Source organism: Indicator indicator, chromosome 28, assembly GCF_027791375.1.
Source record: "Indicator indicator isolate 239-I01 chromosome 28, UM_Iind_1.1, whole genome shotgun sequence".
In the NCBI taxonomy this organism is placed as follows: domain Eukaryota; kingdom Metazoa; phylum Chordata; class Aves; order Piciformes; family Indicatoridae; genus Indicator; species Indicator indicator.
In genome coordinates this window covers 872,219-1,007,595 of record NC_072037.1, presented here as the reverse complement: position 1 = coordinate 1,007,595, position 135,377 = coordinate 872,219, and the positions used below count along the sequence as shown (strand labels likewise).

Here is a 135,377-nt window from a genome sequence, read left to right as displayed (position 1 = left end):
CTCCAGCTGCCCGCGGGGTCTGCCCGCTCCTCGGTGCGGTAGGTGGGCACGGCTGCGGGGTTGGCAATGACCGTGGGCTCCTCCCGCAGGTAGCGAGTGAGGAAGCTCTGCTGGAACTGCTCCCGCGGGATGTTGACGCTGGCGTAGGGGTTCTCCAGGCTCACCCCGCGATCCATCTCCCTGCTCTTCCTCAGCAGGCGTAGCCCAGCTGGCACTGCCCACCCCCTGCGAGAGGGACCCCGTGAGCCTGGGATGCAGGGACACCAGCGCTGACACAGCGCGGGGAAGGGACCACCCAGCAGACCCCACTGCTTTGCGAGCAGGGCGCAGAGCTGTGCTCCCCCACTTCTGCCAGCCCCAGGGAACCCCAACACACAACCCTTACCCTGACCGTGAAGCGCTGATGGCAGAGCCGGGAAGGAAGGGTAACAGCTGGGCAGAGGGACATGGGGGTGGGCAGGGTGCTGGGGGGCAGGAGGGAGAGCTGGGTGGGAGACAGGGGGCAGGCGGGGCAGTGGGGTGGGGTAGGGGCTTCTGCGCGGGGAGACAGAACTCAGAGGTGGGGGGCAGGCACTGGGGAGAGGAAGGGAGAGAAAGTGGGAGCTGGGAAAAGGAGAGGCAGAGGGGAGGGGAGGAGGGGACAGAACAGGGGAGGCAGGGAGAGGGGTAGGGGATGGGGCACGCCGTGGGGAGAGGAAGAAGCGGGCAGATGGGCAGACGGGCAGGCGGGCAGGCAGGGACAGTGGGCAGGCAAGAAGAGAGGGACAGGGACAGGGACAGGGACAGGGACAGGGACAGGGACAGGGACAGGGACAGGGACAGGGACGGGGGAGCGGGCGGTAGGCGGGCAGAGGGTCGCTCCAGCACTCACCGACGGCAGGCTCCGGCCGGCTGCGGGGCTGCTCCTCCGGCTGCGCTTCCTCCTGCACGGCCCGCCCCGGCCCGCCCCGGCACATCGACCGCCCGGCCCCGGCACACCGACCGCCTGGCCCCGGCTGCCTGCCACCCACTGGCCGCCATCCACTGCCTGCCACCCACCGCCCGGCACCCACCGCCGAGTACCCACCTCCCTGGCACCTAGAACCCACCGCCAGCCCAGTACTTCCAGCCCGGCACCCCCCCGCTCAGCACCCACCACCCCAGCACCCATCTCCCTGGCACCCACTGCCCAGAACTCACTGCCCAGCCTGGCACCCACTGTCTCAGCATTTGCTGTCCAGCACCCACTGCCCAGCACTCACCACCTCAGCACTTGCTGAGCAGTACACCACTGCCTGGTGCCAGGCACCCACCACCCAGACACGACAGACTGACCAGTCCAGCCTACACTGGACACTGGCACCAGGCAGGGGCACAAGGAACCAGGCATCAGTATCAGGCACTGGGCAAGGGGCATGGGGCACTGGGCAGAGGCATAGGGCAGACAACACTGGGCACTGGACAGGGATACTGGGCACAAGGGCAATAGGTACTGGCACTGTGCATGGGGCAAGAGGCACCGGGTAATGGGAAATGAGCACTGGACATAGGCACTGGGCACCAGGCAAGACCACCAGTACTGAGCATTTTGTGCCAGGCAGCAGCACTTACCAGTGGTACCAGCTACTGGGCACTGCCTCTGGCACCAAGGACCAGCATGGGCACTGACATGGTGTACTGGCACCAGTAGCACACAGTGTGCACCCAACACCACACAGCAGGAGGTGGTATCATGACTGTCAGGACCAGTCACTGACACCAGTACAGACACCAGCACCATCCACTGGCACCCACACTGTGTGCCATGCCCTAGGCACTGAGATCCAGCACCATGCATCAGCACCAGCACTGGCATCACACACTGGTATGAGGCAGCAGGCAGTTGTGGTGGGGATGGTAGGAAAGCAGCAAACACCAGGCACTAGGCGCTGGGCAGAGGGCAATCAGTACTGGGCACAAGTCCTGGGTGGGTGACACTGGCACCTGCACCCCCTGGCAGCCCCCAGACCCACCTGCCAGGCTCTGCTTGCCTCCATGGCCACCCTTCCTGGCTCTGCCCCACCTCTGCAGCCCTGGCACCCCAGTGCCAAGTCTCCACTGGGATCCTTGTCCCTCCAACCGATCCCTGGGCTCCCAGGCAGCCAGAGTGGCATCGAATCATGAAGTGTTTTGGGTGGGAAGGGACCTCCAAAGCTCATCCAGTCCAACCCCCGCGCAGTCAGCAGGGACATGTGCAACCAGAGCAGGTTGCTCAGGTTGCCAGTCCAAGCTGACCTGGAATGGCCTTGGCATGAACCTACTGCACCCAAGTGGCCTGGTGTGTGCCTGGGCACCAGGAGGATCTGTGTTTGCAGAGTGACTGGGGGGAGCTGCCCTGTGCCTGCCCCCAGGGCATCATTGGAGGATGAATTGCTTGAGGCTGGAGGGAGTGAGGGATGACTTGGCACAAGAGCAAGGAGAGGGAGGCTGGCATCTGTGTGCCCAAGACCAGAAGTGCTGAAAGAGAAAAGCTGCCAATTTTCAGCACCTTTCACCTGTGACCAGGCAGGAGAGACCCTGTGTCAGCCCCTCCCTGGCACCTGCTCTCCTGTGAGGCTTTTGGAATATCTCAGCTGCTGGGGCTCCTTTGGGTCCCTGCTGCTGCCCTGTCCCACTCCCCAGTACCTGCTGGGCCCGTGGAGGGGCTCTGGGCCAGTGCCAGCCCTGCCAGGACAGCAGGAAGGGCTGCAGCCAGACCAGTGCCCCCAGGCTCCTGGCTTCCCACCAACGAGAAAAGAGCAGCGGTGATGGAGCTGGACCCAGTGCAAGCATGGGGACACAATGTCCCCAGCCACCAGCAGTGTCCCCAGCCTTGCCCATAGCCCCAGGAGCCACAGCCAGCCACCACAGCCCTTCTGCAAGTGGCCATTGCTCTGGTGTCCCATCCTGGCACAAGGCTTTTGGCTCAGGGACAACCCTGGCACACCTGCCCCATGGCCAGGAGATGGCCATTCCCAGATGGATGTGGCTTGGAGCAAGAGCTGAGCCCTGGAGAGACAGGAGGGACTGTAGGCACCAGCCTGCCAGCCAAGAGCATGCCAGCCCTGCATCCAGACATGGCATACTCCTTCAGGGCAGCAGGAGGAACCAACCTGGGTCCCCTTGGTGCTACCATATCCCCAGGGACATTGCAGGGAACATTGGAGGCTGCAACGGGAGATGGTGCCAGCTTGGCCTGGCTGGGTGGGGACCTGGCCCTGCCACAGCTTCACTGCTTGGTACTGCCACAGATTCACTGCTCTGTCCTGCCCTGGGCAAGACACCCACATGTCCCCTCTGTGTCCCCAGAGGTCCTAGTTGGGTGTTTTGCTGAAAGCTGCAGGACTTTGGGCTTCTCAGGAAGGTCCCCGCTGCCAGGTGGGCACAGCCAGCCCTGCCAGGTGGGCTCCAGAGCACTATGTCCCTGCGTCTGCGTGCTGGGGGACAGGGTGGGTGCTGCTGGAAGCCTGTATCCTGTCTCCAGGCTGTGGGACACAGCTGCTGTACGTCTCCTGTGCTGGTGGCTAAGGCTGCTGTGGGTCCGGACAGGGCCAGCACAGGTCCTCCACTGCAGCCATGCTTTGTGACACTGCTGTGGTGCTCTCAGCCAGCATCACCCTCCCCATCACTGACTCCTGCAGAGCTCCAGCAGCTTCCCAAAAGCAGTTCTGTGCAGGAGCTCACCCCTCTTGGAGCCCTGGGAATGCTGGGGACAGGGCAGCCTGGGGATGGGCACAGGGTAGAGGGTGCCCCAGATTGCTGCTGATTCCTCCTGGCACTGAATGATGTTTGCAGAGTGCAGGGGGTTGAAATTGCCCCCCCCAGCTCGTTCAAGAGAATTCCCCCAAAATGAAAATTGCCAGAGCAGCTCAGCTTGGGATGGAAGCAAATGAAGCTCTCTTTGCAAGCAAATTACAATCTAGAAATATACAATGCAAGGGATACGTACAAAATGCAGAATATATCTACAAAATACAGAATACATGTACAAAATGCAGAATATATGTACAAAATACAGAATACATGTACAAAATGCAGAATATATGTACAAAATGCAGAATATAGGTACAAAATACAGAATACATGTACAAAATAGAGAATATATGTACAAAATGCAGAATATATGTACAAAATGGGTACAAGGAAGGATAGGCAGGGAAGGAGAGGAGGAGGTGTTGCCCTCTATGTCAGTGACCAGCTGGAATCAGTGGAGCTCCACCTGGGGAAGGATGATGAGCTGGTTGAGAGTGTATGGGTTAAAATGAAAGGCAAGACAGGGGAAGGAGATGTACTGTAGGGGTCTGCTACAGGCCACCTGACCAGCAGAACCAAGCAGATGAGGCCCTCCACAGGCAAATAGAAGCTGCTTCCAGGTCACAAGCCCTGGCCTCATGGGTGATTTCAACCACCCTGACATCTGCTGGAGGGACAACACAGCAAGGCACCAGCAATCCAGGATGTTCCTGGATTGCATAGATGACAACTTCCTCCTCCAAATGGTAGAGGAACCAACAAGAAAAGGTGCTATGCTGGAGCTTGTTCTCACCAACAGGGAAGGGCTGGTAACCAATGTGAGGCTCAGGGACAGCCTTGGCTGCCATGAAGTGACCATGAAGCAGTTGAATTTAAGATCCTCAGGGCAACCAGAAGGACATATTCTAAGCTTACGACCCTAGACTTCAGGCGTGCAGACTTTGATCACTTCAGGGATCTGCTGGCCAAAGTGTCATGGGACAAAGCCCTAGGGGGAAGAGGGGCCCAGGACAGCTGGTCAGTGTTCAAGGACCACCTCCTCTGTGTCCAGGAGCAATGTATACCAACAAAGAGAAAAGCAGGGAAGAATGCTAGGAGGCCTGCCTGGATGAGCAAGGAGCTGCTGGACACACTATCACTTAAAAGGAAACTCTACAAGGAGTGGAGGAAAGGACAGCTGGAATGGGGGGATATAAGGAAGCTACCTGAGCAGCAAGAGACCTGGTTAGGAAAGCCAAAGCACAGCTTGAATTGAATCTAGCCAGGGAGGTTAAAGGGAACACTAAGAATTTCTACAGGTATATTAATGGTCAAAAGAAGCCTAGGGAATGTGTTGGCCCCTCAGAAAGGAAACAGGTGAAACAGTCACAAGTGACCTGGAAAAGGCTGAGGTTCTCAAGGACTTCTTTACCTCAGTCTTCACTGCAAGGGCCTCCAGCCACACTCCTGGAATAGGCATGGAAGCTAATGGCAAGAACCAGAAGGAAGAACTGCCCATCATAAGTGAAGATCAGGTTGGTGATCACCTGAAGAACCTGAAAGTGTTCAAGTCCATGGGACTCGACAGAAGAATAGTGAAGAGGTGATTTGGTACAGTCAGCATGGATTTACCAAGGGCAAATCCTGCCTGACAAACCTGGTGGCCTTCTATGACAAGGTTGCAACATTAATAGATGAGGGGAGAGCAACTGATGTCATTGACCTGGACCTGAGCAAAGCCTTCCACACTGTCCCACACCACATCCTGCTCTCCAGATGGTGACACATGGGTGTGATGGGTGGACCATGAGATGGATAAAGAACTGCCTTGATGGCTGCACCCAAAGAGTGGCTGTCAACGGCTCCATGTCCAAGGGGAGGCCAGGGACAAGTGGAGTCCCTCAGGGATCAGTGCTGGGACCAGGCTTGGTCAATATCTTTGTTGGTGCCATGGACAGTGACATTGAGGCTCCCTCAGAGGTTTGCTGATGGCACCAAGCTGTGTGGTGCAGCAGACAGGCTGGAGGGAAGGGATCCATCCAGAGGGACCTGGACAGGCTGCAGAGCTGGGCACAAGACAACCTCAGGAGGTTCAACAAGACCAAGGGCAGGCATCTGGGTCAAGGCAATCCCAAGCAGCAATACAGGCTGGGCAGGGACTGGCTGGAGAGCAGCCCTGAGGAGAGGGACTTGGGGGTGCTGGGGGAGGAGAAGCTCAGCAGGAGCCAGCAGTAAGCACTTGCAGCCCAAAGAGCCAAGCAGAGCCTGGGCTGCAGCAGGAGAAGTGTGGCCAGCAGGGCAGGGAGGGGATTCTGCCCCTCTGCTCCACTCTGCTGAGACCACACCTGGAGCTCTGTGTCCAGTTCTGGAGCACTGTGTCCAGTTCTGGAGCCCCTATTACAAGAGGGATATGGACATGCTGGAAGGTGTCCAGAGAAGGGCCACAAGGATGAGCAGAGGGCTGGAGCACCTCTCCTATGAGGAGAGACTGAGAGAGTTGGGGTTGTGCAGTCTGGAGAGGAGAAGGCTCCAAGGTGACCTTACTGTGGCCTTCCAGTATCTGAAGGGAGCTACAACAAAGCTGGGGAGAGACTTTTTAGGCTATCAGGGAGTGACAGGACTGGGGGGAATGGAATAAAGCTGGAAGTGGGGAGATTTAGACTGGACATGAGGAAGAAGTTCTTCACCATGAGGGTGGTGAGAGCCTGGAATGGGTTGCCCAGGGAGGTGGTTGAGGATCCATCCCCGGAGGTGTTTAAGGCCAGGCTGGATGAGGCTCTGGCCAGCCTGATCTAGTGTGAGGTGTCCCTGGGCATGGCAGGGGGGTTGGAACTGGATGATCCTTGTGGTCCCTTCCAACCCTGATTGATTCTATGATTCTATGGTTCTAAAATACAGAATACATGTACAAAATACAGAATATGTGTACAAAATGCAGAATATATGTACAAAACAGAGAATACATGTACAATATAGAGATATTCACCATTGCTAAACATAGAAACTCCTCAGAACCCTCCTGGATGGATCCAGGGGAGCGTTCACCTCCTCCCCCACTCCCTCCCTCCTCCCTGTAACCTCACACAGGAGTCAAAACAGAGACACCCCTGGCAAGGCCATGGGAGAGAGAAAGAGGGAAGTTGCAAGCAGAAGTGACAGAAGAAGAGAGCAAGAACTGTTTATGCCTCTGCTCTATATTCCCATTAGCAAGCCAATGAATTATGTAGACCTTAGCATTATTTTCCTTTTACATCCAGTAGTAAATTATTGTCAGTCTTTGCACTCAGGGACTAGGCTGAAGTTCCCCCTCCAGACAGTAACACAGAGGGAAAGACTCCTGCTGCCCACTGACAGAAAAGGACATTTCTCACCTGCACAGGGGAGCAGGGACTGCACAGGTTGGCAGATCCTGTTCACAGCAGTGCCCACCCCGTGCCCACCCAGCCCAAGGCCAGGGGAGTGGGGATGGAGGTGAGCAAGCAGGTGAGCTCCAGTGGGTGATAGGACCCTGCCTGGCCCTGGCAGCACTGCCCTTGTGATGGGGGACAGATGCTGGTGGGTGCTGAGCTGGACAGGCACCCAGTGGTCAGAGTGCCCTGCTGCCAGCACCCTGCCTGCCAGCCCCATGCTCCCTGCCTGCCCTCTGAGCTGGTCCCTGGGTCCTGGAGCCTGCTGGACTTGTGGCTTCCAAAGTGTGGTTTGGATTGTAAAGAGACTCAGAGACCTCCTGGGGCTGGAGGGAAGAGGAAAGCCTGGGAGAAGCTGAGAGGTCAAACCCTCTTCCGACCAGCTCAAGCATGAGGACAGGGGCCCTGTGCAGCTCTGTGCCTCAGTTTCCCCACCGAGGGCTGAGCACAGACGTGCAGCAGAGCATGCACCATGCACATCGCAGCACACAGCTCTTCTGAAAGCTGCACAGCACCTGCAGAGACAGCCCCGGGGCTACTCCTGCTGCCACCCAGGGCACAGCCACCAGCAACCCCTGGCCCTTCACTGGGCCTCGCTGCTGGCAGAATTTCCCATCTTGAGCTGCGTCCCCGGAGAAAAACTCGCGGCTTTGGCCAAGCAGGCACAAAACCAGGTACAAAAGCAGGCAGCAGCAGCTCCCGGGTGTCCTGCTGGCAGCCCAGCCCCGCGGCGCCCCGCACGTCCCCAGGCGCACAGGTGATGTCGCTGTGGCTGCGGCAGCGACTCCTGCTCCTCCCAGCGCCTCAGGACCTACTCCTTTGGGCTTTTTTCCCCGGATTGCTATGCACAGCCCTGATTAGGAGCAGCTCTGCTCGCGGGGAGCTGCAAGGCTGCAGGCCAGGCACGGACCGAGGCTGGGGGACACCAAGATCCTGTACCATGTCCTCAGTGCCTTCCCTATCCCATTGCCTCAGCAGCACCTCAGAGCTTTGGGGGATCACAGAATCATGGAGCTGCCTGGATTGCAAAAGACCTTTAAGTTCAATCTTTAGGTTGGACATGAGGAACAATTTCTTCCCCCAAAGGATTGTGAAGCCCTGGCCCAGGCTACCCAGGGCAGTGGTAGAGTCCCCATCCCTGGAGGGGTTTCAGAGCTGTGTAGATGTGGTGCTGAGGGCCGTGGTTTGGTGGTGCCCTGGCAGTGCTGGGATAAGGGTTGGACTCAAGGATCTGAAAGGTCTCTTCCAACCAAAACAATTCTGTGGATTTGCTTAACACTGACAAGTCCTCAACTAAACCATATCCCTCAGCACCACATCTGCACCACTCTTAAACACCTCCAGGGATGGGGACACCACCACCTCCCTGGGCAATGTCTGGGAACCTTTCCAGTGAAGAAATTCTTCCTGACATCCAACCTAAACCTCCCTTGGCACAAGGGGATCAGCCCCACACACCACTGCCCAGGGCTATGGACCCTGCATATCTTCTCTGAGCACGGTGTTAGCTGTAATCCAAAGTGCCTCCCTCCCAGCTGATGTCTCTCTCTGACACCAGGCACCCCCCTGGATAATCTCATTCCTCACAGGCTCTGGCACCAGCCCTGTGCAGCTGTGTTGGTTGCAGTCTCATCTCAGGAAAGCCCTTCCAGCCCTCACTGCTGCTTTCCTGGTCTGGGTCTGGCCATTTTCTCCTCTCCAACCTCAATTTCCTGATGGCAAATTTGTTCCTGGGCCAACAGTGTCTTTAACAGCTCCTTCCCCCCTTGCTGTGGCAGCTGCAGTGACATATCTGGAAGCAATCCTGCAGTGAGGGCCACAGCAATACAGGGACTCCTACTGGTGAGAGTGGGGCTAACCCAGCTCCTCTGGCAAGGGAAAAGAGCAGGAGATCTAGAAAGTGGACTCCAGACTAAAGTCCCTACCAGGCTAAGCAGCCACTGTGGCACCTGTCATTTGTAATGCTACCTAAAAGCAAAATGTTATAGAATCTCAGGATCCCAGCAGGTTGGACCTGGAAGGGACTTCTGGAGCTCATCCAGTCCAAGCCCCTGCTCCAGCAGGACACCCAGGAGCTCAGCAGCAGCTTGCCCAGGAGCACAATGGCCAGGGGTGTTGAAAGCTCTTCAGACAAGGAGACTCCACAACCTCTCTGGGCAGCCTGCTCCAGGCCTCCAGCAGCCTCACACCAAAGAATTGTCTCCTACTGTTCAGATGCAACCTCCTGGGTTCCAGTTTGTGCCCAGTGCCCCTTGTCCTGTCCCTCAGCACCACTGAGCAGAGTCCGGCCCCAGCCTCTTGCCCTCCAGCTTTCATCTCTTGCTGAGCATTGCTCAGATCCCTCTGGGGCTGCTCTTCTCCAGGCTCAACACCCCCAGGGCTCTCAGCCTTTGCTCTTCACAGAGATGCTTCAGGCCCCTCAGCAGCTTTGCAGCCCCGGTGTCCCCAAAGGCTGATGAATTCAGGGCCACAGCAGCACCCCCTTCTTCCTCAAAGCTCAATAACCTTGTGTCAGCCTCAGGGAGCCTCAACCCTCTTCACCCATGTTGCAGATCAGCTACTGAGCACCAAGGCTGAGGAGGGCACTGCCACCAGAGGTCCTAGACCATCCTGGAGCTTGTTCATCTCCTCAGGGGTACTTTGACCCAGCTGCAAGCGACTCCTATGGGAGCCTGGTCTCCAGCAGGTGCAGGTCATCCAGGGAAGAAGTTATAGCTGAGTTTCTCTTCTTCTGACAGATGATGAGAACATGAGGAGGAGGCTCTGGCACATTAGGGGACTGTGGAGATGCTTCCTCCCAGGCTGCTGGGGACTTCAGGGGTGACAGGGAAAGGCCTTGTCCCACAAGGCTCCTGTAGCAGACACCCTATAAATGCCCCAAGTTCAGGAAGGGCTTTGTGCAGAGTTCTCACTTGCAAGCCCATGTGGAACAGTGCCCCTGTAAGTGGCACCCATGGGGACAGCTTTGGTGACAAAGCACCCTCATGAGTGCTCACAGCAGTGCTCCCTCCAGCCTCAGCACCAACCTGCTGCAGCACCAGTGGGCACTATGAGGGTGCTGCTGTCGGACAGAGGACACATCCAGCCCCAGCCTGTGCAGCATTTGGGGTGCCTGGAGTCACTGGCCTGTCCCCCAGACACAGGGCACCTTGGAGATGTGGCTCTGCCTGTAACAGGAGCTGGGAAGAAGGACACCCATCAGAGAGGGAGGTGGTTACCAGCAAACACACTCAGGAAGGTCATGAGGCTGGGACCTGTTGCCCTGGCAGCTGTGGTGATGCCCCAGAGGCTGTGCCCATCAACATCCTTCACTGGTTGCAGACCATGGCAGCATTGGGCAGGCTTGCATCCACATACCTCTGGGCCCCCAGGCACTGAGGGCCAGCCTGCTGTCCCCCCAGATGGACAGGACAGACAGGACAGACAGGACAGATAGCCCAGCAGCAGGCTGCACCGCTGGGCAGGAGGTGGCTCAGGGTCATCTCTTCCCACTGGCAAGGGACAATGGGCACCAACCCCCTTCCAGTCCTGCAGTCCCACAGATGCAGGCAGAGAAATCCTCCAGCTGCAGCATTATCACCAGGAGGGGACTCGGGGGCAAAAGCCTCAATCTGCCCTGCTCAGCACAAAAAAAGCATCACTCCCTGCTCCTCATCCCCACCTCCTGCTGCACCATGGAGGGAAGCCTGGGCATGGCAGAGCCCAGGGCACGGCATCTGTCCATCCGCTGCCAGCGAGGGGGCGACCTGCAGCAGCACGGCCCCGGCCGAGGACAGCCCCCACAGCCCAGGAGAGCTCCCACAGCCCAGGAGAGCTCCCACGGCCCAGGAGAGCTCCCACGGCCCAGGAGAGCTCCCACGGCCCAGGAGCAGCAGCTCACAGTCTGGAGCCCGAATGAAGTTCGCACATTTCATTTCTTGGCAAGATATGAGCCCGAGCTGAGCTGGGAGAGGCAGGTCCAGCAGGCTCCAGGGAGGGTTTAGAGATGATGGAGAATCCTCGGATGGAAAAGCTGCTGCTCCACAGCCCAAGCTGCTGGGCTGGGGCTGTCCTGTGTGGGACTCACTGAGCTGGGCCCTGAGTAAAAGGAGGATCTGAGCTGACGTGGAGCTTTTTGCTGCTTAAATCTAGGCTGGTTTCCTCCGATTGTTTGCAGGGGAAAAATATCAACAGAAAAAAAGAAAAACAACCAAAAGCTCAGTGCCCACCCAGATAATGCCCTGTGCTAGATGGGGTGGTGGAGAGGGAGATCCTATGGTGCTCTGGTTCTGTGCAGCCCAGGAGACAACCTCTGAGCTTACGGAGGAGCCTGAGAAACCCTGGAGAAGAAGAAGGAAAATCCAACTTTCATTTTCCTTTTCTCTTTAACGGGGCCAGGAGATTTCTTGCAGCCTGCACCAGCTACCAGCAGCCCAGAAATGAGGGAGCAGACCTGCAGAGGGTCCAGAGCTGAATTCCCAGCATTGGAAGCTGATGGCAGGTCTGGAACCCAGCCTGAGCTCCAGGGGTAGGATGGAGCCATGAGACAACCAGCCAGGAGGGAAGTGCTGGGCTCTGCAGTTCCTTCAGCAGCCACCCATGATAGCACTTGGGCCTTGGTGGCAGTGCCATGGCCACCTGACTCTGTGTGACCCAGCAGGGGTCAAGCCAGCACAAGCTTTGAGGGTTTGGGCAGGACATCATCAGCTGCAGTGATCTCATGGGAGGCCTCCACTCACTGGTGCTTCACAGGCAACCAAAGGGACATTTACTGTGTTAAACCCCCACAAAACCAACAAGACAGCCCCAGGCACATCCCACTGCTGCACCTCCTTCCCCTGGGGGCAAGCAAACATCTGGCACCAGGGCCAGTGCAGCTTCCCCAGCTCCTCCCAGGGGCTCTCCCAGTCACCAGGACACAACTCATGGCCAGGCCACGCTGGCTGTGCATGGGACATGCAGTGCCATGGTGCAGGCACCTGAGGGTGGTGATGCTCTTTCCAGCCCAGACTGATCAGGACAATGAAGAGCTCCTCTGCTCTTCCTGGAGGAAAAGGTTTGGACATCAGCTGGCAGAGCTGCTCGGTGACAGCCCCAGTACAGATGGTAGGACTGAAGACATTTTGGGAGGTGCTTGGGGTGTGAAAAGGGCACAGGGATGAGCTGGGCCAGAGCAGCAGTGGGAAACCAACCCCACATTCAGGCCATGTGAAATAAAGCCAGATGAATACAATGATTTCTTCTGGGACATCACAAAGGTCTCCTCCAAGACCCCCCCTGCAGTGCTGGGGCAGCTCTGGAGCCCTCAGCACAGCACAGACAGGGACCTGGTGGAGCAGGGCCAGAGGAGGCCACAGCAATGCTGGCAGGGCTGGAAGCTCTCTGCTTGAGGCCAGGCTGAGAGAGTTGGGGTTGTGCAGCCTGCAGAAGAGAAGGCTCCAGGGAGACCTTCTGGTGGCCTTGCAGTGCTTCAAGGGCTGAGCAGAAAGCTGGGGACAGACTCTGAGCAGGGCCTGTGGTGACAGGACAAGGGGTGAGGGTTTGCAAGTAAAAGAGGAAGATTCAGAGTGGAGAGAAAGGAGAAATGTTTGGCACTAGGGGTGGTGAGAGCCTGGCCCAGGCTGCCCAAAGAGGTGGGAGATGCCCAATGGCTGGCACCATCCCAGGTCAGGTTGTTTGTGGCTCTGAGCAGCCTCCTCTAGCTGCAGCTGTCCCTGCTGACTGCAGATTTGGACCAGATGACCTTTACAGGACCCTCCCAACCCAAACCAGTCTGGGATTCTATGATCCTACAAAATTCCTGCCCCTCCCAGCTGGGCTGTTGCCATCCCAGGGACTCCAGGAACCATTGGGTGCAGGCATTGAGTGCTCTTTGCTGAAGCCATTCCCTGGTGCTGCCAGCTGTGTGCCAGGCCCAAGCCTGTTCTTGTGTGCCCCTGGGGATGGTTCAGAGAGAGTTATGTGGCAGGGCCCATGGGTGCTGCTGCCTCAGCAGACTGGGGCTGAGGGAGCCCAGTGATGCCCATGGCCCTGCCTGGCTCCCTTCACCAGTGGTGCCCCCAGACCAGGCTGGCAACCTGAGTTCCACAACCCACCCTGCAGGTGCCAGGGCTGAACCTGCCATGCTGTGGGCATGCAACCAGCATCCCCACAGCTGTGCCCCACTGCACTTCAGGGCCTTGGCACCCACATGTGCCCAGTGTCCGTGTGTGGAGGTGCAACCCTGCACTGCCCTTGCCAGGCAGTGTCCCTGTAGCATGCAATGAGCTGTCTCAGTTCTTGGTCTGGATGTGTCCCAAAGGGTGGAGTCAGCTTTTAAAGCCAGTATGGAACTGGGAAGTGCCCTGCAAAAGCTGCTGGACGGAAGGTGCTGCAGATGGTGCCAGGATGTGTCCCCTCTCTTGGGTTAGCACATGGGTAGCATACACCAGGGCGTCCTTGGCCATGGCCCCATCCTATGGCAGGCTCAATGATGCCCTGGGCACCACCTCCTGGGATTTCAGCTCCATAGGGGCAGCTCAGGCTTCTCTGCTAACCAACCCCCCCACTCCCCAGGAGGCTTCTGTAGCTCACTCTGCAGCAAAAACACAAACATGGAGAGGGTTGGCAGCTCCCCAGACCCATCAGGATCCATCACCAGCTCTGCCCTGTGCCTGCTGTGCTCTTCTGGTGTGACCTCTCAGCCCCCATGGGCAGGGACAGGGATGCCAGGAGCACCACAGAGACGTGCAGACAACAATGGCTGCTGATGCCAGCTGGGGCACACCTGCACATGCAGTGAGTGCTGGGCACCCATCCTCACCTGCCTGGCTTTCCTGTGTGCCCCACAGCAAACCAGGGTGGGGGGAGGGTGCTGCAGAGGCACATTTGCAACGCCTGGTGCCATTTGGGCTCCTCCAAGCCCATGCTGCACATCATTCCTGCACCCAAGGGATGCTCACACTGTGGCTGCAGAGCCCAGAGCCTTCCTAGCTTAGCCCTGCTCTGCCCTGGCAGAGGAATGCTGCATTCCTCAAGGATAAATCATCTGCTGTCCAGGCTGGCCTGGGCAGAGCTGGCATCGCATGAGTTGGCTGGCACCTGGCCTGCTGCCTGCCCCTCCCCAGGCTCACCCGGGCTGCAGGAACCAGCAGAGCAGCTGATTTCCTTATCGCCTCCTGCACTCACCTCTGTCCCTCTCCCCTGCGGCTGCCGGGCCCGGCCAGCCCCCGGGTCACGCCGGGGTTTGGCAGCGGCACGGGGGAAGTGTGCATTGTGGCTGCCCACTGCGGCCCGGCTGGAGGAGAAAGCAAGGATTTCCTGGCCTGGAGCAAGTCCTTCCCGTCTCCTCCCAGCAGCTGAGCACTTTGGGGCTGAGCATGGGCCGAGCGTGGGCTGCTCCTGACGGGCTTTGGACCGGGAGCCAGTGGCTGCCCTGCACGGAGCTGCCGCTGAATGTGCAAGCGAGCACGGAGCTGGAGCTCTTCAGCTGACACCAGCTCCCAGTGCCAACATCTTACCCGCTGACTCTAGCATGTGCAGGTCCCCACACGGCCAGAGCCTCCAACCAGCACAGAGAGATGTGCCCCTCTGCCTCCCTGGTGCTCCTGCATCCTCACCTGCAATGCGCCACGGTCTGGGGTGGCCTTGTGCAGGGACTTCAGGAGAACAGATCACAGAATCCCAGAATCCCAGCATGGAGGAGTTGGAACAGACCTCTGGAGATCATCCAGTCCAACCCCCCTGCTCAAGCAGGGCACCCACAGCAGCTTGTCCAGGATCGCAATGGCCAGGGGGTGTTGGAAGCTCTCCACGGAAGGGGACTCCACAACCTCTCTGGGCAGCCTGCTCCAGGCCTCCAGCACCCTCATATCAGAGAACAATATTTTTCTGTTCAGGTGGAACCTTCTGGGTTTCCAGTTTGTGTCCCTTGCCCCTTGTCCTGTCTCTGGGCACCACTCTTCTGAGTCTGGCCCCATCCTATTGCCCCCCACTCTTTGGCCATTCCTGAGCATTGATCAGATTCCCTCTGGGGCTGCTCTTCTCCCAGGTTGGTCACCCAATGCAAACCTCAGCCCAGCACCCATGGCAGGGCAGTGCTGTGGGATTTTTGTCCCACAAGCCATAACCTGCAGCTCCCTGCTCAGAGCCAGGCAGCAGCAAGCACCCCGGGATGTCCTCCAACGCCAAACACTGGCCCACAGGCCAGGGCCCCAGCTGGGCACACCTGGCTGGGCAGCTCACATCAATGACCGCAGTTTTTCCTCCTCAAATGTCACTTTTCCTCCCTGTGCAGGAAGAAGTGGGGCCAAGATGGGGACAGCTGCTAGCACCCACCCCCTGGCAGGCTCTCTGCAGGCACTGCTTTTGCTTTCACTGCCAAGAGCCAGGCTGGGCAATGCCACAGCTTCCACTGTGCCACAGCAGCATGGAGACCTCGTACAGGGACTGCACCTGCCGAGGGGGGTTTGAGGACAAGAGAATGATTGCCTGCTCTTTGCCCTTGGTTCACAGTTTCCAGACCCAGGAATGCCTGTGGCAGGAGGGCTGTCACCCATCTCCTGCCCTGGGGTGTCCCCAGCACCACCCAGCCCCTAGAGAAGGCTTGGCCATGGTGATCTGAGCCCTCACCGAGCTGGGGAGAGACTTTTTAGGGTGTCAGGTAACGATAGGACTGGGGGGAATGGAGCAAAACTAGAAATGGGTAGATTCAGATTGGATGTTAGGAAGAAGTTCTTCCTCATGAGGGTGGTGAGACACTGGCACAGGTTGCCCAGGGAGGTGGTGGAAGCCTCATCCCTGGAGATTTTTGCAACCAGGCTGGATGTGTATGTGAGCAACTTGATCTGGTGTGAGGTGTCCCTGCCCATGGCAGGAGTTTGGAACTGGATGATGCTTGAGGTCCCTTCCAACCCTGACACTTCTGCGATTCTATGATCCAGGGTTGCTCTGCCTGCGGGGAGCAGGCAGACCCCGTGGCAGCACCCAGATCCCAGCTAAGCCCTTGGCTCCTGCTCCTGCTCCCGCCCAGCGGAGGTCTGGTTTCTGTCCTGCCGCCTGCTTGTGCTCCCTGGCCTCACACAGTCCCTGTTTGTTTGGCGCTGGCTGCCGGCTGGGGCTGGGGCCGGGGCCGTGTGCCTGGGCTGTCTGTGCACAACGGCTCCTTGTTCCCCACCTCGCTCCCGGCTCGCCCCTCGCCTGCTTTAGCAATTATCCCAATTAGCTGTGCCCTCCCCTCGCCCCTGCCCGCACCCCGGATCCTTGCCTCTCATGCTCCACGCTGGTGGCATCAGCGCTGCCGCCCGCAAGGGGCCAGCTCCGGGCCCGCGGGATGTGGGCAGCGGGGAGCTGGCTGCCGCTTCCTGGGTGGGAAACAGGAAGGTTGTGTAAAATCCAAGTGTCTGGGGCCCGTGATGGATCCCAGGGCTCTCTTCAAGCCTCTTTGGGGGCTGGAGGAGGATGAGGGAGCTGTGTCTGGATCTCCGGCTCCCAAGGTACCAGCTCTGTGCCACTGGCATCTGACTTGGCTCCTTTGCACTGTCTCGGTGGGTACCTGGTGGGTGCACGACAGTCATACAGGGTGTCCCCTCCCCTTCTCCCCGCCTCCCTCCCGAGAGCGTGGGTGCAGCCAGACAGCTTCCTGCAAGCCATGACCCACGTTGCCACCACAGCAGCACCGACCCAGTCCTCCCACAGCCAGCACTCAGCAGGAGCCGGGGGCAGGTGGTTGAAGTTTCCACCACCAACGCAGCCTGGGGCAACCACACGGCCCTGGGAGGGGCTTTCTGCAGCAGTTCCCAGCAGGGCTGTGTTTTGGGGCTGCCTTCCCCTTGCCCCTCACTCCAAGAAGGACATTGAGGGGCTGGAGTAGGTCTAGAGAAGGGCAAGGAAGCTGATGAAGGGTCTGGAGAACAGGCAGGAGCTGAGGGACCTGAAGGTGTTCTGTGTGGAGAAGAGGAGGCTGAGGGGAGACCTCATTGCTCTCTACAGCTCCCTGAAGGGAAATTGGAGCCAGGTGGGGGTTGATCTCTTCTCCCAAGGAACAAGCAATAGGACAAAAGGAAATGGCCCCAAGTTGTGCCAGGCAAGGTTTAGGTTGGGCACGATGAACAATTCTTCCCCCAAAGGGTTGTCAAGGTCTGACCCAGGCTTCCCAGGGCAGTGGTGGAGTCCCTGTCCCTGGAGGGATTTAAAAGCCATGGAGATGTGGTGCTCAGGAACCTGTTTTAGTGGTGCCCTGGCAGTGCTGAGCTAACAGTTGAGCTCAATCTTAAAGGTGTTTTCCATCCTCAACAATTCTGTGATTCTATAGTTCTGTGGATTCTGCCTTCCTGAGTCCATGGAGATGCCTCAGTGCAGCCCCTGGGGTGGTGCTGGGTGCTGGGTGCAGGAGCATCCCCATCAGCAGAGTCCAGCAGGATGAACAGAGCCATTAATTCCTGCACCCCAGAAGTGGTTTCTACATCCCCCCAGATCTGAAATCCAGGGGCTAGCAAATCCCTTCATCCTCTTCCCAAGGCATGGTCCTGAGCCATGGCCAGCTCTGGTGTGGTCCTGAGCCACAGCGAACCCCTGCTGTGGTCTCTGCAGCCTTGGGGCAGGCTCCTGCCAACGTTCTGGCAGCAGCCATGTGGGTCCATGGCACTTTGGCAGGGGAATCAGCAGGCAGGGCGAGCGGTGGGGCTGCCACTGCCAGGCTGTCTCCGAGCGCCCTGTCTGGTGCTGACAGCAGCCCCGAGCTCCCCGGGCTGGATCCTGCCCGCTCGAGCTGCCTGTCTGTTCCCATTTGTGTCTGTTCCCATTTGTGTCTGTCCCTCTGCCCAGGGACACCAGCGCTGGGCTCACGCAGCCTGGCAGCTCTGCACTGGCACGTGGGCAGTCTCTGGGCAGCAGCTCCTGCGCTGGTGCAGAGCCTCCTCTGCAGCTCTGCCGGCCCCAAGCTCAGGCTCCTGAAGGATGCCATGGCTTGGATGAGCCCTGGTGGGTGGGGGGCTCCCCAGACACCCCTCTGCCTTGCTGGGGGACAGTTTCATCCTCAAGCCTGCAGCCTGAACTTCACTTTCTTTGCCATCCATAGGACCATTGAGAGCTCCAGAGCATCCTGAGGGCTTCATGGGTGCTCAGCACCCTGCAGAGCTTCCTGTCTTCCCCAAACCCACACAGCCAGACAGGGGCATGGCTCATGGTGGTACAAGCCTCTCTGGTTACCTTTATCCTGTCCTGGGGACACAGGACAGTCACCAGTGCCCCCCAACAGCTCCCCCAGCTTTCTGGGCATGCCAGGTTGGAGCACTGGCACCCATAACATGGAAAGACCTCACTTGCCCCTATCCCACCAGCCATGGAAACCACTGCTCTGTTTTGACCTTTGGCTTCCCTACAGCTGCACAGGAGCACCAGTCTGCAGCAACCCTCCTTGTTCCCAGGGGTCCTCCTCCAGCCAAGGCATGAGGCAGGGGATCCACTCTGGAGGGAGCACTGGGGAAAGACAGAACACAAGGTCTTATAGCATCCTAGGAAAGCTCCTGGTGCCAAACACGTTGGCCAGGCCCTTAGAGGGCTGAAGAAATCAGGAGGAAAGAGGTGATGGGACCCCAAGGCCAGATGATGCTGTCAGCCTCCCCAGCAGCTGGTACAACACTGCCCATACCCAGCAGAATGCAGCCCCCTCTCCAGTCTGGAGAGGAGAAGGCTCCGAGGAGACCTTCTTGTGGCCTTCCAGGATCTGAAGGGGGCTACAAGAAAGCTGGGGAGGGACTTCTTAGGGAGTGATAGGACTGGGGGGAATGGAGCAAAACTAGAAATGGGAAGATTCCGATTAGATGTTAGGAAGAAATTCTTCCCATGAGGGTGGTGAGAGACTGGCACAGGTTGCCCAGGGAGGTGGTGGAAGCCTCATCCCTGGAGGTTTTGAAGGCCAGGCTGGATGTGGCTCTAGTGTGAGGTGCCCCTGTTCACGGCAGGGGGGTTGGAACTGGATGATCCTTGAGGTCCCTTCCAAGCCTAACAATTATTCTAGGATTCTATGGACCCTCTGCACGGCTGCCAGCTTTGCCCCAGTGCAGTGCTGGGGAGTTCAGCAGCTCTCACGTTTCCTCCCTCCTGCATTCCCCTCGGCCCCAGGCCCCCAGCTTAAGCTCAAACCGCAGGGAGGGAGCAGCTGCTCCGGCAGCCCCCGCGCTCGGCAGCTGCTGTGCCGCAGGAAGCTGCTGCTGTGCCCGAGCGGGAGCCGTGCCGGGGGCACCCACACAGCTCCCCGGGAGGGGCTGCAGGCAGGCAGGGAAAACAAAATCCTCAGATCAACGCTCACATTCACCCGAGTGACCTAGAAACCCAACCCCGGGGCTCCCTGCAAGAACATCAGTGTCCGAGCTGAGCAGGAGGGATGGCAGGAGCCCTCGGGGGGCTGTTGCCGGCTGCTGGGAATAGGGGGGCTGTTGCCGGCTGCAGGGAATAGGGATGGGGGAACACATTGTGCCCCCAGGTTTGCCTGGAAGCCTGGGACAGTCACGTTGGAGCGGCAGGACCCCACCAGCACATACCAGGCTATGTTCAGAGCCCGGAGCAGGGCAGGGCTTGGCAGGTCCCAGCCTCTGCCTTCACAGAACTGTTCCTGAAGGAGCTGAAATCCTGCTGCAAAACCGAACTGCTGCCTCGGAGCTGGGCTGCTCTTTGGAGCCGTGTCCCAGATAAGGGTGACAGTCAGGAGCTGGAGCTTGTGCAGCTCTTTGCCAATGCCGGGCTCACCTTGCCCCCCTGCGCTGCTGAGGGGCATCTCAAAGGGGCAGGCAGTTGCCACCTCCCTCCCCTGACCCACTTTGTGTCTCCACTGCAGCCCAGGGAGCAGCACTGCCAGGGTGGCAGTTCAGGCAGTGCCAGGCTCTCCCAGGGGGCCAGCAGAGCCAACAGTAAATGTCACCACAATTGCAGGCGTCTGCCTTGGCCCTGGCAGCACTGGCACTGGGGCTGCACCACCAGCCTGGCTCCGCCAGCCCTGCACCTGCCCAAACAGGCAAAGCAGGCTGGGGGGAGCGGCTGTGTCCCAGCTCTGGTGCATGCTCTGGTTTCTACTGAGCCTCAAATCCCTCAGGCTCTGTGAAATTCAGCATCAGCCTGCTTGGATGGGAAGGGGGAAGGTTTCTACAGAGCTGCCACCTCTATTTCTGGGGCATCTCTGTCCCTTTTTGCTTGGGCACAAGGTGTTTTCTAGGGGATGTAGGTCTTCCTTGCATCCTCTTGCCCCTGAAATGCAGCTCTGGGTCTTTGTGGTCACCCCCTCCTGGGGCCAGCAGGCCCCCAGGGAGCTCCAGATCTCTCATCAGGCCCTGGTAGCACTGCAGGACCAGAAGGGAGTTTGTGATGTGACTGTGGTGCTGCAGGGTCACCAGCAAGATGTGAATCCTCTTTTGCCTTGAGAGTCCCTGGGACTGCTGCATATCCTGGGCTAGGGGAGATGCAGCTCCCAGACAAAGAAGGAGGCTCTGAAGGGAGCAGGGACCCTGTTTGCCCCACAGGGACCATGGCTGGTCCCATTCCCATAGTGGAGTCCAACTCCCTGCTCAAAGTGTGGCCAGTGTGCTGCTCTGGATCTTGTAGAGGGCAGCTCTGAACATGTCCAAGGCTGAAGATCCTTCCAGCACTCTGGTGGTCCAGAGTTTGACCCTCAAGGTGAGGAAGCTTTTCCCTGTGTAGCTATAGAGAAACATGGCTGGATCTGCCCTCATTCTGGCTTGTGCCTATTAATCCTCATCCTCTCTCCCTCCTCCCATGAGAGAACTGTGGAGAGCAATAAATTTTCCATGAGTCTTCTTTTCTGGCAGATGAGCAGATGGCAGGTCTGCAGGCAGGAAGCTGGGGGTGAGGAGGAGGAAGGTCACCATATCCAAGGAGACAGGAGATGGTCTCTGAGGCCCTGCTGCCTTGATCTGCCCCCAGCCCACATGCATCCCTCCTCCACCTCCCTGCCCCCTGCCATCAGTGCAGCACCAGCAAGGTGGGCACCCACTTCACACCCACTGCACACCAAGGGCTCCCAGAGGTGCCCACATCACCACACTGAGTGAACAGTAACAAGAGTGATTGTATCCCTTTGGGATCTCTTGGGCCTTCTGGAACCTCCATAACCTTCCAGCTGGCCAGACCACCATGAGTGTAGCTCTGTCCTGCCATGGGGCTTGGAATTCCCTAAATCCCAAGGTGTGTGTGTGGTGACACAGGGAAGAGCTACAGGCTTTATTCTACTTTGCAGCCCTTCTCTGCACCATTTTTCTCATGGTGAAGTTTCTGTAGAGGGCTGCAGGCCTGAAAACAACAACATCCAACCTCCCTCCCCCACCAGTGTGTAGTGTGGTGTAAAAGCATTAATGGTCAGCTCCTGGCCACCACCAACCCACACACTCCAGCTGCTTCCAATAGCAACTCAGGAGCCATTGCAGCAGCTGGTGGCATCCTCAAGGAACTGGCTGGCAACAAGAGGTTCTGCTGGTTTCTTGGCAGGTTTTTAATAGCATTCTGCCTTCAAAATGGTGTCTGCTGTGCCTGGGCAAGCTGCAGACAGCTCCTGACATAGTTTTGGTGGACCTGGGTGGCAGATGAGAGCTGTCCTGCTTTCCTCTTCTGCTGCTGTCTGTGTTGGGCTGTTGTGAGGGCTGATGACATCTCAGCCAGGCCTAGAGGGTCTCAAGCTGGGAGGGTGGCAACTGTGGCACTTGGGGTTTCTTCCCCTGATGAGCTACCCTGTGAAGAAGGCACAGCCCCAAGGAGATGGAGCATGGCATGATGGAGGATGAGAATATTCAATCTGGAGCACGAACACCACACCTCTCTCAGCCACACTGGGCTGGGTTGTCCCTCTGCTGCCACAGGGCAGCTGGACCAGAGCCTGGCCCACCACAGACCTGCTGAAAATGCTGCTCCCTGGAAAGCTGAAGCTGAGCTCATTTTAGTGGGTGAATTATCTGTGTGATGAGTGATTCACCAGCACCAAACCAGACCATTGCAAGAATGAGCAGGTAGTGTGAGCTTGCAGCCCAGCAGCATGGCCAGAGATGGATCTTGCCCCTCTGCTCTGATGAGACCTCACCTGTAGTGCTGTGTCCAGCTCTGGAGCCTTCAACACAGGAAGGATTTGGACCTGATGGAGAGGGGCCAGAGGCGGCCACGAAAATGCTCTGGAGGCTGGAGAACCTCTGCTGTGGCAACAGGCTGAGGGAGCTGGGGGTGTTCAGCCTGGAGAAGGGAAGGCTCCAGGGAGATCTAATAACAACCTTCCAGCACCTGAAGAGGGTCTGCAAGAAGAATGCAGAGAGACTGTTCCCAAAGACCTGCAGTGATAGGATGAGGGGCAATGGTTTGAAATGAGAGCAGAGCAGATTGAGATTGGGTGTGAGGAGCAAGTTCTGCACCAGGAGGCTGCTGGAACACTGCAACAGGTTGCCCAGGGAGGTGGTTGAGGCTCCATCCCTGGAGATATTCAAGGTGAGGCTGGACAGGGTTGTGAGCAACCTGATCTGGTGGAGGATGTCCCTGCTGAGTGCAGAGGGGTTGGACTGGATGAGCTTTGGAGCTCCCTTCCAGCCCAGACCATTCTGTGATTATGTGAAGAAAGTAGCTGGGGTTGGGGAAGAGCTATTGCTGTGTGCAGCACCTGGTCAAATGGTTGGAGAGCTTTGAGGAAGAAGGAATTCATCAGCCTTTGGGGACACCAGGGCCACAAAGGTACTGAGGAGCCTGGAGCATGTCTGTGAGGAGCAAATTCTGAGAGCCCTGGGGCTGAGAGCCTGGACAAGAGCAGCCCCAGAGGGGATCTGAGCAATGCTCAGCAAGAGCTGAAAGGTGGGGGGCAAGAGGCTGCTCAGTGGTTCCCAGGGACAGCACAAGGGGCACTGGGCACAAACTGGAACCCAGGAGATTCCACCTGAACAGGAGGAAAGACTTTTTTTGGTGTGAGGCTGCTGGAGGCCTGAAGCAGGCTGCCCAGAGTGGTTGTGGAGTCTCCTTTTGTGGAGAGCTTCCAACCCCCCTGGCCATTGTGATCCTGGGCAAGCTGCTGGGGGTGCCCTGCTTTAGCAGGGGGTTGGACTGGATGAGCTCCTGAGATCCTTGGATTCTGTGATCCTGTGATCACAGAACATGGAGTGCTGGCTCACTCAGGCTGAGTGGAAAGCAAAGCCGTGTGTCAGCATGGCACAGGGTCAGCAGCATGCAAGGAAGGAGCTACCCTGTTAGAACAGGGCATCTCCACAGGTATTGTAAATCCAGAAGGGCAATAAAATGTTGAGCATGGAGCTGGGTGACCAAGTCAGTGAGGCTGATGCAGATGATGAGGAGGAAATTTAGGGTCAAATTATCTTCTGGCATCTCTGTTCATCTCAGCAGTGCTGCAGCAACGTCTGTCCAGGAGCTTTGTATCTCAGGCCAAAGTTTTAGAAAGGAGCTTTGTCTGACCCAGCAAAGTGATGAGTTGTGCAGAAAGGAGCTGTTGGTAGCACACAGGGCAGTGCTGGCAGGACCAAGACAAAAGGGATCGCAGCAAGTAGCCACTTGATCACAAAGAGCCACACTTGGTTCATGGGTAGCATGAAGAGAACCCAGTGGCAAAGCTGCTCCTGCAGGTCTGGCCAAGCAGAGCTCAAAGCAGGACACAGTGGCTGCAATCCTTCCAAACCAGGGCCACTCTCTGCTTGCTGGAAAGGTCTCACAATGGCTGAAGAAATCCTTTCTGTTTGTAAAGCCTGGGCAAGCCCTAAACAAACCACATCAGCACAGCTCAGAGGACATGCTGAGAACATCCACAGGCAGAACATCCACATGACCACACACAGCACAGCAGATCCTTAGGGGAGATAATGCAGCATGGATGTGTATCTGAAAGGTCAGGGGTAAAAGCCAGGAGTAAGAGCGTGGCCAGACCCAAAAGCAGCTGTTACAGATGGCCACAGAGGCTGGCAGTGTGGGCAGCAGATTCTCCCCCTCTGCTGTGCTCTGCTGAGACCTCCCCTGCAGTGCTGGGTCAGCTCTGGAGTCTTCAGCACAGCACAGACAGGGACCTGGTGGAGCAGGGCTAGAGGAGGCCACAGCAATGCTGGCAGGGCTGGAAGCTCTCTGCTTGAGGCCAGGCTGAGAGAGTTGGGGTTGTGCAGCCTGGAGAAGAGAAGGCTCCAGGGAGACCTTCTGGTGGGCTTGCAGCTTCAGGGTCTGATCAGAAAGCTGGGGACAGGCTTTTGAGCAGGGCCTGTGGTGACAGGACAGGGGTGAGGGTTTGCAAGTAAAAGAAGGAGATTCAGAGTGGAGAGAAAGGAGAAATATTTGACACTGAGGGTGGTGAGAGCCTGTCCCAAGGCTGCCCAGAGAGGTGAGAGCTGCCCCATGGCTGGCACCATCCCAGGACTGCAGGACAGTCAGACTTTGTGACCCTTAAAGGTCTCTTCCAACCCACCCTATTCCATAATTCTAGAAGCCTAACACAAGCTCTAGAACAAAAACCAGTTCCAGGCTTTGCCTCCAAACTGCTTCACAAGTCCCTGAGTACGTGGAGGAGAGGCTGAGCAGCGCTGCTGTGCCGGCATGGGGAGGATCCGGTTCCACGAAGCAGAGACCAGCAGCACCGCTGTGGCAAGGTGAGGATCCCCAGCATCTTGGCACAAACACATCCTGGGTCAGCAGAAAGGATGCCTGATGTCATTGATGATTATTTTTTAATGGAGCTGTTGCTTCACTCCTGGAAGAGCAGCGTAAGGGCAGCGTGTGGCCGGGGCGGCACAGGGCTGCCCTGCGCAGTGATGACAGAGATGGCTCTGCTCACTCACTTCCTGCCACTGCCTCTGCCCCAGCAGCTCCAGCACAGTGCAGCAGCTCCTGCCAGCCACAGCCAGAGCTGTCAGCAGGAAGGTGACACAGAGAGGGTGAGGAAGATTGCACCAGGGGAGGTTTAAGTTGGGTAATTAGAAGAAACTTCTTCACTTGAAAGGGCCCTCAAAGCCTGGCACAGGCTGCCCAGGGAGGTGGTTGAATCCCCAGCCCTGGAGGTGTTTAAAAGCAGAGATGTGGTGCAAAAGGACACGGCTGAGCCCCAGACTTGTTAGAGTTAGGTAGCGGTTGGACTGCATGATCTTAAAGGTCTCTTCCAACCAAAATGTTTCTATGATTCCAAGATGAAGGGAATCCCTGTTCAGCTGTGCTAGGTGCCAGGCAGCAGCAGCCTCAGAGAGTTTGGCAGCTGAGCACATAGGATCACAGGATCACAGGATGATAGGGGTCGGAAGGGACCTTTGAAGATCATCAAGTCCAACCTGCCTGCCAGAGCAGGACCATAGAAACCAGCACAAGTCACACAGGAACACATCCAGATGGGTCTGGAAAGACTGCAGAGAAGGAGACTCCACAGCCTCCCTGGGCAGCCTGTTCCAGTGCTCTGTGACCCTCACATCAAAGAGTTACACTTGGAGGGACTAGAGGCAAAGTCCTTACAAATCCCTTACCCAGATCAGAACCACACCAACCACACCTGCTGGCATTGTCAAGGGTGGCCAGGCATGGGGTGGTGAAGCTGCCTGGTCCCCATGGCTCAGCCATACTCCAGGGTCCATCCAGCCTGAGGATTGAGTACGGCTGAGCCCTTAGGGTGATGGAAATCCTTCTGGACCAGGCAAGTGTGGTCATCTCCTCCAGGACAGGCATCTGAGTGACAGAGCATGGATGGTTGGTTCCTCTGTGGGATGCATAAAACCTGATGGAGTGGAGCTTTCCTCTGGGCTGCGGGTGGGAATGCAGAGCTGTGCAGTGGCACACGTGAGCTCCAGCTTCTGTGTCCATCACACTGGTGCAGGGACCAGGGGACAACAATGAGGACAGCCTGGCTGTGCAGTCACAGCATGGCTTCAGACTTCCACAGAACCCTTGTGACAGGGACAAGCAGCAGTCTGGTCTTTGCTACATCAAAACTGGAGGGTCACTAAAGGGGTCTGGCAGGGTCAGCTTCAGATAGAAGGTATCAAAATCCCAGGGCCAGCCGAGGAGTACAAAGAGCTTGAAGGTGGCCTTGGGGGACATCAGCAGCAAGACCCCAGCAGCACCCAAAGGAGCCAGGTGAGTCCCCACTGCCCCCTTGCCCCAGCAGGATGGAGGGATGCAGTGGTTCTGGGTTCAGGTGTGCTAGTCCTTGGGCATGCTGGCTGTGAAGTCTGGTTTTGAGTGTGGCTAGGGAGCTGTGGGGCTGCACGTGAGGCTGGCTGCCTGTTTTGGCTGCCTGCCTGTGGACCTCCCACACTAAAGGCACCCATGATGGGGGGAGGGGGCAGTCTGGCCTCCTACATCTGCCGGGGCATGGCAGGAGCTGAGTACAGACCACGAGTTGTCCTCGTGGGGCACAATGTGGGATAGCCCCAGTGGGCTGCTGCCTGCCTGTGCCAATGCAGGGTGCCCCAGCAAGACCCCAGCAATGCACAGTGCTCCCCAGTGGTCTGACAGCACCGCTGGTACCCAGTAGTGGTGTGACCCTCACATGCCAGGCTGGGCCCACCACATCCCCAGGGCCCTGCCCTGCTCCACAGAGCTCTGCAGGGACTGGGATGCTGTGCCATGTTTTGACCTCAGGGTGGGGGTCCCCCTGCCTTACCCCGCAGAGTGCTGTGGGTCCAGGTCAGGCCTGGCAGTGGGGCAGGGCTCTGGTTCACAGTGGGAAGAAGCGGTGGGGAAGAAGCAGTGGTTGGGGAGGGGGAGGGGGAGGGGAGGGTGTTCTAACCTTTCCCCGGCTCTAAGCTGCGGGGGTTGCTGGCAGGGTTCCTGCTCCTCACTCCCCAAACCCGCAGCCCCCGGAGCAGCGTCGCCCGCTCCCCAGCGCGCCGCGGAGCCATTTGCAGTGGCGGTGCTGAGTCACTGCGGATCCCTCCGAGCACCGCGGGGACACGGCCGGGGGTAGGGCCGGGGGGGCGAAGGAGAAGGGCAGTGGCCGGGATGAAGGGGGAGCGACGCCGGAGGGCTGCGGGGGACTGAGGGGTCAGGAAGGGGTGCGGGGATTGGGGGTACTGGGCAGCAGGGGGTACAGGGCCAAGGAGTTGCGGAGAGACGGTGTTGTGCGGGACGGGGACGGTGTGGAGGGGAGGGTGCGGGATGGGGGCTGAGGGACCTGGAGAGGGGGGAGGGCAGGGGGCTGTGCAGGGCAGGGTAGATGTAGTGCGAGAGGGGGGAAGGGGGGAAGGATGCGATGGAGCGGGAGCGCAGGGCCGAGGGAGTGAGAGGATGGGGTGGGGGTCCGAGAATGAGGAGCTTGAGGGGATGCAGGACCAGAGGAGTAAGAGGCAGGGGCGGGATGGGGGATGCAGGGTTGAGAGGGTGCGGGATGAGGGGTTGGGGGGTGCGGGGCGCGGAGGAGGGGAGGTTACGGAGCGGAAGGGAGGTGAAGGGGAGTGTGCGGGGCGGAGTGCGGGGTGTGTGTGCGGGGCACTGCGGCCGGCGGGCCCCGGCGCTGCTGAGCGAGAGAAATGTGAGCCGGCTGCACCACTGCGGCGGCACTGCGGGCACCGGGCGGCAGCGGCGCGGGAGCGCGCAGGCAGCGCCCGCGCCCGCCGAGCCCCGCGGGACAGCGGGGCCGGAGCCTGCCCTGCCTGCCTCCTCCTGCCTGCCTCCTGCCTTCCCTTCCTGCCCTGCCTGACTTCTGCCTCCCCCGCCTGCCGCCTGCCTCCTGCCTGTTTCCTGCCTGCACCTGCCGGAGGGTGAAAGGGGGGTGCTCAAGCTGCAGCCTCCCTTCCTCCGGGCAGCGCAGCCTGCGCTCTCGGCCGCGGAGTGTTGCATCAGCTCTGCGCGGAGCGGGGGTTCCGTGGCCGGGGGAGCCGGGGGAGCCGGGGGAGGGAGAGCGGAGCCGCGGGGCCGGCGGAAGGTGCCTCCTCGGCGCTACCTGCCCGCCTCCCCCCCCGCCCCCGGGCAGTCGGTCCCCGCGGAGCATCCGGAGCCAGAGGAGCCGGCGGGAGCTCGGCGCCGCCAGCCCCAGCCCTGCCTTTTGTGGCCGGTCCCCTCCCCGCGCAGCCGAGGAAGCTGCGGGAAGAGGCGGCGGGGCCGTGGGAAGCGGAGCCGTGGAAGCAGGGAGACCCCCCCAGCATCCCCGGGGAGCCGGCAGCTCTCACGGGCAGCGCCTGTATCGCTCTGCCTTTCAGATCACCTTTAGCCGCTTGGGCCTCCCAGCCTTCGGCGGGCACGGAGCAGGGCTCTGGAGGCTAAGCTGGGCACACGACCGCAGCGGCAGGCACGGCGGGCCCGGAATGCAGGTAACGACCCGCAGCCACCGTACGTTTGGCCAGGCTGCCCGGGGGGCATCACCCCGCGGGCGGGAGGACGTGCGGGTGTGGGGTGCAGGGCATGCGGTGTAGGGTGTGCAGTGTGCGGGTGTGGGGTGCGCGGTGTGGGGTGTAGAACGTGCGGGTGTAGGGCGTGAGGTATAGGACGTGCGGGTGTAGGGTGTGGGGCGCGGGGCATGCGGTGCAGGGTATGTGGTGCAGGGTGTGCAGCGTGCGGGTGTAGGGCTCGGTGCATGCGGCGCAGGGCGTGCAGCGTGAGGTGTGTGTACATGTGTGCACCGCTGGGCTGCGAGCGGGGCCGGGGGCTGCAGGGGGAGGTGGTCGGGGGCTGGATGCTGTGCGTCGCTGCGGGGTGCTGGGCAGGACCGCGTCGCCCCAGGGATGCTGGGGGTGCGGATTCCGGCGGGGTGCTGAGCCAGGGCTGTGCGTGAAGGGGTGTGACGGAGCGAGCAAGGCACCGCGGTGGCTGTGCCCGGATCGCCGTGCCGGAATCGCTCTGCCAGGTAGCGCACTGCGGGTGAGTGGCTGCGTGAGACCTGCGGGCACAGAGTCCCCGGGGCCGCTGCTGGGTGCGGGAGCAGGGATTTACACCGCTTGTGGGGTGCGGGTATAGGACGTTGGGTGCAGGCTGTGGGCCTGTGATGGGGGATGCAGGATGCGAGGCCTTCCTCCCCAGGGGCAGGCATCACGGGATGCTTAGACGACCCTAGTGCCACAAGGGCATACCCCCCCCCCCCCCCCGTCCTCTTTCCCCGGACGGACCCCCACTGGGGTTGGACAGGGATCCAGCCCCCCACAGTTCTCGGCCATCCGGGGCTGAACCTCCCACGGCCTCTTGCCATCCCCACGGGCGGCTGCTGCAACCAGATGGCCCCCTCCGCCCCCCCCCCCCCCCCCCCGCCCGGCAGGCCTGGCAGGGCTCGGCGGGAGCAGGCAGCCACTAACAGGATTTGCAGCGTGATGGAGGAGAGAGCCTTCGCCCTTCTCGGAGGAGACAGGCTGGCAACGGGGGCTGCTGAGGGATAAAATGGCCACGGGCTGGCTGCCTGCCCCCCAGCTCCTGCCCCCAAACGTGGCCTGCCCTCTCCAGCAGCTCCGGGACAAGGGCAGGGAGCTGGGAAGGGGGAGAGGAAGCTGGAGGGAGGGATAATAGCAGGGACAGATCAGGAGCAAGCGATGGAGGTAAAAATAGATCCACTGAGCAGAGGAGGGGCTAAACGTGAGAGAAAACCCTTAGCAGAGGCAGGTCGGTGGGGAGCCTGCCTGGGAGGGGCCCTGAATCTCAGCAGGGTGCAGGGGTTCCTGCCCCTCCTGGACCCCAGGGCAGAGGGGGGACCCGGGACCCCACACTTGGGACCACTGAGGAGATGCCTGGGGGCAAATACCTTCCTGTTCCCACTTCCTCTGGCACAAACACAGAAGTGGATGGACAGGACCTGCAGGGCTCGAGTGCCAAATTGCTGGGATGCAGGGAGGCACTCATCTCAAGGGAACACTGGCAGCCAGTGGGTCCCTGAAGAGCCTTGGATCCAACTGCCTCTCACTTTTCATTTCCAGTGAGACGAAGCTGAGCTGGGGACAGAAGTGCTGGGGACAGAGGGGACAAGGTGCGTGGCAGCCCCAGCAGCAGCCCAGGTGAGCTGCCCTGCAGGGCGGGATGTGCCCCGAGCCCCTGCCCCACCAGAGCTGCTGCCGCTGAGGGCAAGTGGGAGAGCCGGGAAGTCAGAGCAAAGGAATTTGCAAACACATTCTTCAGTGCCACGAGGATCCCACGGCACGTAAACAGGAATAAAGGCTGGGTGGAGGTGGGGGCCTGGACGAAGCGGGGGCTGCCCCTGGTTCCTGCAAGACCTCCTCAGATTCACCTGCTCTGGGCAGTGCACAGCACCACGATCCTCAGCTTGCCGTTCTTGACTATGGCTGATCCAGCAGATAAAGTGCCAACGAAGGCAAAGAAGGCCTCCGAGTAACAGCCAACGTCCCTGCGAGGCACTGCAGGGAGCCAGCACTTTGATCGCCTGCCCAAGAGCATCCTCCAAGGCAGGCAGGATGCTGCTGTGAGCCCTGCCTTGCCCTGCCTGTCCCAGCCTCACACCCGGCACCCTCGGGGCTGGCCGGAGAAGAGGGGTGCGGGGCCCACTGGCGCTGCCCCGTCTCCACAGGATGCTCTCCCGTGCCAGCAGCTGCTCCCCATGCTCCTGCTCCGCAGCCAGACCGAGACTGAAAGCTCAGCAGGCTACCGGCATGTTTTAGCCTCATGCAGGCGTCCCTCAGAGACCCCAGAGCAGTGGACAGTAATGTGAAAACCATACTCATGTCGTGTCTGAAAGGGCAACAGGTCATCATTAAAATGGAGGCGATGAAGATCATCCACCCAGAGAAGTTCTCGGAGCTGCAGGCCTCGCAGCCGCGCTACACGCCAGCCCCGCGCCGCGAGCCGCCCCTCGTGGCCAAGCGCGCCTGGCCCTCCGAGTCTGAGATCATCGTCAACCAGGCCTGCGGGGATATCCCCGCCCTGGACACCGCCCCCGGGCCCCTGCCGCTGCCCCGGACTCCCCCCCTGCCGCGGCGAGAGCGTGGCTACCAGAGCCAGCGGAAGGGCAGCTCGGAGGTCTGCTACCACCGGCAGCCGCCGTCGGACGAGGTGATCGTCAACCAGTACGTGCTGCACCCCTCCACGCCCTGCGAGCCCCTGGAGTGCCCCACCTGCGGCCACATGTACAACTTCACCAACAAGCGGCCACGCATCCTCTCCTGCCTGCACTCGGTGTGCGAGGAGTGCCTGCAGATCCTCTACGAGTCTTGCCCCAAGTACAAGTTTATCTCCTGCCCCACCTGCAAGCGGGAGACCGTCCTCTTCACTGACTACGGGCTGGCAGCGCTGGCTGTCAACACCAGCATCCTCAACCGGCTGCCGGCCGACGGCCTGGCCGCCAACCCCGTCCAGTGGAGCAGCGACACCGACCGCAGCTGCTACCAGACCTTCCGCCAGTACTGCGGGGCCGCCTGCACCTGCCACATCCGGAACCCCCTCTCCTCCTGCACCATCATGTGAGCCCTGTGCCCTGCCCGCGCCACCGGGCAGCAGGGTGGCCGCCAGAGGACGGCGCAGCCTTGCAGACCAGCCCCTGTCCCTTCCCTGAGGGCAGCACAGCCTGAGGATGCTGCGGTGCTCACCCTGGCCGAGGACGTGGGACTGGCATCCTCACTGGCACCATGGGGATGCTGGGATCTGGCAGCGGCCCCCTGCACGCTGGTGGTGCCCGGGAAGAGTGACAGTGGGACAGGAGCACATCAAGCAACCATCCAGGGGCTCCAGCTCTCCACGGGACTGCAGCGGTGCCCCTGCCATGCACTGAGCATCTCGCTGCGCTCCTTTCCTGAGCACCTTCTCCCTCCTCTCTCCCTGTGGCTCCCAGGAGTGGACGCTGGGTGCCAACCAGAATGACATCCTCCCCATCACCCCGTGGCCACCAGCAGTGGCACAAGGAGCCCTGGAGGTGCATGGTGCCACACCAGGCCACTCACCCAGCACGGGAAGCAAGGACAGGTCCTCAGCTATGTCCCTCCCCCTTCTCTGTAAGTTATTTGCCAAAGCTTTCATCTCAGTGGCCAAGCTGCTATGCTCCTGAGTGGCTGTAGCCACTCCAGGCTGCAGCACTGGCCCCATGGCTGCAGCCCACACGTGGCCCATGGATCCCTGAGGAAAGCTCCACTTTGTCCTCGTTTTGGAGGATCCTTGTTTTGTCCCCATCTGTCCCCAGCTGCCCTGTCCCAGGCCACTACGCATTCACAAAGGCATTGAGCTGTGCCCATTCTCTGCCACTCTGACTGGGGCCTTGCACCCATGCCCTGTGGAATGGCTCAGGGGGCAGTGTGGGGTCCGGTACCCCAAATTGCCAGCGAGGGGATTTGGCTGGGCGGGGAGGGCAGAGGTCTAGCTTCTGCCCATGGACCCTTCCCTGGCACAGCATATCTGTTCTCACCCCTGTGCCAAGAGGTTGGCAGGGCAGCAGTGCCCTGGGCACAGTCTTGCTTTCTCCAGGGCACCTGGAGGGGTAGGTTTGCTGCCAAAAAAAGCAAAAAAAACCCTAAAGCAAAAGCCATAAATTGCAGGGGCTGCTGTGGGGCTGAGCACCACAACCTGCCATGGCTGCAGCACAAGGGGCACAATGCCACTGGGTGCCAGGGCACCAGGGCCGGGTGAGGAAGAGGAGCTCCACTGAGCCCCCACCCCAGAGGGAAGAGCAGCCCCCAGCACTGGTCAAAGCCCAGCATCCATCAAGGGAAAAGGACCCAAGAGTCCCCTCCTGCCTGCCGCAAGGCAGCCCGCGATGCCACCAGCGCAGCCCCCGGTGCCAGCCTGCTGCCAGCGAGAACAGGGCCTGAAACCGCCTCTGTGTTGCTCTGCCAATGCCTCCTGCTGCTGGTTGTGATGATGATGATGTTTTATATCCAGCCTTGTTCTGACCCCATCAGTCTCCCTAATAAAGATTATATTGGAACGAAGGGCGAGCCAGCGTCTGGGGGCAAAGCCCTGGGGCACAAATGGGGTGCAGGACACTGCGGCCAGGCCCTGCTCCATCTGCAAGCCAAGCTGGGTGGGAGATACCCAGAGCAAGAGTTGGACAAGTCCTGCGCCCTAGCTCTCGGCTCTGGCACGATTGTGTCCCCTCCTTGCCCAGTCCATGGTCCCACAGCACGTGGCTGCCACTGGGGCTTGCTGCCCACCTTGGCAAGGGGTCCAGAGCCACACTGGATGTACTGTTCCTCCTCAAGAGATGTCATGTACTGGGGGGAGGGGGGATTTCCCAGCCTGGTCTGGGGGCACCACTGGTGAAGGGAGCCAGGCAGGGCCATGGGCATCACTGGGCTCCCTCAGCCCCAGTCTGCTGAGGCAGCAGCACCCATGGGCCCTGCCACATACCTCTCTCTGAACCATCCCCAGGGGCACACAAGAACAGGCTTGGGCCTGGCACACAGCTGGCAGCACCAGGGAATGGCTTCAGCAAAGAGCACTCAATGCCTGCACCCAATGGTTCCTGGAGTCCCTGGGATGGCAACAGCCCAGCTGGGAGGGGCAGGAATTTTGTAGGATCATAGAATCCCAGACTGGTTTGGGTTGGGAGGGTCCTGTAAAGGTCATCTGGTCCAAATCTGCAGTCAGCAGGGACAGCTGCAGCTAGAGGAGGCTGCTCAGAGCCACAAACAACCTGACCTGGGATGGTGCCAGCCATTGGGCATCTCCCACCTCTTTGGGCAGCCTGGGCCAGGCTCTCACCACCCCTAGTGCCAAACATTTCTCCTTTCTCTCCACTCTGAATCTCCCTCTTTTACTTGCAAACCCTCACCCCTTGTCCTGTCACCACAGGCCCTGCTCAGAGTCTGTCCCCAGCTTTCTGCTCAGCCCTTGAAGCACTGCAAGGCCACCAGAAGGTCTCCCTGGAGCCTTCTCTTCTGCAGGCTGCACAACCCCAACTCTCTCAGCCTGGCCTCAAGCAGAGAGCTTCCAGCCCTGCCAGCACTGCTGTGGCCTCCTCTGGCCCTGCTCCACCAGGTCCCTGTCTGTGCTGTGCTGAGGGCTCCAGAGCTGCCCCAACACTGCAGGGGAGGTCTCAGCAGAGCACAGCAGAGGGGGAGAATCCCTTCTGGGCACAATGTGCAGTAGAAGCAGGCAGGAAGATGGTCCTGGGGCAATGCAGGATCAATTGCAGCATGAGCTGTGCACTCAGGCTGGCATTTGCAGGTGTGTGTGCATGCAGGTGCATGCTAGGGAGTGCCAGTGTGTGCCTGCTGGGGCTCTGTGTGCAGGCACAGTCCCACCAGCAGTGCTGGCCCCCAGTTTCCTCTCTTCCCTCTCTGTGGCCATCTCTGCCCTCACTGTGTGTCTCTGTGGAACAGCTGCTCTGACCCAGTGCTGGGCCATGGCTGAGCCCCAGCACAGCCCCATCCCTGGGGCATGCAGGGTGGTTTCAGACCTCTTCTTGGCTGCCAGTTCCCCTCCAGGGGACTCTGTGCCCATAATACAAACCTGCACCCCAGCCCATGGGGGCTGAGCTGCAGCATCAAGAACACAGCCAGTGCCATCCCTACTCCCAACCATGCCACAAACATGCCCTGGCTCCTGTGCCCTGCACCCACATCCCCACCATCCCTCATAGGTGTGGAGGGCACATGAAGCCCTGGCAGCAGTGTCAGGCATGGTCCTGCTGCATATCCACAGAGAGCCCAGTGGTGTGGCTGCTTGGGCAATTTGGGGCAGCCCCAGATCCAGGAGGAGAGCCTCCATCACCCCAAAGGCTCATCCTGAATCCAGGACAAGATCCTATCTGCAAGGCCCCAAAGCCATCAAAGCAATGGCCAGCCAGGGCAAAGGTGGTGGCAATGCTGCCCTCAAATTTGCCCTTTTTATTACGTAAGGATGAAGGGTACAGTGTGTCCTTCCCCCTCAGGATACCTCTTGGGTATGGAGTAAATTTAAAACTGCTAATTGGATTCTGAGTTGCAATTAAGGCAGAAATGGGCTCATTTCTGCAGCCCTATTAACCTCCACTGAGGGCTCCCTGGAAGAGGGGCCCAGGTGAGCTGCAGGGGGACAGGGACAGCAGGACAGGGACAGCTCTCCTGGGATGGCTGCAGGTCTTTCAAAGTCATTATGGCATCCCAAGCCTTGTAATGCTCCCAGGCCACTGTGGCCACACTGAGCTTCGTGCCTGCAAGCTGGCCAGGCCCCTCCAGCTGCTTAGCCATGGCCAGGAGGTTGTTGTGGGAGCAGGTCAGGACATGTGGGAGCAAAGCTCCTCTCAGCTGTTCCTGGCTGTAAATGTCTGTTTCATGCTGGGGTTAATCTCTGGGCACTCCCAGTGTCCAGGCTGGGAGAGGGAACTTGGGTCTTAAATGGGTCCTGGGTATGACCTTTCCCCAAGCGTCCTCATCTGAGCTGTGGGAAGGGCTGGCAGTGGGCAGTGGGGTCAGCCTCTGGCACGGGTTCAGGAGGTGATGGCTCCCAGCCCTTCTCCCCAAACTGTCTCCTGCAGCCCAGGTGCAGTGCCATGGGCCACACTGCGTTGCTGCCACTGACAGATGGGCAGCCCTGGGCAGCACCAGGGCCAGTCCCCACACGTGTAGCCCCACTGGCCCCCACCCTGCCCCTCCACCCTGCTGGGAGGTTGCACAACAGTTCCTCGTTGGCACAGAGGGGGAGGATGTGGACCCAGTACAGGGACCGAAGGCTGTGTTGGGTGACCTGGCAGCACCATGCCAGGCTGGGAATGAGGTGGCTGGGCATCAGGGCTGTGTCCTCCTTGGGGACACACAGCCTCAGAACCTTGACCCAAAACAGCCATTGCAGCAGAGAGGAGGCTGCCTGCAAAGGCTGCTACCAGCACCCATCTTTCACAAGGAGGTGCAGCCCCACGAGGAGAGGATAATGAGCTGTGGCACAGAGCCCGGAGGCTGTGACAGGTCCCCAGCATAGTGCTGGCCCTGCGGATGGGGAGGGAGTGCTGAGCTCAGGAGCTTTCATGGAGTTGAAGCCAGGTGAGGGCTGCCTGCAGGCACAGGGACCTGCTGCTGCCTCCCAGCCCCACATCCAAGGCTGGATTCTGGAGCAGGAGTTGCTCTCAGTGCCTCACCAGTTTCATGCCACCCTCTGGCTGCTGTCCCCCAGCTGCAGGATGGGTCAGTGCTGTCCCCAGTGTGGGGGCTGAGTGGGGAAGGGGAGGTGCTGCTGCTGGTTGTGGTGCGAAAGCAGTGGGGATGCCTCTGACCAGAGCTGGATGGGGCCCTGACCCCCCCAGTCCCCTGGCCCCCAGCCCTTGCCTGCCTGAGAGGGTGAGACTGGGCACACTCGGTGCATGCCTGAGGCTGGCTGTGCTGCTGATGGCCCCAGTGCCACCTGGGCACGGCTGGGCACCCAGGTAGGGACATGCTGGGCTTCAGTGGGAGGCTATCCCTGCAGAGCTCCAAGCGGGCAGGACCCTGGAGGGATGGGGACAAGCATGTCACCAGTCTGGGGACAACACATCCCCCTGCCACTGCTGGCAGATGATGAAGCATGCAGTTGAAAAGGGGGTCAGGAGTTTTGGGGAGGGGGCAGGGAGGGCTGCAGTGGGGGTGGGGTGAAGATGGGAGTGGCTTGAAGGGCAGTCCTGGAGTCCATGATGGGCTGGAGAGCAGCTGGGGGCTGCAATGAGGGTAGCAAAGGAGAGCTGGGGGGACTGGTGAGAAGGTGAAGGAAGGGCTGCAGGGCAGGTACATGACGAGACTGGGGGGCATGGGGGAGCTGTAGGAGGGTGCTGGGGGCTGCAGTGGTGTGTGGGGTCACACATTGCTGGGCTGGGGGTGTGCTCCTCATGGGGGGTGCAGAGGGATTGCAAGGAATCCAAGAGTGTATGTGCAGGCATTTGGGAGGGGCTGTGCCTGGGGACACTTCCTGGGAGCCCTCTCCTGTGGCTCTCACCCACCCACCCACCAGGCTGCTGCCCACTCTTGCCATGCTAAATATAATCCCGCCCCTGGGAGTGGGCACTGCTGCTGGACTCCTGCAGCCCACCCTGCCTGCAGCCAGGACACCACCAGGCTCTGCACAGCCCTTGGGCTCTGTCCCACACCACAGACCCCCAGGAACCCCATCCCAGGCAGGGTCTAGGTGCCCTTCCCTGGCTTTCAGCCCCCAGAGGGGCTGGCAGCCCAGCAAGGGGAGCATGGCTGTGCTGGAGGGAGTGCCATACTCCAATGTGTCCCTGTGGGGACAGCTCTGGCCTGGTTTGCCCACAGGCCTGTTATACCTCCCTATAACATAGAGCAGGGACACGTGCCAGGCCTCCTGCATGGTGCCAGGGCCCCTGGGGATCTGAGTCCCAAGCTCCCTGCAGGCTCCAGATAGCCCAAACCACCCCCAGCGAGGGCCAAGCTGCTGCTCCTCCTGCTGGAACTGCTCCACTTGGCATAAATAAACAGTGCTTGGGTCAGCAGTGCCTCTGCCTCCCAGCCTGACCTGTGCCTACCACTGCCTCCTGCACCTCAGCACTTCACAGGAGCACCACACAGCAGCACTGATGCTGAGGGTAGCCCCAGCAAAGCCCGTGGCCCAAGCTCTGCCCCCATGGGCACCAGGGCAGGGGATTCCCACAGGGCTGTGCAGGCAGGGGGCACCTGCTTGCTCCCCACCTGCTCCCTTGCAGAAGGAGCAGGAAGGGGGTGGGTGGACAGTGGTACCCCAGGGTTCCTCCCAGCCACAGCTTCTGGGTGGTGTCCCTGGCAGGTTTCTGGGGGAAAAGAGCAAAGCCAGGACACGCAACTGGTTGCACAACCCTGGCATGGCCAGGCAGGAAGATTGGGCACAGGAGCCCCTCAGCAGGGACGAGCAAGGGTGGGGCTGGAGAAGCAAGACTACTGTGGGGAGTGATTTGGCATGGGGGCTGTGTAGAGCTTTGGCAGAGCACCAAGAAGAGGCTGGTGGTGATAAAAAAAGGAGTGGTACAGCCCAGGCTGCAAGGTGGGGCCAGCACCACGGGAGACTGCCCACTCTAAGGGCATTTCAGGAGGGTCTGACACCTCCCTGCCACCCCACTCCAGCCCAAAGCCTGGAGCCATCCCCACCTCATTCCCTTGAGGGTACAGGCATCCCCTGTAAGCAGCTGCCAGCCCCCCGCTCTGCAGGGGAGGAAGGGTGCAGAGGAGCTGTACCATGGCCTGGGCATTGCCTGGCTGGGACACAGCCAAGCAAGCAGGAGACTCCACATCCTGCCCACCACCAAGATATTCCTGCTCACTGCTGAGATTTTCCTGCCCACCTCAGCCAGCCCAGCTCCTCAGCAGCTGTGCGTACCTCCCATGTGGGCTTAGTCCCACTGCCATGCTCCCTGTGGGCTCCTCCTCTTGTGGTGCCCAGCTGGAGCTGGCAGCCAGCCACCCAGAAAAGTCCTGTTTGCTCTCATATCTCCACACAGGGCCAGGCATGAGCACAGGTTGGCACCACTCAGCTGGGACTGGGAGGTGTGGTAGTGGTGGGGCCAGGCACACTCTCACAGGGTGGCTGGGGACGCCTGGCTGTCACTGTCCCCTCCTTGTGTCACCACTGGCCTGGGACATGCTCAGCCCAGACCAAGAACTGAACTCAGCTGGACACAGCTGTGGTGAAAACAAGAGTTGCATTTTCAGTCTGTGCTGGGACCTGCAGCCCCTCCGTCCTGGGCATGGGCAGCACAGCCCATGGCACAGCCCTGCTCTGCCCAGAGACTCCCTCCAGTTCCTAGCCCTATGCCAGGGACGAGTCCTCAGTGCAGGAAGATTCCCTCTGCCCTTCGCTGCTGCAGTGATGTGTGGTGTGGTGCCCTGTAGGAAGCAGGGGATGCCCAGTTCCAGGACTGCCTCCCTTGGCTGCCCGCTCCAGTTCCTGCACTGCCTCACCCTCTGTGGGGCTACCCTGGGCACCTGGGTTCATGAGCTTGCTCCCAGGCTGGCATCACGCCCCAGCAGCAGCCCAAGGGGCAAAGCAAGAGCAGGGCCCTCTCCCTATGTGCAGCCCAGCCCGGAGGCACGACCCCAGTGCTAGTTGTCGAGGATGAGGAAGAGCAGCACCATCAGGACAACGGGGAGGAAGATGAGGAGCAGGCTGAGCGTCTCGGCCAGCAGCAGCAGCGCCAGCAGCAGCAGGTAGCAGCAGCGGCAGCGCCTCTGCAGCCAGCCCAGGCGGCGGATGAGGCAGGGAGGGTAGCGCAGGCAGGGCAGGCAGCCGAACATGCGGCTGGTGTGGAAGCGCACCTGGAAGCGATGCTCCAGGGCCCCGGCCAGCCCGGGGCGCCGGGGCGGCAGGGCGGGGGGCCGGGGGGCGGCCAGGGCGCCAGGGGAGCCGGGCTGGGCGTGCAGCAGCAGCAGCTCCTCTTGCAGCTTGCAGATCTCCCACTCCAGCATGGGAGTCTTCTGGCGGCAGATGGGGCAGCGCACACGGCCGAACTCGGCGCCGCCGGCCGCCTCCATGATGGCTCGCAGGCAGGCGCGGCAGAGCCGGTGGCTGCAGTTCAGCAGGGCGGCCTTGTGCCGCTGCTCGTCGTAGGGCTCCGTGCAGATTGGGCACTCGTCCTCGCTGCCCGCCGCCACGTGGCACGGCTCTGCCACCACCGCCGCCACCATCTCGTCGCTCGACGTTTCCTCGTCCTCGTCAGAGAATGTCAGGATGGAGCTGGAGGCGCTGCCCAGGCTGGGCGACCCTCCTCGCACTGCAGGGCTCGCCCCACGGCACAGGATGGGGCTGCTGGCGGCAGAGGCAGCAGGAGGGTCCTGCCCTGCAGGCAGGGAGGCACCGTGGGCGGGCAGCTTGCCGTGCCCGGGCAGGAGCGGCTCTGTTCCATCCTCCACTGGTGGTGGGTCCCAGCAGCTCCCAGCAGCAGCAGGCAGCTCTCTGCAGGGCCGAGGTGGCTCCTCAGGGTGCCCTGGCTTCACACAGTCACTCTCACCCCACTGCCTGGCACTGCCATCCTCGCTGGCTGCCTGCACCAGCTGGAGGCCAGGCACTGCCTCCTCGCCCGCTGCTGGCTCCATGGAATGGCTGCTCCACAGCTGCCCTTGTCACCCACTGCCCCCAAGTCCCCTCAGGGCTGGGTGTGGGACGTCAGCGCTGCTCCAGGGCAGGAGGTAGCCTTCAGCAGGGCTGCCAGAAGGCTTTAGTGACAGCAGCATCCACGTGAAGTCTTGTAACCCCCCCGGCATGGTTGGAGGTGCCCTCGCAGACCAGGAGCCCCCAAAGCAGGCTGTGTCCCCATCCCCCTCACCAACAGGCCACCTCAAGAGGGGCAGCACAGGGAGCATCCAGCAGCCACTTCCTCCTTGTCCTCCTGTTCTCCTTGTTCTCCTCCTCCTCTTCCTCCTCCCCAGCGCCGCCGCGGTACTGACCTGCCGTGCTCCAGAGGCGAGAGCAGCGAGCTGGGCGCTGGAAAGGGGTGCAGGGTGGCAGGAGCCGTGCGGGCAGCGGCTGCCAGCTGTGGGCCGGGTAGGGCCAGGCCCGGGCCGGGCTCTCACCGGTCTGGTTTGTCAGCTCCTGGAAGCCGCTCAAATGCAGCAGCCCGGGGCAGGCAGCCATGGCCGCACCAATCAGCTCCGGCAGCCGGGGAGGAGCTGGGCCCACGGCCGCCTCTGCTCCGCCGGAGCCACCGCCAGGGCTGCTCCCCACAGCGCTGCCCCTGGCCGGGGCACGAAGGGATACCCACGGCTGCCCCCAGCTCACACCAGTCCAGCACACCCCTATGGGCTCTTCCAGTCCAGTCTCCCAGCTCACACCAGTACAGCACACCAGTATGGGCTGTCCCAGTCCAGTCTCCCAGCTCACACTGGTATGGATTGTCCCAGTCCAATCCTCCCCCTCACACCAGTACAGCACACCAGTATGGGCTGTCCCAGTCCAGACCCCAGCTCACACCAGTACAGCCCCCAGGTCACACCAGTGCAGCACAGCAGCAAGGGCCCTGCACTGTCCCAGTCCAGCCCCTTGCCATGCCCCATGAGCAGCTCACAGGGCTCAGAAGGAAGAGCACAGCCCAGGCAGTGCCCAGTGTGAGGGGGCAGCATCACCAGCCTGATGCTTGCCCTGGACCAGCCCTGTGCTGTCCCTTGGCTGTGCCTGGGGCATGGGGACACCCAGCTGGGCTGGGGGCTGAGAGGGCAACAGCATGGCAGGGGGGTGGGCACACCCTGTTCCCACCTTTGGCAGTGCCACAGCTAGAGCAATGCCCCAGGGCACTGCTCACCCAGGGTTTGGGGCGTGGGAGGGTGGCTAGGTCACAGGCCTGGTGTGGCACTGCTGTCCCTTCCTGTCCCAGCCTGCTCCCAGGGACTGTCCCTGGCTGACTCATGCCCTGAGCCTTAATTGCTATTTACCATGGCACCAAGACTGCTGAACTGGGTAAGGAAGGTGGTGGCACTGGCCCCAGTGGGGCAGCAGCAGCGCCAGGAGTGTGCACAGCCCTGAGGCTGCCAGAGAACAGGCTGGAGGCTGCTGGCTGGCCTGGTCCTGGCTGGAAGCTGCTCCCAGGATGGGTCCAGCAGAGCTGGCACGCAGCCAGTGGGACACTCAGTGGGAACTGGCACTCAGGGAGCTCAGACCTTAACAGCAAGCAGGATGGTGGAGATGACCTGGCAGAGACAGAGCTGCCTGGATGCCTTCCTGTGCAGCCTGCCCTGGGTGATCCTGGACTCAGGGATCTCTGGAGGTCCCATCCAATCTCTAACACTGTGGTTTTGTGGTTCTGAAGGATTGAAGCTTCCTCCTGCCCCTATCTTTGGCCTCATCCACTGGAGACAGGGGTAACAGGTCCATCAAGGCAGCAGGCACTGCTGCTGCTGACTAAGGGCAGGGTGGAGGACTCCCTGCAAGAAGTCACTTCCTCTAGGTCCCACCACAAACCACTGCTGCTGCCAAGGCTGCAGCTCTAGCAATGCCCGTGGGTGCTGCTCACCCAGCACGGGGACCCCAGCAGCTGGAGGGCAGCTTGGTCCCATGCAGAAGCCACCCCCAGAGACTTCTCCCCTTCCCCCAGCAGGGTGTGGGCATGGGGAGCCAGGCTTCACCTGTGCCACACCCACAGCCCCAGGAGACAGGTTCCCCCTGCCCACCACGGCCCTGCTGCCATTAGGGAAGGGCTGATGGGTAGATGCAGCACCTCTGCCAGGCCCTTGTCCTGGATGGGATAGTCTCAGCCCCAGGATGATGCCCGAGGCAGATGGCTTTGCTGGCTCCTTTATTCAGGCAGAGTTAATGAGGCAAGGGGAGGCAGGGGCAGGCAGGCAGCCAGGCTCATGACCAGGTCTCAGACTGGAAGCGCTGGGACCGTTCCAGGGCTGCTAAATGCTCCTCTGCTTGGGAGGCTGAGAGGCCACCTTCCACCTGCAACACCCACTGCAGAGCTTCAGCCACCGCCCCTGGCATCTGCTTGGCATTCCTGGAAGACAGAGCAGGCAGCACCATGGAGGGTGAGCGAGAAAACTGGGGGCATACCTGCAGCCCCAGTGCCCAAGGCAGCCCAGCAGCAGAGCAGGGGTCACTACCCCCAGCACACAGCACAGGCTGCAGCTGCAGCAGGGCAGAGGGACTCAGCCTCACCCTACAGCACACACTGCCTGGCACCCAATAAATGGCAGGCTTGGAGAAGCAGCTGGCACCACTCCCTGCAGAGCAGCTCCGTTACCCGCACAGCACTGCCCTTTGCAGGCACAGACGTGGCCATGGCACCCAGCTGCCAGGGAAAGAGCATCACAGCCTGGAAGCCTTACCCTTGGCCTCCACATTGCTCCATTTCCCATCAGCAGCATGAGAGGGACATGGGGAACAGGCAGGAGTCATCATGTAGCAGCAGGAGGGAAAGAACCTGCCCTTTCATCTGGGGAAGCACTGAGTGTAGGACATGCCTGAGCTTGAGCTGGCCAAGAGGGCTGCTGCGAAGGAGCAGCTGCTTCAGTCTGGCTGCTGTCTCCCTACAACCACCCTGAAATTCACAGCTTCACAGACTGCACTGGGTGAGGAGGGATCCTCAAAGCTCATCTTGTCCAACTCCCCTGCAGTCAGCAGGGACTGCTCCAACTAGAGCAGGTTGCCCAGGACCACAGCAAGTCTGATCTTGAATGTCTGCAGAGACAGGCCCTCAGCCACCTCCCTGGGCAACCTGTTCCAGTGTCTCCCCACCCTCACTGTACAGAACTTCTTCCTGTTGTCCATACTAAATTTGCCCTGCTCCGGTTTCAAATCATTGTCTCAATCCTATCCCCACAGCCCTTCTGAACAGTCCCTCCCCAGCTCTCCTGGAGCCCCTTCAGGCAGCTCTAAGGTCTCCCTGGAGCCTTCTCTTCTCCAGGCTAAACAGCCCCAACTCTCCCACCCTAGCCCCATAGCAGAGGGTCTCCAGCCCTCTGATCATTTTCTTGGTCTCCTCTGGACCCTCTCCATCAGGTCCAGGTCTCTCTTCTGTTGGGGTCCCATATCTGGACACAGCCCTGCAGGAGAGGTCTCCCCAGAGCAGAGGGGCAGGATCCTCTCTCTCCAGGTCTGGCCACACTGCTTTGGATGCAGCCCAGGCTGTCCTTGGCCTTCTGTGCTGCCAGTGCCCATTGCTGGCTCCTGTCCAGCTTCTCCCCCCCAGCACCCCTAAGTCCTTCACTGTTTTGATGGTGAAATTTGTAACCCAGAACCAGTTCAAAACAAGACACAGTGAAGAAAACATGTGGTCTCATCTTGAAAATACCCAAATAGGTTTCCAGTACCTGAAGGGGCTCCAGGAGAGCTGGGGAGGGACTTCTGACAAGAGCTGGGAGTGACAGGATGAGGGACAATGGCTTTGAGCTGGGAGAGGGCAGATTGAGACTGGAGATGAGGAAGAAATTCTTTAGAGTGAGACACTGGCACAGGTTGCCCAGGGAGGCTGTGGCTGTCCCCTCCCTGGAGGTGTTCCAGACCAGGTTGGATGAGGCCTTTAGCACCCTGGGCTGGTGGGAGGTGTCCCTGCCCATGGCAGGGGGTTGGAACTGGATGATCTTTGAGGTCCTTTCTAACCTAACCATTCTAGGATTCTATGATTCAACACTTCTGAGCACAAGGAGTCCTTGTGGGGAATCAGAAGTTCAAAGTTTTTCCTGGAGAGAGCTCCAGTGAGGAACTGACTGCGACAAAAAATGAAACAAAACCAAACCAACATCTCATCAAAATTTTTCCCAGGCTGCTCCAATTGGCAGGAGCAGCTGGCAACATCCTTGTCTGTTTCCCAAGAACAAGGCAGGATTCTGACTTGTGTTTGAAGCTTGATTAACGTCCCAAAATACCCAGAAAGGAGGTCTTCTTTTTTTGGAAGAGTCATATTGTTTCTGAGTCAGGCACTGATACGCAAGTGCAAGATACTGCAGCCTGCCTCACACGTCAAAGAGCTGGAGTTCTGCAGAGAAAGAGACATCTGTGACCCTTCTGGCCCAGGCTGAGACAAGCAGGGTCCAACCACACAGAAGATACAGCCCTGGCTCCCCAGACCCTGCCCCAGCCACCAAGGGCAGGCACAGAGTGGTGCAGGAGCCAGGGCAGCTGCTCAGGGACATACAGGTCAGGGTTTGCTGCCCCCAGCTCTCTCCTAGTGTGGCTGAAAGTGTGAACACTGATTTTAGGGGGGAAAAAGGTTATTCTCAGGCTAGCCCAGCTGCATCTGCCCACAGAGCACCCTACTGGCAGTTCAGAGCCTGCAGACCAGGCTGTTGTGCCCTAGGTGTCTTCACACATGCTGTGGCCAACTCAGAAGTGAGAAAGTGCCCACAGCCAGCAGGACAGATGCCACTAGTACAGGGGAGGCTCTCAGCTCCCACCTGCATGATAGGGGCTGAGGGCAACCCCAGGCCAGGGACAGAGTCCCCAACAAAATAGGTCTCAGAGCAGCCCTGATGTGCAAAGTATCCTCCTCACAGCCACTGCAAGACCCTGCCATGGGCAGAGCTGTGCAGGCCTTGATCTTTCCAAGAGGCTGATCCTTTCTGGGCAGTCCCAGAGTGTCTCCATCTGCATCAGTCATTCTCTGCTCAGACTCCACCTGCAGCACTGCCTCCAGTTCTGGGGCCCCCAGCACAAGAAGGACCTGGAGCTGCTGGAGAGGGTCCAAGAGTGGTGAGACACTGGAACAAGTTCCCCAGGGAGGCTGTGGATGTCCCCTCTCTGGAGGTGTTCAAGGCCAGGCTGGAGGAGGCCTTGAGCAACCTGGGCTGGTGGGAGGTGACCCTGCCCATGGCAGGGGGTTGGAACTGGATGATCCTTAAGATCCCTTCCACCCCAAACCATTCTGTGATCTGTGAATCAGGAAGGGCAAAGAACATGGAAGGAGCAGAGGATGGAGCCATTGAGGCACTATGCCCAGTGATAACCCAACCACCTCAGCAATCAGCCGGGGGGTGAAGGCACAACCCCAAGTCCCAAGTGCAGCCTGATAAAGGAAACCAAACCCCAGACCCCAGGCAGGAGTCAGCCCTTTGGTGTAGGAGCCCCCAGAGCCCTGCCACGCAGAGGGCAGCACAGCAGCACTGCTGCAGCAGCAGGTGGGGGGCAGTGGGTGGCCAGGCCTCCACTTCCTGGGCAGGAAACAAGAATCTCCTTCTCCCAGGAATGCAGTGAGGCCAGTCTCACCCTGCCAGGCACTGGGGAGTTCCTCTCTCCCACAGGACAGGCAGGAAGGAGCCTCCTGCAATGGCTGCTGGTGTCAACAGCAGGGCAGGGGTTTGTGTGGCGCTCTGTGGGTCATAGGGTGCATGGCAAACACCAGCAGCCTGCCGCCAGCACCAGCAGCCCAGAGCATTGCACAACACTCACCCCAGGCAGCAGCCTCCTCCCTGCCACACAGGCAGTCACCAGAGCAGGCAGGGCAAGGGCTTTGCCCAGGGAAGGAGCCACAGAGCTAGGAAGGGAGCTGCAGATGCTCAGCGTCCACAGGCCGGACCCTGCTTTTTGGTCAACAGCTGAACACTTCCAAGCAGCCCAAGGTAAGCACCTGGGACATGACTGAGCTGGCAAAGGAGGCTGCAGTGCTGTGTGCAGTGCTGAGCAAAGCCTTCCACACTGTCCCACACCACATCCTGCTCTCCAGCTGGTGCAGTCTGGGGTTGATGGAAGGACCATCCAGTGGATGAAGAACTGCCTTGATGGCTGAACCCAAAGGGTGGTAGTCAGTGGGTCCAGGGCCAAGTGGAAACCAGGGACAAGTGGAGTCCCTCAGGGATCAGTGCTGGGACCAGGCTTGGTCAACATCTTTGCTGGTGCCATGGACAGTGACATTGAGGCTCCCTCAGCAGGTTTGCTGATGGCACCAAGCTGTGTGGTGCAGCAGACAGGCTGGAGGGAAGGGATCCATCCAGAGGGACCTGGACAGGCTGCAGAGCTGGGCACAAGACAACCTCAGGAGGTTCAACAAGACCAAGGACAAGGTCCTGCAGCTGGGTCAAGGCAATCCCAAGCACAAATGCAGGCTGGGCAGGGACTGGCTGGAGAGCAGCCCTGAGGAGAGGGACTTGGGGGTGCTGGGGGAGGAGAAGCTCAGCAGGAGCCAGCAGTGAGCACTTGCAGCCCAGAGAGCCAAGCAGAGCCTGGGCTGCAGCAAGAGAAGTGTGGCCAGCAGGGCCAGGGAGGGGATTCTCCCCCTCTGCTCTGCTCTGGTGAGACCCCACCTGGAGCTCTGTGTCCAGTTCTGGAGCCTCTATTACAGGAAGGATCTGGAGGTGCTGGAAGGTGTCCAGAGAAGGGCCATGAGGATGAGCAGAGGGCTGGAGCTGCTCTGCTCTGGAGACAGCCTGAGAGAGTTGGGGTTGTTCAGTCTGGAGAGGAGAAGGCTCTGAGGAGACCTTCTTGTGGCCTTCCAGTATCTGAAGGGAGCTCCAAGAAAGCTGGGGAGGGACTTTTGAGGGTGTCAGGGAGTGATAGGACTGAGGGGAATGGAACAAAACCAGAAATGAGGAGATTCAGATTGGATGTTAGGAAGAAGTTCTTCCCATGAGGGTGGTGAGACACTGGCACAGGTTGCTCAGGGAGGTGGTGGAAGCCTCTTCCCTGGAGGTTAAGGCCAAGCTGGATGTGGCTCTGAGCAACCTACTCTAGTGTGAGGTGTCCCTGCCCATGGCAGGGGGTTGGAACTGGATGGTCCTTGAGGTCCCTTCCAACCCTAACAATTGTATGGTTCTATGTGGCTCAGTCCTACCCCAGGAAGGTAGCTTTGGGTGCAGAGCCAGCCAGGATGTGCTGAGGGTCCCAAAAGTTGCTGCTCACAAGCCCCAGCGGCTGTGGAGCTCAGGCATCCTGGGCTCTAAAAGCTGTCTGCCCACCCAAGCAGCCACAGGAACTGCTGGAGCCTTTTGCTGCAGCTTCACTGAGCCCCAGAGGAGGTCAGGGCTGTGAAGAGGCCAGGGTCCCCCCATGGAGGGATCTGCCAGGGGTCAGAGGCCAGGCAGCCTGACAGCAGGAGATGCTTGCGGTTGGGGGGATGGGCACACAGTGAGCTGGAGCAGCTTTACCACAGCTCCAGCTCTGCCCCTCCTCATCAGAGCACAGCGTCAGTAAGAAACAGCCCTCCCAGACCAGGATCTGTGGAGCAGGACATACAGAGAGGAGGAGCTTCCAGTCCCTCTCAGGAATGCCTCCAGGGAGGCAGGGGAGCAGCAAGGTGCAGCCCTGCTCCCCCAGTCCCTGCTTGCAAGCCTCTCACTCACCCAGCCAGGTAGAGGTGAGCACTGCTGCAGCTCAGCAGCTCCCACACCAGCCTGCAGTTCTCCCGGATGCGGTGCTGGACATAAACCTTCTCCTCCTGCACGGAAACACAGCACTGAGCCACCAACCCTGGCAGCAGCAGCAGCCCCAGCCCCAGCCCCAGCCCCCCTGCCCAGCTCCTGCTCTCTGGGGCAGCACAGCCCTCCAGAGCAAGGAGAAGCAGTTGAACCAAGGATCTCACAGGGAAAGGGATTCCCAGCCCTCCCATCAGTGCACTGGGATGGGTTGGTGCATGATGAGTGCAGCAGGGGAAGCTTCAGCAGGGAATGTGCTCCAAGTAGCACCCCCAGATTCTTTGTCTGCCTCCTTTACCTCTGCTGGAGACCTGGGAAGTGCCTGGGAGGGATTGCCTCCTGCACTCCCTTCTCCCAGCATGGGCAGAGGAGGCTCTGTGCCCCTCCCTGTGCCAAGGCTGCTGCAGGGTGAGACCCTTCCCCATACCCCTGGCTGCTGTTCCTAGCCCTGTCACCTGCTGACGACCTGGAAGAGCTTGGAAGGGCAGAAAGATTGCAGGGACAGCCTGAGCCCTGAGCCCTGCCCCTCTGCTGGGCACACACAGACTGGAGACTGCTGGCTTTTGGCACAGTGCAGTCCAGCCAAGGAGAGCCCACAAAGGGTTAATCCCCAAGACTTCAGGCTGCCTACAGTCCTGGCTTCTGCCCAAGAGGAGCACCATTGCCAACGTGCCAGAGCTCACTGCTGGCCAAGCCCTGCTGCTGCTCCGTGACAAAGGTGACTCTGTGATGGGGGCCAGGCCGCGCCGGGCCCTGCACAGCTCCTCCCCACGGCCTCCTCCCCCATCCAGCCCCAAAGGCAAGAAGAAGAAGGAGGCTCCTGCTGCATCTCAGGCTCCCTGCAGGCCTGTGTGGGAACAAGCCCAGGCAGTGCCTGGCCCCGGCTGTCACCAGGGCTGGGCTCTGTGTGCCTGGGCACCACGGCCAGCAGGTCCCACGTGGCTGCAGGGCTGCACTGCTCTGGAGCCTGAGCAACCTGGGCTGGGCTCCCAGCTGGCCACTGCTGACTAACAGAATCACAGAATAGTCTGGGTTGGAAGGAATTTTCAGGATCATTTAGTTCCAAGCCCCTGCCATGGGCAGGGACACCTCCCACCAGCCCAGCTTGCTCAAGGCCTCATCCAGCCTGGCCTTCAACACCTCCAGGGAGGGGACAGCCACAGCCTCCCTGGGCAACCTGTGCCAGTGTCTCCCCAGCCTCACTCTCAACAATTTCTTCCTCATCTCCACTCTCAATCTCCCCTCTCCCAGCTCAAAGCCATTGTCCCTCATCCTGGCACTCCCAGCCCTTCTCCAAAGTCCCTCCCCAGCTCTCCTGTAGCCCCTTCAGGTACTGCAAGGCTGCTCTGAGGTCTCCCTGGAGCCTTCTCTTCTCCAGACTGAAGAGCCCCAACTCCTTCAAGCCTGTCCTCATAGGGGAGGTTCTCCAGCACTCATCATCTTCATGGCCTCCTCTGGACCCTCTCCAACAATTCCATGTGCTTCCTGTGCTAGGCACCCCAGAGCAGTGGGGCTCACCAGAGCAGAGTGATGCAGCCCCTTGCAAGCACCAGCACAGCTCAGCATGCTGACCATTCATCAGCTAAGTGCTGACAGGGGCTCTGCCAGTGAGGCTGGCACTGCCAGAGGGGCATTTAAGGACCTGCTAGAGCTACCTCTAAGCCAGAGCACCCGGGTGACAGCCCCAGGTCACCACACCTCAGCTGAACCCCAGCATCCTGCTGAGCATTAGCAGCAGCTGCACTAGGCTGGGATCAAGCAGCCTGCACCATGGGGCTGAGGGAATGTGACACAAGGTCCCTGCAAAGGGGACCTCTCAGGGAGAAAAGGGGAATCCTGCTCAGCTCTGGAGCATCCCAGCTCCTGCCAGGCTCTTTGAGAACAAGGGCTTTGAGGAGTTAATGGCTGTGACATCTCCTAGAGCTGCAGGTACAAGGCCCAGTGCAGCACATCCTGCCTGGCTGCCCAAGGGACCTGTGGCAAAGCCTCTTTGCCAGCCCTGGACTCAGGAACACTGTGAGCAGGAAGCCAGGTGGCTTGTGGCAACCAGAGACTTGTCTGCTGCAAAAGCAGGAGGTGGGGGGCAGGTAGAGCAAGAAGAGTCCCCCCCAGTGCTGCCTGTTCCCCTCCACAGGCCTCAGCTTCCTGCTGAGACCCACAGCTGAGCTGGGGAATGAGGATGGGACAAGTGTGAAGAGCTCCCTGTGACACTGCCAGGACTTGGTGGCACAAGACCCTCATGACAAACTGCTCTGCCCCACAGAGCAGGCAGAGGAGGGAGGCCAGGAGGCACTTGCCAATGTGAGTTCCATTCCTCTAGAGTCTGCAGGGGCAGGAGGAGGCTCTGGGGCCATTCTCCAGATCCCAGAGGCAGGAGGTCACCCCCCCTCATTGTGTAAGCCATCACAGAAAAGGCAGGCAGGTGATCCAATGAACCTCTGCAGTGCTGCTCCTGCTCTTCAAAGGCTTGGAAAGCCTTCAGAGAAGCATTCAACTCATGCCATACAAGTAGCTGGATAAAAGCTGCTGGCTCCACATCAACACATGCAGGCAGCCAGGAGAAAAGGACTGGTGCAGCTGAGCCACCCAGAGATCCCCATTCCCACTCACCCTTTTATCAGATCTCTGCTCCAAAGGCACTGAACTCCCAGTGCCATAAAGGGACAGGGTGAGGCAGGGACACAGTCCCAGCCCACAGGGCTGTGACAAAGAGCCCTGCAGCTCAGAGAGGGGCTGAGAGCTGAGCACCACAGACACTGCCTGGGAAACAAGGGAGCAAAGCATGTGGCTGAGCTCTGGGGGCTCTTGTTCCTCCAGGGAGCTTTCTCCTGCATGGCTGAGGCTCAGGGAGAGCTTGCATGGAGGCCAAGCTCCTCAGCTTCAGCCAGCATCAGAGGGACACGGTGGGGAGGGTGGCACTCAACAGAGAGGCTGTTGCCTGGTGACCCCTCCGAGGGGCTGGGGAGGCTTTTGTCACTCCCATGCTGCAGCCAAACAGAGCTGGCTGCACCTGATCTGCTCCTGCACTCACGAGCCCTGTCCCAGCAGCCTTCCCAGCACAACTCAGCCACACAGCTCCCAGCTGCATGGTGGCACTGCTGTCTTGGTGGGGATCCCAGCCAGCACCCAGCTGCTGTGGCACAGTGAGGTGACCACTGTGCCACCCCCACCAGGCCCTTCACAGCCACACCAGCAAGTACAAGGGGCTAGAAACACTGGCAGAGTCCCATCAATGCTGCCTGAGGTGTTTCTGTATCCACCCTCCTGCCGTGGGAGCTCACCTGGTCCCTGGAGAAGGCTGTGAAGAGAGTCAGGAAGCCCTTTGCCACCAGCTCTTCCCAGTCTTCCTGGCAATAGAAGTCCTTGGCTCGCTGGCGGCAGCCGAAGAAGAGGTAGTTCCCTGCAGAGGGGAGGGCAGGGCTGTGCTGGGGGCACCACAGCCCTGAGTGCTGGGGACTGCTGGTGCCCACAGGGCCTGTGTCAGGGCTCCAAGGCTCTCACCTCTTTGCCAGCCCTGGACTCAGGAACACTGTGAGCAGGAAGCCAAGTGGCTTGTGGCAACCAGAGGCTCTTGTCTGCTGCAAAAGCAGGAAGTGGGGGGCAGGTAGGGCAAGAAGAGCCCCCCCAGGGCTGCCTGTCCCCTTCCACAGGCCTCAGCTTCCTGCTGAGACCCACAGCTGAGCTGGGGGGATGAAGATGGGACAAGGGTGAAGGCACAACTCCTGAGCAGCAGCAGATGAGCTCAAGAAGCCATCTCCCCTCACAGAGAGCAAAGATCCTCTGCAGAGCCCTGCTCTGACCCGAGGGCCCTTGCAGCACACACCAGGCTCTGCTCCTCACCTGCCCCAGAGCCCAGCTTGCTCCCACCCAAAACCAGCAAAGCCCCAGGAGCCCCTTCCCCTGTCTGCAAAGCATCCTGAGTCCCTTCCAGCAGCATCCCTCACCTCTCTTGCCCTGTGCCACCCGCTCCTGTATGGCTGCTCGGAAAGGTGCCACCCCCGTGCCAGGGCCAATCATGATCACAGGGCTGTCAGGGTCAGCTGGGAACTTCATTCCTCCTTTCTTCACCCAAAGAGGCACCCGGACCTCACCTGCCAAGGAAAGAGTTCACTACCATCACCCCCCCCACTGCACCCACAGCACACCCTGCAGAGGGTGCGCCTGGCATCAGCTCCTCCAGGATGCTCTGGAGATAGGGACAGCACCACCCTGGCACCATGGCAGCCGTGGTGCCACAGGCACACTGGATGAAAAGCAGTTCAGCCATCTCAGAGTTGGCTCTGCAAGCACCTGAGTGAGCCCCAGAGCAAGGCAAGAGCCCCACAGCAGACAGGCTGGGGGCAGTCCTCTCCTCACCCAGCTGGTGCCAGGGAAGACAGTGGTGGTGGTGGTGAGCAGAGAGCTCACCCTGGCTGTCAGATATGGAAGGGCCAGACTTGCTTCCTCTGGGAGTCAGTAAGGGGTCCTCAGCCCTCCTCTAAGTACTCTGAGGTGACTCAGTCTGGCCCTGGACTCATACAGAGTGATTCTCTACCATCCTGCCCCTGGGAGACCCCAGGAGCTTGGCACATCTGCTTGGGAACCCAGCTGGAGGGGCTCTGGGGTCAGAGCAGATGAGCAGCACACAGAGGCTTGGCAGGACAGGATGGACCTGCCCAAAGAAGAACCAACTATCTGCTGCCCAGCAGTCACAGCACGACCAGCTGCAGGACACCAGGAGCAGCCCACTGTGGGGCACAGTGGCACTGGGAGCAGCAGGGTCAAGGAGCTCAGAGCAAGCTGGAGGGGCACTCTGTGCTCTGAAGAGGATGAGAGCAGCAAGGAAGGACAGCTGTGGGAGTTCAGCCTGCCCAGCCAAACCAGTGTGCTCCAGCTCCCTGTGGTAGTAGTGCTCCACTCAGGGTCCAAGCAGCTCCAGCACACAGCCAGCAAGCAGCACACAGCTCCACTATGGTCCCATGGCAGGCACCAGGGGCTGCACAGAACCTGGGGAAAGTTTCCTTCCTCTGGGCTGAGGGCAGCTGTGCCACCCTGCTCTGGGCTGAGGGCAGCTGTGCCACCTTGCTCTGGGCTGAGGGCAGCTGTGGGCTGAGGGCAGCTGTGCCACCTTGCTCTGGGCTCAGGGCAGCTGTGTCACCTTGCTCTGGGCTGAAGGCAGCTCTGGGCTGAGGGCAGCTGTGCCACCTTGCTCTGGGCTGAGGGCAGCTGTGGGCTGAGGGCAGCTGTGCCACCTTGCTCTGGGCTGAGGGCAGCTGTGTCACCTTGCTCTGGGCTGAAGGCAGCTCTGGGCTGAGGGCAGCTGTGTCACCTTGCTCTGGGCTGAGGGCAGCTGTGTCACCTTGCTCTGGGCTCAGGACAGCTGTGTCACCTTGCTCTGGGTTGAGGGCAGCTCTGGGCTGAGGACAGCTGTGTCACCTTGCTCTGGGCTGAGGGCAGCTCTGGGCTGAGGACAGCTGTGTCACCTTGCTCTGGGTTGAGGGCAGCTCTGGGCTCAGGACAGCTGTGTCACCTTGCTCTGGGTTGAGGGCAGCTCTGGGCTCAGGGCAGCTGTGTCACCTTGCTCTGGGTTGAGGGCAGCTCTGGGCTCAGGGCAGCTGTGTCACCTTGCTCTGGGTTGAGGGCAGCTCTGGGCTCAGGGCAGCTGTGTCACCTTGCTCTGGGTTGAGGGCAGCTCTGGGCTCAGGGCAGCTGTGCCACCTTGCTCTGGGTTGAGGGCAGCTCTGGGCTTAGGGCAGCTGTGCCACCTTGCTCTGGGTTGAGGGCAGCTCTGGGCTTAGGGCAGCTGTGCCACCTTGCTCTGGGTTGAGGGAAGCTCTGGGCTGAGGGCAGCTGTGTCACCTTGCTCTGGGTTGAGGGAAGCTCTGGGCTCAGGGCAGCTGTGCCACCTTGCTCTGGGTTGAGGGAAGCTCTGGGCTCAGGACAGCTGTGTCACCTTGCTCTGGGTTGAGGGAAGCTCTGGGCTCAGGACAGCTGTGTCACCTTGCTCTGGGTTGAGGGAAGCCAGCCAGGTGGAGCAGAGCCCACGTCGGGGTTTGCTGAGCCGTGTCTTGTACTGCACCACTGCCATGAGGATCTGGATCCGGTCAGGGTGAGCCTGTGTCCAGACAGCAGCCATCAGGCATGAGAAGACATCAGCACAGCAATGCAGAAAGAGCCCAGGGCCTCCTCCAGGGACAAAGCCTATGCCCAGCTCCTGCCAGGGCATCTGCACCATTTGTCCTAGCCAGGAACAGCCACTTGGGCACAGAACGGAGCAGGTTCTCACCCAAAGCCTTTCCAGAAGGGAAAGAGCAACGCTGTGGGAATGCTCTGCACAGCTGCCAACAGCCACAGACTGTCCAGCCCAAGAGTGTGAACGCCAGCTCAGCTTGGGCTGTCACCTGCCAAGGCAGCCACACCAGGTCCCACTGCCACCTCCTGGCAGCAGCAGGAAGCAGCACTCACCCCTCCCACGGCCACACCACCCGGGGATGCTCCCAGCCCCCGTGGCACCACCTCCCACTGCTCCCAGTGACAAGGGCACCAGACCTCTGCAGCACACTGGGCCAGCCCCAGCACCTGCAAGGGGCAAGCAGCCTGGTCCAGAGGCTGGCAGAGCCCAGGGTTAACATGCAGCAGGTTGGGCTGGGTTCAGGTGGGGTGCTCAGAGCATGGCTCACTCTGTCCCATCCAATCCCCTTCCTGTCTCCATCCTCACTATGACCCATCCCAATCTCATCCTGTCCCATCCCATCTCCATCCTGTGGCCACCCTCATCTCATCCCATCCCCATCCATATCCTATTCTCCTTCTGTTCTCATCCTTGTTCCCATACCCATCCTGCTCCCATCTACTTCCCAATCTTTCACTGTCTTCATCTCATCTCCAGCCCTGTCCCATGCAGCCTGAATACCCTCAACGTGCACAGCTCTGGCAAGCAGAGCCTGGCAGGGGCAAAAAGGGACCAGCTCTTACCAGCAGGGAGGAGGCAATGGAGAAGGCCCTGGGTCTGATGCGTGGGATGAGGTCCAGTAGGTAGTCAGGTGGAATGGCACAGGTGGTGTGAGGGAAGTCCCAGAGGGCCTGCAGGGCAAGGGCAGCTCAGCCCAGAACACCCCAGAAGATCCCTGCCTGCTGCCACCCAGCCCTCCACCAACAGCACCTCCCCAGCTGCCTCTGAGCACCACCTGCCCTGTCCCAGGCTGCAGCACAGGGCCTGCCACAGAGCCCAGGAACAGCTGGAGCAGGATTGAACCTCCAGGGGAAACCCACCTCCAAAAGTGCTGACAGAGAGTCAATTCCCCAGCCAAGAGCAGAGCAGAGGCACAGCTCCTGGGCACTGCCTGGGTGCTCTGCAGCATGGCACAGCTCCTGGGCACAGCTCCTGGGCACTGCCTGGGTGCTCTGCAGCATGGCACAGCTCCTGGGCACTACTTGGGTGCTCTGCAGCTTGGCACAGCTCCTGAGCACTGCCTGGGTGCTCTGCAGCATGGCACTGCCCTCCCAGAGCAGCTGGCCATGCTGCCCAGCCTCACCTCCAGCGTGGTCCTGCGGGGCCGGTTGCAGTAGCTGTAGAGCTCCTCCTGGCCCTGGGCAGAGCTGAACTCCTGCAGCTTCTCCCTCTCCAGGTGGTTGGTGGAGAAGAAGGACAGGAGGTGGAAGAAGGAGCGGCGTGGCACGCAGGAGATGTCCAGGTAGTGTGTGACCAGGTGCCTGATGGTGCAGGGCTGAGGCAGGAGGGCAGGCAGGGCTGTACCTGCAAGGCAAGGCAGGGGCACAGCTCAGGGCCAGCAGCAGGGCTGGATGCCCCAACACTGCTCCCCCTGGCTCTGGGCTCCCCAGGCACCCAAACAAGGGCAGTGGAGCCACCTTCAGCTACTGCATCCCTGCTCCCACTCCCCCCTACTCTGCCCAGCTGACTTTTCACCCCCAGGCCTGCAGCAGTGGCAGTCCCCTTGCTTGAGGACAAAGCCTTACCCACAGAGGTAATGGGCACTCAGGAGACAGGAGAGAAATCTGACCCAGTACCTCAGCACCATGGAATGGTTGGGGTGGGAAGGGACCTGTAGAGCTGATATAGTCCAAGCCCCACCAAAGGACTATCTGCAACCAGAGCCCTAACCAACCAATCTCACCTGGGATGGTGCCAGCCATGGGGCAGCTCTCACCTCTCTGGGCAGCCTGGGCCAGGCTCTCACCACACTCAGTGCCAAACATTTCTCTCTTCTCTCCAGTCTGAATCTCCGTCTTTTACTTGCAAACCCTCACCCCTTGTGCTGTCACCACAGGCCCTGCTCAGAGTCTGTCCCCAGCTTTCTGATCAGCCCTTGAAGCTCTGCAAGCCCACCAGAAGGTCTCCCTGGAGCCTTCTCTTCTCCAGGCTGCACAACCCCAACTCTCTCAGCCTGGCCTCAAGCAGAGAGCTTCCAGCCCTGCCAGCATTGCTGTGGCCTCCTCTGGCCCTGCTCCACCAGGTCCCTGTCTGTGCTGTGCTGAGCACTCCAGAGCTGCACACATTAGTAGCAGTGACTGCAGAGCCACAAACAGCTCCAGGGGTTTTCTCCAGTTGCTGGTGCTGGTTTGTGGCTGCAGAAGCACTTGCAGTAGATCCCTGGAGCTCAGAGTGGGAGACCTGCAAGCCTCAGGCAAGGAAGCACAGGCTTCCCAGCTTGAGGGTTGGGTTGGGGAGGCTGCAGGATCCTCCACTCTCTGTGCTGGGGGCTACAAAGACACAAGGCCTGGGTGCAGCCTGGACACTGCTGACTTCCTGCCACGAGTCACCCTGGCCCTGAACTGGGATCCACAGGCACACAGAGCTCCCATCCTCCCAGGCAGGAAGGTGGCCTGCAGCTTTCAGCCACTCCTGAGGACAAGCAGAGCTGCAGGCTGGGCCAGGGCTCAAGGGCTGCTCCACCCCAGCAGGGAGGGGAAGGAGCAGCAGGCAGCACCTACCAGGCTCCGTGGGCTTCAGCACAAAGAGTCTGTCTGGCTGGAGGCGCAGGAGCTGGCAGAACTGCTGCACGTCCTCAGGGCAGTTCTGGGGCTGGATCATCACCACGTCCCCTGCAGAGAACCTGTGGGTGCAGCAGGACCTGCCAAGAGCAGCCACGGGGCAGCTCCAAGGGCACAGCACCACCAGCCCCAGCAGCACCCACACCAGGGCAGAGCCCACCACTCAATCAAGCTTCCACTGCCACTCAGCATAGAGCCACAGAACGTCAGGGGAGGGAAGGGAGAGCAGCGAGTCCAAAGCCCTGCCAGAACAGGGGCACCCAGGGCAGCTCACACAGGAACACATCCAGGTGGGGCCTGGAATCTCTCCAGAGAAGGAGACTCCACAACCTCCCTGTGCAGCCTGCTGCAGGGCTCTGCCACCCTCACAGCACAGAAGTTTCTCCTCAAGCCGAGGTGGAACTTCCTGGGTTACAGATTGTATCCATTGCCCTGTGTCCTGTCACAGGACACCACTGAAGAGAGCCTGGCCCCTCCTTGCCCCCCACCCCTCAGATATCTGTAACCATCACTAAGGTCCCCTCCCAGGCTGCTCCTCTCCAGGCTAACAAGCCCCAGGGCTCTCAGCCTCCCATGCGGCCCCTCTTCAGCATCCCCACAGCCTCCCTGGGACACTCTCCAGTAGTTCCCTGCCCCTCTTGAACTGGGGGAGCCCAGAACTGGACACAATACTCCAGCTGTGGTCTCAGCAGGGCAGAGCTGAGTGCTCTCCACAGCTGGCAAGAGGTGGGCCATGGGCAGGACTTACTGCCACATGCCCCTGGCTTTGCCAAGGGGAGGCACAGCCCAGCAGGACCACACCCACGGGGCTAAGGCCTCAGCACTTTGAAGCAGGGCAGTGAGAGGAAGGCAGGCACAGGACAGCCCAGCCCCAGCCCACCCCTAGCCCCACCAGGCAGCGGGGGACAGTCAGGCAGTGCTCCCAGCCCCCCCCAGGCAGCGGGGGGCAGTCAGGCAGTGCTCCCAGCCCCCCCCAGGCAGCTGGGGGCAGTCAAGCAGTGCTCCCAGCCCCTTCCCAGGCAGCTGGGGGCAGTCAAGCAGTGCTCCCAGCCCCTCCCCATGCAGCTGGGGGCAGTCAAGCAGTGCTCCCAGCCCCTTCCCAGGCAGCTGGGGGCAGTCAAGCAGTGCTCCCAGCCCCTCCCCATGCAGCTGGGGGCAGTCAAGCAGTGCTCCCAGCCCCTCCCCATGCAGCTGGGGGCAGTCAAGCAGTGCTCCCAGCCCCTCCCCATGCAGCAGGGGGCAGTCAGGCAGTGCTCCCAGCCCCTCCCCATGCAGCAGGGGGCAGTCAGGCAGTGCTCCCAGCCCCCCCAGTCCCCCAGGCAGCGCTCACGTGATGGCCGAGCCGGCGATGTCGAACTCGATGAGCCTGACGTCCTGGAAGTGAGCCTCTGCTGTCAGCCTGCGGTTGGCCACCATGCGGGCCGCCAGGGGGCGCTGCTGGCAGGGCACCGCCCGGGGAGCCGCCGGCGCCTGCAGGGCCCCCGCGGGGCACGGAGAGTCCTCGGCCAGGTAGTGCAGAGTGTACTTAGGGGGCAGGCTGCGGGGGGCAGAGCCATGCAGTCACCTCCCTGCCACAGCTCTCTGCTGCTACTGCTGCAGCACCAGAGGCTGGGGGCAGGGAGAGGCCTGAAGTCTGTCCTGATTCCACCACCCACTGGCCCATGGCAAGGGAAAGCAACGAATCATGGAATGGTCTGGGTCAGAAGGGACCTCCGAAGGGCATCCAGGCCAAGCCCTCTGCACTCAGCAGGGACATCCTCCACTAGATCAGGTTGCTCACAGCCCTGTCCAGCCTCACCTTGAACATGTCCAGGGATGGGGCCACAACCACCTCCCTGGGCAACCTGTTGCAGTGTTCCAGCAGCCTCATAGTAAAGATGACTGCCAAGAAGAAATCCCAAAGACTCCAGAGTGGGCAGGAGAAGGCTGGCTGGGCACACATGCCCAGGTCTGCCCAGGACAGCAAGATGAGCAGAACCCTGACAGGGCACCTGCCACCCCCACTCCAGGGGACACCCCGTCCAGAGAGATGAGCCATGCATGGTCAAAGCCCAAGGGACACCTGGGACACCAGCAGCTTTGTGGGGAGGGCTCCTGGTCAAAGCAGAGGTCCCCACCCTGCAGAACAGCCAAGGCAGCTTGGCACCTCCCACCAGCCAGCCCCAGCAGCCCTGGCACCCTCTGCACTCACCATATGTCTGGACTGATGATCTCAAGGCCAGGAGGGAGAGGATACAAGGCAAGGATCTTGTCCCATAAGGCCAGGAGCCATGGATCAATCACTGCATCTGGCCTGCAAGGGGGAAAGTCAGGCTGTAGAGGTGCAGCATCAGACCCTCAGGATGAAGCTCTGCTGCCCTCAGACCCAGACAATGCTGGGCCAGCCCTGGGCAACCACCTCTGCTCCCCTTTCAGTGCACAGTTGCTCCACATCGTTTCCTTCCAGCCTCAGGCCTGCACACATGCCCCAGCCACCCCCAGCAGTCACTCACTCGCTGGGGCCCAGCCACACAACCACCACCACCCCAAACACCACTGCTGGCAGCCACCACCCCCTCCAGCCATGCAGAGCCACAGCAAGGCTGGCACACAGCTGTGTGACTGCTGTCCCCTGCTCTCAGCAGGGCTGGGGCAGAGCCAGGAGATCTTGGCAGATGCTGGGGGTTGTGGGACCCCCTGGAAAGAGAAGTGATGCAGGTCCTGGCAGAGATCTATGAGCAGAGAGCAGCACAGTCAGAGAGCAGCAGGAGGCTGCTGTCCCCAGGGCTGGGGTAAAGGACACCCAGGCCTGCCCTCAGCCCGAGGACAAATCACAGGGCACCCCCAGAGCTCCCCACCCTGCCCCCCTCCCCTGGGCTCTTACCCCAAGTCATGCTGGTCATCTCCCAGTGCCACTGGCAGCAGAGGGCTGCCCCCAAGCTGTAGCAGTCGTTTGTGCAGCTTCTTTGCAACGAAATTAAACCTGGGCAGAGGAGAAGGGCAGCTGCAGGGGCTACAGAGCCAGCCCCTGGGCACTGCCCAGCCTGTGCCTGGGGCAGCAGCTGGCTGCCACTTGCTGGACCATATAGGCTGTGTCCAGCTCCCAGAAGGGACTCAGGGAGCTCCAGTTTCTCCTCAGGGCAGCTTGTGCCCCAGTCAGACAAACAATTCCTTCCCTCTAGTCCCACACTGTCCCAGGGAGCTCAGCCACACTTCCATCCCTCCCACTATGGCTTCTGGGCACAGGGGAAAAATCTCTAGGGAGAGAACTGGGCCCAAGAGGGCTGTCTGCCACCTAAGACTGTGTTTTTCATGTGTCCTGTTGGCTTGGTCCAGTGAAACTGCTGGACCATGAGACAGAGAATGGAATGGATTTAATAATTAACTGGGAAATGATGTCCCTGGCACTGTTCAAAGCATCTGCTTGAGGAGATCAGGAGGACAGAACCAGGCAGAAGCCCAGTTCCTGGAGGCTGGTAAGAACATGATGATGAGGATCAACAAGATGATGACCTTCAGAAGTGCCTTCCAAGCCCTGCTCTGTGACACTGGCTGGCAGGGTAAGGATCTTTAAGGCTGGTGGGAATTAGTTCTCACGTGAGGAGCTGCTGCTCTCTAGAGCCAGGCTCTCTCTCCCCTTACCCACTTTGCCCTCCAGCCCCTCTGGTCTTGCCTGCAGCCAGAGGTGTGAGGAGCAGCTGCCAGGGGCAGGCAGGGAGCTGCAGTGCTGCTTACTTGGGGTAGGAGGAGTCGCCAAGGCCCAGCACGGCGTAGTCCAGCTGGCAGAGCGAGGAGGGGGGAAGGTTCTTCCGGAACAGAAACCGCCAGAAGGCCTGCGAAGGGCAGGGCTGGGAGTCAGTGCTGCCAGGGGAGCTGCCCACAGCTCCCTGCTTGCCCACTCACCAAGTCCCTCCTGCCCTCTGCTGAGCCTGCAGAGGCAACCCCTGAAGTAGCCACCACTGCTACCTGCCAGGAGGACGATGCTCTGTGAGCCCCCTGCTAGCCCTCCATGGCTCTCGTGGTGGCAGGGCCCCTCCCAGCGGGGTGACAGCTGACACCTCCTGTGTCCCATCACTGCTGCTGCTCCAAAGCTCCCCCCTCCAAAACCACCACTGCTTAAGCTGCTTCAAGAGAGAAATGCAGGCACTGGACCAGGACTGTGAAAGCAAGGTGGAGAGGAGCATGTTCTACCTTCATGTTGTCAGGTGGGTCACCCTGGCCAGTGGTTGCACAGACAAATACCACCAAGGGCTCATTGATGAGGTTGGCCTGTGGGCACAAACATGGAAAGGCAAATTGAGGTCAGCAGTCTACAAGCACGTGTCCTGACTCTCCCAGCACGTTTGCTAGCATCACATCACATGCCATCACATCCCATTCACAGACTGACCACACTCAGAATAAAACCTGCAGCCCTGCATGGCACAGCCTCCTTTGTGGCATCTGCTGCCCACACGCTGCTTGCAGCATCAGCTCTTTGGTGTTCCACACCTTGCAGGGGATGGCTGAGCATCTGTCACCTAACACAGACTCCAGCCCAAGTGTCACTGCTCAGCTTTCTCACCCTTTCAGCTGAATTAAGCACAAGCTGCTCCCAGGAAAGGCACAGAGCCATAAAGCAGGTCACAAGAAAGGTGGAGAGTGCCAGAAAAGGGTTTGGTGGAGATGGAGTAAGACCTGAAACACCTGGAGCACCCATATGTGTCATCACTCACCACATCATAGCTATCCAGTGCCTCCACTCTGCACTGGAAGTGCCGTCGCTTGGCCTCTCTACCAATTCTCTCGGCTGTATCTTCAGCCGTCCCAGTCTGGCTGCCAAAAAGAACAAGAACTTTCCGCTCTGCCATCTGCAGAAGAGAGAAACCAAGAGAGATCAGAACCGCATCCACCCTGGGGAATAGCTCAAAGGGATGGGAAGAGCTAGAGGCCAGAGCCGGGAAGCCCCAAGCGCCGCGGCTCCAGCCCCACCAGAGTTCACTCACCATCCCCAAACACCACTTCCGCATACGTCATCACACAGCGACACTCCCGGAGGGTCATCAATTAGCGACGCTGCCTTCAAACGTAACCGCGTGGCGCCGCGCCCCTGAAACGTCATCACGAAGCGACGCTTCGCTCCTATCGTCATCATCCTGCGCCGCTGCCGGGCCCTGCCGAGGCCGGGGGTAGCGGCTCCCTCATGTCCCCGCAGCCGCCGGGACGATGTTGTTCTCCCTGCGGGAGTTGGTGCAGTGGTTGGGCTTTGCCACCTTCGAGATCTTCCTGCACGGCCTGGCCCTGCTGGTCTTCTCGGTGCTGTTGGTTCTGAAGGTGGACGGCGAGGCCTCGGCGCTCTCCTGGTGGGTTGTTTTCGTGCCCTTCTTCGCCGCCGACGGGCTCAGCACCTATTTCACCACCATCGTCTCGGTGCGGCTCTTCCAGGACGGTGAGAAGCGGCTAGCAGTGCTGCGGCTTTTTTGGATCCTCACCATCCTCAGCCTCAAGTTCGTCTTTGAGATGTTGCTGTGCCAGAAGCTGGTGGAGCACACCCGGGAGCTCTGGTATGGGCTCATCATGTCGCCTGTCTTCATCCTTCTCCAGCTGCTAATGATCCGAGCCTGCCGGGTAAACTGATGGTGAAGGAGCAGGTGCAGATCGCTGCCTTCGCTCTGGCCAGGGATGTGCCTGGCTCACTGGGGAGCCCTGGACTCGTAGCCACGGCCATCAGGCTTTTCCCCTCCTGTACTTCTGACAGTGGTAGTGCCAGGGTACAGAGGGCTGGAGCTGCTGGGATTAACCTCACTGCTGCATTGTAGAGCATCGTGGTCCTGCCAGAGGTCCTCTTGTGCTGTGTCCTTCTTTCAGTTCACTCAGCTCTTGGTGTTAAAGTGTCCTGCTGTGCAAGCACTCTTTGGTATACCAGTTATTGCATTGTAAAATAAAACTGCATGAAGGGTTTGGTTTAGTTATAACATTCTTTTTGCCCTAGAAAATGTTTGGAATTGAAACTGCTGCCTGGAGAAGGGGAATCACCCAGGGGCTGGTTGGTGGCTGTACACCCCCCACTCCTGCCAGCCAGAGGTACCACAGCTGCTGCCTCACCAGCCCTGCCCTGTCCTGCCAGAGGTGGTGCCTCAAATGACAACAATGTGCTGGCTTCAGCAGCAAAGCTAATTTGTTTCCACTGTCCTCTGAGCCTTTAGTGCTGGCAGGGGCCATGCTCTGAGAGAGAGAACTGGTGTGGATGTTTTTGAACAAATGTGGGGTTTTTTTCCCTTGGTATTTCAGATCCATCCTCTAAATATCCAACACAGATACCACAAGATGGCACCCAAACAAAACTTGATTACAGGGAAAATAATCCCAGTATCATAGACAAGTAAAATAATTATCATTTGTTGGTATTAAAAGGAAAAGGAGGCTGGGAGGAGACCTTTTGGCTCTCTACAACCCCCTGAAAGGAGCTTGGCCCTGGGTGAGGTTTGGTCTCTTCTCCCAAAGAACAAGTGAGAAGAACTGGCCTCAAGTTGTCCCAGGGGAGGTTTAGGTTGGACCTAATGGAAAAGCTCTTCCCCAAAAGGATTGTCAAGGCCTGGCCCAGGCTGCCCAGGGCAGTGGTGGAGTCCCCATCCCTGGAGATGTGATGCTGAGGGCCATGGTTTAGTGGGGAGCTGGCAGTGCTGGGTTAAAGACTTGGTGATCTGAAAGACCTTTTCCAACCAAAACATTTTTGTGATTCTAGAGCAGTGTGGGGAGGGTGAGGCAGGGGAACAGCTGATGCTGGTTGTGAAGGGAGAGGTCTCATTTTTGGGGGGAAGCAGTGCCCTCAGCCCCCCTGTTAGCCTGGGCCATGTGGTGTTACTTGGGATCAGCAGGTTCCATGCCAGTGCTCCCAACACCAGCAGCACCTGCCTGTCCCTTGTCTTTGGCTCCCACCACAAGGGTGCTGAGTGCAGTGGATCTGCTCCTCGCTTCTGTGAGACTTCAGGTGTGGCTTTGGAGCCCCAGCCAGAGGATGGTTCTCCTGACACTGACCTTTGTGCTCTGGTGATGTTGGCTCTCACAAAACATCTGCTAGCTCCAACCTCTGCTCCCTGGCCCATCCCTGTCTTTGCTCCAGCTCTTTCTGGTGCCACCCTCTCCCCTGTGCAGCTCTCAGGCTCTGTTTCATGCAGAGCAGATCTCAAGTTGGGAAACTGCTGTGTAACCAACTTTCCAGTTCAGAGTCACAGAGCAGTGGCCTGAGGAGCACCAGGTCAGGCCACACCTTGAGTGCTGTGTCCAGTTCTGGGCCCTTCAATTCAATAAAGATGTTGAGTTGTTCAAATGTGTCCAGAGAAGGGTGACAAGGCTGGGGAGGGGTCTGGAGCACAGCCCTGTGAGGAGAGGCTGAGGGAGCTGGGGGTGTTCAGCCTGAGGAAGAGGAGGCTCAGGGCAGACCTCTTTGCTGTCTCAACTACCTGAAGGGAGGTTGTAGCCAGGTGGGGGTTGGGCTCTGCTCCCAGGCAAGCAGCAGCAGAACAAGAGGACACAGTCTCAAGCTGTGCAGGGGAGGTTTAGGCTGATCTTAGGAAGAAGTCCTCCCCAGCCAGAGAGATTGGCCATGGGAATGGACTGCCCAGGGAGGGGGTGGGGTCGATGTCCCTGGAGGTGTTTAAGCACAGCCTGGGTGAGGCACTTAGTGCCATGGTCTGGGTGAGTAGTTAGGGTTGGCTGAGAGGTTGGGCTTGGTGATCTGGGAGGTCTCTTCCAGCCTGGCTGATTCTGTGAATGTGTCTCTGGGTCTGATCTGCCCTCACAGATGCTCTGAGGACAATTAACCACGCAGCTGCTCCTTCTCTCTCTAGATGGGAACTCTGAGGAAGCCTCCTGCAGGTTGTCCCTTTGTGCTGCTGCCAGCTTTGCCTGGCTGTCTGGAATCCTCAAACGCACTGATGTTTTTATTGGGATTAAATTAACGAGGTGGGAGTTATAAAAATCCAGTTATCTTTATTTTCCTGAAAACCCTGCCCCAAAATTCTGTACCAAACTGGTTACATTTTATTTACAGGTTCTATTTGGCTGCGAATTCTACCAGGATGCTTATGGGCAACTTTAGTACAATTGAGACAATTCAGAAAGTGGAAAAGGCTAAGCCACAAAACAGCTTTACCCCACTTATAAAATCAGAGGCAAGCCAGGACCATAGGGAAAGCCGAGAGCCGGATTCTACTCACAAGGACCGAGTAGGAGTTTGGAGGTGGTCCCTGGACTCCTCCGCGGCGGCTGCCTCCAGCTCTGCAAAGCTTTAAATCCAATTTGTAGATCACGGGACATAAATCCAAAGGAAAAAGGACCCGCCAAAATTAACATGTCCTTAGGCACGGCTCCCAGGAGGTGAATCGCGTGGAGCAGCACTGCCGGCGTGCTGCAGCCGACAGCCGCGGGCTTACAGCAGGCAGGGTCGCTCCGGCACCAGGCGGGGAGCAGGACCCCAGGGCAGGCAGGCGCGGGGAGAAGGCAGGCGCGGGGAGAAGGCAGGTCCGGGGAGAAGGCAGGTCCGGGGAGAAGGCAGAGGCGGGTGCTGATCTCTCCAATTTCGCCGCCAATCTGATGAGTCCCGGCACGAATCCCAGGAAACCGAGTCCAGAGCGAGAGCAGAGCGAATCCAAAACACGAGCCCCAGATCGTTTTCTGGTCACTCTGTTTCACGCTTCCCCAGGCAGTGTGTCAAGGGCCAACATACTCTGGGCATGAAGAGCCCAGCCGGTCACAATTCCACATCCCAGTGCGGGCTTCCCTCAAGGGTGAATACCTGTGGGGGACTTCAGCTCCCGGCGGGAAGAATGAAGTCTTTTTACCTGTCCCCCCTCAAACACCCCAGGGGGGAGGGGAAGGCAATTTCGCGCCTTTGTCTTCCCCCATTCAAACTCCCGCAGATGGAGGTGGGGGAAGGGGGGTTTGGAGCACCCTGCAACACCTAGGTTGGAAGGGACCTCTAGAAGTCGCCTTGTCCAAGCCCCCTGCAGTCAGCAGAGACATCCCCAACTAGATCAGGTTGCTCAGAGCCCCATCAAGCCTGACCATGAATGTCTCCCCCAGAGATGGGGCCTCCACCACCTCCTTGGACAACCTGTTGCACTTACTCTTCCTCATTTCCAGTCTAAACCTACCCTGCTTTATTTTCAAGCCATTGTCCCTTGCCCCAGTGCCACAAACAGCCCCTCCTCAAGCTTTCTTCTAGCCCCCCCCTTCGGACACTGAAGCTCTCCCCATCATGGAATGGTGGTGGGAGAACCAGAAGCCTGTGTCCAGCAGGATCCATGGAGCCCCAACGCTGGGATTTAGCCTCTGCTGGGTCCTGAGCACCAGGACCTGCTTCACAGGAGCTCCTCTGCTCCTGCTCCATCTTCTGATGTGGTTTCCTAGGGCTGGGAGGAGAGGCAGTGTCTGCTGGTGGGGGATGAGTATCCCTTCCTGACTCAAAGCCTTCGCTGCTCTTCCTGCTCCTCTCCGCGCGGCCGGTGGAGGCGGAGAGGAGCAGGAAGAGCAGCGTCTGAGTCAGGAGGGGACACTCGCTGAGTTGCCCTGGGGACAGATGGCTGTCATTAAGCTCCGTAATTACCCAGAGTGGCAAAGCAAGGGTGTGAAGATCAAACAAGATCAAACATTCCTGCGCCTGGCTGCAGCGCTCGGTGGGGAAGGGACGGAGCCGTTTCCTGCCGCTGAGCCCCGGGCAGGGCTTGCCCAGGATGTCACCCCCAGCTGTGTCACCAGGGTGTGGTGCTGGGCATGTTGGGGGGGACGGTGCCACAGCCACCGGTGTGCTGCCAAGCTCGCCCGTGAGTGGCTTTGCCGGTGGGGAAAGGTCAGCAGCCGGCGGTGCCCAGCTGTGCTCCAGGGTCAGGCAAGCTCCCAGGTGGGTTTGGGGACGTCAGGGTGGCAGAGGTTGCCCAGATGTGGCACTGGTGGGGTTCAGGGGCTGCCTGCACGGCTGGGGTGCTAGGGGTTGCTTGGCAGACAGCACCAGTCATACCCTTCCTTGTGCAGGGGAGCCACCCACTGTGCCCAGGTCCACCAAGTCCTGCAGCAGAACTTCCTGGGGCAGCTCCAGGTCACCAGCTTGAGGCTGGGACCATGTGGCCACCCCAGACTCCTTGGGGAAGTCCTGCTGGACCCTCCAGCAGCTGGCACAGCTTGAGGGGACAGACTTTGACACCTGTCCCCTGCTCAGTGTGAGCCGTGGGGTCTCCGGTGCTCCCTGGCACAGGGTGGGAGGCTCCTCAGGGCTTGGGCCAAGAGACTTTTACCCTCTGGAACTTGCTCTGGCAAGGAAGAACCTCACCTCTGGGTTTATTTTTGTTGATGTTGCAGCTCAGTTTGATGTTGCTGCCAGCTGGGCCCTTCCCAAACCCAGCTGCAGCTCCTCAACTGGAAGTATGTTTGGGGAGTGCCCCAGCTCGCTCCCAACACAGAGCTTTGGCCCAGGGACACACTGGGGGAGCAGAGTGGCTTCCCTCTGGCAGTGCTGGGGACCCTGCTGGGTGCCCCAGCCCCATACCCCTCCAGAGCCCCAGGACCAGTGGGGAAGGAGGCTCTGCACAGCCCAGCCTGGGTGCCAGAGCAGCACCACTCTGCCAGTGGGACAGTCCCACCTGGCACCTGCTGGACAGGAGCAGCTCTTGGAGATACTTCTGAAGCTGAGGGTGGCTGTGCTGGAGGGAGATGAAGCTGCTGCCACCATGCCCATGTGGCATCTCCAGAGCCCAGGACAGCTCAGCTGGGCTTCATGCCCAGAGCTGAGCTACCAGAGGGACATGAGGGCTCCTAAAAGAGACAGCTGGGGATGGACGGGTCTCTACCTGCATCTTGGCATGGGCAGCACCTGGGGCCTGTGTGACCTCCTCAGCATGGTGGTGACTTACAGCATCCTGATGTGGTGGATTGTTCTTGGCCAGGAGCTGGGAGCTGCCTTGCTGGAGGGACTCTGCAGCTGTGCTTTGGGCAATGTCCTGCCTTGCCCTGTGCTCGTGGGAGCAGAGGCCACCATGTGAGGGCAAGGCTGTGAGAAAAGCTGCCACCTGTCCCCAGGGGTGGCTCAGAGGAAGATGGTGTGGGAGAACAAGAAAAGGACATGACTGGAGGGTGCTGGTTGTCCAGCATGGACAAACTGGTGCCACATGTGGAACTACTGGACTGGTGGCACAGCTGATGCCATGGTTTGGTGACTGAGTCCTGGGACCTGGAGCTGGGCTGTGGAGCTGGCCTGGCTTGCAGGGGTAACTGCACCTGCCCCAAAAGTGAGGCCAAGTCTTGCAAGCTTTAGCTGGGAGCAGTTGCTGACCACCCACAGGTCTGCACAGAAGGGTCCAGGGGGCAGGGAACACTGCTGGGCAGTTGGTCAGGCAGAGGCCTGTGCCTGCATCACATTCTCAGACTAAAACCTGCAAGCCTGGGCCAGATGCCTGCAAAGCCTTCTTCAGGCAGATGCCAGCACAGTCCCATTTCAGCTGGGGGAGGTGGCTTTGGCTCTTACCTTGACTGGCAGTTGTCACTCATTTCAGATGAGGCTTTGTGAGGTGTGGGTCGAAGCCCAGGTCCCTTCTTGCTACCTGCTAAGTTGTGTGCCAGGGACTTGAGCCACCAGGGAGAAGCAGCCTCTTGAGCACAAGCATCTGAACTCCCTGTGGCATCACCTGCTGTGAGCCCCGCCTGTGAGTGGGCTGGCTGTGCTGGAAGGCAGATTTGTCCTTTGGTTGCCCCGAAACTCTGAGAAGAGCCAGGGTTTGTATTTTGGAACCCTCTGCCTCACAAAAGGAGGTCAGCCCAGGGTACCTCCCCAGCACTGCAGGGCACAGGGCATCACATGCTGCCATCCCCCAGGACTCTTGGGTGGAGAGAGGAAGATGTTAGTGCTGAGCAGAGACTGAAAATCACAGAGTCACAGAATGGTAGGGCTGGAAGGGACCTCTGGAGGTCATCCAGTCCAAGCCCCCTGCCAGAGCAGGGTTGAATAGAGCAGGTCACACAGGAGCACATCCAGGTGGGTTCTGAATCTCTCTGGAGAAGGAGACTCCACAACCCCCCTGGGCAGCCTGTGTCAGAGCTCAGCACCCTCAAATTAAAGTTCTTCCTCATGTTTAGATGGAACTTCTTATGTTCCAGTTCGTGCTCATTGCCCCTTGTCCTGTCACTGAACACAGCCTGGCCCCATCCTCCTGACCCTATCCTTGAAGTATTGATCAGCATTGATCAGATCCCCCCTCAGGCTGCTCCAGGCTAAACAGCCCCAAGTCTCTCAACCTTTCTCCATCACAGAGATCATCCAATGCCCTCAACATCTTTGTAGCCTTTTTCTGTACCTTCTCCAGCAAGTTGCTGATTTGAACCAGGGAGCTGGACACAATACTCCAGCTATGGCCTCACCAGGGCAGAGTATCAAAGTATCACAGTCTCACAGTATATCAGAGGCTGGAAGGGACCTCAAGAGAGCAGCAGGTCCAACCCTCCTGCCAGAGCAGGGTCACCCAGGGCAGTCTGCACAGAAATGCATCCAGGTGGGTTTTGAAAGTCTCCAGAGAAGGAGACTCCACAACCCCCCTGGGCAGCCTGCTCCAGGGCTCTGTCACCCTCACTGGAAAGAAGTTTCTCCTCATGTTGAGCTGAAATCTTCTCTGTTCAAGTCTGAACTCATTGGTCCTTGGCTTATCACTGTGAACCACCCAAAAGAGCCTGGCCCCCTCCCCTTGACACCCACCCCTCAGCTATTGATAGACATTGATCAGATCCCTCTCAGCCTTCTCTTCTCCAGACTAAACAGCCCCAGGGCTCTCAGTCTCTCTTCACAGGGAGATGCTCAAGTCCCCTAAGCATCCTCCTGGCTCTCCCTTGGACTCTCTCCAGCAGCTCTCTGTCTCTCCTGAACTGGGGAGCCCAGAACTGGACACAGGATTGCAGCTGTGGTCTCAGCAGGGCAGAGTAGAGAGGTAGAAGAACTTCCCTAGCCCCGCTGGACACCATTGGCTCTTTTGGCCACAAGGGTACATTGTTGTTCCATGCAGAACTTGCTGTCCACCAGCACTCCAAGGTCTTTCTCTGTGGAGCTAGAGGGGGAGAAGAACCTCCTTCGACCTGCTGGCCACACTCTTGGTACACCCCAGGATGCCATTGGCTTTTTTGGCCACAAGTACATTTGGCTCTTGGTCATCCGTGGTCCCCCAGGGCTCCCAGGTCTTTTTGCACAGAGCTGCTTCCCAGCAGGTCCCCCCTCACCTGCCCTGCTGCAGGAGGTTGTTCCTCCCCAAGTTCAGGACCCTTCATTCACCCTTGTTGAACTTCATGAGGTTCCCCTCTGCCCAGCTCTCAGCCTGTCCAGGTCATGCTGGATGGCAGCACAGCCTGATGGTGTCAGCCACCCCTCCCAGCTGTGTGTCATCAGCAAACTTGCTGAAGGGCCACTCTGTGCCTTCATCCAGGTGGTGGATGAAGATGATGAAGGTGCTGGGTATTTCTGCCAGGCAGGCTCCAGCGATGATGCCAAGGCTGTGGAGCAGGTTCCTGGTGTGTGCTGGGCACCTGGGCCCCCTGGCAGCTCTTGCCTGGGGCTTTCTCAGCTCTTTAACCCCAAAAGGTTCTGGTTTGTGGGTGGGATCAAGCCCTTGCTGAAGCATCTCCCCCACCTGCTCTCCATGGCTGAAACTCCTCAGCGTTCCACGATGCTCTCTGCAGAGGTTCCCCAAGCCTGGTTGAAGCCAGCCCAGCTGGAGAGCTCCCCTTGTCCAGCTCCCTCTGCCACTGTCACCCTCCCTTCTCCCACTCTGCCCATCCCAGTGTCTGCAGGTCAGACACATCCAGCCCACAGATGCTTACCACCCAACAGAACAGGAGGCAGCTTCACCCCTGGGTGCTCTGGAGGTGTCTACCTCCTTCCCCATCTCCAGGGCACCTACCTGCCCTTCACCACCCTGTGCCCTCTGATGCATCTCTGCTGCTCAAGCACACAGGGACTGTGGCCAAGACACACATGGAGCAAACCATGGCAGGTGGAGCATCTTTCACTGAGGTTGACAGAACACTGGAGCAGGCTGCCCAGGGGGGTTGTGGAGTCTCTCTCTCTGGAGAGGTTCCAAACCCACCTGGGTGTGTTCCTGTATGATCTGCTCTAGGTGATCCTGCTCTGGCAGGGGAGTTGGACTGGGTGAGCTTTTGAGGTGCCTTCCAGCCCCTGACATTCTGTGATTCTGTGATCTTTCAGAGGGTTGTAAAGTCAGGGGCAAGCCACCAAGGTCACAGTTTGAAAGCTCATCCAGTCCAAGCCCCCTGCCAGAGCAGGGTCACCTTGAGTAGGTCACCCAGGAATGCCTCCAGGTGGGTTTCCAAACAGATCATTTTGATCTCTTCTTTGTGGAAGGTGTAGGGAGAGTGCAGGTGTCAGGGTTGGGCATTAGCTGGCACCCTGGGCAGTGGCTGACTTTAATGCCCCAGCCTTTGCCTCACATATGCTGTGTTGGCTTTCACAGCCTGCCCTGGGCTGGAGCTGAGGCACCATCAGGTGACCATCAGAAGCTGCTGGCTGCAGGCAGGTCTCCAGCCACACCAGTGGCCAAGCCTCCCACTCCTTGGTTTTTCTCCTGTCTGATAACCTTCCCACACTGAAGGCATTCCCAGCCAAGCCTTTAGCTCCACAGCCAGCCCCACCCAGGCATGTCTTCTGGGCAATGGCCTGGCTCAGGCAAGGGAAAGTGAGATCTTTATCACAAAACTGGCTGGAACCTTACAATCACTGCCCAAGAGCTGCCTCTGGCACTTGGATTGCTCCAAGGACTTTATGGTGCAAGAGCCCTAAACCCTCAGCAGCTCAAGGGAGAGCTGCCACAGCCAGAGGGTTTCCTGGTCTCCTGCAAACATCCCCCAGTGTTTGCTGAGGGACACCTCCAGCAGGTCACAGTTCCACCTCCTCCTTGTTTCCTTATGGCCCTGTTGATTACACTGGAGGCAATCAAGCATCTCCAGAGCTGCTTGCCTCAGCCTGCTTCTCATGCTGTTCCCAAGGGCTCACTGTGACACCAGTGACAGGGGAAATCCTGCCCTCAGGGTGTTTCATCCTCATTTCCATAAGGTCCCTGACCTAAGGAAGACAAATCCTTCAGGATGCCCAGGGACAGAGGAGAGCCCATGCCTGGGGCTCTTGTGAACCAGATCCAAGTCACCCCAACCTTGTCTCCTGCCTCAGTGCTCCCACCCCCAGGTGACACAGCTGGTAAGCAAGCACCTAACAGCCTGAACCCCCTGGAGCATCCCTCTGCCACATCTCTCCAGCCCAGCACACACTGAGACCCCCACCTCAGTGCTGGGCAGCACATCCTGCTGGTGCCTGTGCCCAGGCACACTGGGCTCAGCTGGCTCCCCTCTCACTCTCATTGATGCTTTTATTGCTAGCATTGATCCCAGGAGGAGGCAGGTGCTGTGCTAAGCCCCAGCCCAGCACCCTGGGAGATGGACCTGCCCTAGGAGCAGTGCCCACTGTGCTGTAGCTGTGCACAGGGAAGGGGAACAGACTGGAGTGCCCAAGGCTGGCACAAGGGCTGGGCTCCAGCCATGTCCCTGGCCCAGAGCACCCACAGCTAGAGGTAGCACCAAGATGGGCACAGTCAGGCCAGTCAGGGCATGTTTAAGAATGATACAGACTGCGAAGAATGTTGGGGAGGAGGAAAGGTCTGGTGTGCTCTTTGCCAGCTGGGAACAGCATCCCAAAGGCAGCTTTACACAGTCCCAACTCCACCAGTCTTGCTGGATGAGGCTGGGAGGGAGGGCTGGGGATGGACCCTGCTGGGACAAGTCACATCAAGACTGGAGTGCATCTGGAGGGGGAACAGGAGCCAGGAGTGAGTGGTGCAGCTCACCCAGAGACATGGGACCTGCACAGAGCACTGCCTGCCCCTCTGAGCAGAGCTGGGGTGGCCTCATGGTGCAGGAACTGGAAATGAGAGGCTCTCCTCTGAGCCTGAGTCAGGCTGTTTGCCTTGCAGAAGGCACAGGGAAGCAGTCAGCAGTGGAGGTGATCTCATCTCATGTCACAAACACCACCAGCCCCCTCTCATGACCACAGGCATCCCAGTGACCAGCAGCAATGGCTGGGCTCAAACCCTGGAGAGTCTGCAGCAGCTTGGAAGGTTCCTTCTGGGTCTCAGAGAGTCATTCTGAGGGTCACAGACAAAGCAATGCTTGTGGGAAGCAGATCAAACAGGGGTGTGTGTGTACTCTGGCCACACTGCTCCACAGCAGCTTTGTCCCCCTGCAGCCACAAGAATGAGGCATTTAGGTTGTTTTATCAGTTGGGAGCAAATAGCACATTTTGCTCTCAGCAGAGCACATCCCTGAAGGCAAACAGGGCTGGGGATCCTCAACACGAGGACAAGGGGCGGTGGGGACCAGCTGGAACCCAGGAGGCTCCACCTCAACAGGAGGAGAAACTTCTTTGGTGTGAGGCTGCTGGAGCCCTGGAGCAGGCTGCCCAGGGAGGTTGTGGAGTCTCCTTCTCTGGAGACTTTCAAGCCCCCCCTGGATGTGTTCCTGTGTGAGCTGCCCTGGGTGCCCCTGCTCTGGCAGGGGCTTGGACTGGATGGCCTGCAGAGGTCCTTCCCAACGTTCTGTGGTTCTGTGACACCAAAGACTAAGAGTGGGTGCTGCAGTGGGCCAGGCACAGCACAGCCCTTCCAGGTCCTGCACTGCTCCACCCTTGGGCACCATGCTGCCTCTGTTTTAGCAGACCCCTTTGTGGGGGTCATCTGAAGAACCTTCAGGGCTGCTCTGTGTGTGGCAGGAGCCAGGCTGCTGTCAGCTTGCCAGTGGCCAGCCAGGGCAGCATCACCTAGGAGATGGGAAGGGCAGGGATGAACATCCTCCCTCCTGGAGTGCTAGGGTGGAAGGAGAAGAGGAGGTGTCCTGCCCCTGCTTCAGGAGGAGGTAAACACTCAGGTAATTATCTAATGAGCTAATGAAGGGCCCTCTGTGGCACCCCATGAAGGGAGCAGGTGTGTGTGGAACAGGGGGTGCCATGTGCTGGGGACATGCTGCAGTTTGGGAAGAGGTTCTCCTGGTCCCATGGAGGCTCACAGGCTTTGCCTCCCCCCAGCCCCAGCTGTAGCTGCCTGAAGGTTTTGCAGGGAGAGCTTTGTCAACACAGTGCTGAGGCCACTGCCAGTGGCTTGGCCCAGGAGTATCTGGGGTAAAGCCCAGTGCTTGTCACCTCTGCTCCTTCCAGGTGGCACTGCCCCTGCCAGACAACCTTCAGCCCTGGCACATGGGCCCCAGGAAAGAAGGTGCTGGCAGAGACCAAACTGTGTGGTGTGGCTGAAAGACTGGGGGGAAGGGATCCATCCAGAGGGACCTGGACAGGCTGCAGAGCTGGGCACAAGACAACCTCAGGAGGTTCATCAAGACCAAGGGCAAGGTCCTGCAGCTGGGGCAGGGCAATCCCAAGCACCAATACAGGCTGGGCAGGGACTGGCTGGAGAGCAGCCCTGAGGAGAGGGACTTGGGGGTGCTGGGGGAGGAGAAGCTCAACAGGAGCCAGCAGTGAGCACTTGCAGCCCAGAGAGCCAAGCAGAGCCTGGGCTGCAGCAGGAGAAGTGTGGCCAGCAGGGCAGGGAGGGGATTCTCCCCCTCTGCTCCACTCTGCTGAGACCACACCTGGAGCTCTGTGTCCAGTTCTGGAGCCTCTGTTCCAGGAGGGATCTGGAGGTACAGGAAGGTGTCCAGAGAAGGGCCACGAGGAGGAGCAGAGGGCTGGAGCTGCTCTGCTATGAGGACAGCCTGGGAGAGTTGGGGTTGTGCAAGTCTGGAGAGGAGAAGGCTCCAAGGTGACCTTCTTGTGACCTTCCAGTATCTGAAGGGAGCTACAAGAAATCTGGGGAGAGACTTTTTAGGGTGCCAGGCAGTGATAGGAGGGGGGGGAATGGATCCAAGGTGGAGGAGGGGAGATTCAGATTGGATGTTAGGAAGAAGTTCTTCCCCATGAGGGTGGTGAGAGACTGGCACAGGTTGCCCAGGGAGGTGGTGGAAGCCTCATCCCTGGAGGTTTTGAAGGCCAGGCTGGATGTGTCTCTAAGCAACCATCAACCCTAACAATTCAATGAGTCTGTGTCCCTGGTTCCCCTCAGCCAGGGGAGCTTAGATTCCTGCAGCACTTGCTGGGTTTCAAGGAGGAATCACAGAAATGTTTGGGTTGGAAAAATCTCATCCAGCCCAGCCACCAACCCAGCACCACCATGGCCAATAAGCCATGGACCCCAGTGCCATGGCCACACCTCTCTGGAGCACCTCCAGGGATGGGGACTCCACCACCTCCCTGGGCAGCCTGTGCCAATCTCTGACCACTCTTACATCAGAGAAATTGTTGCTAATCTCCAGTCTAAAATTGGATCTAAGAGGAAAGCTACAGCAAACAGAAGAGCTCCCTTGCAGCCAGGGTGTCCTTGAGCCATCCACCCAGAGCTGCAGTGCCCGTGGCAGGCCTTTGGCACCCAGAGCAGCTCTCTGCTCGAGGGCAGTGCTGGTGGAACTGGTTCTCCTGCTTTTGCACCTGCTCATGCCCTCCCCAGAGGGAGGTGGAGGCTTAGGACCCCAGGAGGTAGATGAAGGGCTCCTGGCCTCACTCATGGCTGCAGAGTGTGGGAGGGGAGACATCTGCCCAGAACTGGTGCACCACCAACTGCTCTCATGGAGGACAAAGCACCACCAGGTCCATCTGCCTGTGGTCTGCTCAGAGGTGCCCACAGGGTGCTCTCACCAGCTTGGTGCCCGTCTCAGGAGCTGGGCTGAAGCTGGTCTGCTGTCCTTGCTAGGACAACGTTCATGGAAGTTGGGAGGCTGAGGTCTCCTTCAGCTCCACATCACCAGGGCTGCTCCAGGACCCTCTTGGAATGAACACAGCTCTCTGGGAGATCAGATCTCTGAGGTGAGGCCACAGACCAAAACTGGGACCACGAGGCCATGTGTCCCTGTGGCAGCACTCAGCCCACCTGTCCCAGTGCCTTCCTCCACTCACTGTGGCCATGAGGAGTCCACAGGTCTCAGGAGCCACAGTGGTGTCCCTGGAAGCACTGCAGAGCTTGCATTGACCACAGCTGCACTCAGCCTCCTACTGGGACAAGCTGCAGGCTGGTTGCAGACCAGGGGTACTCCCATCCAGCCCCTGCCATGCACCATGGCCAGCTGCTGCAGTGCCAGCTTAGTCCCACCAAGGTCTGTCCTTCATTGAACTCAAGTGGGCCAGGGCTGTTCCAAGCTGGGTTTGACCCAGACTGGTGGTAGTAGGTTTGCCCAAGGGCTGAGCCTGGCAAAGAGGCCCAGATTCCTGGGAATGGAGACAGAAACAGCGGCTCATATGGTCTGGCTGCCTGGGATGAGCAGAGGGAATCACCACAAGCTGAGAGAAACCACAGCTCCTGGGGGTTGCTCACCTGTCCTTTAGCCCAAGAAGCCATTAAGATATCATCACAGGAGCTGTCCTCTACTGCAGGTGGGTGAGGAGTCACAGAATCAGGGCATTGTTTGGCCTGGAGAAGCCCTCTAAGATCATCCAGTCCAACCATCAACCCAACACCACCATGGCCCCAAGTGCCATGGCCACACGTGTCAATACCTCCAGGGATGGGAACTCCACCACCTCCCTGGGCAACCTGTGCCAGTCTCTCACCACCCTCATGGGGAAGAACTTCTTCCTAACATCCAATCTGAATCTAACCACTTCTAGTTTTGCTCCATGCCCCCCCAGTCCTGTCACTGCCTGACACCCTCAAAAGTCCCTCCCCAGCTTTCTTGTAGCTCCCTTCAGATCCTGGAAGGCCACAAGAAGGTCTCCTCAGAGCCTTCTCCTCTCCAGACTGCACAACCCCAACTCTCTCAGGCTGTCTCCAGAGCAGAGCAGCTCCAGCCCTCTGCTCATCCTCATGGCCCTTCTCTGGACACCTTCCAGCACCTCCAGATCCTTCCTGGAACAGAGGCTCCAGAACTGGACCCAGAGCTCCAGGTGAGGTCTGAGCAGAGTGGAGCAGAGGGGGAGAATCCCCTCCCTGACCTGCTGGCCACACTTCTCCTGATTCAGCCCAGGCTCTGCTTGGCTCTCTGGGCTGCAAGTGCTCACTGCTGGCTCCTGCTGAGCTTCTCCTCCCCCAGCACCCCCAAGTCCCTCTCCTCAGGGCTGCTCTCCAGCCAGTCCCTGCCCAGCCTGCATTTGTGCTTGGGATTGCCCTGCCCCAGCTGCAGGACCTTGCCCTTGGTCTTGTTGAACCTCCTGAGGTTGTCTTGTGCCCAGCTCTGCAGCCTGTCCAGGTCCCTCTGGATGGATCCCTTCCCTCCAGTGCTGCTGCACCACACAGCTTGGTGTTGGCGGTGAACTTGCTGAGGGTGCCTCAGTGCCACTGCCCATGTTGCTGAGAAGTTGTTAACCAGCCTGGTCCCAGCACCAGCAGATGAGCAGAGGAGGCTCTGGGCTGAGCCCTGGCTGGCTGGCAGCAGGGGAGGGCACAAGCACCCAGCTCAGTGCATGGTGCAGGCAGGTGTGACCTGGGACAGGGAGCACCCAGGGGCTGCTGCCACCCCGAGTGGCACCTGCAGTGCAGATGGCTGGAGCTTGGAAAGCAGCATCCCTGCAGCCACACGTGAGGAGGCTTCCCCAGAGCTTCACTTCCTGTGTCGCTGACTCAGCTGAGATAAGGCAGCTGGGAACCCAATCTGTCCATCGAGGTCACCCTCCTGGCAGCCCTGATCAGCCTCTTATCAGGGAGATGAATCAGGAGGGAGCAGCTTCACTCTATTGCCCCATGTCCATCAGCCCTCCCCCAGTCCCAGGGCAGGCTGCCAAGGTCTGTGCCTGGGCTGTGATGCCCAACCTGTGCCACTGAGCCTCCAACATATGCTGGGAGCACTGGGAGGCTGTGGTGGCACTGGGGGCTGTGAGGACCTGAGTCCTCCTCACTGCCCTGGCTCTCTTCAGGGTCCCCATGTCTGCAGGGATCTCCAGCCCAGGAGCAGCTCAAAGCTGGGTCAGACACAGGGAAGAGGTAACCACAGTCTCAGCTGGACCATGGCCCCCTTGGGCCCTGGCAGAGCTCAACGAGAGCCATCCTCCTCCTCAGCCTGATTCTCCTCATAAAGGCACCTCCCCCTGTGTGTGAGAGCAGGGCACTGGAACCTCTCACCCTCAGCTCTCACAGACCTTGGAGAGACTGGGGATGAAAATATTCAGCCTGGTGAGGAGAAAGAGCAGAGATATGTGAGTGTGCTGTGGTTCAGCTGGCAGGCAGCTCAGCACCACACAGCCCTGCACAACTCCCCACCACGGTGAGAGGGGCAGAGAACTGGAAAAAAAGAACAAAAATTTGTGGGTTGAGATAAGAACAGTTTGACAGGACAGAAAAGGAAGGAGAAAGAGGGCTGGAGAACCTCCCCTGTGGGGACAGGCTGGGAGAGTTGGGGCTGTTCAGTCTGCAGAAGAGAAGGCTCCAGGGAGACCTTCCAGATGCCTTCCAGTACCTGAAGGGGCTCCAGGAGAGCTGGGGAGGGACTTTGGACAAGGGCTGGGAGTGCCAGAATGAGGGACAATGGCTTTGAGCTGGGAGAGAGGAGATGGAGACTGGAGATGAGGAAGAAATTGTTGAGAGTGAGGCTGGGGAGACACTGGCACAGGTTGCCCAGGGAGGCTGTGGCTGTCCCCTCCCTGGAGGTGTTGAAGGCCAGGCTGGATGAGGCCTTGAGCAACCTGTGCTGGTGGGAGGTGTCCCTGCCCATGGCAGGGGGTTGGAACTGGGTGATCTTGAAGGTCCCTTCCAGCCCAAACTATTCAATGAATCTGTGAAAATAACAGTAAATAAAAATGATGAGGAAGGAACCAGAGGATGCAAACCAAGTGGTGCCCAATGCCACTGCTCACCACCTGCTCACCACCTGCTGACCAGTGCCCAGACAGCTCCCCAGCAGCAGCCCACAGCCAGCTTCCCCTCAGTGCCTGTACTGGGCATGGTGCCCTATGGTTGGAACATCCCTTTGCCTGCTTTGGGTCAGCTGTCCTGGCCATGCCCCCTCCTGGCTTCTTGTGTCCCCCCAGCCTGCTGGCTGCTGGGCTGGGCTGAGAAGCTGGAAAGTCCTGAGTGTCAGACAAGCAGTGCCTAGCACCAGCTGGAACATCAGCACCTTATCACCCTGCCCTTACTCCACCAGCTGCTAGGACAAAGTTATTTGTGTCCTAGCTGAGCCCAGGAGGGTGTAAAAGCAGGAAGAAGCAGGGGACAAGGGTTAGAAGCAGCTCATTGCTGCAGGGCTCCTGTGAGTGACTGCATTCAAAGGAGGAGGAGGAACTAATTGCCTGAAGATAAGGTGTGGAGAAGACACCAAACTGAGCCATAAATACAGAGGTGAGACAAACAGAGAGCTGGTATTGAAGGCTTTGCCTGAGGCTAATGAGGTCTGAGAGAAAGTAAGGGGGAAAGGATTTTCAAGCAGTGCCTACTTCCAGAGGGCATAGAGGGCAAGTCTGAGCTGGATTTGCTGCGGGCAGCAGAGGATCCCAGAGCCACAGCAAGGACTGGCAAGGAGCTGGGAGCAGGTCTGGGAGTGCAGGTGAGCTGCCCTTGCTCCGGTCCTGGAAATCAACCCACCTGCCCCTCCCCCAGTGCCTCTCCCTGGGGGGCTGCAGTTTCCCTGCTGTCCTCTCTTCTGTGCAGTGTTTCCTTCGCTCCTCCTCCACCTGATCCTTCCCAGCAGTGCTGAGCTGAACCCAAGTGGGTGGTGGGGCCTGGAGGGCTGTCATGGGTCTGAGCAGAGCCCTTCACAGCTGTGCCAGGATGCTCAGGCAGCCCAACCCCTCTTCCCTCCAGCCTCCCCTGTCTTAGCCTGATGTTACTTTTCCCAGGGAAGGATCCACTTGTCCACCAGGATTTCTGAGGTCCATAGCTTGAGAAAGTGCCAGCCTGGGGACATCTCCCAGAGCAGCTCTCACTGGTTCCCAGCTGGTGGTGTCCAACCACCTTTCTCCTGTGCTTGTGTTTGCAGGAGCCTTCACCACAATGTTTGGTGACAAGAAGCACTTCAGCAGGGCCATTGCTGGGGCACTGGTGGCACTCTCCATCATTGCCCTTGTTCTCAACCTGGTGAGGGTTGAAGATGTCACCCTGCCACCTACAGTCAAGGTGAGCCCAAAAGAAGGCCTGCAGAGCCTAATGACCTCGGGCAGGTGCTCAGGGCAGCAGCTGCCCCTTGGGCTCAGGAGCTGAAGGGGGTAGCTGGGTGGTACCTGGGTGGGTGTTTTCTATCCATCTCAAGATGCAGGCAGAAGAAACACAGTCTGGACACCTCCATGGCAGGGCTGGGGAAGCCTCCTCTGAAACCAGCCACCATGCTCTGTGCTTGCTGTGTTTTGAGGAGATTGCCTGGGGGCACAGCCCTGTCCCACTCCCTCTGCCCTGCCAGGGCACCACACCACAGGGTGATAGATCTCCATGTGGCCTTTGTTCCTGCCAGCTCCCACCAGCCCATCCTAACCCTCTCACAGCACAGCATGAGTAGCATGGCTCCTCCCCATCCCTCTCCTGCAGCTTGGCATCTCACCCTGGCTGCTGAAGAGGGCTGGCAGGGTGCCAGGGTGAGATGGAGAGGCACACAGCTGAGCCCTCCTGCCAGTCCCTGCCCAGGCTGGGTGCAGCCATGGGGGGTGTGAGAGCTGCTGTCCCCAAGGTGGGGCCAGTGTAGACACAAAAGGGGTGTGACCAAGAATGAAAATAAAGCAGCATGAGGAAATGGGCAATAAAATGTCTGTGAGCTGGCACTGCCCCACTGACCTCAGCAGAGGGAATGCAAAGCTCCTTCAGCTGCCATGAGAAATGCCCATGCTAGGGCATCAGTGCCACCACTCAGCTCTGCCACAGTGCAGGTAACTGCACCTTGGACAGATGGTTTTGGAGGCATGCTCTGGCCTCACCACCCTGGCACAGCCATGGTGGGACCAGGGGCAGGCTGCTGCTTGTGCCACCAGTGTGATGCTGTGGTTTTGCCTTCCAGTATGGGATGGTGTTTGATGCAGGCTCGTCCCACACCTCTCTGTTTGTCTATGAGTGGGATTCAGACAAGGAGAACAGCACTGGTGTGGTCAGCCAGACCTTGGCCTGTGATGTCCAGGGTCAGTACCCCCTGCCAGGGGCTCTTTAATGTGGTGGGTGGGAGGACCTTCCTCTTACTGGCCTGGCCACGCTGGGCAGCTCTGCCCCTTGGGCTGTCACTGCTGGCAGGGTGGGGAGCCCCAGCTGCAGGCAGGGAGGTCCCTGCCTGCCCACTGGCTTTGCTCATGGTTGGAGGACCCTCAGTGTCATGTAGTGTCCACGGGTTTGGTGGGACTGAAGGACCTTGATGTTACTCTGGATTTTCATTCCTCCACTTTGGACTGCCCCTAACTGCCCCAGCTGCTGTCCTGCCTGTGGAAGGTGCCCCCTACAGAGCTGGGGACACTGCTGAAAGCACAGGAGAGAGGGGGAAGCCATAGGAGAGGAACCTAAGTGTGGGTCAGTCAGATCTCAGGGGACCAGGGGAACCTGGAGGTGCACCCTGTGTAGCTAAGAGGTGGCAGACTTCACTGCCCTGTGCCCTCTTGCTTCCATACCCCTGCCCCTGCTGTTGCTGTTGGCCTGTCCCAGCCTGACTCTCTTGCAGGGCAGGGCATCTCGAGCTACGCCAGCGACCCCCCAAAAGCAGGAGATTCCCTGAGGGAGTGCCTGGAGCACGGCCTGGAGGCTGTTCCTTCTGCAGAGCAGAGGAATGTCCCTGCCTACCTGGGAGCAACAGCAGGCATGAGGCTGCTGAGGTATGGCTGTGGGGCACAGGGTCACAGAGCAGTGACTGAGCTGCAGAGAGCCTCTGCCAGGACACAGGGTCCTGCCAGGCCAAGGGATCCCAGCTCTCAGGCTGCTGTGACCAAGTGACTGAGCCCTGGGGAGAAGGCAGCCCCCTGGGGACACATGGGTGACTGAGCTGTCCTGAACCATTGGCCCTGGCACAGAGGAGCTGCTCAGAGCTGTCTGTTGGCATGCAGGACCCCCACCCCATGCTGCTGCATGCCCAGTTCCAAGCAAAAAGTGCTTCTCTGAGCTGTTTGCTCTTCACTATTCCTTCAGCACAAGGGATTTGAGATGCCACCAGGGGGTCTGTCTTCAGCCCAGGTGGATGGGTGCTGGTGGGGGAGCAGGGCAGAGGTAGGAGGCAAAAAGGTGCTGCAGGACCTGCCCTTACCTTTCACCTGCCCATGCTAGCTCTCTCTCAATGTCAGCCTTGCTTTCATGGTTCTTGGTTTTATGGTTGTAGATACCTAACAATTCCTGTGCCCTGCTGGTCAGATCCCTTCCCTGGGAAGATGCCAGGTCATAGCCTGGGAGTTACCTGCTTCAGCGAGTGAGCACATGCCTGCAGCCCCTTCCCCACTCAGTGGTCTGAAACAGGCTGGCCCCTTCCCAAAGGACTCTCCCAAGCTCAGCAAACAGCCCTGGCTTGGGTGCAGTCCATGGGTGATGCTCAAACCTGGATTTGCAGCACAATCCCCTCTGGCCTCCAGCACTACAAAAATGGGAAAGGTTGTCCTGGCAGAGCTGTGTGCACCTGGGATGAGGCTGCACTGGAAGGAAGGGACTGCTCTTGCTCCTAGATTTGTGGAGCGAAGGCTGGACAGCTGGGATTTGTGCTGCACCAGCAGCTCTGGGGGGTTGTGGAGCAGGAAGCAACCATTCCACATGAACTGGTTGTTACAAACACTGCAATAGGTGGGGCAAAAAAAAAAAAACCAAAACCCAGACTGTTTCCCTGTGACTCCTCTGAAGTGCTGGTGTAGCTGGAGATGTGTCCTGACCTCTGAGTCCTCCCTAGGGAACAGAACAGCTCAGCAGCTGCTCAGGTCCTGGCTGAAGTCACCAAAACCATGCAGGAGTACCCAGTGGCTTTCAAAGGGGCTCAGATCCTTACAGGAGAGGAGGAGGCAGCTTATGGCTGGATCACCACCAACTACCTGCTGGACTCCTTCACCAAGGTAGAGGCAGGGTGAAGCACTCCTTGCTTAAGACAGCTTCTCTGATCTTCTTTCAGCTTGCTTAGTGCAGAAAGCAAGCTCAGGGTTCATCTTCTGGGACCAGGGGAAGCAGCCAATTCTCCCCTGGCTTCCTACAGTGAAAGAGGAAGAGAAATCAGGAGTGGGAGGGTCTCTGCTAAGAGCTAAGGGCACATCTCTGCACCGTGTGGTCTCCTGGGACAGCAGGGTTGGCTGTGCAGCCCTGTCTGCTCCTGCTGAGCTTTGTCTCTCTGCCCTGGGTCTCTCCATGTCCATGTGCCCTCTGCCCCTTTGTCTATCCATGTCCATGTGGCACTGGGAGACTCCAGCTCGGGCTCAGTGTGCCAGTCTGAAGGAAGCTTGAACCAAACCTCTTTCCTGCCACCTTCTACCCCACGTGAGAGCTGTGCTGGCACCATCAGGCTCCTGAGCAGGCTGCTGGAGGATCTCTGTCCTTCCCCTCACCCCCCTGCAGCCCACTCTTTAGGAAGAGCAGCCCCTCCGAGCCAGGTCCCCAGCAGCACTTTCTTCTGGGCACCAGAGACTCAGGGCCACGTGAGCCCAGAGTACATTGGCACATCTTGCCCAGCAGGCAGCTCAGTCTGTGTTGTCTCTGGCTCTGACAAAGGGCAGGGCTGGTTGGGCAGCAGGGAAAGGCAGCAGGGCCTGGCATGTGGAAGTGACAACCAAGCACCTGTTGGGGTTAGCAGCAGAACCCCCCTGGGCTGCTATGGGCTGAGGACTTTGCTCAGGGCAAGCCAGCCCAGCCTGGCACTACTCCTCTTCCTCTCCTCTCTCTCCTGGGCAGTACTCCCCCAGGGCACACACCTGGCTTCGTCCAGAGGCAGCCAACATCCTGGGGGCACTGGATCTTGGAGGAGCATCCACTCAGATCAGCTTCATGCCCGAAGGTCCAGGGGTGAACTGGAATGAATCCTCCACATTCACACTGTATGGCTTCAGCTACAGCATCTACACCCACAGCTACCTCTGCTATGGGCAGAATGAGATGCTGAGGAGATTGGCAAAGGAGCTGATTGCGGTGAGAGGGCAGCTGGGGGGTAACTGACTCTGGTCTCAAGATGCCAACCAAGGGCTGCTTAATGCATCAGTAAGAGGCACCAGCAGGGACTGAGAGCAGGTACAGAGCCCTTGGAGCATGGTAGGCAGGTGTGGAGAGAAGCTTGGGAGCAGCAGAAGGGGCAGCTCAGGAGAGATCTGGCTCTGCACAGCTGCCTCACACAGGGTACAGAAAAGGCAGGGCCAGGCTCTTCTCAGGGGTGCAAAGTGCCAGGACAAGAGGCAGTGGGCACAGGCTGGCATGCACAAGCTGCCAGATTCAGGGGAAAAGATTTTCCCAATAGGAATGGTCAGATATTGGAATAGGACCCAGGAGGATGTGGAGTTGCCATCCTTGGGGATATTCAGAACACAATGGGACAAAACTTTGAGCAACTTGATCCAGCTGGTAGTGCTTCAAGGAGGGGGTTGGCACAGGACCCCTATAGCACCCCCTGAACCTCAACTGCTGTGTGGCTGCACAGACCTGAGCAAAGCAACCCAGAGATCTTTCTCAGGCCCTTTTTGGAAGGTCAGAGGGGAAAAGGGAGCTGCACTTGGCAGGAGATGCAGCCACGGTGAGCCAGAAGGGATTGCTGGTACTGCACAACTAGGAGGGTTCCAGGTGGTGTCCCTGGCTGGGGCTGGAGCTAAAGAGAGAGCTGGAGCTGGGGTGGAGAGGGCTTTGCACACCTCAAATCATGATGCTGTGAGACAGGGGAGAGACAGGCTGCGGCCCTGGCACTGGGCTGCTGTGGGAGAAGGAATGAGACAAAAGCAGAGAGGGCTCAGGCTGGGGCTGCAGGTGGCCAACAGGACCAGGATTAAGCAGCAGCAGGTTTTTCCTTGCTGAAGAATTGGGAGGTGCCTGCAGCAGTGGCTCTGCAGGGAGTGCTGGGGGCACCCTGCCCGCTGAGAGAGTCTGGGGGAGGCTGCAGGCTGACATTTTGCTGTCCCCAGGAGTCACCCTCCAGCACACGAGTCGCTCACCCCTGCTACCCCAAAGGCTACACTGAAACCATCTCGCTGTCTTCCTTCCGCACCAGCCCCTGCACGGAGCGCAGCGACCCGCGCCTGGCCCTGCCTGACAGCAATGTGACCCTGGAGGGCAGGGGCGACGCCAGCGGCTGCCTGGCTGCCGTCAAGAAGCTCTTCAACTTCTCGGCGTGCGGCCAGCGCCAGGACTGCACCTTCGATGGTGTCTACCAGCCCCCGGTCCGGGGCCAGTTCATCGTAAGGCAAATCCTGTGCCCCCCCATCCTCTCCCACCTCTGCAGTGCAGCATGGCTCCGGCTGCTGCGGTGTCCCCCACGTGCCGTGGTGTCCCCCACGTGCCGTGGTGTCCCCCACGTGCCGTGGTGTCCCCCAAGTGCTGTGGTGTCCCCGGCTGCTGTGATGTCTCCAAGTGCTGTGGTGTCCCTGCTGCCATGGTGTCCTCAAGTGCTGTGGTGTCCCCAGGTGCTGTGGTGTCTCCAGCTGTTATGAGTGTCCCCAGGTGCTGTGATGTCCCCAGGTGTTATGAGTGTCCCCAGGTGTTATGAGTGTCCCCAGGTGCTGTGGTGTCCCCAGATGCTGTGGTGTCCCCAGGTGTTATAAGTGTCCCTGGGCGCTGTGGTGTCCCCAGGTGCTGTGTTCCCTGCTGGAGCTCAACAGCATTTCTGTCTCTTGCCTTCCAGGCCTTCTCTGCCTTTTACTACAACTTCAAGTTTCTCAACCTGACCAAGGGGCAGTCACTGGCCACTGTCAGGGACATCATCCAGCACTTCTGCACGAGGAGCTGGGAAGATGTACGTCCCAGTGGGAAGCTGCATGGGAGCTGCACAAGCAAAGGGGTCCTGGGGTAGGGAAAGGGAAGCAAGAGCCAGGACCACCCTGCACCCACCTGTGGGGGCCCTTCCTGTTCATGGGGCAGCCAGGGTGGGTAAAGGCAGCAAAGTCTCCCCTCCAGCACTGGAGCTGGAGGTGGAGCTGGAGGTGGGTCTGTAGCACTGCAGGATGGTGAGAGGAGAGTCAGCTGCTGGCACCACTCTGGGTCAGATGGGGATGGATAAGGCCAAGAGATGTGCTGGGACCACCATGGTGCACAGAGCAAGAGCTCCTTGCACAAGAGGGCTGGACTGGGAGAATCTGAGGCTCCAATGTGTCTCTCCTCTTCCACCTGGAGTGTAAAACCTCCTCAGAGGACCTGCCCTGTGTGGACAGGTTCACAGTACCTGCCTGGTCCAGAACGCTTCCTCTGGCTGCTGGTGAATGCAGAGCCATTGGCCCTTGTGGAGTAGTCCTCAGGGCATTATCCCTGCATGGAAACTGCTTGCAAATAACTTCCCTTCCTCCCCAAACATGTCACCATCCCAGCTTTCTGCCAGCTACCCTCGAGAGAACCCTGCACGGCTGCCCAAGTACTGTGCCAATGCCAACTACATCCTCACCCTGCTCCTGGATGCCTACAAGTTCAATGAGACCAGCTGGAACAACATCTTCTTCCAGATGAAGGTAGGCAGCACACCCAGGCTGCAGGCAGCTGCAGGGGAGGAGAGCCAGCCACAGGCTGCTGTGAAAGCCCTCCATGCCCCGTGCCCCACCTGGGCCGTGCCAGAGTGGAGGCCCAGCGCTAACCCACTGTCCCCTCTCTCCCTGGGCAGGCAGGGAGTGCTGACTTTGGCTGGACGCTGGGCTACATGCTGAACCTCACCAACATGATCCCAGCAGAGGCCCCAGCATGGGTGAAGGGGCAGGTTCCTTCCCTGTGGGCTGCAGCTGTGACCTTCATCGTCCTCACCCTCACCCTGGGGCTTGCTGCCCTGCTCCTGTCCTTCTGGCTGTAGGAGCCTGGCTGCCTTTGGGAGCTCAGCAGCAGCACGTTGAGACTTGGAGGGCTGCCTGCACCCCGGGGCCCTGCACTCCTGCTGCAGGACTGGCAGCCTGAGGCCATGGGAACCTCTACAGTGCTGAAGAATGGAGGTCTGGCCTCCCATGGGACTGCCCCTCACATGCAGGCAGGCACCATGTGAGGTTTCCAGAGGAGATTCACTCTCATGGAGATCTGCTGGGATCAGCCTACACACCACAGGAACTCCAGCCATGCCTGTCTGCCCCCTTACACCACAATGCCAGTTACAGACATGACCTCCATCCCACCAGCTGGCACATGAGGCTGTGGAGAGGCAGCCTGGCCATGGAGGAGCTCCCTGAGTGCCAGACTGTAAGTGCCTGTGGGGACGGGGTGCTTCCTGTGGTGCTGGGTCTGACCACAGCTACTAATGGCCAGGCAGGTCCCTGCCAGGTGTGCCAGGGTGAGGGCATGTGGTACCCCAGCTGGGTCTCCTGAGGATATATCGTTTGGGCTATCTAATGGTCTTGGAGACAGAAAGCAAACTGAGCGTCCAAAGTCAGACCCATGGTCCCTGCCTGCCCTGAGGGCCCAGCTCAGCTCAGCTCAACCCAGCTCATCATCTCATCCTCATCTTCCTTTCCTTCTGGGATAGAGGGTTCCATGTTCCTCAGTGCCTTCCTGGAGATCACAGTGTCCTGACAGCAGAAGGCCTGGACACAGAATCACAGAATGTTAGAAGTCATAGAATCATAGAAGTGACCTCCAGAGAGGGCTTAGCCCAACCCCATTGCCAGAGCAAGATCACCCAGAGCAGGGTCACCCAGGGCAGGGCACACAGGAGCCCATCCAGGTGGGCACTGAAAGTCTCCAGAGAAGAAGACTCCACAACTTCTCTGTGGGCAGCCTGCTCCAGGGCTCCAGCACCCTCACCATAAAGAGTCTCCTTGTGTTGAGGTGGAACCTCCTGGGTTCCAGCTTGTACCTATTGATCCTTGTCCTGTCCCTGGGCACCCCCAAGCAGAGCCTGGCCCTTTCATCCTGACCCCCACCCCTCAGATGTTGATAGACATTGATCAGATCCCCTCTCAGCCTTCTCCTCTCCAGACTAAACAGCTCCAGGGCTCTCAGCCTTTCTTCACAGCAGAGATGTTCAAGTCCTCAATCATTCTCAGCCTCTGCTGGGCTCTCTCCAGTAGATTCCTGTCTCTGGAACTGGGGAGCCCCAGACTGGAGCCTGTATCCCAACTGTCTATAAAAAGCCTCACTGACAACTTCCTCTTGGTTTGGTGGTCTGCAGTAGACCCTCACAACAGTGTCTGCCATGTTTGACTGTCCTTTGACTCTTACCCACAAGCTTTCAACACTTTGGGTTAAACTCAATGCATTCCAGCTGCTCACTCACACAGAGAGCATCTCCACCACCTTGTCTTGTTGTCTGTCCTTCCTAAAGAGGACAGAGCCATCCAGGACAACATTCCAGCCATGGCTGCTGTCCCACCCTGTCTCTGTGGCTGTGAGGAGCTTGTAGCCCTGTGCCTGCACCCAGGTTTCTAGTTCATCCTCTTTGCTCCCCATGGTGCACAGACACTTCAGAGACTGAGTGGAGCAAGAAGTGTAGAGGCCCTTCAGCTGCACTGTCACCATGTCCCCTTTTGAGACAAACATCCCTCAAGTCCCTTAAGGTGTTTCCCTGTTGGCTGCTACTAGCTCAGGAGCCCCTGGTTCACCTCCATGAGACTTTGGCCATGCTGCTGTGTCCCCAGCATGCCTCAGGGCAGTGTGCTGAAGGCCCTGACTAGCCCCTGTCCCACCACCCCTGGTGTGTGGTCCCACAGCTTGTCACATAAAAGCCTGATACTGTTATCTCCCCTCCCCCTTCACCCCTAGTTCAAAGCCCTGTCCATCAGCCCTGCAATCTCCTGGCCAAGGACCCTCTTTCCCCTTTGAGAGAGGTCTCCTGGTTGATGCCAGCACCCCTGGTCACACCATAGATGAGGAACCCAAAGCTGTGGTGGTGGCAGCAGGCAGGGAGCTGTGTGCTAATGGATTGGATGTGACTCTTCATTCCAGAGTCACCCCCTGAGACTGGCAGAAGGAAAGTTGCCCCAGGATCTCTCACCACTCACCCCAAGGCCCTAAAGTCTCTTTTAGTTGCTCTTGGGCTAACAGTCCTTGCTCCTTGTCTACCTACATGCAGGATCAGTGATGGGGACAGCCAGAGGCCTGCACCAGGCTAGGAAGTTTTCTAGTGAGGTCCCTAACCCAGGCTCCAGGGAGGCAGCAAACCTCCCTCTCGGAAGGGCCTGCCTGGCATATTGGCCCCTCTGTTCCCCTCAGCTAGTCCCCCTGGGACCACCACCCTTCTTTTTTGTCTTGTTGATGATGTTGTGACAGGGCTGGTTGGCTTTCCTGAGCATGGGTTGCCCATCTGGCTGCTCTGTCCCAACCACAGCCTCATGCCTGTTTTTCAGTGGCACCTGGGGCTTGAGATGGGCAAGGAAGGAGGCTGGCAGCTGCCTCCTTTCCTTCCCCTCTGACAGGGGCAGGACCAGGGCCCTCTGATCCTGAGTCCTATCAGATGGATGCCCACATTTCTGTCTCAGTGAGGGCAGAGCCTGGCTCCACCATCTCCTGTTTGGCCTCCCTGATCCTCCTCAACCTCCCCACAAAGCTCTGCCAGGAGGCTGAGGAGATCCTCCCCCTGTGCACAGGGGACGCAGCAGCCCTCAGAACTGCCACTGGTTGCCAGCGCCAGGCTCTGGCACTCCTTGCAGCCTGCAGCCCGCAGCCCGGACGTTTGCAGCGCTGGCATCTCTGCCTGGGTCGCCAATTTCTTCTCGCAGCGCCGTTCGCCCGGGGAGCAACCAGGGCTGGTCCTGCCTGCGCCACCTCCTGCGCCAGCGGCCGCGGGCTCGGCACGGCCGCTCCTGTGCCACCGCCTTCGGGGCGCTGGCGCCTGCGCTCCCTGCGCTCCGGGGGTGCTGAAAGAGCCCTGAGGCTGCGGCCGTGTCCGCGCCGTGCCCGCACCATTGCGAGAGCAGCCGGCTGGGTGCAGGCGGCTTGCTCTGCTCCCTATGGGTATCCCAGCTGGCTGCAGGAGGCTTGCTCTGCTCCCTATGGGTATCCCAGCTGGCTGCAGGCGGCTTGCTCTGCTCCCTATGGGTATCCCAGCTGGCTGCAGGGGGCTTGCTCTGGTGCATATGGGTATCCCAGCTAGGTGTGGAGGGCTTGCTCTGCTCCCTGTGGGTATCCCAGCTAGGTGTGGGGGGCTTGCTCTGCTCCCTGTGGGTATCCCAGCTAGGTGTGGGGGGCTTGCTCTGCTCCCTGTGGGTATCCCAGCTGGCTGCAGGGGGCTTGCTCTGCTCCCTGTGGGTATCCCAGCTGGCTGCAGGGGCTTGCTCTGCTCCCTGTGGGTATCCCAGCTGGGTGCGGGGGGCTTGCTCTGCTCCCTGTGGGTATCCCAGCTGGCTGCAGGGGGCTTGCTCTGCTGCCTATGGGTATCCCAGCTGGATGCAGGGGGCTTGCTCTGCTCCCCATAGCTATCCCAGCTGGGTGCAGGGGGCTTGCTCTGCTGCCTATGGGTATCCCAGCTGGGTGTGGGGGGCTTGCCCTGCTCCCCATAGCTATCCCAGCTGGGTTTGGGGGGTCTTGCTCCATTCCCCACAGGTATCCCAGCTGGGTGAGGGCAGTTACTCCACCCCCCAGGTGGAGCCTGGCTCTGGGGAGGAGACAGCCCCGTGTGCCAATCTGTGCTCAGCTGCCCAGGGGCAGTTGTGCTCTGGGGGCTGCTCTCTGCGGGGTGTCAGCTCTGAGTCCTGCCCTGAGCCTGTGCCTGTGGCTGAGCAGGGTCCTGTTCACGACTGTGCCCTTGTGCTTGCCTTTGATTCTGCTCATTTGTTATCTGCCCTGGGAATGAGTCCTGTTGTCCTCTGCCATCTGGAAGTGAGGAGCTGACCTTTGATGTCTCAGCAGGCCTGTCTCTCATCTCTGCTCATCCAGATAATCATGGTGAGAGTAGGGCCAAGCCTGTTACTTCGCTCCTGAGGTCACTGTTTTATTGTCTCTGGACCCCAGGTGAGGGCTGGTGATGGCAATGTCTCAGGGGAGAGTCAGCACCACTCAGTGATATGGGAGATAGCCCTGGAGCCCTCACAGCCTTTGCCAGATCTCAGAGGATAGCCAGCAGAGCACAAGGACAGCCCTTCTGTTTCTGAGAGCCAGGGTGTCTCACTTTGCCCATCCACTGGCTGCTAGTGGGACTCCCTAAAAAAAGCAAGGCAAGCCCCAGGAGCTTCCCCTGACACATCCCAGCAGCATTCCCAAATTGCCTATGTGCTGGAAAGGGAGGGGGAGCTGCCTGCCTGGCACAGACATGGGTGCAGCCAGACTGGAAAGGAACCTCATGCAGGAGAGCAGGGGGCTGCTGCCATTCCCCACCTCATGGAGCTTCTCAGTCCTGGGCAGAGCCCCACACCTGCCTTCTGGGCTACCTTCCTCCATAGCCACATTGCCACTGGCCCTCTGGCCTGTGCACAACAGACCAGACCAGAATATTTCCATTGGAAGGGACCTGCAGTGACCATCTAGTCCAACTGCCTGACCACTTCAAGGCTTACCAAAAGTCAAAGCAAGATGTTAAGAGCATTGTCCAGGTGCCTCTTGCAGCCTGCCAGGCTCAGGACATTGCCTACCTCTCCAGGAGGCCCTAACCAGTGTCTGAGCAGTGGCCATGGCTGATGCAGGCTCTTGTGCTGGGATGGGGCAAGACACATCCACCCCACCCCAGAGAGGTGCTGCAGGCTGTAACCAGCCTCCTGCTGCTGCTCTCAGACATCCCTGCTCTCTTCCCTGACCCACTGGGCCTACCAGCTCCACGCAGCACACATTAGTCTGGTCCTCATGCCCCAGCACTGATCCCCTGCCCCACATGGCCATGCCCTCCTCACCTAGGGCACATCAACAGCAGAGGGGACAAAGGAACACAACAGCAGAGGGGATGAAGGAACACAACAGCAGAGGGGATGAAGGAACACAACAGCAGAGGGGACAAAGGAACACAACAGCAGAGGGGATGAAGGAACACAACAGCAGAGGGGATGAAGGAACACAACAGCAGAGGGGACGAAGGAACACAACAGCAGAGGGGACAAAGGAACACAACAGCAGAGGGGATGAAGGAACACAACAGCAGAGGGGATGAAGGAACACAACAGCAGAGGGGATGAAGGAACACAACAGCAGAGGGGATGAAGGAACACAACAGCAGAGGGGACGAAGGAACACAACAGCAGAGGGGACAAAGGAACACAACAGCAGAGGGGACAAAGGAACACAACAGCAGAGGGGACGAAGGAACACAACAGCAGAGGGGATGAAGGAACACAACAGCAGAGGGGACAAAGGAACACAACAGCAGAGGGGACGAAGGAACACAACAGCAGAGGGGACGAAGGAACACAACAGCAGAGGGGACGAAGGAACACAACAGCAGAGGGGACGAAGGAACACAACAGCAGAGGGGATGAAGGAACACAACAGCAGAGGGGACAAAGGAACACAACAGCAGAGGGGACGAAGGAACACAACAGCAGAGGGGACAAAGGAACACAACAGCAGAGGGGATGAAGGAACACAACAGCAGAGGGGATGAAGGAACACAACAGCAGAGGGGATGAAGGAACACAACAGCAGAGGGGATGAAGGAACACAACAGCAGAGGGGATGAAGGAACACAACAGCAGAGGGGATGAAGGAACACAACAGCAGAGGGGACAAAGGAACACAACAGCAGAGGGGATGAAGGAACACAACAGCAGAGGGGACGAAGGAACACAACAGCAGAGGGGATGAAGGAACACAACAGCAGAGGGGACAAAGGAACACAACAGCAGAGGGGATGAAGGAACACAACAGCAGAGGGGATGAAGGAACACAACAGCAGAGGGGATGAAGGAACACAACAGCAGAGGGGACAAAGGAACACAACATCAGAGGGGACAAAGGAACACAACAGCAGAGGGGATGAAGGAACACAACAGCAGAGGGGACAAAGGAACACAACAGCAGAGGGGACAAAGGAACACAACAGCAGAGGGGATGAAGGAACACAACAGCAGAGGGGACAAAGGAACACAACAGCAGAGGGGATGAAGGAACACAACAGCAGAGGGGACAAAGGAACACAACAGCAGAGGGGACGAAGGAACACAACAGCAGAGGGGATGAAGGAACACAACAGCAGAGGGGACGAAGGAACACAACAGCAGAGGGGACAAAGGAACACAACAGCAGAGGGGACAAAGGAACACAACAGCAGAGGGGATGAAGGAACACAACAGCAGAGGGGACAAAGGAACACAACAGCAGAGGGGACAAAGGAACACAACAGCAGAGGGGATGAAGGAACACAACAGCAGAGGGGACAAAGGAACACAACAGCAGAGGGGACGAAGGAACACAACAGCAGAGGGGACAAAGGAACACAACAGCAGAGGGGACAAAGGAACACAACAGCAGAGGGGACAAAGGAACACAACAGCAGAGGGGACAAAGGAACACAACAGCAGAGGGGATGAAGGAACACAACAGCAGAGGGGACGAAGGAACACAACAGCAGAGGGGATGAAGGAACACAACAGCAGAGGGGATGAAGGAACACATCAGCAGAGGGGATGAAGGAACACAACAGCAGAGGGGACAAAGGAACACAACAGCAGAGGGGATGAAGGAACACAACAGCAGAGGGGACAAAGGAACACAACAGCAGAGGGGATGAAGGAACACAACAGCAGAGGGGATGAAGGAACACAACAGCAGAGGGGACAAAGGAACACAACAGCAGAGGGGATGAAGGAACACAACAGCAGAGGGGATGAAGGAACACAACAGCAGAGGGGATGAAGGAACACAACAGCAGAGGGGACAAAGGAACACAACAGCAGAGGGGATGAAGGAACACAACAGCAGAGGGGATGAAGGAACACAACAGCAGAGGGGATGAAGGAACACAACAGCAGAGGGGATGAAGGAACACAACAGCAGAGGGGATGAAGGAACACAACAGCAGAGGGGACGAAGGAACACAACAGCAGAGGGGATGAAGGAACACAACAGCAGAGGGGATGAAGGAACACAACAGCAGAGGGGATGAAGGAACACAACAGCAGAGGGGACAAAGGAACACAACAGCAGAGGGGACAAAGGAACACAACAGCAGAGGGGATGAAGGAACACAACAGCAGAGGGGATGAAGGAACACAACAGCAGAGGGGACAAAGGAACACAACAGCAGAGGGGATGAAGGAACACAACAGCAGAGGGGATGAAGGAACACAACAGCAGAGGGGATGAAGGAACACAACAGCAGAGGGGACAAAGGAACACAACAGCAGAGGGGATGAAGGAACACAACAGCAGAGGGGATGAAGGAACACAACAGCAGAGGGGACAAAGGAACACAACAGCAGAGGGGATGAAGGAACACAACAGCAGAGGGGATGAAGGAACACAACAGCAGAGGGGACAAAGGAACACAACAGCAGAGGGGATGAAGGAACACAACAGCAGAGGGGATGAAGGAACACAACAGCAGAGGGGACAAAGGAACACAACAGCAGAGGGGATGAAGGAACACAACAGCAGAGGGGATGAAGGAACACAACAGCAGAGGGGATGAAGGAACACAACAGCAGAGGGGACAAAGGAACACAACAGCAGAGGGGATGAAGGAACACAACAGCAGAGGGGACAAAGGAACACAACAGCAGAGGGGATGAAGGAACACAACAGCAGAGGGGACAAAGGAACACAACAGCAGAGGGGACAAAGGAACACAACAGCAGAGGGGACGAAGGAACACAACAGCAGAGGGGACGAAGGAACACAACAGCAGAGGGGACGAAGGAACACAACAGCAGAGGGGATGAAGGAACACAACAGCAGAGGGGATGAAGGAACACAACAGCAGAGGGGACGAAGGAACACAACAGCAGAGGGGACGAAGGAACACAACAGCAGAGGGGATGAAGGAACACAACAGCAGAGGGGATGAAGGAACACAACAGCAGAGGGGACGAAGGAACACAACAGCAGAGGGGACAAAGGAACACAACAGCAGAGGGGATGAAGGAACACAACAGCAGAGGGGACAAAGGAACACAACAGCAGAGGGGATGAAGGAACACAACAGCAGAGGGGACAAAGGAACACAACAGCAGAGGGGATGAAGGAACACAACAGCAGAGGGGATGAAGGAACACAACAGCAGAGGGGACAAAGGAACACAACAGCAGAGGGGACAAAGGAACACAACAGCAGAGGGGATGAAGGAACACAACAGCAGAGGGGACAAAGGAACACCAACCAAGCACACAGCTATTGGGAGGATTTTTTTGAAGCCTGTGCTGGTTCCAGGCCAGGCCAAGGTGCCCCACATCACAAGTTCACAGCTCCTGGACACGTGGGGTGACTGCCCTGGGTCTGCAGCTCCTCCAGAAGGCTGGCAGCAGGACCAAGGGTGGCAGCAGGACCAAGTGGCTTCAGCTGCCTCTGGAGCCAGCACTGCTAGAGTCTCTCATAGCCAGAGGAGCCTCTGTGGCAGCACATGGCTGTGAGCAGGCAGAGGATGAGGATGAGCATGACAGCCAGCAACACAGTGGCTGCTATCCAGTTGCTTCTCTGGAGCCCCACAACTGTCTGGGGAGCCTCTGAGGGGATCATGTTGGTGAGGTTGAGCATGTAGCCTAGAGTCCAGCCCACATCTGTGTTACCAGCCTGTGCAGACAGAGAGGGGAGGGGGTGTGAAGGGCTGCAAAGCCCCAGGCAAGATGGAGAGCTAGAGAAGACCTGGGGCCCCCCAGGTCCTGCCCCACAGCCTCCCTATCCCTGCACACCCTGGGCTGCAGGTATGCCTGGAGGTTTTTGCAGCCAGGCTGGATGTGGCTCTGAGCAACCTGATCCAGTGTGAGGTGTCCCTGCCCATGGCAGGGAGCTTGGAACTGGATGAGCCTTGAGGTCCTTTCCAACCCTGACAGTTCTGTGATTCTATGATTTGTGAGACAAGCTGGGGAAGAGCATAAATGGCCCAGGCCAGATGTCCCAGCAGGTGCCTGTGAGGGTAACTCAAGAGGTCCCCTGGAGACGGGCAGTAGGCTGTGCTGCTCCCTTACCCTCTGCTCCCCCACCCAGGCAGGGCAGGGGCAAGGTGGGCTCAGGCCATTTCCCAGCACAAAGTGTGGCAGCTGGGGGCTGCTGGGCACCTCCCTACCTGCTGCACGAAGTGGATGTGGGGCCATGTCTTGCTGTCAAACCTGTAGCCATGCAGGAGAAGGGCAAGGGTGTAGGAGCTGGCTGCACAGGCATCACGGAGCTGGCTGCTGCTCATGGAGGGGAACTGCTTCTGCACCTGCAGAGGTGGAAGAGCAGAGAGCTTGGTGCACCCACACTGCAGGAACACCCCCAGGGTGAAGCTGGGAGCAGAGACCCTGGAATGCCTGGGCTTGGGAAGCAAGGGGGGCACAGGAGGCTGCAGGTTGCTCTCCCATCTCTCTGAGATCCCTCATCTCTCTCCAGCTGCCATCAGTGCAGCAGAGGATGGGCTGTGGATGAGCCCCCAGGATGTCCAGAGCCACGTGAAACATGAGCAGGGGCTGGCATCTCCTAGACAGGAGCTCACCTTCTGCCAGCTGCTGTTGCAGAGTTGCCTGACGGTGGCATTGACCAAGCTCAGGGGCTGCCCTCCAGTCAGGTTCAGCACGTGCAGGCTGTGATAAAGCCCTGAAAAGGCCTGTGGGTGTTTAAGGTCAAGGTTAGTGAAGCTCCCAGCTATGTCACCCCTCCAAACTCTCTCACCCACCGCTCTGCACGGACCCCTAAGGCCACTTCTCAGCACCCCAGGGTGACACCTGCCAACCAGCCAGGAGGGAGCCCTGGGACTGCTCCTCACAGCAGACTGAGGCTGTGACAACAGAGCTCTGGGTCTGCCTGGCATGCTGATGAGCACCCTGCATGTGCCCACACATCCCAGCTTGCAGGGTTGGCACCATGCAGACTTCTACAGAAGTTTTCCTGGGGTTGTGGTGAGCCTCTGGTGCCCCCAGGCCCTCCAGTTCCACCCCTGCCCTGGGCTGGCTCCTTACGAAGAACTCTCCCTGCAGGGGGGGCTGATAGACCCCGTTGAAGCCACAGCTCTCGTTGGCCCCACAGCTGAAGTTGAAGAGCTCCTTGATGGCAGCACTGCAGGCTGCTGGCTCCCCTGCCCCTGTCACACTCAGGCTCTCTGCAGGGCTGGGGGTGCTTGGTGCCTGCACACAGGGACTGTCGTAGAGCTCTGCCACGGTGATGTTCTCCTGGTAGCCCCTGGGGTAGCAGGGGTGTGATATGTGGGGGGATGATGAGTTGCCCTGGGGAGAGCAGGAGCTGTTAGCATCACTCTGGCACTGAGGATAAGGATGGAGAGAAGAGAAACAGCCCACAGACAGCACCTGATCCCACACCCAGACACAGGACACGAGCACGCACACATGTGTCCTGGGGTGCAGGCAGAGGACCATGAGGACGCTTAAGGCACAATGCTGAGGCCAGGGATCAGCTACAGTGATGGCCACACACCCCAAGCCATCAGGCTCCCTGTCCTGAGCCTGCACCCATTTTGTCCCCTCTCTTCCTTTGTAAGGTCACCAGACTCAGGGGAGAGCCAAGGCTGAGAAGCCGTTTAGGCCAACCCAAACCAAGCCCTGATCTCCCCTGGTAGCACGCTCTGGACGTGGTCTCTCTTCCCATTCCAACCACCACAAGCTGGCACTGAGCCCTCACCCCCCAGCCAGGCCATGCCCATGAGGGTCTCCTGTGCACCTCTCTTCAGTCTGCCATGCCCAGGACCTACTGCTGAAGACCAGCACCTTCAGGTTTGTATCCATACAATCAACTTATTGATTACCATACTGGTGCTGAAAGGTCTCACTGGGTCTTCCCCAACCTCCCAGCACCCAGCAGGTTCCCTCTTCTAGGGCTGGGTCATTCCAGCCCTGTGTGACTGAGGCTGGGCTGACACAGCCCCTCCATGAGGACAGGGATGGAGATCTGATGGGCAAGATGGCTCTGGGACAGGAGCCTGAGCACCACCACCCTGGCAGTGCCTGTGGACAGGCATCCTGCTTTGGGCTCTCCATCTCCATCTTGTCTCAGCTCTGCTCTCTGCTGTTGGGACCCCCCTGGGATGGCTCCTGCCATGGTGGTCCTGTTGTATCCACTACCCTCGCTGGGCTTTGTCCAAAGGCACCCAGCCCAGTGGTCACCACAGCCAGCAGGTGCTGCCTGCCCTGCTCAGGGAGGTCAGGGCTCAGGCTGCAGTGGAGGAGCAGAGGGCTGGAGGTGGTTACCTGGTGCAGGGAGGCCATCAGCATCTTCAGAGCTTGCTTCTGCCCATAGCAGAGGTAGCTGTGTGTGTAAATGGAGTAGTTGGTCCCATACAGCCTGAGCAGGGCTCTCGTGCTGCTGTCACTTATGGTGGTCCCAGGCAGGAAGGTGATCTGGGCTGAAGCCCCACCGAGGTCCAGGGCTCCCACCACATCCTCTGCTGGAGGGTGGATCCATGTGCCTGTGAAGGAGAACTGCCAGGCATGGGAGGTCACCCACCACACCCACCACAGAGTGACCATAGGGCTATCAGCTCCCCAGCACAGACTGCATCGAGATGCCCTCTGCCCACTGGCCCAGCCCCCAGCCCACCTTGAGGAGAGTCTCCAGCAGGTAGTTGACAGTGACCCAGCCAAAGGAGCCCTCCTCGTTCCCCGTCAGGATCCGAGCCCCACGGAAGTCCACAGGGTACTGCCCGATGGCCTTGGCAACCTCAGCCAGCACCTGCTCAGCCTTGGTGCTGTTCTGCTCCCTGCCCAGGGAAGGAGACAGAGACCTTGTGCTGGAGCACGCCACAGCTGGGCAGCTTCTGCAGCATCAGGACTGCTCTGAGGCAGGGCAAAACCACCAAACCCCTCAGCTGCTCTGGTGCAAGTCTCCCTAACAGTGCTGCCTGTGGGCTCTGCACCAGCTTGGGGAGGGCTCCTTAATGCCAGGCTGGCAGAGGAGCTTCAGCCACCTCTGGGGCTGCTGCCAGCCTGGGGCTGGAGTGGTTTCCCCATGGTCACAGCAAGCAGTTCTCTTGTTCACCTCACTTGAGTGCAGACAGAGAGGCTCTGCCCAGCACCACAGCCTGTCCAGGCAGCAACCTCCCATGCCCCCAGCCCCCCATGGCCCCAGCCCCTCATGCCCCCAACCCCTCATGCCCTCAGCCCCCCTGGCCCCAGCCCCCCGCAGAAGCATGAGGTGGGGAGGGGTTGGAGGAGACAGCTCAGGGCAGTGCCAGTACCTCAGCAGCCGCATGCCTGCTGTGGCCCCCAGGTAGGTTGGGGTCTCCTGCTGCTGCTCAGCAGGAACAATCTCCATGGCCTTGTCCAGACAGGGCTTCAGGCTGGCTCCAGCCCCAGCAGGGTTGTCTGCATAGCTGGAGATGCCAGGTCCTGCAGGGGGCACCGAGGGACGGAGTGAGCTCAGTACCACCCAGGAGAGACAGGGCAATAGGATGTCCACCCAGAAAGCCCCCAGGGGTATTTCCCTGCTTGTCCATGAGCCAGCTGTGCCCTTGCAGGGTGTCCCTGGAAGGGCAGTGCTCAGAACTGGGCTGCCTGCAGGCAGCATGTTGAGCACAGCCAGAGCCAGAGCCAGAGCACACTGCAGATGGTGGGCTCCTGCCATCAAAGGCTTCTTGTCGTGCTGAGCACAAACTTTGTGCCAGGGAGGCCCAAAGGCAGCAGCCAGTCCCACAGGACCTGGTGCACAAAGAGACCCTTGGAACATCCTCAGGGAAGGGGCTGGCTGGTCCCACTGGGAAGCTGTGTGGAGCCCATAGGGGCCTGCAGAGGTGGCGTCTGCACTACTTGTTTGAGTTCCCTTTCTTAGAGGCTGGCAGCAGGTCTGAGCAGCCAGCATGGTCTTGTGGTGGGCAGGGACAGGCTCAAGGGGTGGCAGTGTCTCTGTTTACCTTCCCCTGAGCTTTGCACACCATTATCACCATTAGCTCACACAATCCCTTCCCTTACACTTTGCCCTCTGCCAGACCTTTGCAGTTAACCAGTAACTGCCATGCCAGCACCACACAGCCTGGACTTGAGGTGACCTCTGAGCCCTCCCACACACTGCCCAGGCACCCCTGCCCTGTCTTGGGGCAGCCTGCTGACTGCAAAAGCAGTGAGGAGGCCACAGGAACCCAGTCCTGATTAAGGACTTCTGCAGAGCCCTTAGGAGGCCCTGTGGGAACACCAAACCACACATCAGGAAAGAAACTGGGAAGAGAGAATTTGGGAAGAAGAGACAAGGAAGTGGCTGCATGAGACAAGGAACAAACCCTGCACATCCAGCATCCCAAGCTGGGAGCTGATGCACAACCACCAGCTGCCAGCCTGGACTGGCTCTAGGAACCATGGCAACTGGGGGCCAAATTCCTTCCCCACCTCTGGATCCCCCAGCTCCTGTAGGGCTCCCTAAGGTGTGCAGACTACAGCCCCTAACACTACTTTGCTTGCTCCATCAGCCCCTTTGGCCCAGGGCACACCAAAGGACTCAGCACTGAGAGTGCTGTGGGAGGCTGGGACAGTGATCCAGGAGGCTGGCAGTGGGCAGGACACAGCCTTTGCCAGCCCCAGCCCTGCTCCAGGTGCCTTTCACCTGGCCCTACCTCCCCTCACCAGCCTGGTCCTCCCCTCCAGAGCCTCTCTGGGCTCTTTGTCACTTCCCACACCTGGCACCGGCCACCCACCTCGCCTTGGCACATGGGACAGCCAGTCTGGCACACGGCTGGGGCTGGGCAAGGGCTGGGCAGGTGCTGGCACACTCACCCTCCACGCGGCAGACCTCCAGCTGGGACACGACGCCGGTGCCGTTCTCCTTGCCCCCAGGCCAGCAGTAGATGTAGAGAGAGCTGTGTGTGGAGCCAGCATCAAACACCAGCCCATACTGGGGGCACAGAGGGCACATGTCAGGAAGAAGGGTGGAGAGACACTGGAACAGGCTGCCCAGGGAGGTGGTGGAAGTCTCATCCCGGGAGGGTTTGAAGGCCAGGCTGGATGTGGCTCTGGGCAACCTGATCCGGTGTGAGGTGTCCCTGCCCATGGCAGGGGGGTTGCAACTGGATGAGCCTTGAGCTCCCTTCCAACCCTGACAATTCTGTGACATGGGGGCACAGCACACCTGGGGCTGCACTGTGACACAGGATTCTGAGAGCTTCTGCTCTCCCTTCCTGGGCATGACCACAAGCAGCACAGGTTTGCTGCTCCAACCTCCCTCCAGCAGCCCTGCTCAACCTCCAGCCCCCTGATGTAGCCATTCAGGGCAGAGAGGGAGACACGCAGGGCAGCAGGGTGACTGCCAGAGCAGGGAGGCAGCTGAGATGACCCAAATGGCTCAGGCTGCCTCATCTGCTCCCAGTCCTTCAGGAGTGGTAGATCTCACAAAATGTGTCCTCTTTTTTTAAACAGCCTGCAAAAGCCAGCAGAAAAGGAACAGGAGGGAGAGCTGTAAACCCAGGTCTGAAACCAGAAGTGAAAGTGGGGGTGGGAAATGGAACAGCCCCAGGAGGAGGCTGCTCTTCTTTCCCTGCCTTAGCCAAAGCCAAGGCCATGGGTTAGGGGGAGTGATGAATCCGCTCAATGCAACCTTAATGACTTTAAGGCCAGAAAAACTCTTCTGGTTCTGAGAAGACTTGCACGTGGAGAGGAAGGCAGGGCTGTTGGCAGGGCTGATGGGAGGGTGAGAGGTTGGAAGCGAAGGGTGATCATTCCCGGCCCCACCACGTCCCACCAGGCACCTACTTTGTTCCTCGCAGGAAGGGCAGCGTCCTTCGCCAAAGTCAGAAGCAGGAGGAACAGGGCCACCACCAGCACTCCCAGCACGGCCGCCGAGCTCCATGCCACCGCCCGCAGCATCCCGGTGCCAGGCTGCAGGAGGAGCGGTCTCAGCGGGGACACCCAAACCCCTGCCCCTGCCCCCTCTGCCCGGATTCCCCCTCCCCGGGGCCCTTTTCCCGGCAGCTCGGGAACCTCCCAAGTCCCTTGGGTGGCCCCCGGGACATGTCGCAGGGACCATGTGAGCGTCCCTCGTCCGGCAGCAAAGCAGCAGCACTCGGGACGAGCGGCTTTACCCCGAGCAGCTCCCGGCCCGGGAAGGGCTCCCCCAGACCTGCCCTCGGGGAGCGGGACGGGTTCCGCCCGGCCCCGCCGTACCTGTGCCGGGAGCGGTCCTGCTTCTGCCCGTGCCCCGGGGATGGCCCTGCCGGCCCCCGGCCCTGCCGAGCGGCGCGGAGCGAAAGCGCAGCCCGGCCCGGCTCGGACGTCCGGGTTCCGGCTGGGGACAGCCCGGGGCGGGCACTCGGCGCTGCCGGGGCGGGAGCGGGGGAGGCCGGCTCGGCCACACCGGCACCGGTGCCAGCACGGTTGCCTGCACCAGCCTGCCAGCATTTCTGCCGGCACTGCCCCGAGCGGGTGGCATCCTGGACACCGGGACCGGCCCCTGGCCACGGGGACAGACAGGACCCTGGCCATGGGGACGGGTCCGAAGATACCAGGATAGGCAGATCCCTGGCTGTGGGGAGATGTCCCTGGCCTTGGGGACAGATGGGACCTTGTCGGTGGGGACAGGTCCCGGGCCATGGGGACAGGTGTGTCCCTGGCTGTGAGGTAACATCCTTGGCCATGAGGACAGGTGGGTCCCAGCCTGAGGGGACAGGTCCTTCTCCAGGGTCACAGCTGTGACCTTGGGGACAGATGGGTCTCTATCCATGAGGATGAGTCCCATGTGGATGGCTGCGGGGACAAATCCCTGGCCACGGGGACAGGTAAGTCCCTGGCTGTGGGGATAAGTCCCTGGCTATGAGGAAGCATTCTGGCCATAGGGACAGGTGGGTCTCTAGACATCAGTATGGGTCCTTGGCTTTGGGGACAGGTCTCCACCTGCCAGGTCCCTCCTGTTTCTGTCCTGGGCCCCTCTGCCAGCCTGTCTCTGCCGTCACTGGGGCAGTGTGGGGTACAGCAGAGCCAGGTGACAAGATTCTGCCCCTGCGCTTACACAGCAGGTCAGGGGCCAGCATCTCTGTGGGGCTCCCGGATCCCAGCCAGTGCCTCCCCCGTGCTCCAGGCTGCCTGTGTGGCAGCGGCACAGATCGGGCTTGTGGAGAGCTTGGTGGGGAGGTGCCCCGCGGGTGGAGCCCAGGACCGCGCCGCCGGCAGCGAAAGGGTTAACGGCAGCCGCTCGGCCCAGCCCGGCTCCGCTCGGCCCCGCTGCCTCCTGGCCCGGCTCTCCTGGGCAGGTTGCTGGTGCGGGGCCAAGGGGAGGGCCACAGCGAGGGCCCGGGGCAGGCTTTGTCCGGGCCGCCGGGCCCCACACCCAGGTACGAGCTGGCACCGGGGCGAGCGGACAGCGGGAGCCGCGGGGGGCCGCTGAGGTGAGCCGCGGGCAGGGCTCGGGGTGCCCCTCGCTGGGGCTGTGCTGGGAGCGGGCGGTGGACACAGCCCTGGGTGTGCCCCAGCCAGCAGCAGAGCTGGGTGCTGGGTGCTGGGCATCCACGCTCCGTGGGCTGGGGGTGCTGCAAAGGGCCGGGGGGGCACTTGCTGCATGAGGTACCCACGGGGCAGGGTCAAAGGGCACGGAGGGGAACACGGACAGGGCATGGAAGGCACTGCTGAGCACCAGTGCTGGTGGGAGAGATGGGAGGCAGGGGACCACTCTGCTTGGCAGAGCTGTGCCCAGCACGGCTCCCTCACCCTCTTGCTGTACTTCTGTAAGCTCTTCTTACACACTCCCCATGGGCACAGTGGGGAACTCAGCTCCCCATTCTCCTGAGAAACAGATGCGTTAGAGCCGGCAGTGCCTCGGAGCCCTTCCTCCTGACTCTTGAGCTCCCCTCTGTCCTTCCCGGTGAGGGATGCTGCAACTCGAGGGACGCTGCAATGTGGGGGACATTGCACCCCTGCTTGCAGAGCACCTCGCTGTCCCCTGCTGTCCCCAAATGAGCCCAGGAGTGGCCCAAGCTGTGCACAGCTGGGAACATTCCATATGCTGGAACATCCAGGAATTGCCCTTGCAGCACTGTGCACCAAATGCCTCTTCCTTATCTCTGGAATTGCCCTTGCAGCACATGCCTCTTCCTTAGCTCTGGAATTGCCCTTGCAGCACTGTGCACCACACTCCTCTTCCTCAGCTCTGGAACTGCTCTTGTATCACTGTGCAGCTCTGGAGGCATCACCACCACCTTTCCATCCCTTGCAGCTCAGCTGAACCTGCCCCAAATGGCAGTGGGTATCAGTGCTGGCCAGCCCCGAGGTCCCACTGAGTAGCTGAGCAGATTGATCAGCTTCTCACACACCTTTTGGCTTCATTTCCACCTGCTGGGCTCCCTCCCCATGCCCTGCTCCCCTCCCTGGGCCTCGCTGGCTCTGTGCTGCCTCCAGATGCTGCCTCCTGCCCAAAGGGAAATGGGTTCCTAGCAGAGCAGGTGGAGGCCATCTCCCACCTGATCCCACATGCAGAGTGGTGCCATTTATCATCATCATTTTGGTATTGTTCCATCAGATGGTGCTGGGAACAGAACTTTCCAGGATGTGGGCTGGGCCGGGGATTTTTCCCAGTGCTGTTACCTGGAGCAGGGGAATCACATCCCAACGGTGCAGTTGTATCTGCAGGGCAAACCAGCAGTGCTGATAGGAGTGGCAATGCAGGCATTCAGCATCTGCTTCGTGTAATCTCTTCCGGCCATAGCCAGGGGAAGGGTCCTGGCTGTAGGATAAGGTCTGATAAGGGTTTCCTGCAGTTCTGTGTCCCATGACATAGGCAGCAGAGATCAGCTGCTACCCATCATTATACAGCTCAGCTCAGGCAGGAGATTGCTCCCCTGTATTAGTCACCAGAGATACTGACTTCAAAAGAGGAACTGGCATCTCCTTTTGCCTTGCCACAGATCTTTCCTCTCCTGTGTGAGCCACTGAGCTGGCCTGACCAAAGGGCAAGGGGACTTCCTTGCTTTTGTGCACTTGCAGGAGACTTGCCTGGCCAAGAGACAGCATGCAGGTGTCACTCCAGAGCACTGGTTGGGTTGAGCATCTTCTCTAGGCTGTCCCCAGGGCTCTTGGGACATCCACAGCTCTGCTGAAGTTGATGCTGTGGGTAGAGGTCAGCCTGGTGCACCCTGATAGAGGTCAGCCTGGTGTCCCCTGGGCTCAGCTGAAGCTGATGCTATGGGGAGAGGTCAGGCTGGTGCCCCTGGGCATGCTGCCTGTGCAGCGTGAGCTGGGAGCAGAGTGGTGCAGGAGGCAGAGGGAGAGCTGTGCCTTCAGAAAAGCACATCTGGACCAGCTGTGGGGTGCTGAGCACATGGAAGTGTCAGCTGCTGGATGCTGAGGCCGTTGCAGGGAACCAGCCCCTTTTGGCTTTGCTTATCTGCTGTGATTCCTTACTGATGCCCCAGGGCTGATTCTGCCTGGAGCTGAGCTCCAGCAGGATGAGCAGGAGGCACAGGACCTGCTTGATCCCCAAGGGCTCCTCCTCGCCCTGCTGGCCCTGTCTGCCCTGCAACACCATCTCTGTGGGCACATCAGCTTGGCTACAGGGCCGTGTGTGCCCACATCTGCAGGGGCTCTCTGCTTCTGCCCTTCTGCCTGCCCGTGGGGCTGCAGGAGAGGCTTGGGGGTCATCACAGGAGGACACTGTCCCTCTGTGCCTGCTCACCTGCTGCAGCGCCACCAAGAGCCGAGGAGAGCTGGACCAGGCAGGAGGCACATGGCTGGAGATGAAGTTCCCCTGGCTGGAGCAGTGAGGACTCTCTCAGGGGGTCTGGGCATGTTGGGCAGCAGATGGGACCTAATGGTCCCAGGTCTTGTGGGCTGGGGCTTGCAAGGGCTAAGGTGACAATGGCAGTGTGTGGGTGCTACAGGGGTGCAGCTCTGTATCCCAGAGGGGGTGACCATGCTGGGAACCAGCCAGGACATGGTCCTGCTCCCAGTCTTGCTAGGCACAGCCATGTTTCAGCCAGTGGATTGAGCAGAGCAGAGGGATGGGGCCCAGGGTGCAGGCAGAGGGACCTGGAGGGCTGCAGCTGAGAAGGAAGGGCTGAAAAGGTCCTGCTGAAAATCCAGCAGGGAGGGAGTGCTCAGGAGAGGGTGTCCCAGCCCCAAGACTGCCAAGAGTCTTTCCTAAGAGCAGCTGTGCACTGGAGAATGGCTTCAAGCCCTTGTCAGGGAAAGGGAAAGTCCTGGCTCCATCCAGGAGATTTGCATTTTAAAACTGGGCTTGCAAGTGCAGAGCTGTGAGCTGGGGGTTGGGGCTGCTCTTGCAGGTCGGAGGAGGGATGGCCTACAAAGCCAAGGTTGTGGCAGGTCTCCTGGCAGGCACCTGTGCCTTCAGCACCATCGCCCTCATTCTGAGCATCGTGAACGTGAAGGATGTCTTCCTGCCCCCCACCACCAAGGTAGGGCCCTGAGGAGGAGCAGAGCCACCACCTCCTGCCTGGCTGCTGGCTGTCCCCTGGCACAGGATCCTCCCGGGGTTCAGCCCAAGGTTTGTCACCCTGGGACAACCTGGGAGGGCACAGACTCCCACAGGCCTAGCAGGGGCTGGGTTTGCCATGTCCCACGAGTGGCATTTTCATGTCCCAAAGGGACTGTAATGGTGACTGCAGTGCCAGAGAGCTCTCCCTGCCCTGGCCACACTCCTGTTGGGCCACTCAAGGTTCACCAGCAGGGTCACCTTGTTTGTCCAGCAGGAGCTCTGCTGGCTTCTCTCGAGCTCCCTTTGCTCTGTGCTAGGTGAAGCTGCTTTACCTACTCTGACACCCTGTGTGCCCTTTGTGGAGATACCTCAGCTGCCTCCCTGCTCTGGCAGTCACCCTGCTGCCCTGCGTGTCTCCCTCTCTGCCCTGAATGGCTACATCAGGGGGCTGGAGGTTGAGCAGGGCTGCTGGAGGGAGGTTGGAGCAGCAAACCTGTGCTGCTTGTGGTCATGCCCAGGAAGGGAGAGCAGAAGCTCTCAGAATCCTGTGTCACAGTGCAGCCCCAGGTGTGCTGTGCCCCCATGTCACAGAATTGTCAGGGTTGGAAGGGAGCTCAAGGCTCATCCAGTTGCAACCCCCCTGCCATGGGCAGGGACACCTCACACCGGATCAGGTTGCCCAGAGCCACATCCAGCCTGGCCTTCAAACCCTCCCGGGATGAGACTTCCACCACCTCCCTGGGCAGCCTGTTCCAGTGTCTCTCCACCCTTCTTCCTGACATGTGCCCTCTGTGCCCCCAGTATGGGCTGGTGTTTGATGCTGGCTCCACACACAGCTCTCTCTACATCTACTGCTGGCCTGGGGGCAAGGAGAACGGCACCGGCGTCGTGTCCCAGCTGGAGGTCTGCCGCGTGGAGGGTGAGTGTGCCAGCACCTGCCCAGCCCTTGCCCAGCCCCAGCCGTGTGCCAGACTGGCTGTCCCATGTGCCAAGGCGAGGTGGGTGGCCGGTGCCAGGTGTGGGAAGTGACAAAGAGCCCAGAGAGGCTCTGGAGGGGAGGACCAGGCTGGTGAGGGGAGGTAGGGCCAGGTGAAAGGCACCTGGAGCAGGGCTGGGGCTGGCAAAGGCTGTGTCCTGCCCACTGCCAGCCTCCTGGATCACTGTCCCAGCCTCCCACAGCACTCTCAGTGCTGAGTCCTTTGGTGTGCCCTGGGCCAAAGGGGCTGATGGAGCAAGCAAAGTAGTGTTAGGGGCTGTAGTCTGCACACCTTAGGGAGCCCTACAGGAGCTGGGGGATCCAGAGGTGGGGAAGGAATTTGGCCCCCAGTTGCCATGGTTCCTAGAGCCAGTCCAGGCTGGCAGCTGGTGGTTGTGCATCAGCTCCCAGCTTGGGATGCTGGATGTGCAGGGTTTGTTCCTTGTCTCATGCAGCCACTTCCTTGTCTCTTCTTCCCAAATTCTCTCTTCCCAGTTTCTTTCCTGATGTGTGGTTTGGTGTTCCCACAGGGCCTCCTAAGGGCTCTGCAGAAGTCCTTAATCAGGACTGGGTTCCTGTGGCCTCCTCACTGCTTTTGCAGTCAGCAGGCTGCCCCAAGACAGGGCAGGGGTGCCTGGGCAGTGTGTGGGAGGGCTCAGAGGTCACCTCAAGTCCAGGCTGTGTGGTGCTGGCATGGCAGTTACTGGTTAACTGCAAAGGTCTGGCAGAGGGCAAAGTGTAAGGGAAGGGATTGTGTGAGCTAATGGTGATAATGGTGTGCAAAGCTCAGGGGAAGGTAAACAGAGACACTGCCACCCCTTGAGCCTGTCCCTGCCCTCCACAAGACCATGCTGGCTGCTCAGACCTGCTGCCAGCCTCTAAGAAAGGGAACTCAAACAAGTAGTGCAGACACCACCTCTGCAGGCCCCTATGGGCTCCACACAGCTTCCCAGTGGGACCAGCCAGCCCCTTCCCTGAGGATGTTCCAAGGGTCTCTTTGTGCACCAGGTCCTGTGGGACTGGCTGCTGCCTTTGGGCCTCCCTGGCACAAAGTTTGTGCTCAGCACGACAAGAAGCCTTTGATGGCAGGAGCCCACCATCTGCAGTGTGCTCTGGCTCTGGCTCTGGCTGTGCTCAACATGCTGCCTGCAGGCAGCCCAGTTCTGAGCACTGCCCTTCCAGGGACACCCTGCAAGGGCACAGCTGGCTCATGGACAAGCAGGGAAATACCCCTGGGGGCTTTCTGGGTGGACATCCTATTGCCCTGTCTCTCCTGGGTGGTACTGAGCTCACTCCGTCCCTCGGTGCCCCCTGCAGGACCTGGCATCTCCAGCTATGCAGACAACCCTGCTGGGGCTGGAGCCAGCCTGAAGCCCTGTCTGGACAAGGCCATGGAGATTGTTCCTGCTGAGCAGCAGCAGGAGACCCCAACCTACCTGGGGGCCACAGCAGGCATGCGGCTGCTGAGGTACTGGCACTGCCCTGAGCTGTCTCCTCCAACCCCTCCCCACCTCATGCTTCTGCGGGGGGCTGGGGCCAGGGGGGCTGAGGGCATGAGGGGTTGGGGGCATGAGGGGCTGGGGCCATGGGGGGCTGGGGGCATGGGAGGTTGCTGCCTGGACAGGCTGTGGTGCTGGGCAGAGCCTCTCTGTCTGCACTCAAGTGAGGTGAACAAGAGAACTGCTTGCTGTGACCATGGGGAAACCACTCCAGCCCCAGGCTGGCAGCAGCCCCAGAGGTGGCTGAAGCTCCTCTGCCAGCCTGGCATTAAGGAGCCCTCCCCAAGCTGGTGCAGAGCCCACAGGCAGCACTGTTAGGGAGACTTGCACCAGAGCAGCTGAGGGGTTTGGTGGTTTTGCCCTGCCTCAGAGCAGTCCTGATGCTGCAGAAGCTGCCCAGCTGTGGCGTGCTCCAGCACAAGGTCTCTGTCTCCTTCCCTGGGCAGGGAGCAGAACAGCACCAAGGCTGAGCAGGTGCTGGCTGAGGTTGCCAAGGCCATCGGGCAGTACCCTGTGGACTTCCGTGGGGCTCGGATCCTGACGGGGAACGAGGAGGGCTCCTTTGGCTGGGTCACTGTCAACTACCTGCTGGAGACTCTCCTCAAGGTGGGCTGGGGGCTGGGCCAGTGGGCAGAGGGCATCTCGATGCAGTCTGTGCTGGGGAGCTGATAGCCCTATGGTCACTCTGTGGTGGGTGTGGTGGGTGACCTCCCATGCCTGGCAGTTCTCCTTCACAGGCACATGGATCCACCCTCCAGCAGAGGATGTGGTGGGAGCCCTGGACCTCGGTGGGGCTTCAGCCCAGATCACCTTCCTGCCTGGGACCACCATAAGTGACAGCAGCACGAGAGCCCTGCTCAGGCTGTATGGGACCAACTACTCCATTTACACACACAGCTACCTCTGCTATGGGCAGAAGCAAGCTCTGAAGATGCTGATGGCCTCCCTGCACCAGGTAACCACCTCCAGCCCTCTGCTCCTCCACTGCAGCCTGAGCCCTGACCTCCCTGAGCAGGGCAGGCAGCACCTGCTGGCTGTGGTGACCACTGGGCTGGGTGCCTTTGGACAAAGCCCAGCGAGGGTAGTGGATACAACAGGACCACCATGGCAGGAGCCATCCCAGGGGGGTCCCAACAGCAGAGAGCAGAGCTGAGACAAGATGGAGATGGAGAGCCCAAAGCAGGATGCCTGTCCACAGGCACTGCCAGGGTGGTGGTGCTCAGGCTCCTGTCCCAGAGCCATCTTGCCCATCAGATCTCCATCCCTGTCCTCATGGAGGGGCTGTGTCAGCCCAGCCTCAGTCACACAGGGCTGGAATGACCCAGCCCTAGAAGAGGGAACCTGCTGGGTGCTGGGAGGTTGGGGAAGACCCAGTGAGACCTTTCAGCACCAGTATGGTAATCAATAAGTTGATTGTATGGATACAAACCTGAAGGTGCTGGTCTTCAGCAGTAGGTCCTGGGCATGGCAGACTGAAGAGAGGTGCACAGGAGACCCTCATGGGCATGGCCTGGCTGGGGGGTGAGGGCTCAGTGCCAGCTTGTGGTGGTTGGAATGGGAAGAGAGACCACGTCCAGAGCGTGCTACCAGGGGAGATCAGGGCTTGGTTTGGGTTGGCCTAAACGGCTTCTCAGCCTTGGCTCTCCCCTGAGTCTGGTGACCTTACAAAGGAAGAGAGGGGACAAAATGGGTGCAGGCTCAGGACAGGGAGCCTGATGGCTTGGGGTGTGTGGCCATCACTGTAGCTGATCCCTGGCCTCAGCATTGTGCCTTAAGCGTCCTCATGGTCCTCTGCCTGCACCCCAGGACACATGTGTGCGTGCTCGTGTCCTGTGTCTGGGTGTGGGATCAGGTGCTGTCTGTGGGCTGTTTCTCTTCTCTCCATCCTTATCCTCAGTGCCAGAGTGATGCTAACAGCTCCTGCTCTCCCCAGGGCAACTCATCATCCCCCCACATATCACACCCCTGCTACCCCAGGGGCTACCAGGAGAACATCACCGTGGCAGAGCTCTACGACAGTCCCTGTGTGCAGGCACCAAGCACCCCCAGCCCTGCAGAGAGCCTGAGTGTGACAGGGGCAGGGGAGCCAGCAGCCTGCAGTGCTGCCATCAAGGAGCTCTTCAACTTCAGCTGTGGGGCCAACGAGAGCTGTGGCTTCAACGGGGTCTATCAGCCCCCCCTGCAGGGAGAGTTCTTCGTAAGGAGCCAGCCCAGGGCAGGGGTGGGGGAGGATGGAGGGTGGGAGCCTCCTCTGCCACTGCTCGTGGGAAGGGGAGAGAGGGGACCCCAGAACCATTCCCATCTGCAAACCTCCTATGCTGGGAGGTGGCTTCTGCCTCCTGCCATGTCCCAGGCTTCCCTGAGGGGAACAGGAAGGTCTTGTCCCAAGGAGCAAGTCTGAGCTAGCTCAGAGCACAGGCAGCAGCCCCAGGCCTTGCCGAGCAGCTCCAAGACATTTTGGTAGACCATCAACTGGGTGCTGGATGCAGAACCCTGGGAATTAGGTGGGACCCTGTTCCTAGGCAGGAGGGCCCCTGGCTCTGGTTTTAGGGTGGGGAAGGAGATGTGGTTTTCACCATCTCCCCTGAACCCCCAGGCCTTCTCTGGGTTCTACTACACCTTTGACTTCCTGAACCTCACCAGCCTGCAGTCTCTGAGCGATGTCAACTCCACGATCCAGAACTTCTGCAGGAGGAGCTGGACAGAGGTGCGTGCTTTGGGGGGCCAGCAGGGAGCCCTGTGCTGGTCCTGTCCCAGCTCTCTGTCCAGAAGCACACATCCTGCTGTTCCCCGGGCTAGGGAGGGGTTCTGAGCAGGTTTCCTCCATCCCTGGAGGTTTATAAGGCCAGGCTGGATGTGGCTCTGTGCAGCCTGATGTATTGTGAGGTGTCCATGCCCCGGGCAGGGCAGTTGGAACTGGATGATCCTTGAGGTCCCTTCCAACCCTGACAGTTCTGTGATTCCTTCCTCACTGCACTGTGTCTGGCCCCTCAGCTGCTGGGGACCTACCCAGAGGCCAAGAAGCGCCTACACTCCTACTGTGCCATGGCAACCTACATCCTGACCATGCTGCTGGAAGGGTACAAGTTCGACGAGCAGAGCTGGAACAGCCTCCACTTCAGCCGGCAGGTAAAGCCTCGGGGCGGTGGCTGCCTGGCCCTGCCCTGCCGTCGAGGCAGGGGAGGGAGCAGCGTCCCCGGCGTCCCCTGTGCCACAAATGTGTCCTCACCTCATGGCTGCCACCCAGCGATCCCAGCACAGCTTCACTCTTCCTTACCTGCCCCCAGGCCTCTGGCACCAGCTTGCTATTGGTGACTTCTGGTGGGCACAGCAGCTGATTTTATGGGGGGGCAGAGAAGTGCTGAGCAGGATTTGGCTGCTTTGATGTTGGGCAGGGCTGATTTGGGCATCAGAGAGAAGCTGGTGGTGGCCTCATGACCCACTTGAGGCAGAGTATGAGCACATTTGAAGCGGGAGGAAAGCTCAGACCCAAAAGCAAGTGCAGGCCACAGATAGATGTGGAGCAGGGCAGTCCCTGTTCAGCTGCCCTTGGGAAGGGGGCACAGGGAAGCTCTCCAACAGGATCAGGTTCCCCACAGCCAGGTCTTGTCAAGAGGAGAGGTGCCCATCAGCCCCTGGTACTGGAGCTGCTGGTGCCAGGCAGGGGCACTTGTGGGTGATGCCCTCTGCTCTCTTGCCCCAGGCAGCCAACACAGACATAGGCTGGACACTGGGCTACATGCTGAACCTCACCAACATGATCCCTGCAGAGGGGCTGGACCACATCAAGGGCCACCAGCCCAGCCTGTGGGCAGGGGCTGTCTCCTTCATCGTGCTGGCCATGCTGACAGGCCTGGTGGCTATTTGCCTCCAGTACCTCTGGAAAACCAAGTAGCTCCCAGCCTCCTGGCTGGAGGCATCCTGCCCACTGAGCTGGGCAGGGAAGGTGGAAGAGGAGAAGAACGAGGGCATTAGACCCATCTCCAGTGTTCAGGAGGTGCAGTTGGGTCATCTCTGTAAAGAGGTCACAGATGACAAAGGTGTCTTGAGCTCTGGAAGTACCTCCAAGAAGAAAAGGCTCCTTCAGCCTGGCTGAAGCTGACCAGGTTTGGCACAGGCCAGATAAATCCAAACTGGAAATAAACTGATCGTGTTTTTCAAATGTGAGTTGCTGACCAGCCTGGCACAGCTTCCTCTGCTCCCCCAGTGCTGCTGGGCTGCCCTGGGAGGCACCTGAGACCAGTGGTGGCCCCCTCAGGATGTGCCAGGTTGTTGCAGTGTGTGACAGAACTCCCTCCCCAAGACACTGGCAGCTGGCTTCCAAAATATTTACTCAGCAGAAGAACACAAGTGGGAGCTGATTTCAGAGCTGCCAGCTCTGGCTCAGGGTTTATTTTATATTCAAGTTACACAGCCCAGCTTTGTCAGACACCAAACCCACAGCACGTTCCAGATCCAGGCACTTGAGGGTTTTATTTAGCTCAGCAGAGTCCCAGCCCAGCTCAGCTGCAGGAGTTGGTGACTTCAGTCCTTCCAGCTCCAGCCACCAGCCCAGCACCACACTCCACAGCTCCTCCAAAGCTCTGTCAAAGCTCAGGGCTGGGCCCACAGCTCCCCTCTGTGCTGCAGGACCCCTGCCCATGCAGCACAAAGCAGTAACACCCAGGCTGAGGAATGGTCAAGAGCCCTTTGGCTGTGCCAGATCCATGGGGTATTTGCTGTGGGACATGACCCATGGTGGTCCTCACCAGGTGTTAGCCCCTGTGCAAACTGAGTACAAAAGCCTTCAGCTGCTGGAGACAAGGACATGTGAGCCGAGCACCTGGGGAGCAGGGCTCTGCCTCCTGCTCACAGAGGGCTCTCCTTGGCTTCCTTAGAGTTCAGCCTCCCCAGCCCCAGCTTGAGCAGCAAGGGAGAGGGAATTGATCTCTTCCCACCCAGCAGCCTGAGCCCCTGAGGTCTGAGCTGCCCCAAGGACACTCCACACAGCCAAACACCAGGCTCCCCCTCTGCTCCCTGCCCTGCATGGGCACATCTTTGGCAGCAGAAGCACAGAGGTAAAAATGCCAGCTCTGGGAACAGACTGCTGGACTGACCCCATGGCACCTGTGAGGGGGCACAACTCCTGTCCAGGCTGGTCAGAGCTCCTGGCTGTGGTCTGAATGAGCTGGGGCTGGTGTGTCCCAGCCCTGGGAGCTGGTGTGGTTGGGCAGCAGAAGGCTCCTGCTCGCTATAGGAAGGCAGCACCACAACTGGGCCTGGTTGCAAAGCACTTGGGGAAGATGCCAGTCCTGCCATTGCAGCGTCCCTCCAGCCAGTCCTCGTTCACTGGGAACACAAAAGGAGCAGGGTGAGCCAGGCCCCCACGAGTGAGGGCAGGGAGAGGTTCATGGCTGGGATTTAACTCTGGGCAAAACCCAGCTCTGACCTCTCCCTGCTGGGTGTGAGGCTGAGACAGCACGGGAGAGGCCATCTGCTGCCCAGCCCCTCCCTGCCCCAGCACAAGCCTGCAGACAAGACTGGGGGTACCTTCAGAGAGAATATCCAGCAGGTCTCCCTTGCTGAACTCCAGGTCCCCTGGACCCTGTGCAGGGTAAGGGTGCTGGGCCAGCATCCTGTAGAGGACAGGTCTGGCCGAGTGGGAGTCTGAGTCCTGCAGGAGGAAGGCAGTGTGGAGGTTGTACGGCAAAGCAGAGCTTGGAGTCCCAGCAGAGCAGCTTGTCCCAGCCCACGTACCTGGCAGCACAGTGCCAGTCTGCCATCTGTCAGCTGCTGCCACAGCCCCTCCAGATCCTGCTCTCCCGACACTGTGCCCAGCTCCTTGCCATCCACGTGCCTGTAGCTGCAGGGGTGCAGGAAAGTAGCTCAAATATCTGTGGCACTTTGGGCTGGGTGCCCCCTGCCACTGCCGCATGAGATACACCTCTGGTGTCCTGGGTGCCCACCCACAGGGCTGGACACAGGAAACGACGTATTTCTACCCATAAATCCTGCACCCTATAAGGCCATCTGCAGAGTCATTCTCTTCCTCTTTCTTCCCTCTCTGCTCCCATGGGAGATGTCCTCTCTTATCGGGTAATGCCGGGGGAGTATCCTCAAGGCCTCTTAGGCCTGTCTAGGCCTAATGCCAGGAGGAGAATGGAGGGGGGGCAGTCTCAGACCTGGCCAGCCTGAGACTTGCCTAGCAGTGGGAGGGGGAAGAAAGAGCCCTGGGGGGTTTGGGTTTACCCTCAGGTGGGAAGAAGGGAAGGATTGGGAAGCCTTTGGGAATTCTGTGAGGGGTTCTGTACGCTTTGGGATACTCTTTGTCACTATGCTTTGTAGCTTGTAGTTCTCTGTAGCTTCACCAATTGCTTTTCCATTTAAACTTTCCATCACTCTCCAATTCGTTTGTGTGAGTCTCATTCTTTTGTCCCTTTCGGGGCAAGAGAGGATCTGTCTGGCCCCAAACCAGCACAATATCTCACTCAGAGCCAGAGCTGGGGGCCAGCCTGGCCCTCTGACACCTTCAGTCTGCCAAGCCCCCTTGGTTAGCCAGCTCTGAGCTTGCTGCCATGCACAATACCACGGGGCCATCCTGCATGCTTAGTGGGCAGGGGTGGCACTGTTGGGGCGTGACTGTCACCTCCCCACACACTTGAACCCTCCTGACTACACTGTGTGCCCCAAGGGCTGCACAGTCAGGGAGGCCAGGGCTAGCTCCCAGCCTGCCCTGCATTGGTCCAGGTGTACCTCAAACACTGAGCTGAGCAGGATAAAACCCCAACACATAGCAGCTGCAGCTGCACAGATTCCCTTTCTGTTCCCCATTTCTTCACCATGTACACAGGTGCCTGGGAAAGATCCTTCAGGCCTCCAAGGGCCATGCAGCACAAGCTGCCCTCCATCCAAAGGCCATGGTAAGCCCTGGGGGGTGGCTGTGTGCTCACAGCTCTGCCAGATCCCTGCTGCAGGGCTTTGGCCACAGTTAACTGTTCCCAAGAGGGCAGACACAGCTCCACAGCCTGAGGGCACAGCCCCAGCACACACCTCAGCCTCCCTCTCTCTGTAGCCTCCCCACACACCTCAGCCTGCCTCTCTCTGTAGCCTCCCCACACACCTCAGCCTGCCTCTCTCTGTAGCCTCCCCACACACCTGAGCCTGCCTCTCTCTGTAGCCTCCCCACACACCTCAGCCTGCCTCTCTCTGTAGCCTCCCCACACACCTCAGCCTGCCTCTCTCTGTAGCCTCCCCACACACCTGAGCCTGCCTCTCTCTGTAGCCTCCCCACACACCTGAGCCTGCCTCTCTCTGTAGCCTCCCCACACACCTCAGCCTCCCTCTCTCTGTAGCCTCCCCACACACCTCAGCCTGCCTCTCTCTGTAGCCTCCCCACACACCTCAGCCTCCCTCTCTCTGTAGCCTCCCCACACACCTCAGCCTCCCTCTCTCTGTAGCCTCCCCACACACCTCAGCCTGCCTCTCTCTGTAGCCTCCCCACACACCTCAGCCTGCCTCTCTCTGTAGCCTCCCCACACACCTCAGCCTGCCTCTCTCTGTAGCCTCCCCACACACCTCAGCCTGCCTCTCTCTGTAGCCTCCCCACACACCTCAGCCTCCCTCTCTCTGTAGCCTCCCCACACACCTCAGCCTGCCTCTCTCTGTAGCCTCCCCACACACCTCAGCCTGCCTCTCTCTGTAGCCTCCCCACACACCTCAGCCTGCCTCTCTCTGTAGCCTCCCCACACACCTCAGCCTGCCTCTCTCTGCCTGCTGGCCGAAGCGCTCCCGCAGCAGCCTCCGCAGCTCGGCCACAGAGGGCACCTGGCCTGCCCTCAGCACCAGGCTGCACTCACAGTGAGCTCTCAGCACCACAGGTTTGTCCATGCTGGATGAAGCTTCTCCACGGGCTGTTGGGACCTGCTGAGACATGTGGGACCATAGCCTGGTCATTCAGGACTGTCACATCAAGAGAGGTGACAGTCAACCCCTGGGGCTCAGTGCTGCCATAGGATGGTGGAGCAGCATCAAAATGCAGATCTGAGTTTCAGAGGAGCTACAGAAACAAAGCCTGGGAAGAACAACCCCATGGATGAGTACAGGCTGAGTGCTGACCTGTTGGAGAGCAGCTCTGAGGAGAAGGACCTGGGAGTCCTGGCAGACAACAGGATGCCCATGAGCCAGCTATGTGCCCTCATGGCCAACAAAGTCAATGCCATCCTGGGCTGCACTAAGAGTGCAGCAGGTCCAAGGAGGCTCTCCCCCTCTACTCTGCCCTGGTGAGACCACATCTGGAGTACTGTGTCCAGTTCTGGGCATCCCAGCGCAAGAAGGACAAAGAACTACTGGAGAGAGGCCAGCAGAGGGCAATGAGATGCTGAGGGCACTGGAACAGCTCTCATGAGGAGAGGCTGAGAGCTGGGGCTGCTTAGCCTGCAGGAGGGGAGGCTGAGGGGGATCTTGTTAGTGCTTACAAGTAGCTAAGGGGTGGGTGGCAGGAAGGTGGGACCAGACTCTTCTTGGTGGCCCCCAGAGACAGGACAAGAGGTGCTGGGCACAAACTTGAACACAGGAAGTTCCTTCTAAACATGAGGAGGAACTTCCTCACTGTGAGGGTGGCAGAGACCTGGAGCAGGCTGCCCAGAGAGGTGGTGGAGTCTCCATCTCTGGAGATTCCAAACCTGCTTGGACATTGTGATTCTGTGTGACCTGCCCTGGGTGATCCTCCTCTGGCAGGGGTGTTGGACTCAATGATCTCCAGAGCTCCCTTCCCACCCCTACCATTGTGGGATCAAATGTTCCTCTCAGGATTCAGCAAACCTGTTTCTGGGTCTCAGGGCTCAGCTACCTTCCAACCCCAAACCTGTGTGAGCAGAGCTCCTCCAGCCAGCTGCAGAGGAGCAGCTAAATCCCTGTGTTCTACTGCCTTGTCTGAAGTAAAGCTGACCAAAAAATGGCTCCAAAAACCCTATAAAGAGGGGTGGCAAAGGGTGCAGAGCTGATCTGAGCTGGCACTGCCAGAGAGGTGCTGCCTCCAAGCAGCAGTTTCAGCTCCCTCACACACAGGTTGCTAAGTGCACCAGAGGACATCATCCCAGGAGAAGGCAAAGATGAATGACCTGTGAGCTGACAGGGGCAGGAGGTGCCACCCAGGAGGAGGAGAGGGCACAGCAGGTGCTCCAGAGACAGCTCTCTCCTGCAGGGTGGGCTGTACAGTGTGTGCCTGAGAACACAGCTGTGCCTGGGGCTCTGGGCAAAAGGGTGGCAAAAGGGCACTGCCCTGGTAAGCTCAACCTTGGGCTGCATCACAAAATTGCATGGTTACAAACTTGGGAGTGGTGGAGGAAAGACACATGGAAGCCTCTCTTTGGAATGGGAAAACAGGCAGAGGAGCAGCTCAGGAATTCGGGAGGATCTGGACAGGATTCTTGCATTTTTCACAGCCTTGACCTCTTGAGGCTGTGCCAGCCTCAGCTTGTGAAACCCTTTACCTTGTCACTTTGAGCACCAGCACTGTTTGCAGAGGCATCTTCTCCCCCAGCAGGTTCTGCAGACCAAGACAAGAGCAGAGGAGCAGCATCTGCAGTCAGCAGAGGCCTTGGCAGCTCTTCTGCAAGCCGCCAGCACATGGGCAGCCATGCCTGCAGTGGGCAACCAGCCTCCCTGGGCACCCCTGAAGCAGGGGGGGTTCAGATGGCACCCATGGAGCTCCCTGGCCTGGGGCACTACCTGGCTTCTGCTTCAGAGGCAGTCGGCTGGGAGGCAGCTGGACAGGGGGGAGGGGAATCCCATTGGTGATCTGCAACAGAACAACATCAGAGAGGAGTGAGCAGGGCAGAGCACCTGGTGAGCACAGCACCAGGTACAAATGTCTGGGGGTAAGCCCAGAGACAGCCCCAGGTAGAGCAGCTCACTACATGGCTGGGTGAGGTGGAGCTCTCAGGGGATGGTCTCTGCAGCTCTCTTGGGCAGCAGGGAGCATGAGGTTTGCTGGGACACTGCCTCTACCTCCTGCCCCCTGCTGGGCTGGTGCTGGAGGCTGCTCATGCTTCACTGAGGGCTAACCCCACTGCCTGCCAGCTCCCCCAGCCAAGCCTGGGATGGTCCCAGTGAGACACCATGGAGCACACATCCAGGTGTGTGCTATGCTCAGGGCTTCACTGTTCCTTTGAAGGGAAAAAAAGTCATCAGAACAACCACGTGCTTCAAACAGCTCTCACAGAAATAGGGCTCTGGGCTGCCCCTTTCTGCACTGGGTTCAGCTGGAAAGTGATTGGGATCCTGTGTGGATGTGCCCACGGTGGAGATGGGAGGGGAGGGAACTTTCCCTCAGTCAGAGGTAAGGCTTTAGGGCTCATGCACATGGTCTGGAGGAGAAAGGCAGTGCCTGCTCCAGCCCCAGTGCAGCAGGTGGTTAACTGCTCTCACCCTGCTGGGCTGGAACATGTGAGCACTCCTCAGGCCTGCCACGCCTGGTGCCCACAGACAGCATGGCAGCAGCACACAGCCCAAGCCCTCCAACTCATCCTTGTGTTGTTCTGTGCCTCATCAAGTTGCAGTGGGTCAGGAGAGCTGTGGCAGCTGCTCCTCTCTCTGTGCTCCAGCAGCCCACAGCAAATGAGAAGTGACAGTGCCTGGATCAGCTTGGGGAGCAAAGCACCACCATGGCTGGGCTGGAAGGCCAAGCCCACAGAGATTTGATGTGCACCAAAAAAAAATCAGCACTTCCCTGCTCTTAACTCTCCTGCTGCTCCTGCTCAAGAGCACTTGGTCTCCAGCCAAGGTGTCTCAGTGTTTCACAGCCTGTTTCTCTCACACGGTTGTGCTGTCCTGTGAGAACCTCACAAATAAATGTCCCAGATGTACCTCCTGGGCCCTTTCCCACCCCTGGCTGCAAGGCTCACCCAGGTATCCGTCTTGGAGGCAGGCTCCAGGAGAGAGCTCGGGATGTGCAGCTTCTGCAGGACACAAAGAGCAGGGTGAGACAGGAGCTGCCTCTGTGGCAGGTGCAGCCCCAGCCTGCCCAGCCCCATTTCTGTTAGCCCCACTCTGCACTGCTCTGTGGGCACATCTCTGCTTTAAAAACCAGCAAGGAAAAGCTGCTGAGGTTTGCCCACCCTTTGTTTCTGAATTTTACCCTGTTGTCACTCCTCAGAGCATTGCCTCTTGTGCTCAGACAGCTCACTGGGGGCTTTTTAGTGTTCCTGTGACGAATCTTTTGGGTTTTTTTGGAAGCACATGCAGGTGATACCCCCAGGGATGCACTGACTCTGGTAAGGAACACATGAGAAATGGCTTCTGTCAAAAAGGATTCTCCATGCTGCCATGTTTCTCTGTTTCTATCCAAGCTGCCTACCCTGTAGCTCCCCAGTCTACAGAAAGATATCAGATTTTCTGGGCTTTAATTCCTCAGATCTTCTCCATTTATAAAACCTGGATGCAGAGCTGAGACCCTCCCAAGCCTTCCCAAAGCTAATTTAACAGGTAGGGACCAACCTGCCACGAGTGGTGTCCCCCAGGGTTCAGCACTGGGGCCTGCCTTTATGAATGACAGGGCTGAGGGCTCCCTCAGTAATTACTGTCTGCAGATGACACCAAGCTGGGTGGCTGTGTCCATCTGCTGGAGGGTAGGGAAGCTTTACAGCAGGGTCTGGGCAGGTCAGACCCATGTGCTACAGGTGGGCCCCCAAGGAATGCACTCAGAGGGTTACAGCAAGCTCCTGTGGTCTCTGCTGGTGGGGATGGGCTGAGATCCTCCTTTTTCCTTACCTGCCCATCGTGGATGGCTGTGGCCCAGCCATCTGCTCCTCTCACCAGCACAAAGACCAAGCTCCCTGCTTTCACCACCAGCCTCGGCGAGTCCTCGGGGCAGTAATGGGACACAACTCGACAGTAGCTCTCCTCACTGGCCCTGGAAAGGAAGGGTGACAGCAGCTTCACTGCCCCTGCAGTTCTGCTGCTGGCTGCCTTTGATGCAGAGCACTGCACCAATCCCAGCTGGCACGTTCCAAACATTTCAGGTCCACCTGGGAACAGATGAGCTTGGCAAACACTGCCCAAACGCCACTGCCCCACTCCCATTGTACTAAGGAACATTCTGCAGATCACAGCCATTACTAAGCTCAGCTCTGCAGTCCTGCTGATTCAATATCACCAAACCAAATCACATCCATGTTTGGTGAAGCAAGGCTGATTTTGGCTCAGAACAGCATCACTGTGAGGGAGAATCTGGAAGCCTTGTCCTTGGAACTAGCACAAGACACTGTGCCCCTGCCACAGCCCTGGGCAGGTCCCTCTCTACTTCCACTCCCCAGCCATGGCACGACCCATGCCTGCCTCCCCAGACTGCTCAGCTCCTGCAGCCTGCCCTGGGATCCTCAGGTGAAAGGTGCTGCTGACCCACGGTGCCTTCTGCAGCCACACAAACTTCTGCATGTTTGTCATTCACTCCACCCCTGGTAACAAGTGGGTGTGGATCCCAGAGAGTCTTCTGACCAAGGCCTCCGAGCAGAGCATGACCTTGTGAAGAGAAACAATGAGGGCAGAGGCAGGGCACGGAGGGCTGAGCATGGAGGGCTGAGCACTTACCGCAGAGCATCAGCGCTGGCTTCAGAGCAGCCCTGCCTCTGTGGGAGAAACAACAGCAGCTGCTCAGAGCACCACCTGGGGCTGCAGCACTGCCACCTCTGAGTGCCCACTCTGCTCTTTTGCCTTTGCCTCTGACCATCCCTGTCACACCACAGCACCCAGGCAGAAGGCTGCTGCTCTGCACCTGACTAGGATGTAGCTTCTCTTTCTGCCCCCCACTCTTTATCCCACCAGGAAGTGAGTAAGAAAATCTTCTCCCCTCCTCTGGGTTCTCAGGACCTCAGCTTACAGTGCAAGGTAAACTTACTGTGCTGGCACACTTCCTCAAGTGTGCTGAGCAGAGCAAAGCCTGCACTGCTACTCTGGCATGGCAAAGAGACTACAAGAAAGATCTGGAGGTGCTGGAAGGTGTCCAGAGAAGGGCCACGAGGATGAGCTGCTCTGCTCTGGGGACAGCCTGAGACAGTTGGGGCTGTTCAGTTTGGAGATGAGAAGGCTCCCAGGAGCCCTTCTTGTGGCCTTCCAGTATCTGAAGGGGGCTACAAGAAAGCTGGGGAGGGACTTTTTAGGGTGTCAGGGAGTGACAGGACTGGGGGTGATCGATCCAAGCCAGAAGAGAGGAGATTCAGGTTGGATGTTAGGAAGAAGTTCTTCCCCATGAGGGTGGTGAGAGACTGGCACAGGTTGCCCAGGGAGGTGGTGGAAGCCTCATCCCTGGAGGTTTTGAAGGCCAGGCTGGATGTGGCTGTGAGCAACCTGCTGTGGTGTGAGGTGTCCCTGCCCATGGCAGGGGGGTTGGAACTGGATGATTCTTGGGGTCCCTTCCAACCCTGACAGTTCTGTGACTTTGTAAAATGCATCTTCAAGGGCCTGGAGGTTCACATCACTTCGAAGGGCCCCATGGATCTAGGCTGGTACTGTACTGGCTTCTTCAAGAGTGTTCTTACCCTGGTGGTGTTGGGATCTCAGGCCCTAGCTGGAGCTCCATGGCAGTCACAGCCTGTCCTGCTTACCTGAAAGCGGAGAGGCTCGAAGCCAAAGTACTCATCATTGGGGATGATGGAGGAGATCACCTGCCAGAGAGCAAAGCAAGGGCTGAGGCCAGGCTGCACGCAGACTCTCCAACTTCATCCAAGGTTATGTGCTCACACCCACTTCCTTCTGACATCCCGAGGCCAGGCAGAAGGTAGAGCCATGCACAGAGTGCAAAAACCAGAGCTTGACTCCCAAACAGCTTCAACCATTCCTGTCCCTCCTTTTTCAGCCTTCCCAAGGCTTCTTCATCAGGAGCATGTGGATTATTAACTTTCTCTTTCCTGATGGAGCTCTCTGGTCTGTGGCACTTCTGCTGCCTGCACTGGTGACAGAAGGGCTCACAGAAGTTCTCAGCTGACTTGCATTAAGGGATGTGTCCCAGCATTTGGCTCCCAAGTGCCTGCCTATCCCACTGGGAATGCATCAGTGAGTAGGAAAATGCTGGAAGAATGTAGTCCTCTGGAAAATGTCACTGTCAGCAAAAGGACAACCAGAGAGTTCTCCAAGTACCTGCTCAGCTCTTTCAGAGTTAAAGTGACCAAGACTGGGAAGGGTTTAGCACCAAAGTGTATTTTTTAGAGAAAAGGAGGCAGTTCTAATGGATTTCAGCCTCTGTGCCCCAGGTGCCTTCACTGGCTGCAAGCCCTGGGTGTCCACCAGCACAGTGATCAGTGAGTGGCCAGCAGCAATGCTCTGGAGATGTCAGGGGGTGGCATTTTAACCTGCTTGCTGCTAACCTTAATGACTGCATGCCTGTTACCTTGGGTTTGCCCAGGAAATCCTTTGAATCCAGCTGCTCGACTTCCTTCTTCCGTGGTCTGAAAAATTCCCCGAGAGGAACCTTCATGGGCTCTAAAGCCAGATGGTCCTAGGGGAGGGAAAACCCCCCAAGGAATGTTAAAGGAAACACAACAGCAGGGAAAAGCAGACAGATTCTCTACATGTGCAAGACCAGCTCCAGGAAGACACTGGGGCAAAAAATTATGTCTGTGAAGTTGAAATGTCACTCAGGTGACAAGCACAGGCAAAGTAAGAGCCACTGCCCTGTGCTGGGTCAAGGACTGACTGTTGGCATGGGATGGGTGGGAAGGGAGGGTGGTGGAGCAAAGTTTATTAAAGAAACTTGCACACAGTTCTGTTTGGCTTCAAATGTGGTTGTTTGCCTTCTCTGCTCAGTCACTGAGGACCATGCTAATAGCAAATGTAAATACTACACTGATGGAAGGCACAAACAGGAGGCCAGAAGAGGTTGAAAGAGGAATCACCTCCTAGAAAGGACACAAATATGAGAAGGAAGTGCAGAGCTAGCAAAGGAATGAACCCTCCTAAAGAGATCTGCAAATACTTCCTGATACCAAGAGTCTGACAGGGAACTACTGCTTAGAGCCAACCCTGGAAGCACTTCTACACTTTGGTAAGCTCTAAACATGAATGTCCTGAGTATCTGAGCTGCCACCAATTGTTAATGAGGCCAAAGGGACTCAGAGCAGTCAGCCAGTGTCATGAAATGGTGACTCTCCAAACCTGCACTTAAACACTGCCTGAGGCATCTTGTCTCACAGCCCAAGTACAAACAGAACTCAGCTCCTGAGCACAGGGGGCTAGAAAGCAACCTCCTGGTGGAGCATCACATGCAAATGGCTTAGCCTCTGTCACCAGGTGACCAAGCAGGTGGCTGGACAAGAAAACCCAAACATACAACACTTAGCACTTTCTTTCCTCCTAGTTCTCCACTTGAGCTCAGAGCACACAGCCAGCAGCTCACAGAGGTGGCCTTACCTGCACTCGCTCCAGGGCCAGCTCCAGGATTGCAGTTCTGCCCTCAGGTCTCCACACAACAGCCTTCTCCAGGGTGAGCCTGGCCTCCTGCCACTGCTGCAGCTGGCACTGTGCTGCTGCAGTGCTGTACAGCACCTAGGGTGGGCAAGGGGAGACAACTCAGGGGGCTGAGACCCAGCAGACACCCAACAAGACTCACTGAACTCAGCCAGAGAAGAGGGACCAGGCTCTGGAATGGCACAGCACCAGCACCAATCTACTTGCCTCTGGCCACAGGGAAGGCACTGAGCAGCACAGCAGAGTGGACAGAGATGAAAGCTGTACCTGCAGGCTAGCTCCTGGGTGTGCTGCAGCTGCTCAAGGCAAGCAGAGGCATGAGGAACAGCAGAGGAAGCTCTGGCACCACACAAGTTCTAATCTTACCCTTGCTGCATCTGAAAGGACAAGAGGAAAAGGCCTCACCTTGTCCCAGGGGAGGTTTAGGTTGGACATTAGAAAAAACTTCTTGACTAAAAGGGTTCTCAAACTTTGCCACAGGCTGCCCAGGGAGGTGGTTGAATCCCCATCCCTGGAGGTGTTTTGAAGAGGCAGAGATGTGGTGCTGAGGGCCATGGGTTAGCCATGGCAGAGTTAGAGAATGGTTGGACTGGATGATCTTGAAGGTCTTCTCCAACTGAAACCATTCTGATTCCATGAAAGGCCACAAAGGGTTCTCTTGGGTTTCTTCCTGCATGCAGTTAGGTGCTAGCTTTTGCTGTGCAGAGTAACTCTGCCCCCCTGTCACTGCAAAACAACTGAAGTGAAACCATTTCACACTGCAGTGGGTTGTGAATGTGCAAACTGTCAGCTGCAGCTTGTTACCCTTCAGCAGCAGGGGAGGGTGGTGAGGTGGCAAAGGGTGGGAGTAAGGCAGGCTGGGGGTTGGGATCTGCTGCTGAATTGAGAGTGGGAGATCTCAGCTGGTCCCTGGCCAGCAGTCAGGCTGTGGAAATACTATACTGATGTGTGGCCTAACAGGGTTTGGTAGTTTTAGGCTATGCCTTGAAAATTTTCCACAGATCTTGAACAGAAAGTAGTAAAATGTAAATAAATCACTACTGGGTGTAAAAGGAAAATAATGATTATTCTAAACAATCCATGGGAGAGAGATCTCCCATAAGATTTGGTTCCCAGAACAATTTCTCTCTCTTCTCACTTCTTCACTCTGGGAGAGGCTAACTTGCTTCTGCTTGACCTTGGCTGCATTCTTTTGGCTAAGTCTAATATCTCTGCTTCTGTCTCTTGTCCCTTTTGTACAGGGGAGCAAGGGGAAGGCAGGGAGAGAGAAGCTATTAGCCCCCTGGTCTTCGGCCAGGGTGGTCCTTGTGCTGTTTGTTAATTGTAAATCCCTGCAAATGTTGCAAATCCTGACTATTTGTACACATCCAGTGCATTCCATTGTAGAGTATATGGATTTGCCTGTAAATACAGCTCCCATTTGCTTCCAAACTGAGCTGGTCTGGCAAAGTTCATGTTGAGGGGGAATTTTCAACCCAGCACACAGAGTCACTGTCAGCCTTAGATGAGGGGTGAGCAGCTTGTAACTTGCTTTGTGGCACCTGGGTGAAGCAGTGCTGGGCACAGAGCTGCATCTACAGGATGCTTTCCTGTATCTCTAATACAGGCAGCAGAAGACTGCTGTTTGGGGTGGGGAATGGCAATCCTGCACACCTGCAGGACCCACAGAGATGATCCCTCTCAGACAGGCAAGGCAGCAGCTCTCACTCAGCCCCCAGGTGCTCCAGCCTGGGATTTCAAGCCATGCAGCATTTGTCCCCAGAGCAGATCAGATCAGCATGCAAGAGGCTGTGTGTGGGGAAGCTGAGGGCACAGCTCTGCAGGAGGATTGTTTGTGTTTCTGGAAAAATGAGCTGCAGGTACAAGCACAGGAGAGTCAGCAGGCAGATCCTAAGCCTGGAGTGGCAGCAGGGTGAGGGCACACATCCTGGCAATGCCTACAGCACGTGGAGTGAGGGACTGTCCATGCCAGACAGGGCATGGACCTCCTGCAGCCCTGCCCCTTTCAGAAGGGATTTGCTGTTTCCAGGAGTGTGTGAGCTCAGAGGGCAGTGCTGTGGCACTGACACTGTTAAAACCTATGAGGTTTGGGTAACACCACAGATGCCAAGCACAGCTTCTTTCTGCCAGGTACATGAGAAGCCCAGGCCTGGTTCCTGGGCAGGCTTGGCTGGAGTTACACAATTGCTCCTCACCCTTGCAGAAGTGAAGAATTCCATTTTCTTTCCTCTGTCTGTTTTTCACTCCCTGTGTGTGGGCTCAGGATATGTCACAGTAAAGCACCATTCCTAGGAGCCTTTCAGATTACAAATATTACCAAGATTTACAATCAAGTCAGACTTTGATCATTTCTGAGCAGGATGTAGCAACCTAACTGCAGGTAAGAGCTGCAGTGTCACGAGCCTGCAGCTCAGTGAGTTCAGGCACAGAGGCAATGTAAGGCCAGCTGCTCCAGGGGGAAAGCCAGGCCTCCATGACCAGAACTTCCTTAGAGCCTTCATGGGGCTGTTTGAGCCCAGATGACCACAAAGAGCAGACCTCCAAAAGGTACAGAGTGTCCAGAAGGTGCACTGCAAGGTGTGATCTTTGTATTTCTTCCCATCCCTATAAATCTGGCTACCAAGTTGTTTTCTTCCTCTTCTCTTCCCCCTCTGCCCCCGTAGGAGGCATCTCTCTTATCTTCTGGTGTTTTTGCTGTGCAGTTATGGCCTAGGCATGGGGGTGTAGTATGGCTCTGATGGGTCTTGGGAGAGAGAAACGAGGAGCAGCAGCTCGGGCCTGGCCAGCCTGAACCAGCCTAGCAATGAGGGGAGGGAAGAAAGAGCCCTGGGGCTTATGGTAAACCCCAGGCAAGGGAAGGAAGAGCCCTGGGGCATGAAAGCCTGAACTGGTTGGCCTGGTATAAAGGGAGCTTTGTGTAAAGCTTGTGTGTTAAGCCTAGCCTGTGGATTCCTTTGCATTTCAGATGCTTTGCTGTGCTCACCACTATGTCACTGCAGCACTGTAGTTTGTGAGTAGCCCTTCCAGCTCAACTCTCCATCACTATCCAGTCCAACTGTGTGAGCTTTTTGGAGCAATCTGTCTGCTCAGTAACCATGACACTTCATTAAGGACCAGTTTTGTTCCCACCTGCCTATACTTTAACCTCTTCTGGCTGAGGAGTTGACAAAGCTCCCACACAACCCCCAAGGGGAAATAGTGCACAGAGAAGCCACAACCCCCCAGTGCACAAATTCCTGTGCATCTACTCTCAGCAATTTCACTTCTCCAGCTGTGCAGTTTGCTAAGCTCTTCAGAGAGCTTTTATGTTTTATGACTTGTATGATTAAGTTCTTGAAAACCCAAGTGTAAGCAGGAATTTGTTGCTGTTCTACTGTGGTGTCTTGAAAAGCTCTCTGGTTACCAGCAGCTACTGTTGAAGACCTGCCCAGCATCCCCAGAGAGGGGAAGGGCTGCTGAGCCAGGCTGACTCTTACCTCCCATGCATAGAGGATGTGCCTCAGCCCCAGCTGCTTGTAATCAATGAAGGGATTTTTCCTGAGATGATTGAAGGCCATCTGATAGTCAGAGAGAGCTTCTTCATACCTACAGAGCAGAGAGCACAGAAGATTCTGAGACTCTAAGAAGCTCAAAAATCAAGCTAGTAAAGCCCAGGTCTTCTGCTCTGTAGCCTGGAGCAGCAGAGCTGCACCAGAGGGGTGTCATCTTGTGCCCACAGCAAATCCCCTCTGCTCTCCTCAGTGACAGTCAGCACAAAATGAAGGTGGTGCCTCTCTTCTGGGACCAGTGGGGTTTGATACCTGACATAGCCACAGTGCCAAGGGGAGAAAAGGTAAAGAACAAAGATTAACAAATGGTGTGAGCTCCCTGCCCAGCTTGCTGCTGGCAGTTCTGCCCTAGCAAATACCTCAGGGGAGAAGCAAGGGCTGGGCACCAGCATCAGTCTGTTGATGGGGAGCAGTCAGTGCTCCCGCATAGCCAAAGCACTGCAAGCACCACTGCAGAGGAACTCTAAGGACAAGGAATTAGTCTGAATCTCCACCAGCTGTGCAGTGAAATCAGAACAGGCTCCCACTGAGGCTGCAAGTGGGGCAAGGAAGGGTCTGGGAAGGGCTGTGCAGAGCTCACCTGAACAAGAGCCACTGCATGCAGCCAGCAGAAGCAGCCCAGATGAGAGCAGCACCTGAAGGAAGGAACTGTAGGGTGCTGATGGCTGTCACCTCCTTGGGCAGGAGGCAGCTCTGCCAGCTGTGCTGCCCATGACCTGCTGGCACAGCCTGTGTGCTTGGGGCAGGCTTGCTCTGCTTCTGCTGCCTGCAGCAGAGTGCTGGGAGCAGACTGGAGCAGCTCCAGGGTGCTGGCCAGGCCCCCACCTCCCCTGCCTGCAGTGCTGCTGGCAGGGACACAGAGTGTGTGGCTGCCCAGGGGCCAGCTGTGGGTGCAGGGCTGCCCACTTTACTCCCCTGCCAGAAACAACCACTGACATTTGGTGGAAATCAAGGCCCATGGGGAAAATAAGAGGGGAGAGGTATGAGGGGCTCTGTAAATCCTCTGAGCAGGATGTCCCTGGGACTCGACCAGTGAGTAATCAATCCCATGGCACTAGTGAAGCACTCCCAACGTTACCCTAGTGAGACTGAGACCAGGCCCACTAAATCCACTGCCAGCAGAGAGTGAGAGTCAGAAACTGTGGGCAGGCTGCACTTTTAGGAAGGCCAGACTCAGGTGTACCAGGTGAGGACACACTGAACACTGCAACTGTCCTTTCATCATTTCCAAAGAAAATCTGAATGGCAACATGAGCTGCTGGCATCCCCCCACATAGGAGCAGCTTCTTACTCCATGTGACTGGGACAGCAATGTCCTGTATTAGCTGCCTTGGATTTGGGCAGCTTTGATCTTCTCAGCCTTAGCAGAGGTAAGACTTGCTGACCAGGGACATGATGTACAAGGCCAAACTGGACCTTCTGAACTGTTTGAAATTGCTGCAAGAAATTAATTTGAAACTCATTTAGGTTTAGGAATAAAGTAGGAGTAAAAGGAGAACACTAAAGCCTGAAGTGGACATGTGCCTCACTCACATTTCCAGCTGCAGATGGACAAAGCCTCTCTGGAAGTAGCCCACAGCCAGGGAGTTGTCCTTCTCCACAGTTCTGTCGAATGCCTGAGGAGACAAACACAGACACATGGCAAGGGGCAGTGAGGATCTCTCTGTGGGTGTATGCACTAGGCACAAAAGCTCTCCTAGGGCTTTGTGAGCAAAAAATTGAGAACTTGGGAGTGTCAGTTGGTGACAAACTGCCCAGGAGCCAGCAATGGTCCCTGGCAGCCCAGAGCCAGCTGTGTGCTGAGCTGCATCCAGAGCAGGGAGAGCAGCAGCACAGGGAGGGGATTCTGCCCCTCTACTCTGCTCTGCTCTGCTCACACCCCACCTGCAGCACTGCCTCCAGCTCTGGGGACCCCAGCACAAGAAGGACCTGGAGCTGCTGGAGAGGGTCCAGAAGAAGCCACAGAGATGATCAAAGGGCTGCAGAACCTCTGCTGTGGGGACAGGCTGGGAGAGTTGGGGCTGTTGAGCCTGGAGAAGAGAAGGCTCCAGGGACACCTCAGAGCAGCCTTGCAGTACCTGAAGGGGCTCCAGGAGAGCTGGGGAGGGACTTTGGGCAAGGTCTGGGAGTGCCAGGATGAGGGACAATGGCTTTGAGCTGGGAGAGGGGAGATTGAGAGTGGAGATGAGGAAGAAATTGTTGAGAATGAGGCTGGGGAGACACTGGCACAGTTGCCCAGGGAGGCTGTGGCTGTCCTACTGCTGAGTACATGAAAGGGTGCAAGGGAGAGAGCTGAAGAGCTCCACACAATGTACCTCCAAGCCAACATTACTGGTCCAGTTTCACAGCTAGATAGAGGCAAGAGTCAGCAAAGCTGGCAGCAGCTCATGGTGATGGTTCAAAGCCACACTGGGTGGCCAGCAGGAGCAGGGAACTCATCCTGCCCTGTGCTCAGCACTGGTTAGACCACACCTTGAGTCCTGTGTCCAGTTCTGGGCTCCTCACTTTAAGAAAGATGTTGAGATGCTGGAAGGTGTCCAGAGAAGGGCAACAAGGCTGGGGGAGGGGTCTGGAGCACAGCCCTGTGAGGTGAGGCTGAGGGAGCTGGGGGTGTTCAGCCTGAGGAAGAGGAGGCGAGGCTCAAGGCAGACCTCATTGCTGTCTACAGGTACCTGAGGGGAGGTTGTAGCCAGGTGGGGGTTGGGCTCTGCTCCCAGGCAAGCAGCAGCAGAACAAGAGGACACAGTCTCAAGCTGTGCAGGGGAGGTTTAGGCTGATCTTAGGAAGAAGTCCTTTCCAGCCAGAGAGATTGGCCATGGGAATGGACTGCCCAGGGAGGGGGTGGGGTCGATGTCCCTGGAGGTGTTTAAGCACAGCCTGGGTGAGGCACTTAGTGCCATGGTCTGGGTGAGTAGTTAGGATTGGCTGAGAGGTTGGACTTGGTGATCTGGGAGGTCTCTTTCCAGCCTGGTTGATTCTGTGATGATTCTGTGTGCTGGGAAAACTGCCTCACTGCCTGAGAAAAATGGGAGCTGTGCTCCCTCCCTTATCAGGGCAAGAGGTGGGATGGAGATAATGGCTCAAGCCTGAAAGCTCAGGCTTCCCTGAAGCTGCCTGGGCAGGGACAGCACCGCAGGGGTGAAAATGTGTCACGGGACAGGGAGTGCCTGCACCTCAGGGCTTCTGCCCTGGCTGAGAGCATACCTGGCTCTAGCAGCCTGCTGGGCTGGGCTACACAGGAGGGAAAAGGAACACCCATGGAAGCAGAGCTGAGCTTCTTCCCACTCACTGCCCACCCACCAGGGCTAAAAAGCCTCTCCTGGGCACCATCGAGCTGTGCTCTGTTGTTTCTTAGAGCAATTGCCCTGCCTGGGGCTCTAGGGCTCTGCCCCAGTCCCTCCAGCACAACCTGAGCTCTGACTGTGTGGGTAAGAAAAGGTTCATAAGCATCTCCTCACTGGGCAGCTGGCAGACTGCAGACATGTAAGGTGCTCTGATGAAAAGCCTTTTCCTCAGGATACTTCCCTGCCTGCACCAGCACAGGAAGCTGCTCTTAACAGCTGGACCTGATGATCTAAAGGTCTTTTCAACCTATTCTACGTTCCTGTGAGCCTCCCCTTCCACAGGGCAGTGAGTTTCCAGCACAGTGGTTTCTATCTGGCAGTTTCAAGCACTCCAGGGACACAGGCAGCTGCAGAGCTCCTTGTCCCATCCAGGACACGTTCGTGCCACTGACTGTACAAGCAGGATGTTGAGCTTCAGCGCTGCTGCCTGTTAAGTGCAAATGGGCAAGTCACAGAACGACAGAATGGGTTGGGTTGTAAGGGACCATTAAAGGTCATCCAGTTCAACCCTGCTGCTGTAGGCAGGGACACCTTCAGTGGAAGGTGATCAAGGCCCCATCCAGCCTGGCCTTGAAAGTTGCAGGGATGGGGCATCCACCACCTCTCTGAGCAACATAGGTCTGTGTCTCACCACCCTCACAGTAAAGAATTTCTTCCTAATACCCTTCACCCCCAGCCTGGATGTGTGTTTGGAGTTGCAGTGCCCTAGGCGCAGGGCCTTGCCCTCGGCCTTGTTGTGCTTCACACGGGCTCACCTCTCAGGCCTGCCCAGGCCTCCCTGGACCGACCCTTCCCTCCGGCATCTCCACCGCACCACTCAGCTTGGTGTCCTCTGCAGACTTGCTGAGGCTGCCTCAATCCCACTGTCCGTGTTCCTGACAAGGGTGTCAAGCAGCACCGGTCCCACTGCCAACCCCTGCAGGACGCCCCTCGCCCCCCGCGCCCCGCCGGGCCGCGTCTGTGCCAGTGCGGTTCCCCCGCTCACCCGCAGGGCCTGCCCCGGCCTCCCCGCCAGCAGCTGCACGCAGCCCACGTTGAAGCAGATCCTGGACGGCGGCTCCGGGATGCCGGCAAAGATGTCCAGGGCCGCATCCCAGTCGCCGCCGTCGGCCGCCAGCACCCCCTCATGCCAGCGCCTCACCAGCTCCCGGTACGCCATGGCCCTGGGCTGCCGCGCCTGGCTCCGGGCCCGGCCTCGCCTTACCTGCCGCGGGGCGGGCAGGTGGGAGAGGCCCCTGGGCGGGGAGCGGGCGGACGAGGAAGTCTGGCCGCTCCTGCCCACTCCCCTCCTTCCCCGGCCGGCCTTGGCTCTGCCCCGCGGGGGTACGGCCCACGGCTGCTAGGACACCGGCATCAGCCGGGGGCAGGCGAGGTCAGAGGCCATGCAGCGAGCGGGGACGGAGGCGGCTGGCTCGCTTAGCCGCTGGCAGTGCAGTGGGCGGCCAGGACCGGCGCAACCAGAACGCTGTCCTGGGGACGTTCTCCATTAATTAGTTTGTCTGATAGCTAAATAGTAGTGTACGTTAACTGCAGCACGTACGGTAAGCAGAGAGGCGCCGCCGCACTCTGGTAATTACGGTAGCAGCCTCCGGCGCCGCCGGGCCCGGCCCCGCCCCTCGGGGCTCGCGCCGTTGCCACGGGCGACACCGGTGCCCGCAGAGAAGCGGCCGATGGGCGCGCGGGGCTGCGCCCGGACGTTCCGGCAGCGGCTGGGAGGAGGAACGGGCGCGAAGGGGAAGACTTTAACCGACGGACTGCGGAGCTTCCCCCGCCGCTTCCGGGTCGTAGCCAGGTGAGTGGCAGGAGCCGGCGCTGCACCGGGCAGGTCCGGGGTGGGCTGCGGCTCGGCGGAGGCCCAGAGCCGCACTGAGGCTGCGCTGCCGCCGGGCCTGGCTTCCCGTGCAGCCCCAGGGTCAGGGAAGCGCAGCCCGGCGCTGTGCGGAGGAGCCTGGCGCGGTGTAGCGGACTGTGAGGCTCGAAAGTCCGAGAGGAGCGACGGGCGGGGGGTGGCGGCGGCGCCGCTCCGGGTGTACGCTCTTTGCAGCCGAAATAAAGCCACGAAGTCTTTCGGCCTTTCCCCCGAGCCGCGTGCGGGGCGCCCATGCGCCGGCGGGGCTACGGTAACCCCTCCTGAGGTACCAGGAGCCGCCGGCGCCGGGCCGGTGCCCGCCTCGGTGCCCGGTCCTGAGGGTCCAACCGGGAGCGTGACATCGGCTGGCCGGTGGCCCGGAGCCGGCTGTCGGTAACGGCACAGCGGGAGCTGCCTATCGTGAGCGGGAGCTGCCCAGGGTCACCGAGTGAGGAGGTGGCGAAGGAGCGATAAATCTGTGTGTGGGGAAGGGAAGGGCAGGAGCGCCACTTTCTCAGTAGAAATAACGACGCACCGACAGCCTTTGCACACCCGCTGCACGTAATTAGATGGCTTACAGATAACGTCAGAGGGTTAATGACAAGCCGTGAATGGAAACCAAAGGAGCTGGTGGCAGGGCTGCGACAGGCAGTGGCAGGAGTGTGGTGTCACAGATCACAGAAAACATCCAGCTGGAAGAGACCTCAAAGCTCATCCAGATCAATCTTTGACCCAGTATTGAAGGGTCAGCACTAAACCATGTCGCTAAGACACCTTCGTCCGAAACCAAGAATTGAGTTCCCTGCCACCACCTTTAAATGCTTTGGGAAATGGGGAAGAAAGTGGGGCTGGAAGTACCACAAACAGCTTCCCTGTGTGTGGAGAGATGTGATGTGGTTTAGGAAGACAAAGCAAGTTTGTTAACCTGATGTGGGGAGCAGGAATGAAAAATGAGCAGGTAAAGCTTTGCAAGTCCTTCCCTTCGTTGCATGGGGAGCGACCAGAGGTAAGAAGGGGAACAACAAATGCTTGAAAAAGAGACTCCCCCATGCATGTGCCTTCTTGAGAGGGCATTTCAGAGTCAGCTGCTGATGGAGTTAATTTCACACACTGTAAATTCTCTGTGGAGTTTGGCTCTGGTGCCACCTGACTGTTAAGGTGAACAGAGGTGGTGGTGTAAGGCAGGAAGGCAGAATTCAAGAGTGGAACAAATCCTGCCTCTTGATCATGAATTCAGCTCAAATTACTCAGCTCTTTCCACTTACCACTTCTTTGTTCAGTACTGACTTATGGTATCCAAAGAAGGTTTTATAACCTTTGTTGCTAAAGGTCACAGGTGACAGGTGAGATGATCAGTGATGAGATGTTCCTGCTGTAGCCTGCTCTGACCTTTCTTGATTGGTGCTTCTGAGTGGGTGAAGAATCTTATTGTAAGGAAAATGACCATGGGAAGTCTAGAAACTACAACAGCTTCCTGCCACAAATGGAGAGGTGGCAGAGAGACACTTGCAGGATAGAGTGGCATCACTGGTGCCACCTGAGCTTCAGCCTTGTGGGAAGAGTTCAGCTGATTGAGGCTGGGGAGGGACTTTTGACAAGGGCTGGGTCTGACAGGACAAGGGACAATGGGAGAGGGGAGATTGGGACTGGAGATGAGGAAGAAATTGTTGAGAGTGAGGCTGGGGAGACACTGGCACAGGTTGCCCAGGGAGGCTGTGGCTGTCCCCTCCCTGGAGGTGTTGAAGGCCAGGCTGGATGAGGCCTTGAGCAAGCTGGGCTGGTGGGAGGTGTCCCTGCCCATGGTAGGGGGTTGGAACTGGATGAGCTTTGAGGTCCCTTCCAGCCCAACCCATTCTGTGAATCTATGATTGCTGTTTTTTAAAGAGAACCCAATTGAAGTGATCATGGAACAAGGACATGGACCTGTTGGAGCAAGTGCAGAGGAAGGCCACAAAGATTATCAGGGGTTTGCTATGGGGACAGGCTGAGAGAGTTGGGGGTGTTCAGCCTGGAGAAGAGAAGGCTCCAGGGACACCTCAGAGCAGCCTTCCAGTACCTGAAGGGGCTGCAGAGGGACTGTTCCCAAAGGCCTGCAGGGACAGGCCCAGGAGCAGTGGTTTGAAATGAGAGCAGAGCAGATTGAGATTGGATGTGAGGAAGAAGTTCTGCACCAGGAGGCAGCTGGAAGACTGCAACAGGTTGCCCAGGAAGGTGGTTGAGGGTCCATCCCTGGAGATATTCAAGGTCTGGCTCAATAAGGCTCTGGCAACCTGATCTAATGGGGCATGTCCCTGCTGAGTGCAGGGGTTTGGAGAAGATGACCTTTAGAGGTCCCTTCCAACACAAACCATTCTGTGACTGCTGTGTGCATGTGGTGGTGGTAGGAGATAATCTGTGTTTGGGAATATGATCTGCAGCTGCTGTAGCTCTCAAGTGAGGTATGAAAATACTGCAGAGTTCAGAGGAGGCCACAAAAATGGTCTGCTCCTAGAAAACCATCTGTGTAAGGGGCTGAATGAGCTCAGTGTGTGCAGACACATCCAAGAGAGGAGGGGTAAGGAGTGACTCAGCTGCTCTGTGGAACCCTTGCCTCTGGGAAAGTGACCTGAGAGCTGAATGCTG

At 58.7% G+C, this 135,377-nt stretch overlaps 8 protein-coding genes across 10 annotated transcripts in view; 4 read left to right on the top strand and 4 right to left on the bottom strand.

Moving 5' to 3' along the window:
• CYSRT1 (cysteine rich tail 1) overlaps positions 1–176 on the bottom strand; it is a 384-nt gene extending 208 nt beyond the window's left edge. The window contains exon 1 of the mRNA XM_054393638.1: positions 1–176. This exon is cut by the window's left edge and continues 208 nt beyond it. Within this exon, the coding sequence (XP_054249613.1) occupies positions 1–176 (176 nt within the window).
• Positions 177–30,626: 30,450 nt separating this feature from the next.
• Positions 30,627–31,439, top strand: RNF208 (ring finger protein 208). The gene has a single exon (XM_054393598.1). The coding sequence runs from the start codon at positions 30,642–30,644 to the stop codon at positions 31,437–31,439; it is 798 nt and encodes a 265-aa protein (XP_054249573.1). The 5' UTR covers positions 30,627–30,641.
• Positions 31,440–42,176: 10,737 nt separating this feature from the next.
• Positions 42,177–61,488, bottom strand: NDOR1 (NADPH dependent diflavin oxidoreductase 1). 3 transcript variants are annotated; one of them, XM_054393312.1, is made up of 15 exons: positions 61,354–61,488; positions 60,830–60,907; positions 60,374–60,471; positions 59,523–59,621; positions 58,851–58,952; positions 57,990–58,196; positions 56,600–56,721; positions 55,183–55,403; positions 54,623–54,730; positions 53,648–53,762; positions 51,613–51,759; positions 50,950–51,068; positions 50,002–50,010; positions 47,597–47,709; positions 42,177–42,321 (listed from the first exon to the last, which is right to left on the bottom strand). In XM_054393312.1, exons 1-15 carry the CDS (start codon positions 61,486–61,488, stop codon positions 42,177–42,179), a joined length of 1,818 nt encoding a protein of 605 aa, XP_054249287.1. The 3 variants fall into 3 exon arrangements, with proteins under 3 accessions (XP_054249287.1, XP_054249286.1, XP_054249288.1); XM_054393311.1 differs by lacking the exon at positions 50,002–50,010 and having other exon boundaries at positions 47,597–47,691; XM_054393313.1 differs by lacking the exon at positions 50,002–50,010 and having other exon boundaries at positions 47,597–47,691; positions 53,648–53,741.
• A 355-nt stretch (positions 61,489–61,843) lies between these two features.
• Positions 61,844–62,569, top strand: TMEM203 (transmembrane protein 203). The gene has a single exon (XM_054393518.1). It carries the CDS (start codon positions 61,844–61,846, stop codon positions 62,252–62,254), a length of 411 nt encoding a protein of 136 aa, XP_054249493.1. The 3' UTR covers positions 62,255–62,569.
• Positions 62,570–79,665: 17,096 nt separating this feature from the next.
• On the top strand, positions 79,666–86,566 carry LOC128976240 (ectonucleoside triphosphate diphosphohydrolase 8-like). Its single transcript, XM_054393407.1, has 9 exons — positions 79,666–79,788; positions 80,657–80,774; positions 81,302–81,452; positions 82,505–82,664; positions 83,491–83,724; positions 84,702–84,974; positions 85,418–85,528; positions 86,097–86,234; positions 86,384–86,566. Exons 1-9 carry the CDS (start codon positions 79,666–79,668, stop codon positions 86,564–86,566), a joined length of 1,491 nt encoding a protein of 496 aa, XP_054249382.1.
• An 8,570-nt stretch (positions 86,567–95,136) lies between these two features.
• Positions 95,137–101,549, bottom strand: LOC128976096 (ectonucleoside triphosphate diphosphohydrolase 8-like). Its single transcript, XM_054393213.1, has 9 exons — positions 101,436–101,549; positions 100,464–100,581; positions 98,939–99,089; positions 98,302–98,461; positions 97,953–98,183; positions 96,711–96,974; positions 96,248–96,358; positions 95,840–95,977; positions 95,137–95,346 (listed from the first exon to the last, which is right to left on the bottom strand). The coding sequence occupies exons 1-9, from the start codon at positions 101,547–101,549 to the stop codon at positions 95,137–95,139; spliced, it is 1,497 nt and encodes a 498-aa protein (XP_054249188.1).
• Positions 101,550–105,961: 4,412 nt separating this feature from the next.
• On the top strand, positions 105,962–112,471 carry ENTPD8 (ectonucleoside triphosphate diphosphohydrolase 8). The gene is made up of 9 exons (XM_054393330.1): positions 105,962–106,081; positions 106,903–107,020; positions 108,395–108,545; positions 109,023–109,182; positions 109,301–109,531; positions 110,510–110,773; positions 111,173–111,283; positions 111,571–111,705; positions 112,280–112,471. The coding sequence occupies exons 1-9, from the start codon at positions 105,962–105,964 to the stop codon at positions 112,469–112,471; spliced, it is 1,482 nt and encodes a 493-aa protein (XP_054249305.1).
• Positions 112,472–113,806: 1,335 nt separating this feature from the next.
• NOXA1 (NADPH oxidase activator 1) lies at positions 113,807–132,065 on the bottom strand. The gene is made up of 15 exons (XM_054393556.1): positions 131,892–132,065; positions 129,096–129,178; positions 127,491–127,599; positions 123,958–124,092; positions 122,939–123,046; positions 122,157–122,216; positions 121,144–121,181; positions 120,325–120,466; positions 119,460–119,513; positions 118,285–118,354; positions 118,047–118,102; positions 116,306–116,478; positions 114,313–114,418; positions 114,106–114,229; positions 113,807–113,904 (listed from the first exon to the last, which is right to left on the bottom strand). The coding sequence occupies exons 1-15, from the start codon at positions 132,063–132,065 to the stop codon at positions 113,807–113,809; spliced, it is 1,530 nt and encodes a 509-aa protein (XP_054249531.1).
• Positions 132,066–135,377: the final 3,312 nt, after the last annotated feature.

What these genes read in the sequence shown, in the direction of transcription:
- LOC128976096 (XM_054393213.1), bottom strand. Translation starts at nt 101,549, where the DNA reads ATGCTGCGGGCGGTGGCATGGAGCTCGGCGGCCGTGCTGGGAGTGCTG. An exon ending in GGAGGTCTGCCGCGTGGAGG is followed by an intron (nt 99,090 to 100,463) that starts GTGAGTGTGCCA and finishes TGCCCCCTGCAG; the next exon opens with GACCTGGCATCTCCAGCTAT. An exon ending in ACATCCACTTCGTGCAGCAG is followed by an intron (nt 95,347 to 95,839) that starts GTAGGGAGGTGC and finishes CTGTCTGCACAG; the next exon opens with GCTGGTAACACAGATGTGGG.
- NDOR1 (XM_054393312.1), bottom strand. Translation starts at nt 61,488, where the DNA reads ATGGCAGAGCGGAAAGTTCTTGTTCTTTTTGGCAGCCAGACTGGGACG. An exon ending in ACCCACCTGACAACATGAAG is followed by an intron (nt 60,472 to 60,829) that starts GTAGAACATGCT and finishes TGCCCTTCGCAG; the next exon opens with GCCTTCTGGCGGTTTCTGTT. An exon ending in ATCATCAGTCCAGACATATG is followed by an intron (nt 58,197 to 58,850) that starts GTGAGTGCAGAG and finishes TGCCCCCCGCAG; the next exon opens with CCTGCCCCCTAAGTACACTC.
- ENTPD8 (XM_054393330.1), top strand. Translation starts at nt 105,962, where the DNA reads ATGGCCTACAAAGCCAAGGTTGTGGCAGGTCTCCTGGCAGGCACCTGT. An exon ending in TGCTGGAGACTCTCCTCAAG is followed by an intron (nt 109,183 to 109,300) that starts GTGGGCTGGGGG and finishes CATGCCTGGCAG; the next exon opens with TTCTCCTTCACAGGCACATG. An exon ending in TGATGGCCTCCCTGCACCAG is followed by an intron (nt 109,532 to 110,509) that starts GTAACCACCTCC and finishes TGCTCTCCCCAG; the next exon opens with GGCAACTCATCATCCCCCCA.
- TMEM203 (XM_054393518.1), top strand. Translation starts at nt 61,844, where the DNA reads ATGTTGTTCTCCCTGCGGGAGTTGGTGCAGTGGTTGGGCTTTGCCACC.
- NOXA1 (XM_054393556.1), bottom strand. Translation starts at nt 132,065, where the DNA reads ATGGCGTACCGGGAGCTGGTGAGGCGCTGGCATGAGGGGGTGCTGGCG. An exon ending in GTCCATCTGCAGCTGGAAAT is followed by an intron (nt 127,600 to 129,095) that starts GTGAGTGAGGCA and finishes TCTGCTCTGTAG; the next exon opens with GTATGAAGAAGCTCTCTCTG. An exon ending in CCTCCAAGACGGATACCTGG is followed by an intron (nt 118,355 to 119,459) that starts GTGAGCCTTGCA and finishes GTTCTGTTGCAG; the next exon opens with ATCACCAATGGGATTCCCCT.
- RNF208 (XM_054393598.1), top strand. Translation starts at nt 30,642, where the DNA reads ATGCAGGCGTCCCTCAGAGACCCCAGAGCAGTGGACAGTAATGTGAAA.
- LOC128976240 (XM_054393407.1), top strand. Translation starts at nt 79,666, where the DNA reads ATGTTTGGTGACAAGAAGCACTTCAGCAGGGCCATTGCTGGGGCACTG. An exon ending in CCCTGCCACCTACAGTCAAG is followed by an intron (nt 79,789 to 80,656) that starts GTGAGCCCAAAA and finishes TTTGCCTTCCAG; the next exon opens with TATGGGATGGTGTTTGATGC. An exon ending in CGGTCCGGGGCCAGTTCATC is followed by an intron (nt 84,975 to 85,417) that starts GTAAGGCAAATC and finishes CTTGCCTTCCAG; the next exon opens with GCCTTCTCTGCCTTTTACTA.